This window comes from Carcharhinus amblyrhynchos, chromosome 8 (genome assembly GCF_965287045.1).
Source record: "Carcharhinus amblyrhynchos chromosome 8, sCarAmb.v2.hapA, whole genome shotgun sequence".
NCBI classification, from domain to species: domain Eukaryota; kingdom Metazoa; phylum Chordata; class Chondrichthyes; order Carcharhiniformes; family Carcharhinidae; genus Carcharhinus; species Carcharhinus amblyrhynchos.
In genome coordinates this window covers 94,205,460-94,349,638 of record NC_137331.1, presented here as the reverse complement: position 1 = coordinate 94,349,638, position 144,179 = coordinate 94,205,460, and the positions used below count along the sequence as shown (strand labels likewise).

At 43.6% G+C, this 144,179-nt stretch overlaps 1 protein-coding gene across 1 annotated transcript; it reads right to left on the bottom strand.

Moving 5' to 3' along the window:
* Nucleotides 1–52,149: 52,149 nt before the first annotated feature.
* Nucleotides 52,150–134,005, bottom strand: wnt9a (wingless-type MMTV integration site family, member 9A). Its single transcript, XM_080194522.1, has 4 exons — nucleotides 133,881–134,005; nucleotides 102,618–102,877; nucleotides 91,737–92,002; nucleotides 52,150–62,282 (listed from the first exon to the last, which is right to left on the bottom strand). Exons 1-4 carry the CDS (start codon nucleotides 133,964–133,966, stop codon nucleotides 61,800–61,802), a joined length of 1,095 nt encoding a protein of 364 aa, XP_080050648.1. The 5' UTR covers nucleotides 133,967–134,005; the 3' UTR covers nucleotides 52,150–61,799.
* Nucleotides 134,006–144,179: the final 10,174 nt, after the last annotated feature.

The window sequence follows — 144,179 nt, the reverse complement described above, 5'->3', positions numbered from 1 at the left end:
GACTTCAATAATTTTAGATTGTAACCTCTACTACATTTTGTTTCATTTTATTTTGTTGGATTGTTCCTTTCTCTTTCATTTTGTTTTGGTTTCAGACGGCAGCTATTCATGATCCTGCCATTCACACACCCACAGACACATCTGTTGTACCTTCAATGCGGTGAAATAAATTACTCGATTTTTTTTAAGGCATCAGGTAAGGCATTGATATTGACCAGAATACAGTTGTTCAACCGGGGTATTAGACTAGATCATGTGAACAGGTCACTGGAATGGGATTCGACCCATAACCAATTGACTCAGAGGTGAGAGTGCCACCATTGAGGCATAGCTGGTCTTCATTACTTCCCATGTGCAGGACTGGAACTAAGGCCATACAATCAGTGCAATAGCACAAGCCCTAAGCCAATTAGGATTCCCAGTCCCAGGGTGTATAAATGGAACCAGGGCATAGAGAAAAACACCGGGATTGTTCTGGAGATGGAGAGCCTCCTTATTTAGTTGCATCAGTTAACTGAGCTCTCAAGCTGCAGCTCAAGGAGATGTCCTGAGACAGAGATACTAAGCGGAAGAGATGAGTGCAGAGTAAGGGTGAAATGTAAGGGTCCTTGATTGGAGCCTGAGGAATCCATAGCATCCTTACATTGCGGAAAGAGGCCATGCGGCTCATCGAGTCTGCACCGACTCTCTAAAAGAGCATCCCACCGAGGCCTCCCCTCACCCTAACCCCGTAACTCCGTACATTTACCCACCTAACATACACATCTTTGGACCTGAAATCTATTTCTGACCACACAGCAGAAATTACTGCTTCCCAAAGTGGAAATTACATCTTCCCATTCCCTCAGAGTGATAAGGAATCTCTTACCCGATTTGTTATTGTTGAATTGCTTCCACAGGCTCTGAGCGCCTTTGGGTGACTTATCAAGATCTTCCTGGGGTGCCTAGTGAAGGCCTTGCTCTCACTGTGTAAATTAAAATGCTAATGAACAAAACTTGTGGCTGAGGCTGGTGCAGCAGCCAGCTGTACCACTCAAGATGTCATGAGTCAGACTTTCCATTGTGCACGGCTGCTGTGACGTTGCAGGATAATGAATAAGGAATGTCTTCCAGAGAAAGTGCTGTATGGAGAGACTAGCAGTACCTCATAAACAAAAACAAGAACATATGGACTTGGCAATGTCATTTGGAAACAATGAGTAACGCAATGTTTGGATTGTGCTAAATCAACCCTGTAATAACTTGCAGTCCCCAAAGTCAACTAGCCCAGAGTTCTACCTTTATATAGTGAGCCAGAGTACAGTATTTGGCGCAGCAATGACCATGCAGCATGTGGGATTTGTGCATTCATTTGCACAAGTTTATATGTGTGCAAATGGGCACATATCTGTTTGTGCTTTTGTGTGTATTTAAGTGTTTTGCTCATGCATTTCCATGCTATATTTTATGTTATCCATCAATATACTTCTGTAATAGTATACTTGCAAATATACATATGTGTGCATGTATGATTGTTTGTCTGTGTGCCATGTGTGATTATATAGCTGCATCTACAGTGCATGTGGATTAGTATATTGGTTGCCTCATATAGGCATACTAGTTTGAGTCAATGTGAGAGTCCATGGGGTCAATGTTAGCCCAGAGCAAGCTTGAGGTGGGCCAATATGGGGTAGGGGCAGTGGGCCAATGCTAAACTTATTCACTGGCCCAGATTTTAAGGGCTAGGGTATTTTAACTTTTAGGTCCTGTCTAAATACGGTGGACAAGTCTCCCATTAGAGTCAGGAACGGGAAACTCATCCACTTTCTGGGAATGCTTTCTGACAGACCTCCAGACACAAGGGTAGTTACTGCTCTCCATTTCCCTCAACAACACCTGGCAATAGTACTCCCCCAACCCTGACAACATCCCGAGCACCATGGGAAACGTTCTTCCCTGGATCACATCTTCACTGCCCATCTACGGAGAACAAATAAACAACTCTCCTTCTAAATCCACCTCTTTTTGTCGCTGTCACAGCAGCCATTAACAGCATTCCTTCATCACAAGGTAATTATTGTTATTCCTGTCTCTTACTTCAAACTTCAACCATTCTGTTTCCATTAATGGGCTCAATTTAGTCAGCGCAGCTGTGTTCTGGACAACAGGCCTGAAGGCAGGAGGCAAACCCACTCCAGCCATTAAAGGGACACCCCCACTCCACTGGTTGTATTTTGGACCCACTTAGCAACTAATTAGTTGTCATGAGGAATTCTGTCCCTTTAAGGGATCAACTCGCCTCCAGGGGCTGCCAGTCAAATGGGTGGCCGGCAGCATCTCAGTTCCAGCAGTGTCACCGGGGGTTTTGGGTTTTAAAACATCTGACTGACACATCTGGCTTTCCATAGTCACGTGAGTATGCCACAAGGCTGCCTCTGGAGGTAGACACCTTAAGGGTTGTTCAGTGAAGATTCTCACCGAGGCAAGATCCTAATGGAGCACTCTTAGTCTTTCTTCTTAAACCATCGTGTCAGGAAGTGAAGAAAAAATAGATTTTTGAACCCTGGAAATAACACAGATGATGAAACCCTAGGAACAAAATAATGGTTAAAATCTGAGAAGGATGGTTACTAACAAGCGGGACGAGAGAGGAGCCCAGCTCCAGGGCACATGCTGTAGACACAGATATATAATTATGTGCAGCACACAAACAACAATGCATGCACATGCATATGTACGCTCGCAGGCATACTATCACAGAAATATATGAGTTTTGTATGGATGTGGAGACACAATGGCAGGAGTCACAGTCATGATAAGAATTGAATGTGACTGCTGGAGAGGGCTTGCCGGATGAATCTGGAGCTGAACAAGAACAAATTGTAACTGAGGATGTCTGAAGTCAGGTACAAAGGTCATGTATTGATGGCAAAAGGTTTTTGGCCAGATCTTGACAAGGAGAGAGCTGTCACAGCATTCAACAGATGTGAATGTAGTGCATGGATTTGTTGGATTTGTGAACTATTTACGAAAATCTTTGCCTAATTTGTCAGCAGAGTGTGACTCATTACACAAGCTCACTGCCAAGGATGTGCTGTTGTATTGAGGAACGGACAAGAAATGGCGTACACTGAAATCAAACATCTGGTGGTGACAATGTCGGTACTGAGTACTATGATGTTCATGAAGAAATCATCTGCAGTGAGATGGGTCTGTGAGCAACTCTGATGCAAACAACCAGTTGTATTTGCATCAAAGTCTATCCAGCTATCCTTCTACCATCCTGATGGTCACTTCTTAAAAAATATTTCATACAATGTGGGCATCACTGTCTAGGCCAACATTTGTTGCCCATCCCTAAATGTCCCTGAGGAGGTGGTGATGAGCTACCTTTTTGAACAGCTGCAACTCAGTCTAGGTACATTCACAGTGCTGATAGGTAGGCAGTTCCAGGATTTTGACCCAGTGTCAGTGAAGCAGCAGCATTATATTTTCAAGTCATGATGGTGAGTGGCATGGAGGGGGACTTCCAGACAGTCTGCGTCTGCTGCCCTTCTCCTTCTAATGGTCGCAGTCATGGGTGTGGAAGGTGTTATCAAAGGAGTCTGGCTGAGTTGCTGCAGTGCATCTTGTAAACATCTGGGATGCACTGCTGTCATTGTGTGTTTGTGGTGGAGGGAGTGAATGTTTAAGGTGGTGGATGGGGTGTCAATCAAGTAGGCTGCTTTATCCAGCATTGTGGTGAGCTTCTTGAGTGTTGTTGGAGCTGCATTCACCCAGGCAAGTAAAGAGTATTCCATCATACTCTTGACTTGTGCCTTGTAGATAGTGGATTGGCTTTGGGGAGTCAGGAGGTGAGTTACTTGCCACAGAATTCCCAATTTCTGACTTGGTGCAACAACAGTGGAGTTGTTGACTCATCGTAGTAAACAATCTTTCTATCATACCCAGTGATGAGATAGGAAACTCCAATTGTGGAGAGCTCTGGAAGCCAGAGGTCCAAAGTCACCTGTTTCTCCCAGGCATGTTACATTTTCTAGCTAGGTTACTTTTGAGGAAAATTTCTTTCAGGTGATCTAACTGGAATTTCTACGAATAAGGAATTCAGAAAGCTGATGAGGTGAATTGCTTTATTCATTGTATACGCAAGGGAGGGACAATGAAATGTGGCACATTATTTCTTGAGGTAGAGGGCTGTAAAGTCGCCTCAATGATTTCTATAAGGAAAGTGGTTTGAAATGAGAGGAGAAGAATATTTAAAATTTTAAGGAAGTTGTGAATTAAGAAAGGAAACCAAAGGTTTAATGAAATTGTAGAACACATTGTCAAGGTTACTGAAGCAGACATTTCAGGGGAAATATTAAGAATTTGTGCATCTGACGCAAATCCTTGCCTACCACTATCTGTTCATTGAGAAACCACACTCGCCCTCATTATTCATCGCTACAGTCTCAGTGCGAAGTTGTAAGATTGATCCTTAATTCAGGTTTCAAAGCAATACAAAATGTTTCTGGAAAGAGAAGGGATGGAGGGAGTATTAAGTGGGGTTGATCTCTTCAAGACGTTTTCCTGTTTCTAAAAAAAAATCCCAAGTTCTTTTCCTTTCATCAGGACAATCTGCGAGACTACATTTGTTTCTGACTAAAGAGAATCTGGTCCTGAAAACACAGGGAGCAGAATCAGGAGATATACAATGGCACTCATCCACTGGTGCCTTGCCAGGGATTGTGGGCCTAGTGAATGGCAACTTCTTTGCAAGGGGGCAGCGGGCATCTTTAGTGCGTTGAATGAAACACCAGGGCAATCGGGCATCGGGAAAAGGTTCTGCGAAACATGCAGGAGCCTGAGTTAAATAAATAAAATCTTATGTACTTTAAATACTGCTGATGAGCATTTCCATGTGATCTAATACAGTGGATGGCAAACATTGGCCAGAAATGTGTGCAGGTCCTTTGCAAATATATTGAGAGCTTCATAACTCCTAAAAAACTGAATCTGGATGCCTGAACTCAAGAAATGACTGTAAGCTGTTCTCCGTTTTCTAAATCCAGCCTAGGTCGTGTCCAGTCTAACAGAGAGGAGTATGTTCAGAATGTGTTCTGACAGCTTGATGGACTCCCTGTTGTTTTGCTGATTACTTTATGATGTTGCCTCTAACAGATGATGTGACTGCACAGAGCTGCCTGGGCACATTAACTGTAACTCAACCAACAGTCAGGCAGCTCCAGCATTGAATAAGATCCACCCATGCCATCCCCTGCCCCCATCCTCCCCCACCCTCCCCCACCCCCCTCATTGTTAAATGGCGAGGGAAATTCCATTTCACTGCTTTAAAAGGAAACCATGGCAATTTGAACACTGCCTGTCCAATGTAAATTGGGAAGTGAATGGTTAAGATGGCAGTTCGGTGCTTCCCATTGCCATTGCTGATGCCCGAACCGTTTTAACCACAGGGATTTTGTTTCTCCTCTTTCAGGAGTGGAGGAGCTAAGGATGAACGGGGTCTTAATCTAGTATCAAATGTATTCCGACGAGGCTATCCAGATGGTGTGCTATGGAATATGGTGAAAGTGATGCCAATTTCCAGATCCACCAGCCAAAGCCAATGAGATTGACAGGGTGGCAATGGCCTAATGGTATTATCGACTAGAAACTCAGCTAATGTTTTGGGGACTGGGGTTCGAATCCTGCCATGGCAGATGATGGAATTTGAATTCAGTAAAAAAAAATCTGGAATTATGAATCTACTGATAATCATGAAACCATTGTTGATTATCAGAAAAACCCATCTGGTTCACTAATATCCTTACCTGGTCTGGCCAACATGTGACTTTCAAGCCACAGCAATGTGGTTGACTCTCAACTGTCCTCTGACAACTAGGGATGGCTAATAAATGCTGGCCAGCCATCAACACCCATGTCCCCATGAATGAATGGAAAAAAAATCATCTTGGCACTCCAGAAGCTGTATGTGGAACAGCCAGTCTGTTCAGTAGATGAAAGGACCATTTTATTAGAGGATATGTCAGGGGTGAGTTTTTCACTCAAAGGGCGGTGAGTGAGTGGAATTGGCTGCCATCGGTAGTGGTAGAGGTGAACTCACTGGGGACTTTTAAGAGACTTCTGGATGAGTACATGGAATTTAATGGGATTGAGGGTTATTGATAGGCCTGGTAGGTAGGGATATAATCGGCGCAACTTGTGGGCCGAAGGGCCTGTTTGTGCTGTAGTGTTCTATGTTCTATGTCCTATGTTTAATCTTGAGGGAAGTTTCCAGCTTCCAGTTCACAAACACTTTAATGGCCTCCATGAAGTCAAGGAGGAACAGAAAGAGGTAATTCAACCCTTGGAACCTATCTATGAACATGGCTGATCTGGACTTCACTGCCATTTACCCACTTTGCTATACCCTCAACATCTTTATTTAGTAAAAATCTACCAATCGTAATCTGGAAGATTTCGATTGATACATTATTAGCCATCTTTTGGGGTAAGAATTGAGGACAAAGCATTGTCTCTGCAGACATGGCTTATGAGACCACCTTAACAGCAGCATTCCAACTTGCGTGTAGTCAAACCTAGTCTATAAAATGGCATTTGACCCAGCAGCTACTGCCTTTCTGGAGACAGTTCCAGATTTCCACTACTTTAGCTATATATTTCCTCATCACTGACTCCACCCCTCTTCCAATCTGAGGTTGAAGCAGACGTTTTGCGAAGTTGGTGCTCTATTTGACCCAGAGATGAGCTTCTGACCACATTCTGTGCCCTTGCAAGTGGCAGCTGACTCACTTTGGTAGCACGGTTACCTCTGAATAAGAAGAAATGGGCACACAAGTCAAGACTGCCACTTTAGGTAGTACTGAAGGAGTGCTGCACCTTTGGAGATGTCTTTTCATAAGAACATAAGAACATAAGAAATAGGAGCAGGAGTAGGCCATCCAGCCCTTCGAGCCTGCCCCGCCATTCAATAAGATCATGGCTGATCTGTCGCTGCTCAGTTCCACTTTCCCGCCCTCTCCCCATAACCCTTAATCCCCTCTCCTATCAAAAACCCATCAACCCGCGTCTTAAAAATATTTAGCGAGGCAGCCTCCACCACTTCAACGGGCAGAGAATTCCAGAGATTCACCACCCTTTGAGTGAAGAAGTTCCTCCTCAACTCCGTTCTAAACCGCCCCCCTTTTATCTTGAGGCTGTGCCCCCTAGTCCTATTGTCTTTTTTGAGCGGGAAGAGTCTTTCCACCTCTATCCTATCCATCCCATTCATCATCTTATACGTCTCAATGAGATCTCCTCTCATTCTTCTAAACTCTAACGAGTACAAGCCCAGTTTATTCAGCCTCTCCTCATAGCTCAACCCCCTCAACTCCGGTATCAGCCTAGTAAACCTCAACCTTTTCGGTTGGATCTTGAAGCAAGACCCTCTCCAGTACCGATCCCAAAAGATTATTTCACAGAGGTGTTGTCCTGGGCAATACTTATCCCTCCATCACCATTGGAAAAAAACATACGGTCATTATCAGATTTGTTTGTGGGAGCTTACTGTACACAAATTCCCTACTGAATTTCCTACATTACAGCAGTGACTATCCTTCAAGATTACTTTATTGGTCGTAAAGCATTTTGAGACATATGGTGAGCATCAAAGGCATGGAAGTAATGCAAGTTTTTATTCACAAAGACAGCTTATTTTCACCTATCTAACATGATCTGACTCTGTGCCAGCTTATCTACTGCTGGTATCATCTAGTTGCCATTAGACATGGCTATTTCAATATATTCCCAACCTTATAATTTATGCACCGCAATCTCGAGATCATCAAAACTCGGTTGTCCATGTCCTAACCTCAGCAAGTCTCATTCACCATCACCCCACATTGGCTCCTGGTTAAGTAGAGCCTTGATTTTTAAATTCCCACCTTTGTTTTTAAATTTCTCCCATGGTCTTACCTCTCTTTGTTGTTGTAACCCCCTCCAACTCCACAACCCTCTGAGGCATCGGTGCTCCTCCAATTCTGATATCTTGAGCTTCCTCAGTTTTAGCCACTCTAATATTTGTGGCAGTGCCTTTGGTTGCCTAGGCCCTAAACTCGGGAGATCTCTCCCTATGCTCCTCTCTTACACCTTAGAACTTATTTTTATGACAAAGTTTCTGGCTGTCAGCTCTATCTGCTTATATGGCTCAATGTCAAATTTTGTTTATGCTTCTCCAGTGAAGCAGGACATTTTATTATGCTAAAGGCACAATATAAAATTTCTGCTGATGATGATGAAACCGGGGAACTGCCTAGATGATTATTAAGTAGACCTCTGGATAAGGGAGAGGTTCGAGTGTTGTCGAAGTTCAGGGGCCCCTCAACTTTGTGAGCCATGAGGTGTCTCCTGTACTGTAGTAATGTGTAGCTTACTTATTAATTTACCCTGCAGGGCAGCCTGTATCTGGAAGAAGCACAGAAGCAGAAGAAGTCCTCATCAAATGGAGAAATCCAAGGAGGAAAAGAGAAAGTACCAGAAGATGGAGGACCACCTCAACATCTTGATGTAAGAGATATAAAGTATTGGAGAGACTAAGAGCTTTACACTTTGCTGCTTTGTTGGGATTATTGAATCTTGTCTGCATGTCACCTAGATGTTAGTGATGGTGATACAATCTCTGTCAGTCACATTGACTTGTTTCATGATACTGTGGATGTTGATCCACCAGGAGGAATTCTTCAGTTGTAGGCAACAAAATAAAACAAGGCTTACCCCATCTTAGAAATTAAAGAAAAAGGTTTAATAAAGAAACTCCATTACTCCAACACTTGAAGACTCACCCTAGATCATTCCAAAACCCTCGCAAACCCTAGTAGCTTCTTTGTTATTCTGAGCCAGCTGGTCAGTTGACCACCACTTCATTTTGTCATTGGTTATGTAGTTTACTGGGTCACCTGACTCTTACAGCATGTTACCATTGGTCACACTACAACAGATCCAATGTTATCATTGGTTATATTCTAACAGGGGATGCCTTTGTTGGTTTTGGGGGAAAGTTGCCAAGTCCTTGACCTTATCCCCTCTACTAGGACCTGGGAGGGAGTGGGTGTGTGGTGACAAGAGCCTTTCCACTCAGCTGAAAATGTACACCACAGCTTTAAGCAGGCATTGGAAATTGTACTGGAAACTGCAAATGTGACTCAGTCAGGTTAGCTGAAGCACATTGTGATTGGAAATTACCAGATGGTTGGGATGGCAGAGGTAGTTAGGAATCAGATGGAGACACAACATTGTGGGCCGATGGGCCTGTTCCTGTGCTGTACTGTTCTATGATCTATGAATCACCATGTAATTGGGGTGGAGGGCTGGTTGGAAATCACCATGTGGTTGGGATAGTTGGAAAGCACCATGTAGTTGGGATAGTAGGAGTGGTTGGAAAGCACCATGTGGTTGGGACAGTGGGGATGGTTGGAAAGCACCATATGATTTGGACGATGGGTGTGGTTGAAAAACACTATGTGCTTGGGATGATGGGGGTGGTTGGAAAGCACCATGTGGTTGGGTTGCTGGGGATAATTCGGAATCATTATGTGGTTGGGATGGTGGGGGTGATTGGAAAGCACAATGTTGTTGAGGTGATGGGGTGGTTGGGATGTACTATGTTATTGAGATGATGGGGGTGATCGAGAATCACTATGTTGTTGGGATGGTCGGGGTGGTTGGAAAGCACCATGTTGTTGGGATGGTGTGGGCGGTTGGCCATGACTATATGGTGGAGATGTGAGCTTGGTTGGGAAGCACCATATTGTTGGGATTGTAGGAATGACTGTAAAGTACCCTGCATTTAGGATGACCAGGCAGGTGGGAAAGTACCAAGCACTTCATAGAATCCCTACAGTGCAGAAGGAGGCCATTTGGCCCATCGAGTCTGCACTGACCACAATCCCATCCCAGCCCTATTCCCGCAACCCCACGCATTTATCCTGCTAATCCCTAGGGTCAATTTAGCATGGCCAATCAATCTAATCCACATATCTTTGGACTGTGGGAGGAAACTGGAGCACCCGGAGGAAATCCATGCAGACATAGTGAGAATGTGCAAATTCCGCACAGACAGTTTTCTGAGGCCGGAATTGAACCTGGGACCCCAGTGCTGTGAGGCAGCAGTGCTAACTGCTGAGCCACCATGTCACTTGAGATATCTCCAAAGGTGCAGCACTGCTTCAGTACTACCTAAACTTCTTTGAGCCCACAAACTTCTTATTTAGAGGTAACCGTGCTACCAAAGTAGTCAAGTGCCACTTGCAAGGACTGTCGCAGAGATGGCTTGTCAATCTTAATAGCCTAAGGTTAAAATTGGGCCTTTACAGTGCAACACCAGTGCATCATTACAGACATAAATGAGGTATCATTCAATGAATATATGGGAATGCAGGCTCAAGCTGTTTTCCCACTTTCAGGCTTGTGGGTCACTGCCAAGGCTGTCATTTATTGTTTCTCTCTACTTGCTCTCAGAAACCTAACTCCACCAGTTATATTAATACTCTGGCTACAAGAGCAGGTCATAGGTTGGAAATACTGAGCTGGGTAACTCATCTCCTGACTCCCCAAAACCTGTCCATCATCTACAGTTAGGACTGTAGTGGAGTACTTTACACTTACCTGGATGAGTGCAGCACCAACAACATTCAAGAAGCTCAACACAATCCAAGACAAAGCAGCTCGCTTGACTAGCACCCCATCCACAAACATTCACTTCTTCCACCACTGACACACGGGGCCCAATTTTACCATTGTGTCAAGCCTGTTTTTGTGTGCAAAAACATGGTAAAGTTGGGAGTGAGGCCATTAACATGATCCACTCCCATGTCCACGCAGAGGGCCACTTTACTGAGACCTGAGAATGACCGCGGTCCAATTCACACCCAAAACAGGCACAAAGGCAATTTAAATGTATTTGCATGCATTTCAGTTGAATTAATGAACTACCTGCCCAAATTTACCAGCATTTCCTCCTTTACCACCACATTCACCGATCTGGAATCAGGCCAAAATGGATGCGCTAAATAAAAGTCTTATTCGGGCACTTCAACTGCTAAAGAGGTAAGTTCAGAGCTTCCAATGGCTGTCTACCTCAGATCAATGGTGGTGAGGGGGCAGGGAGGGGGCGGGTTGGCGACGGAGGAGGGAGGCCCGATCATTATCTGGTGAGGGGAGAGGGAGGAAGGCAGATCATTGTCTAGTGGGGGTGGGGGTGGTGGGGGGCGGGGGGGTGGTGGGTGGGGGGAGGCGGGCTACATCATTCTCTGGTGAGGGGGTAGGGAGGGAGGAGGAGTCAGGTCAGATGTATCTCTAGCGGGAGGCGGAGGGAGGCCAGATGGGGGGGCAGGGAGGTCTGCTGCCATTCTGCAGGCAATCGAAGGGGGGAAAGGGGACAAGGGGTTGCAATTGGTTTGGATAGTGGGGGGAATGGATGGATAATGGGGACAGTTATGTTGTGGGGATGGGGCCGATGTCTGTGGGAGCCATCACTCCTGCTTTTTGCTCCCAAGCCGCTTTATCCACTTTTTGCGGCCTGGGAGTGATGTGACACGGGTGCGCTTTTTCAGATTTTTTTCTAACTGTGCACGCGTAGTTCAGAGCTCCGATCGTTTCAGGCACGTTAAACCCTGCCCACAGCAGGATTCAGACCCACGATTTTTTCAAGCTAAGTGCGTATGGGGGCGCCTAAAAGCGGGTTTTGAAGTCGGATCTGAATTGTGCTCAAACTCAGCACTTTGAATGAAAATGGTAAAATTGGGCCCACAGTGTCAGCAGTGTGTACCATCTACAAGATGCAGTGCAGCAACTCACCAAGGCTGTTTCGATAGGGCCTTTTAAATCGGTGACCTCCACTACATAGAAAAGTTTAAAATTTCTTTATTAGTCACAAGGAAAGCTTACATTAACACTGCAATGAAGTTACTACGAAATTCCCGTAGTCGCCACATTCCGGTGCCTGTTCGAGTCAATGCACCTAACTAGCATGTCTTTCAGACTGTGGGAGGAAACCAGAGCACGCAGAGGAAACCCATGCAGACACGGGGAGAATGTGCAAATTCCACATAGACAGCAACCCAACCTAGGGTTTGAACCAAGTCCCTAAGGAGAGCTAATAAGGGCAGTAAGTTTTCTTCTCTAAAGGCCACAGAGGATTTTACTGACAATCTGACAGCTTCATGGTCATTTTTACAAATATCAGCTGCAACAATTCAACAAATATCCTGAGACAGCATCTTCTAAACCCACGACAACTTCCACCTCGAAGGATAAGGGCAACAAATACATGGGAACACCACCACCTGCAAGTTCCCCTCCAAGCCACTCACCATCTTGGAAATATATAACTGTTCCTTTGCAGCTGCTGGATCAAAATCCTGGAATTCCCTCCCTAACAGTATTGTGGCTCAATCCACAGAACATGAACTGCAGCGATTCAAGTAGGCAGCTCATCACCATCTTCGCAAGGGCAATTAGGGATGGGCAATAAATCCTTGCCAGTTAGCGATGCCCATGTCCCAAGAGTGAATAAAAAGAAAATCCATAGGACCCCTACAACATCTACAGTGCAGCAGGAGGCCATTCAGCCCATTGAGCCTGCACTGACTCCCAGAAAGAGCATTTGACCCAGGCCCATCCCCTCTACTCTATCCCTTTAATGTCTACCATGGCTAATCCACCTACTGTACACAACTTTGGGCATTATGGAGCAACTTTGCACGGCCAATCCACCTAACCTACACATCTTTGCAGTGTGGGAGGAAACTGGAGCATCCAAAGGAAACCCTCGCAGACATGGGGAGAATGTGCAGGCTTCACACAGACAGATACCCAAGGCAGGAATTGAACCTGGCCCCCTGGCACTGTGAGGCTGCAGGGTTAAGTACTGTGCCACCGTGCCGCCCAAAATTTCTATATGTCTATATAGGAAAACAACTTCTATATATATGTGTAGAGAGGAAAACTGAATTAAAATTCTCAAAATGCCATGGTCCCACTCTATTTGTCTATAATATTAGTTTAAGTTTTTAGATTATTCACCTGGTAAAATATTACTCTGCAACCAATGAGCAGCAAGGCTCCACGAACTGGCTGGCCCCGGAAGCTAATACCGCTTCATCGACCACTCCGTCACGTTTCTATCCAATAATGCAGTAAACGTTTCCACACCAATATGTGTATGTTGTGTGCATGTGTGTGGTATAACACAACATAAACCCTTGTTCCCTTAACTCAGCAGCCCGCGCACGCAGTGGAACTTGGTTTAACCCTGGCACTGCAGAAACAGTAATCACTAGTGACAGTTCAACACTCAGCACTCCCAGCCCAATACAGCTGGACATTTTGTCAGGCTCTTTGGTAGAAACATGAATAAGACATGCTGCGTCCCTCCCACCCTGGCCTCTCTAAACCTCAGGGCACCTCGCAGCACACAGTAAAGCCATCCGGCACCTCATAACTCAGTCTTCTCGCAAAAAAAAAATCACCCCTTCACACATTGCTGTGTGTTTAGCACATCGTTGGTGCAATGAATGAACACAGATTCTGGGTGTGTGTGTGATACTTTGCAAAGTGGATGACGTACTGCCGGGCCTGAGTGTGCAGAGGGCAACTGCACTCAGTTAACCCATATGTCGGCAAGGATGGGCCTGAACAGATAGACTAGCACCCCCAGCCTCGCATCCCTCCACCTCTCCTACCCCCACCTCAATAACATTCCCATTTGATCTTGATTGTCAGTTTATACCATCAATAAAATGGGAAATTAATGTTCAGGAAGGAGCTTGGCGATGAAAATGATCTCACTCCCATACCTGGGGGAAGTGCAATGGCAACATTCCAGCTCTCCCAGGCTTCAATGCCAGAAAGAAGTTTCTGGGAATAAAAGGAACTACGGAGGGTGAAAAAAGCTATCCAGCCTATCTCCACAGATTTGTCACTGGATTATTCCGTCACAGCTCTCCTGTTTCTTCCCTCATGCCAACACCACTTTATAAAGTTTATTTATTAGTGTCACAAGTAAGCTTACATTAACGCTGCAATGAAGTTACGGTGAAAATCCAGCCCGGGTACACTAAGAGAGAATTTGGCATGGCCAAAGTACCTAACCAGCACATCTTTCGGACTGTGGAAGGAAACTGGAGCACCTGGAGGAAACCCACGCAGACATGGGAAGAATGTGCAAACTCTGCACAGACAGTGACCCAAGCCCAGAATTGAACCTGCGTCCCTGGCACTGTGAGGCAGGAATGCTAAACACTGCGTCATCCCAAATCATTCAAATTGTTGGAGTGGAACTTTCAAATAAAATACAAATTATAAAATGAATGACACAGGAAGAGTACGACTTCCCTCACTTCATTTGCCCCCTTTCTGATGTCCTCTGAAGGAAAACAAAGGTTTTTTGAGTTGTTATTGTCTCAGCAATCCTTAATCACACATATCTGTCTACCTCCTTTTCAACGTTGACAATTGGCATACCAATTTGGGTAAAATATAAGTCAGTCTGTGCATTTCCCACCTCAACTGCCTTATTCGCTCCATCCTTCCTTGTATTCTGCCATATTCCCTACCTCCACTGCCTCAGTGCACACTCCATCCATTCTGTGAAAATGAATTAAAAATGATTCTTTATTATCATTCAAGAGATGTGGGCTTCGCTGGTTCAGGTGGCATTTATTGCACATCCCTAATTGCTTGAGGGTGTGAAATGTTCATTCTATTTAGAGTCATGGGGCATGATTTTACCATCGTGTTGTGCCCGTTTTCAAAACTTGATAAAGTCGGGCATGAGGTGAGTGGCGTGATCAGCGCCCGCCTCTGCATTGGTTCTCCCTTTCCCAAAAATGGCTGCAATTGGGACCGCACCCAAAAAAGGACATGACGGCCATTTAAATGCATTTGCATGCATTTAAATTGACTTAATGGTCTGTATACCCACCCTTACCGGAACTTCCCCCTTTACCACTATGTACGCCCATCCAGAATCGATGTGAAACAGACATGCCCCACCAAAGTCCGATTTGGGCGCTCCAGTTATTAAGGGGGTAAGTGCTAAGCATCCAATGCATCTCTGCTTGAGATCGGTGGGAGGGAAAGAAGGGGGGTCTGCTGCCACTCTGCCTGTGATCAGTGAGGGGGAAGGGAGGTCCGCTGCCACTCTGCCTGATATCAGTGGGGAGAAAGAGGGAAGGGCCCACGATGGTGGCGGAGGAGGGTGGGGGGGATAAGGAGGTCAAGTGATGCTGTGGTGATGGGGCAATGTCTCTGGGGGCCATGGGGAGGCACTATACAGCTCGGGAGCGATGTGGCAGGGGAGCTGCATTCTATCATTTTTTTTCTGCGCGTGCGCAGTTGGAGGCACTGATCAAAGCTGCAGGATTTTGGGTATGTTAACACCCGCCCACAGGCTTGTGCAGCGCAATTCAAACTCACTGATATTCCTGCAGGCAGAGTGTGTATGGAGGCGCTGTAATGGGTCTAAAAGTTGGATCTGAAACACTCCCAGTTTCAAGTCTGCCCAGCACTTAGAATCAAAATGGTAAAATAGGTTCCATAGAGTCATAGAAGTTTACAGCATTGAAACAGGTCCTTTGGCTCAACTTGTCCATGCCACTCCTTTTTATGCCACTAAGCTAGAGGAAGGTGCAGGAAGAATTCAAACCCTGGTCAAAAAAGTGCAAAGACAGTTTATTGATCTACTGCATGAACCAACTATCAGTCTTGAACCTTCACTTCCTTCTTTTATACAATGGCAGGAGTGGATGTGTTGCATTAGCATCAGATAGCCACACATTTTTACCCTGTGTGGTTAGACTTATGTAGTTACCTAATTGAGGACTAGTTAAAATTCTTCCAAACCACAGAGAAATAATGAAGAGAATATTGAGGACAGAATCTGGTGATAGGCCACTCTGAAACTGCTCTGCTCATTTTATCCAGATCTGTGGCAGCCTTAAACAACTTAAAGCATAAGAGGACACCTAAGAAAGTGCCAAGCTTACTCCTTAACACTTACAATTACATGGAGCTTAGAGGAGCTGTGCTCCTCCTGAGTTAATACATTAACACTGAGAGCCTTAGTCAGCCTGGACTCGTTCTGCTCCAGCCAGCCTGCAGCCCAAGACAGCTCAGCATTTTATGTGCCAAAATTTCTGCAAGAGATTGACTGGCAAGCTGTATGCAGCTCACTGATTTGGTGGAAATGAGGCCTGGGGCCCAATTTTCAACAAATTCCAGGCTAACATTATTTGCATTTCAGATGCAATGCTTGTCTCTCTATAGCTTGTGGCCCCACATGAACTTCTCAGCCTCTGACTCTTTGTTGCTTCCTGAGGTTTTTCCCCTCTCTTGCCTCTCTTTGAATGTCCTATGTGGAGTGTTGCTAGAAAAGTAAAATCAGCAAAGCTATCCAGGTGAATTGTTGAACATTGCTAGAGAGAGAAACTCTAAAAAACTAGCAAGTTCAGCAAGTTCTATCAGGCAAAGAGAGTTCAAGGTAAAAGAAAGAACTGGCATTCAGAAAGACATAAAGTGAATTCCAGCTAATGAAGTTGCTGTTGTAATGTCAGAAACACAGCAGTTCATTTGTAATGTCCTTTTGGGGAGGAAATCTGCCATCCTTACCTGGTCTGGCCAACATGTGACCCTAAAGCCACACAGCAATGTGGTTGACTCTCAACTGGCTTCTGAACAAGGGCAACTAGAGATGGGCAATAAATGATGGCCAGCCAGCGATGCCCATGTCCCACAAATGAGTACAACACATCTAGATCCCATGTGCACTACTTATGTGATAATGTGATCATCAATTTTATTGATGTTTGTTGAGGGATAAATATTGGTCATGTCACCATTGAAAGCTCCCTTTTATTCGGATAGTGCCATCTTTCGTACCCAACTGAGAGGGCAGATAGGGCCCCATTTTAAGAACATGAGACTTAGGAGCAGGAGTGGGCCATTTGGCCCTTCAAGCTTGCCTCACCATTCGGTAAGGTCATGACTATTCTGATTATGGTCTCAACTCCATTTTGCTATTTGTCTCCTCATAACGCATGACTCCCTTGTCAAAACAATAGCATCTCTGCTGGTGTAGCACTGTCTCATTATAGCACTGAAGTGCCACCACCAATTATTTCTCAATTCTCTTGAGTAGAGTTTTGAATCTGCAACCTTCTAGCCTTGTATCATGAGAGTGCCACTGTTTTTTAAAACTAATTTACGGGATGAGGGTGCTGATGGCTGGGCGAGCGTTTGTTTCCCATCCCTAACTGTCCTTCAATTGAGTGGCATTCTAGGAAATTTTGGAGGACATTTAAGAGCCGGCCATATTGCTGTGGATATGGAGTCACACATAAACCCGACCAGGTAAGGATGGCAGATTTTCTTCTCTACAAGACATGAGCGAATCAAATGTTTTTTACAACAATGGTTGAGCGATCATCATTAAATTTTGATTCCAGATTTTTTTCTTGACTTCAAATTTCACCATCTGCCATGGTGGGATTCAAACCAGGATCCCGGGAATATTGCCTTGGGTCTCTGCATTGGGTCGACATCTATGAAATCTCACCCATGTCACACAGTGAGTTGACAGACTGTAAGCATTGTGTGGGAATATCACAGCCGAACCCATTTCTGTTCCACCCAGCGTCTGCACATAGCATTAGGGAGTGGGATAGCTAGCTGACTTTTATTTCCCTCTCTTATCCTAGTGACACTAAAAGAATAACTGCGCCCAATCCCTAATCCCCAATACCATCCTGGGTGAGATCAAGTACCCAGTACAGACTTGGAACTGGACAAGAGTCCTTCCTGGGTCTTTGTGACTATGGTGCTGGAAACTCAGTGTTCATCATTTAATATTTTGACATTTCAAAGCAGGTGAATTATCACATGGTGTCTCCTGCTCACCTGCTGTAACTTTATTGAAAGAGTTTTGCAAAGCAAAGTTCAAATGCTGCTTACACTGATTAAAGAACAAAGAACAGTACAACACAAGAACAGGCCCTTTCTTAGGCCACAATATATGACACCTTTCTAAACTAAAGACCTTTTGCCCCTACACGGTCCCTATTCCTCTATTCTCTGCCTATTCATGTATCTGTTAAGCTGCCTCTTATCCATTGTTTTACAATGTCCCAGCAGAGAAATGTCTAAAGAAATTTGCCTGTTGGGAATTGTTTCCACAGGAGCAGAGGATAACAGGAGATAATTAAAGCATTTTTAAACTTATCCAGGGATCTGATTTGATGAAAAGGGAAAAACACTATCCTATGGTTGGGGAGTTTGTAATAGGAGTTTATCAATTTGAAATCATTACTAACAGATTGATAAGATGGGTAAGGAGAAATATTTTCAAAGTATTAGATTGAACGGCATTTTTTCTGTGTTCTTTTATAGAATCCCTACAGTCAGAAAGAGGCCATTTGACCCATTAAGTCTGCACCAACAACAATCCATTCCAGATCCTACTCCTGTAACCCTAGTATTTGCCCTGCTAGTTCCCCCGACATTAAGGGGCAATTTAGCATGGTCAATCAACCTAACCCGCATATCTTTGGACTGTGGGAGGAAACTGGAGCACCCAGAGGAAACCCATACAAGCATAGGAAGAACGTGCAAACTCCACATGGATAGTGACCCGAGGAGAAATTGAACCTGGGTCTCTGGTGCTCTGATACAGCTGTACTAACCATGTGCCACCATGCCACGCTAGCTGTACACATCTATGACTCTATGGGTGGGATTTTATGGCCTCGCTCATCCCCAAATCGTAAAATCCTGCATGAGCTCAATGGACCTTCCCATTGTCAGTCCCTTGCCCACTCCAATTCCCACGGCAAGTGGGGCAGTAAAATTCCTATCAATGACTCTATGATAGAGGGTCATTGGACAGTGACACACAATGTATTAGGCAGTCACCATTGTAAGTTCTTGGGAAAAACCTGAAGCAAGTGAAAATCATGGCAGGGATTTTATGGACACCAGACGGCTGTGTTGGCAGGCACTGTGGGGTTGGGGAAATGCCATCCCCGGCACCTACCCGCCTGTCCCTGCCCCAGCCAAAGTCTCTTTTTAAAAGCAGGAACCCATTTTCCCCATAATAGTCTTAAACATTTGTGCTACATGGATTTGATGGAAGAGGATGGGGTTTCAATGAAACAATTGTCAGAATGCAAGCTGCAATCCCAGTTCTGGTTGTGTTGTTCTGCCTTAGCTATTCTTTATTTATGTTTATCCAGGAACAGCCTTTGCTGCCATAAGACCATAAGACATTGGAGCAGAATTAGGCCACTCGGCCCATCGAGTCTACTCCGCCATTCAATCGTGGCTGATATTTTTCTTTTGATTTGATTTAATTTGATTTATTATTGTCACATGTATTACAGTGAAAAGTATTGTTTCTTGCATGCTACACAGACAAAGCATACTGTTCATAGAAAAGGAAACGAGAGAGCGTAGAACGTAGTATTACAGTCATAGCTAGGGTGTAGAGAAAGAACAACTTAATACAAGGTAAGTCCATTCAAAAGTTTGACAGCAGCAGGGAAGAAGCTGTTCTTGAGTCGGTTGGTACGTGACCTCAGTGTGCACAGAGTCAGTGGATGGGAGGCTGGTTTGCGTGATCGATTGGGCTACAATCACAACCTTTTGTAGTTCTCACCCCATTCTCCTGCCTTTTCCCCATAACCCCTGATCCTCTTATCAATCAAGGACATACCTATCTCTGTCTGAAAGACACTTAATGATCTGGCCTCCACACCTCCTGCGGCAAAGAGTTCCACATATTCATCACTCCCTGGCTGAAGAAATTCCTCCTCATCTCTGTTTTAAAGGATCGCCCATTTTGTCTGAGATTGCGCCCTCTGGTTCTAGTTTTTCCCACTAGTGGAACATCCTCTCCATATCCACTCTATCCTAACCTCGCAGTATCCTGTAAGTTTCAATTAAAAAAGGATTTATCTTCATGACTGTTGGCTTAGAAAAAGCCTGACCTTTTTAAGGATTCATACTGCCATAGACAACTTTCCCAGTTAAATATTCATAGAAAAACCTTCACCATTAAAGTCTTATCACTTTCATCAGCATCCACCTGATGTTTCCTTTTAAACCGTGCACTCAACATTCTGAGCCTTTCATCATTATAATTTTGGTGATGGATCGATTACCACACAGGATGAAGAAATTTGTCTGTAAGTAATTTAGACGTGTTTGTTGGAGAGAGTGGCGAGAATCATATTTAAAGGGACAGGCGAATGGAATCTTAACAAGCTCCAGATGGAATGCAGAATGAAAAACTGTGGGGGTTTTTTTGTTTTCTTTGAAAAGTTTTGTCTATTTGCTGTAATGGAGGTGGACTGTTGGAGGAGATGAAATTCCAAAAAAGTAAGGTCTAACCAGAGTTGACAACTCTATTTCTGCCCAGGTGTGGACTGCTAGTTAAGTTCCACTGGTGCAGCCTTGTGATTGCAATCACCTTTTTACATTATTGCCTTGCCAACTGGGGAACAGCACCATGGTATCAGGCCAACATTGGTTACTGACACTGCTGACAATATAACGACATGGGAAACATCGCAACAAGAGTAGGCCACTCAGCCCCTTCAGCCTGTCCCAGCATCATGGCTCATAGCTAATCTATAGCCCCATATTGCTGTACTCATCTTGTTCCACACATTTTTCAATAATTTCAACTCATCATTAGTGTGCTCTATAGTTTATTTCCTTGTTTTTGTTTCCTTTGGGCTGTGAATGGAAGGGCTGTACATCACCCTTCTTTAGAGAATTAAGAATCAAGAAAGAATAAATCACCTTGTGTGGAGTTTATAACCATATGTAGGCCCAGACCAAATCAGGGTAGATAGAATATTGATTAACTAGTTGGGTTTTTATGAGAATTCAGCAGATTTCATGATTATTTATAGTGCCAACCCATAGTTTACCAGATTTACTGAATTCAGTTAAGGTCTCAAAGATCATAGGAATGTCAGCCATCATTTCATTCAGTCTGTTCAACCATTCAATTAGACCATAGTTGATTTGGATCTTGGCTCTTTGATCAAAACCCTTGACACTAACAAAAGTCTGCTGATGTCTGTATTGAAAGATCCTCCCAACCTCCATGGCGTGGGTGATTGTCTGCGTGGAGTTTGCACATTCTCCCCGTGTTTGGGTGGGATTCCTCCATGTGCTCCGGTTTCCACCCACAGTCCATAGATGTGTAGATTAGGTGAACTAGTGTCAGGGGGATTAGCAGGATAAATATGTGGGGTTACGGGAATAGGGCCTCGGTGGAATTGTGGTTGGTGCAGACTCGATGGGCTGAATGGCCTCCTTCTGCACTGTAGGGATTCGATGATTTTATGAATTTGAGAGAGTGAATTTCAGATTTCCACTTTCCTTTAGATAAAAAATTGCTCCAAACCTGAATTCCACAGCTGAATGGTCGAGCTCTAATTTTAAGTTCTGGATTCCTCCATAAGGGTAAATAGTTTCTCAGTCACTATCCTGTCGAATAACTTCATCATTTTCAGGAGTGCAATTTGATCACCCTCAACCTTCTAAACTCATCAGAAGACAAGCTAAGTTTATTCAAATCTATCTTCATTTTTAAACCCTTGGTGTTACTATAGTGAATCTGCACTGTAGCCACTTCAAGGCCAGTATATGCTTCTTAAAATAGAATCATAGAATCACTATAGTACAGAAGGAGGCCATTCAGCCCATCGAGTCTGTACCAACCACTTCCCACCCAGACCCTATTCCCGTAACCCTATTCTACTAAGCCCCCTGATACTAGAGTCAGTTTAGCATGGCCAATCAACCTAACCCACACACCTTTGGAGTGTGGAAGGAAACCAGAGCACACAAAGAAACCCACGCAGATATGGGGAGAATGTGCAAACTCCACACAGACAGTGACCCAAGGCTGGAATTGAACCCGGGCCCCCGACGCTGTGAGGCAGTAGTGCTAGCCACTGTGCCACCCAATGTGGCACCTTAAACTGAATGTGATTTCCCAGATGGAATTTGACCAAGGCTTTGTACAACTGACATGTCACTTCTCCCCTTCTGTATTCCAACCATTTTGAGATAAAGGGCAACATTCTTAGCATTTCTCATTTCCTTTTACTCTTTAAGTCCTGGAATAAAGAAAAATATATGAGGTACAGAAATAATATTCAATACTACCAGCTCAAAGATCTGGTAGCATTGAATAATATTTCTGTACAATCTCCACATTAATTAATTATGTCGGTGATCTCCAACATTTTGCTCCTTCCCTCTCAGGACAGAGAAAAAAACATTACAATGGAGGTGAGGCTATCCCAGCATTCCAAACAATTGTGAAAGCCTTCTATTAAATTTATAGGCCCTGCGGTTTCAATAGTTGTTTCACTGTGCAGTGAATGCAGGAACAGCTCTGATTTCACCCTCCCCCATTCTTTCTTCTTCTCTCCAAAGAAAGCAATTGGGAATCCCACAGCGAGGAGTGAGTAGCCTGTGAAGGATGAAAGGGAAATATAGAAAATGGCAAGAGAGAGCAAACATGGAAAGGAGCGAAAACAAAATACATTACTTGGCCATCTCTTGTGGCCTGAATATGAACTTCCGTAATGTTTATGTATTTTGTTACGAGGGAAATAACTACAACTCTACAACTGGTGTTTATTTAGTGCTGAAAGTCTGAGTAACATTCAGGGCTTTAATTTGAACAGAGTGGAGGTTGATCTTAAAATCCCCACCACCTGCCTGGCAGAAACTAGTTAAAATTGAGCTAGAGGAAACTATCTTACATCATTCCCGGCCAGAGAGCTGGCCAACTGTTCTTTTAAATAACATGCATCGAGGACACCTGTCTCAAACCAGCTTTTTAAAAATGCAAATTGGTTTCCAAGGACAGAATTGGGGCCCTGATCTGTCATATTAGCCCTACGCCTAAATGGGGCAGCATTGACGGCTTTGCTGCCCTTCGGCAGCCTGGACCAGGGAAGGCTTTCTAGCAATAAGCTGGGGCATATGCCTGAGAAGTCTACAAGGTAACCTTGAACCTCCTCTTCTCCTGTTCTGTGATGAAACACATACCTTGCGATAAGGACCATTCCTCTGCACCTCCTGCAATGGATACACACTGTCTGATTTTATTGCCTGACAGCTTCTTCCCACATCACCTCCCAGATCAGGATTTTTTTAAATTCATTCTTGGGACATGGGCGTCGCTGGCTGGCCAGCTTTTATTGCCCATCCCTAGTTGCCTGAGGGCATTTGAGAGCCAACCTCATTGCTCTGACTCTGGAGTCACATGTAGGCCAGACCAGGTAAGGACAGCAGATTTCCTTCCCTAAAGGACATTAGTGAACCAGATGGGGTGTTTCTGACAATCAACAATGGTTTCATGGTCATCAGTAGGTACTTAATTCCAGATAATTTTCATTGAATTCAAACTCCAGCATCTGCCATCGTGGGATTCATAAGAACATAAGAATAAGGAGCAGGAGTAGGCCATCTAGTCCCTGCTCCGCCATTCAATAAGATCATGGCTGATCTTTTTGTGGACTCAGCTCCACTTCCCCGTCCATTCACCATAGCCCTTAATTCCTTTATTGCTCAAAAATTTATCTATCTTTGCCTTCAATGAGGTAGCCTTCACTGGGCAGGGAATTCCACAGATTCACGACCCTTTGTATGAAGAAGTTTCTCCTCAACTCAGTCGTAAATCTACTCCCCTTTATTTTGAGACCATGCTCCCTAGTTCTAGTTTCACCCACCAGTGGAAACAACTTCCCTGCTTCTATCTTATCTATTCCCTTCGTAATCTTATATGTTTCTATAAGGTCCCCCCTCATTCTTCTGAATTCCAATGAGTATGGTCCCAGTCTACTCAGTCTCTTCTCATAAGCCTTTTTTTAATCATTCGTGGGACATGGGCATTGCTGGCTGGCCAGCTTTTATTGCCCATCCTCTCAACTTCAGAATCAACCTAGTGAATCTTCTCTGCACCCCCTCCAGTGCCAGTATATCCTTTCTCAAGTAAGGAGACCAAAACTGTAAATAGTACTCCAACTGTGACCTCACCAGCACCTTATACAGCTGCAACATAACCTCGCTGTTTTTAAACTCCATCCCTCTAGCAATGAAGGACAAAATTCCATTTGCCTTCTTAATGACCTGATGCACCTGCAAACCAACTCCTTGTGATTCCTGCACAAGGACACCCAGGTCCCTCTGCACAGCGGCATGCTGCAATTTTTTACCGTTTAAATAAAAGTCCATTTTGCTGTTATTCCTACCAAAATGGATGACCTCACATTTATCAACATTATACTCCAACTGCCCATTCCATCCTTGCCCACTCACTTAGATTATCTATATCCCTTTGCAGACTTTCAGTGTTCTCTGCACACTTTGCTCTGCCATTCATCTTAGCGTCATCTGCGAATTTTGACATTTTGTCCCCAACTCCAAATCATCTGTGTAAATCGTGAACAATTGCAGTCCCAACACTGATCCCAGATGCACACCACTAGTCACTGATCACCAACCAGAAAAACACCCATTTACCCACCCTGTTTGCTTTCGAACCCAGATCCCCAGAACATTAGCTAAGTTTCTGGATTAATAGCCTAGAGATAATACCACTGGCCATCGACTGGCCAAATGACATGTTAATGGGATCCCCAGCAATTACTCTCTAATCTACCAGGGTGCGGCTGTTTGTTTCGGTGTTCTCCCCCTTGGGGGGGGGGAAACAAAGCCCAGTGACAATAAGCCTCTTGGTTCTTTGGCAGCGAACTGTGTCGTGATTCAAAAAGTTTCAGGCTCAAATTCTACACCAGAGGAGTGGGCAGAAAGTCCGGACTGACACTGCAGCGCAGTACCGAGGGAGTGCAGCACTTCTGGGTGCCATCTTTCAGATGAGACATTAAACCATGGCTCTGCTCACCCTCTTATGGTGAACACAAAAGATGGTCTGGCAAGACTTTGAGAAGGATAGAAGTGTTCTCCGCAGTGTGCTGATCCCTCCAACAAAATCTGGCCACTTGTTTCATTCCATGAGTTGGACCTTGCTGTACATAAATTGGCTGTAATTGCTTTGTCTACATTACAACACAGGTTACACTTTGAACAGATTTCATTGGTTGCAAAGCACTTTGGAACACCCTGCAGTCATGAAAGGCGATATAGAAATGTAAGTCTTGCTTTCATTCAGCAGCCAGCAGGTGAAAAACAAGATGAGAGCAGCGGGGGTTAACTAATGGTGACTGTTAGTGATTACAGTCAGAGGAAGGGGGAGTAACTGGAGTAGAGAGTTGGTCTGAGCTCATTCTTGCAACATTTACACAGCTGTTCCTCAAGGAGGAAGTGAGGGAAAAGAGTCTCACCACATATTGTAAAATAAAATGTGGCCTTTTCTGTAGATTTGGCTGTTTTTCTTATTCTTCCAAAAAAAAGGCAAAGGTGCAATTCCCTTTCAAACTGTAGTATGGATTACCAAACTACAGCTGAAAGCATTCACCATCCAACCTCACCCCAACCCTCCACATCCCCACAACCACCCCATCCACTCTCATCGTAGGTCTGATCCCATTATCTCAGCAACACTTCCCATTCCCTCAAATGGACACCCACAATTAATGGGTTAAAAAGTCCCTTCAGCTCAGTAGGAAAACCCCTCACATACTGCCACATCCGCTGCCATTTCTTATTCATCCATTTTTCTCCCACCCCACCTTCACCCCAATGATCCTGATTGATGGCAGGGAGGAGTCGGGGTAATTTAGAACATAGAACACTACAGCACAAACAGGCCCTTCGGCCCACAAGTTGCGCCGATCATATCCATACCTACCTGGCCTATCTATAACTCTCAATCCCATTAAATCCCATGTACTCATCCAGAAGTCTTTTAAAAGACCCCAGTGAATTCGCCTCTACCACCCCCAACGGCAACCGATTCCACTCACTCACCACCCTCTGAGTGAAAAACTTACACCTGACATCTCCTCTGTACCTGTTCCCCAGCACCTTAAACCTGTGTCCCCTCGTAGCGACCATTTCAGCTCTGGGAAATAGCCTCCGAGAATCCACCCTATCTATACCTCTCAACATCTTATAAACCTCTATCAGGTCGCCTCTCAACCTCCGTCTCTCCAGGGAGAAGAGACCTAGCTCCTTCAATCTATCTTCATAACGCATGCCTCCCAATCCAGGCAACATCCTTGTAAATCTCCTTTGCACCCTCTCAATAGCTTCCACATCCTTCTTGTAGTGAGGCGACCAGAACTGCGCACAGTACTCCAAGTGGGGTCTGACTAATTTAATTAGTCCCGTTGCCCTGCAGCCCAGTCTCATTGCTATTCTTTGTGTATGAGGTGGGGCAGTGACTGTTGCCAGGCAATCCTGGAGGCGGTTACGTCCTGGCCACGTCCCTCCCATCATTTGTCCATCTTTTCAGCAGCGCTCACTGGGTAGCAATCAGGAGGCAGAATTCCAAATCAGATTCCTAAGCCCATGGGTACTGACATTTACTCCGGCTGTTCTCCGGCTCATTCAGAGCTGGTAGGGGATGAAACTCCAGATCATCACAATGCGTTCAACAAATACACCTCTCCCCCCACAACACAGGGATTGCTCACAATGCGATTCCCCCACAATAAAGGATTGCAGTAACACAATACTACCTTCTCAAGGACAGTTAGGGATGGGCAATAAATACCGTGCACGTGGTAAATGCTGGCCTATCATAAAATCATAGAATGGAATCTCTACAGTGCAGAAAGAGGCCATTCAGCCCATCAAAGCTGCATAAGCAATCCAAGCCTTATCTCTGCAATCCAACGTATTTATCCTGCTACCCCCCGACACCAAGGGGTAATTCACCATGGCAACCCATCTAACCTGCATGTTTTTGCACTACGGGAGGAGACGAGGGCACCCGAAGGAAACCCACACAGACATGGGGAAAATGTGGCAAACTCCACGCAGACAGCGACCCAAGACCAGAATCGAACCGGGGTCCCTGGCGCTGTGAGGCAGCAGTGTTAACCACTGTGCCACCATGACACCTAGCCAACAATGCCCACATGCCACGAACAATTACATATTGACAAAATGTTTCCGTTCCCTCATTTGGCTCTCGGTGAATTGTACCGTCTACAATCAAGTATGGGGTGGTTTTTAGTGGACAGCAGGTCAGGTCCAGCCTGGGAGATTTAAACTCATCTGTAAGCCTGCAATGACTCTCTCCTAATGGAAATTTGTCCCCAGTTATGAAGTCATATGGTTGGGGTGATGTGAAAGTCAGGCAGGCGTCTTGAAGGGAGGAGAGGGTCAGTGTTTATGGTGTGGGTTTATGTCTGCTCTTTCTGCTCCACAAGAAAACTAAAAACAAAATTAAAATAAACCTCTCTTTCTGGGCCCCTTCTGACCCTGTGTCCTCTTCTCTCAGTGTCTGACTGACAGAGAGGGCATGATGACTTCCCTATGCAACCATCACATTAATAATGCATTTAGGATATCATTAATGCTCAATCTACATACTTACTGAAAGAATGCCCTGCCCAGAGCAGATTTCTCTTCAATGCCTCTTACTCTATTTTAATTCGACTTTCTCTCAACCCAATCATTCTCTATCATGCACTCATAGATTTATTCACTAACTAGCATCTATCTTTTCTGTCAATAAAATAGATCAGCTCATTAGATTTTTTAAAAATTGAATGTTAACATGAAGACTATTTCTTCCCTCTCCCCTTTCTCTTCTTCTCCCAACTTAATGCCATGTTTAGGTGGAATTCTCCCATTTGAGCCATGGTGGGTTTGGTAGTGGGCAGGATCAGAGTATCCAATGGGAGCCAAAACATGGGAAACCCACTAATGTAAAACCCTGTGGCGATACTCCCACTCGCAGATTAATGTTATATCGCTTTTCCCACTGGCAGGTGGGATGGATGCCATTTGCGTTCATTTGATTCTCAGGAATTCTCATTAAACAGCTGCCCATCAGTTACCCATCAGGCCATTCAAACTTGTGTCACACCAGTATGAAATTACCTCAGTCTAAACCCGGTTGATAAAGAGTGGCATCCACAAGGTGGTCCTCAGTTGGTCAGAGACTTCAGGGTGAGTACATCAACTTTTTACCACAGCGCTGTGCTGCTCCTGATGCGCTGTTCACCATGCTGCTGGGGCAGACAGGTTCCTGCCTCCATCTCCATGACCAGTTGGTCTTCATGGACAGCAACGTGCTGCTGGATCTATGGACTTTCCTGTGTTACCGAATTGGATCAGTGCAGTGAGAGGGTTGGGGAATACAGGGGGTTCCTTTCCCTCCTGGTACCATACACTAGTATCTATCTGGACAGCCCTGTGGGGCTCTTCAACCATCAGAACAAAGGCCTGAACTTCAACTAGGGGCAGAGCGTGAGATGAGGCTGGGGGTGGAAGGGGATGGCCTAACGATGACAATGGGAGCAATGTGGAAGAAGAGCTGTGCAAGGTGAGGGGGGAAGGTCAAGGGCTCACAGTGTCATGGAGGTGGATGAGGATAATGAACGATGGAAGGCAGAGGAAGGAATGAGGTGAAGGAAGCATGAAAAGATGCGTGAAAAGCTGACAAACAAGTGGGTCAAAGGGACACCACATTGCTTACTAAAAAGGGATGCAAGAAGACACCAGGTGTGGTGGGTAGGGGTGCAACTGGGGCATTGGCACCTTGCAGGGGATAGCTCAGAGGCAGGGTGATTGAATCAAGTAAATAATTTCTTGAGGCTGCTAACCTTTTCCTTTTGGGTTACTGACATCCTGCACAGTCTGGTGAAGGTAGGTAGGGTGGAGAGAATGTTATGAGTGTGTTGGACTGGTGTTTAAATATGGCACTGGGACCTTCAGACCTGTCAGCTGAGAGCCAGTGGATGAATTAGCTGCCAGCCCACCAGGAGAGTCAGAGAGGAATGTGATTATACACAATTAATTAAGTTCCAAGCACAGAATCTGACGGAGAATCCCGGTATTCTGGCCAGCGGGAAAGGTGCCTCCGGAGTTGCCCGACACTGCTCTTAGTCTCAAAAACAGAGAAATCCACTCTTTAGGTTTATTGAATATAAAAACCTGTAAGCATGCAATAAAATCTCATTTTGTTTCTCCGCCATGCATGCACACAAAAATGTAACTTTCTTATTGTAATTTTAAAAATACTCAATGGAAATTTTGGCTCCAGTCTTTTGAAACTGGCCGTCACTTTTTTTCAAATTTACTCGTTTAAAAAATGAGTAAAAAGCTTTAGGATCAATCGAAAACTATAACAGGACACTGAATAATGTTAATGCATCCTTGGAAATAAGTCATGAAGTATCCACACAATTGGTGCATTTTGAAGTTATATCGAAGAGTCAAAGCACTGGGCAAAATATGAATAACCCAAGCTCAGGTTTATAGGAAATGTTTTTGTCTCAAGTGCAAAGAACAAAGACAACAAAGAAAAGTACAACACAGCAACAGGCCCTTCAGCCCTCCAATTCTGTGCCAATCATGAAGTCCAAACTAAACTAAAAAATAATTTTCTGCCCTTACTCGGTCCATATCTCTCTTTTCCCTCTCTAGTCATGTGCCGGAAGCCTCTTAAATGTTGACTAGTGTGTCTATTTTCACTATGTCCTCTGGCAGCGCATTCCAGGCACCCACCATTCCCTGCATGAGGAACTTCCCCTGCACATCTCCCTTAAACTTTCCCCTTCTCACCACGAACCTGTGCCCCCTTGTAATTGTCACTTCCACGCTGGGAAAAGCCTCTGATTATCCATCCTGTCCAAGCCTCTCACAACTTCATAGACATCTATCAGGTCTCCCCTCATCCTTTGTCTTTCCAGTGAAAACAATCTTAGTTTATTCAACCTCTCCACATAGCCAACACCCTCAAAACCAGGCAACATCCTGGTGAACCTTCTTTGCACTCTCTCCAACGCTTCCATATCCTTCTGGAACTGTGGTGAACAGCATTGCACGCACTACTCCAAATGTGGCCAAACCAAGATTTTATATAGCTGCAACATAATTACCAAACTCTTCTGCTCAATGCCCCAGCTAATGAAAGCAAGTATGCCATATGCCTTCTTAATCACCTTGGCCACATGTGCTGCCACTTTTAGGGAACTATGGACCTGCACACCCAGATCCCTCTATATGTTGATGTTCCCAAGGGTACTCCCATTTACAGTACAATTTACCTAAATTTGATCCTCCAAAATGAATCATCTCGCATTTGTCCAGATTAAACTCCATCTGCCATTTCTGTGCCCAAGTCTCCAATCTATACCCTGTTGCATCCCCTGATAATCTTCAGCACTGTCAGCAACTCCACCAATCTTCGTATCATCCATTAACTTACTGATCAGATCCCCTACATTTTCCTCCAGATCATTTATATATACAACAAACAACAGAGGTCCCTGCACTGATCCCTATGGAACACTACTAGCTTCAGATCGCCATTCTGAAAAATACCCTTTCACCGCTACTCTCTGTGTTTTATAACCAAGCCAGTTTCATATCCATCCAGTCAGCTCTTGCCGAATCCCACGTGATTTTACTTTGTGCGTCAGTCTGCCATGTGGGAGCTTGTCAAATGCCTTACTAAAATCCATTTCAACTACATCCACAGCCTTTCCCTCATCAATTATCTTTGACATCTCTTCTAAAAACTCAATCAAGCTGGTGAGACTTGGCCTTCCCCATACAAAACCACGTTGCCTGTCACTAACTAACTCATTTTCCTCCAAATGTGCATATATCCAGTCCCTCAGTATCTTCTCCAAAAGCTTTCTCACCTCTAATGTCAGCTTAACTGGCTATTATTTCCTAGATTATCTCTGCTTCCTTCCTTAAACAGGAGAACAACATTGGCTATTCTCCAGTCATCTGGAACCTCACCTGTGGTCGGAGGATGTGAAGATATGTGTTAAAATAAACACTTTAATTAAGTTATTTAGAACCAAAAAGGCAATATAATGGACAAATATAATCATCTTATTGTTAAGTAGATTTTTTAATTCAAAATTGTTATTTTGGACATTAGAAATTTCAGTTACTGAGGAAAAAATAGTTTTGATTAATTTGTGGCCTCTTAGTCACCAGGTTGTACAATTACAGAGTGATATATAGTCACTATAATATAGAAGTTATTCTGTTTATTACACACAGCAGCACAGTGGCACAGTGGTTAGCAGTGCTGCCTCACAGCACCAGGGACCCGGGTTTGACTCCCAGTTTGGGTCACTGTCTGTGTTGAGTTTGCACATCCTCCCCATGCCTGTGTGGGTTTCATCCGGATGCTCCGGTTTCCTCCCACAGTCTGAAAGACGTGCTGGTTAAGTCCATTGGCCATGCTAAATTCTCCTTCAGTGTACCCGAACAGGCACCAGAGGGTGGCGACTCAGAGAGTTTCACAGTAACTTCATTGCAGTGTTAATGTAAGCCTACTTGTGACACTAATAAATAAACTTTAAACGTTGTCATAGGGAAGTCTGTACCTTTGACATTGGAGGCACATGTCACAGCACCACCTACAGGAGCAAGAGGTATTGCAATATTCAGGAAATGCCTATTTCAGGTAGATGATTCAATAGATGGAGATAAGGGCCAACAACAGTCTTTAACTTAGCAAATCAGCAGGTAACTGAGCCATGCAGGCCTGGATGTTCCCAGGTTTGATTCTCTTTCTTTCTATGCAGCCTTAACCAAACTCAGCCAAAGGAGCAAGGCAGAGGATTACACTTAGCATTCAGCCAGGGAGGAAATCAAACAGAGTTGGACTTCTAACTGCCACTTGGTATGACGTGCTGGAAATGGATAACATTGTGACCAGTGTCCAGGAGATATGCTATCAGGGTCTATTTTGCAGATCTTCTCAGGCCATTGAAGCATTTCCTGCATTGTACCCAGTTCCTCCCCAGTTATCCTCTGCAGCAGAGTTGACCATAGATCAGCCATGGCATTAAAGCCCTGCTTCCTGGCTCTGCAACCAGTTACATTTTACGGAGGGTGGATGACAAACTACATTCCATCAAAGAAAGATCTGTATTTAAAGGAGCCCTTGAAAAGGATCAGAATGATTCCTGGAAACCCAAATTATGTCTTTCGTCTCCTACAGGTCTTTTCAGGGATGAGGGAGGAGCAGCAGCAGGAAGAAGCCGGGAAGTCCTCAGAAGGATTAGTTCACTAAAGATGCACCATCTAATGCTTTATTCATACCCTTCAGCAGCACAGACACACACATCCCACAGTGGCTTCTGCCTTAGACATTGTCACATAGTTGTATTGTCACATGGTGAGCGGGAGCTGCTACAAGGAGCAGGGACAGCAGAGATTCCCTGTTGGAAGGTGCAGGAAACTTCATGTTACCAGTATTGATATCCACTTCATGGCAAGTATGGCCTCCTACATAGAACATCAAGATGCAGCAAGCAGCAGACTCAGGCTGACTCAGATCGGTGGCCTGTATTTCAGTTTGTCACTTTACTGCGAATGGAGCTTCACCTTGTGGCCCAATGCTTTACTAGAATGCTGCTAGCAGGGAAGAGCCCCAACATGGAGAAAGGGTATACGGTATTTTTATTTGAACTCTTTATTTTTCTGACATCTACTTTGTTCTGTCCTGAATTCACTGTGGGCAGTAGCCTTCAGGTGACTTACATGGCTGGTAGGACTGCTATAAGAAGGGCAAGGTGTGAAAATGATGGTTGGGTTTTTTGATGGCTAAAGTGAATTGTATGGCATGGATGTGGGTGAGAGTGGGTAAAGATGTATGCATGGACCAGAAAAAGTGCAGTGAGCACAAGCCGGTCAGTTGGTATCCAGTTTTGGTCTTTGCTGACAGCCTGGTGGCACCATAGTCACAACCTCAGAGGAGGACAAGGTCAATCAGTTGGCCTCTTCCTCTATTTGTAGTTTCATTCCTCTCTTCCACATGGCCACAGCTATCCTGGAAACCCTTGATACAAAATGCTGAAGGTACCTGCAGAGCTGCTGAGGCATCTGAACTCTATCTTCAGCACTTCAGCAGCCCAATAGCTTATATTTTCATCCTTAGTCTTGTAACTCCTGTTCTGCCTTTCCTCATTATCACTGGTACGTTTCCTAACAGGAAGCCTCCCCTCCGGAGATAGCTCTTGTCTTCCAGAACCACCCACTGATTCTGTGTGGAGTAATAACAACCTGTCAGAACTGTGACTGCCAACTGTGAACAAATCATGATAGCTTCCAGGATATAGAGCATAGCTATGCATGAATGGCTTCCAGTCGTTACAAATGAATTGAACATGAGGGAGTGGAATGCTTTGCACTTTACAAACACACTAGACTTATCTGAGAGTGCCACATGTGTGCAGTCAATGCTCCCTGTAGCTGTGAGAGCCCAGACTGCAGCAAACCTATCACCCCTTCGTGTTTTAGGGACGGCATGGTGGCACAGTGGTTAGCCTCACTTGGGTTTGATTTCCAGTTTGGTTCACTTTCTGTATGGAGTTTGCACATTCTCCCTGTGTCTGCGTAGGTTTCCTCCAGGTACTCCAGTTTCCTCCCACAATCCAAAAATATGCAGGTTAGGTGCATTGGCCACGCTAAATCCTCTTTCAGTGTACCCGAATAGGCACCGGAATGTGGTAACAAGGTGATTTTCACAGAAACTTCATTGAAGTGTGAATGTAAGCCTACTTGTGACAAATAAATAAACTTTAACTTCAACCTTGCTTGTCCACACTTATGTCCAAGTGAATGTAAGTGACATCCTCAGCAAACAAGGCATTGGAAACCTGGGAGATGAATTTGTGGTTAGCAGGCTATAGCATTCACAGATCTCTGGAAAAAACTGGAGGTAAAGAAATTCAGAGCTGTTGTGAACCTAATGGCCATTGTCAATGTATGCCCACTTGCCCTTTTTATGGAATGTCTTACTCCAGGAGACTGCAGAGAAATAATGACCTGTAGAGAAAGTTTGTGCTTCCTGAAGCTTTGTTACTCTGTCCTGACCAGGAAGCTGATCCTCCGTCTGAAACAAAAACAGAAAATACTGGAAGACCTCAGCAGATCTGACAGCATGTGTGGAGAGAGGATAGAATCAATGTTTTGAATCAGAGTGACCCTTTGTCAGAACGGCAGACTGCACCGGGAGCAATGCATGCATAGACCAGGTTAAAGAAAGTGTACATGAAACACTGCTTGACCTGAAAAGAATGTTTGGGCCCTGGGATGGTGAGCAGGGAAAAGGTTAAGGGGCAGGTGTTGCACCTTCTACGATTGCATTAGAAGGTGTCACTGGCAGTGGGTGAGGTGTTGGGTGTGACAGAGGAGTGGACCAGGAACTCTGACATTGTGCAACCATCGGCCAACATCCCCACGTCTGACCTTAAGACGGAGGGAAGATCATTGACGAAGTGGCTGAAGATGGTTGGGCCTTTGACATTATCCTGAGGGACACCACTTACAAAGCTGTGTGTTCAGCCTGTTTTGTGCATGTTTTACAGGACGCCTGAATTTAATCTGAAAGGCCCCAATACATTTTCAGACAGTTTATTACAAAGCTTGCCAACTAATCTCTGTCTGCCTCAAACCTATCCTCAGTGCAGTCAGAGGCTTTCTCTTATTTCCTTCTTTCATGCCAGCTAATTCAAATGTAATGTTAATGGGATATTTTCAACCTCAGCTGGAGAGGCTGCACTTGATTATTGATGTGTTCTTTGGACTGCAATTGGTCTGTTTCAGACATGGGAATACTCTGCTTGACAGCGGTAAATAAATTTCAATGACCATTTTTAATTCTTTCTTTGTGGCAATTTTTTTTCCTCTCTATTTCACGTCTCTTTTCTCTTCCCACGAAGCTGATTCTTGCTGGGGTACCTTTTTATTTAATTCATTCGTGGGACATGGGCAGTGCTGGCTGTCTGACATTTATTACCCATCTCTAGTCACCCTGGAACTGAGTGGTTTGCTAGGCCATTTCTGAGGGCAGTTGAGAGTCAACCACATTGCTGTGGCTTTGGGGTCAAATGTAGACAAGACCAGGTAAGCACGCCAGATATCCTTGCCTAGAGGATATTAGTGAACTGAATGGTTCCACCAGTGCCAATGACTTGCTGACACTACCAAGTTGGCCACCCTCTATGGGAATGTCGCCAAGTTGCTCTACCGCCAAAGGCATTACAACACCATCTACCACCCCCACACCCACCCCGTCTCGTCCACTCTGCCATCCTGCCCTCACTGAATAACCACTGACACACAGGGCGCGATCTTGGTACTGCTGGTTCATGCCACGCTCCTGCTGCAGCTTGGTCGGAGAGTTTGGTGGCCAGCTGAATCTCTGTTCACTGTGGCGGGATGGGAAAATCCCGTTGGCATGTACAGCGGTAAGATTCTAGCCACAAGCTGCAGTGGAAGGTTACTTGATAGCAAGCAGAAGTAGGAATCCCTTGTTAGTTCTTCATTCATGTCAGTTGAAGAGTGTTGCGTCACTCACTGCTGTCCAGCCTGGGATAAGCAAACACAAGATTGTAGATTGAACCTCAGTCTGTCCTGAGACAAATGACTAGCCATCTACCATTACTACTAGCCAGTCTAGCCATTTACCATCATTATTTGTTTTTGACCCTGATTTCTTGGCTGTATTTATTGTGCAAAACTAGTTATCCTAAAGGCAATAAAAGGCAAATATGTGATACTTTGGTCATACATAAGCCAACCAAGTAAGTGAAGTTACTTCCCTTTTATGAAGGACAATAATGAACTAATTAGGTTTTCAATATAAAAAGGCAACTACTGTGGCTATTTTTCTGCTCCCAATCAAGCAATTATGAAATTTCTTGAATTACCATGGTGGGATTTGAATTTATTGACCAAAACATTTGGCTCCAGAGTGCTGCTGGAACTATGGGAACAGGAGGACCTTAGGTGGGGGGGTGCATGCATTGCTTCCAGGTCTACTTCCAGTGTAATCCATGCAGCATTCCTTGTTGGGATGGGCGTTTGGGTGGGGTGTGGTCAATGTACTGGAAGCTTTCAACTGCTCAGGTGGCAATGTCAAACATCCATTCTGGCTGATTCAAAGCACTCATCCCAAATTTGGACAGCACAGGTTCAGAGAGCAAATATGATTGTTTGCCTAAAGGGCCAACCATTAGGGTGAGAGGATTTTGAAGAATCCTTGCTACTGGTCAGTATGTGCTGGTGGTGTGGAAGCACTCTAGTGAGTGGCTGGATTTGGCAGTGAGTATTGCTGCATCCACACACAGATAGAGCAGAAAATGTGATGCCTTGCACTGTCAACCACTGCAATAAGTATGGATGGGGTGGCCGAGGATGGGGAGGGGGGAGGGAGGGAAGGGGGGGTGGGTTGGGGAGGGAAGGGGGAGCGGGGGTCAGGGGGAGAGAAACTCATCTGGTCCAGTAATGTCCTTTAGGGAAGGGAGTCTGCCATCCTTATCTGGTCTGGCCCACATGTGACTCCAGATCCACAGCAATGTGGGGATTGACTGTCAGCTGCCCTTCGAACAAGGGCAACTAGGGATGGGCAATAAATGCTGGCCAGCCAGTGACGCCCGTGTCCCACAAATGAATGAAAAGACGTAGATTCTTAATTCCAGATATTTTCTAATTGAATTCAAATTCTGCAGTGGTGGGATTCAAACCCGTGTTCCCGGAACATTAGCTGAGTTTTTGGATTAATAGTCTGGCGATAATACCATCAGACTGTCACTTCTCTTGTGAGCACAAGCTGAAGGATGATGATGGGAATAAGGCTCTGTAGGGAACCATTCTGTTCTCAGTGCCATTGATGCCACAGGCACCAAGGCAGAGCAGGGGGGATGTACGTAGGCAATTCAGGGAGTTAGGGGCCAAGCTGAAGAGCAGGGCCCCCAGGGTGGCATTCTCTGGGCTGCTGCCTAGTAACAGCATGGCTAGGAATGATGAGATCATGCAGCTGAATGCGTGGCTGAGGGATTGGTGCAAGGTAGAGGGCTTTACTTTTGTCGATCACTGGGAAGTATTTGTGAGAGAAGGGCATCTGTACAGGAGGGATGGGGAACATTTGAATGGGAGGGGGACAAATACCTTAGCTGGGAGGTTAGCTGGAGTGTTTTGGCAGGGTTTAAACTAATAGGGAGGAGGGGTGGGGATGAGACTGATGGCTTATTAGGCACTGGGTTTGGGAGCGAGTTGGGTGACAGGGTAGGTTTGGTTGAAAGGAAAATTATCAGGGGAAAGGATGATCCGAGTGGGCCTGGAGGGTTGGATTGCGTCTGTTTTAATGCGAGGACTATAACGGGTAAAACGGATGAGCTTAGGGCCTTGATGTTCGTGAGGAAGTTAGATGTGGTGGCAGTGATGGAGATGTGGTTAAAGGAAGGGCAGGACTGGCAGCTGAATATTCCTGGGTATAAGTGTTTTAGGTGTGACAGAGGAGGGTTGAAGAGAGGTGGTGGGGTGGCATTGTTAGTAAAGGAGCACATCACAGCAGTGCAGAGGGAGGATAATATAGAGGAGTTAGGGATTGAGTCACTGTGGGTGGAGTTGAGGAATAGGAAAGGAGCGATTACTATGCTAGGGGTGTACTATAGGCCAACCAACAGCCCAAGGGCAGTGGAAGAAGGCATTTGTAAAGACATTTTAGATAGGTGCAGAAAGAATAGGGTGGTTGTAGTGGGTGACTTTAATCTTCCTGGAGTGGATTGGAAGGTTCCTAGAGCTGGGGGTTCGGATGGGGAGGAATTTGTAAAATGTGTGCTGGAAGGGTCCTTGGAGCAACATGTAACTAGCCCGACTAGGGAGGGGGCGAAACTGGATTTAGTTTTGGGTAATGAGCCGGGGCAGGTGGTTGAGGTTGCAGTAGGCGAACATGTGGCTAACAGTGACCACAAGTCTGTCTACTTTAGGATAAAAATGGAAAAGGATGAGTGCTGTCCGAAGGGGAGGGTGCTGAACTGGGGGAAGGCGAGCTATAGCCGGATTAGGAAGGAGCTGAAGGACACTGACTGGGAGAGGCTGTTAGCGGGTAAGTCCACGGTTGGCAAGTGGGAGGCTTTCAAGGGCAAACTGAAAATGTTGCAGGAAAGACATGTGCCAGTAAAGAGGAAGGATGGGAAAGGCAGGGTTAAAGACCCGTGCATTACAGGGGATATTGAGGACTTGGTCAGGAAGAAGAGAGAGACATATGTTAGGTCTAAGCAACTGGGAACGGAAAGAGCACTGGAGGAATATAGAGAAAGCAGGAGGGAGCTCAAAAGGGGAGTTAGAAGGGCGAAAAGGGGGCATGAAATTACTTTGGCTGATCAGATTAAGGAAAATCCAAAGGCATTTTACTCTTATATTAGGAACAAGAGGGTGGTTAGAGGGAAAATAAGTCCTCTTAGGGACAAAGGAGGGGAACTATGCATAGAGTCTGAGGGAATGGGGGAGATCCTGAATGAATACTTTAAGCCGGTATTCACACAGGAGAGGGGCTTGGTGTCTTGTAATGTCTTGGAGGGAGCTGTAGACCAGTTGAGGGAAATATCCATTACGAGGGAGGAAGTGTTAGAGTTTTTAGGCAGCATAAAAACTGATAAAGCTCCAGGACCTGATAGCATTTATCCCAGGCTGCTTAGGGAGGTGAAAGATGAAATTGCTGGGCCTCTGACGCAAATCTTTGTCTCTTCTTTGGACATAGGCGAGGTCCCAGAGGACTGGAGGGTAGCTAATGTGGTACCGCTGCTTAAAAAGGGCAGTAGGGATAACCCTGGTAATTATAGGCCAGTGAGTTTGACATCGGTGGTAGGAAAGTTGTTGCAAAAAATTCTTAGGGATAGGATGTATAAGCGTTTGGAGCGTTGCGATCTGATTAGGGATACGCAGCATGGCTTTGTTCAGGGGAGGCCTTGCCTTACGAATCTGGTAGAATTTTTTGAGGAGGTGACAAAAACAGTTGACGATGGGCGAGCCGTTGATGTCATCTATATGGATTTCAGTAGGCTGGTAGAAAAGGTTAAGGCTCATGGGATACAGGGACAGGTATCTAGATGGATTGAAAACTGGCTAGGCAACAGGAGTCAGAGAGTAGTAGTGGAAGGGTCCTTTTCTAGCTGGAGGTCTGTCACCAGTTGTGTGCCGCAGGGCTCAGTACTGGGACCTCTTCTCTTCGTAATATATATAAATGACTTGGAAGAGGGCGTACGTGGTGTGATCAGCAAGTTTGCAGATGACACCAAGATGGCAGGATTGGTGGATAGCAAGGAGGACACAGCAGGATATAGATAGGCTGGTATATTGGGCAGATAAATGCAGATGGAATTTAATCCTGATAAATGCGAGGTGATTCGTTTTGGAAGGAATAATGCAGGGAGGAGTTACATGATAAAGGGTAGACCAATTAAGAGTATAGAAATGCAGAGGGACCTGGGGGTGCAAGCGCACAAGTCTCTCAAGGTAGCAACCCAGGTGGAGAAGGTTGTGAAGAAAGCTTACGGAATGCTAGCCTTTATAGGAAGGGGTATAGAGTATAAGAGCTGGCGTCTAATGCTACAGTTGTACAGAACGTTGGTTAGACTGCATTTGGAGTACTGCATCCAGTTCTGGTCACCTTACTACCGGAAGGATGTGGAGACCTTGGAGAGAGTGCAGAGGAGGTTTATCAGGATGCTGCCTGGTATGGAAGGACTGGGTTATGAGGAAAGATTGGGTAAACTGGGGCTCTTTTCCTTAGAAAGATGGAGATTAAGGGGGGATCTGATAGAGGTATATAAAATAATTAAGGGTATAGATACAGTAAACAGTGGCAGGCTTTTTCCTAGATTGGAGACAAATATCACAAGGGGCCACGAGCTAAGGGTGAGGGGGGAGAAGTATAATTTGGATACTAGAGGGAGGTTTTTCACACAGAGGGTCGTGGGGGTATGGAATGCACTGCCAAGTAAGGTGGTGGAGGCAGGCATGCTGGACTTGTTTAAGGTTTACTTAGGCACATGAGTGAAACAGGGATGGAGGGTTACAGGAGGCGGTTTAAAATAAGGGTCAGAGCCTCGGGACGTTACTGGAAATCTAATGCTACACGTGTTGATGTTTTGTCTCTTTTACTCTGCAGGTGCATCGGTCCACCTTGTTGTCTAACGAGGGGCATGCACATGGTGGGTCGTGCGTGGTCTGCTCTTGGATGTTTCGAGAGTGGCCTAGTACTTTGCGTCATGTGTGTGCTTAAGACTGGACCAGCAGATGGGCACCACAACAGCTCAGTGACTATCATTGCTAGCTGTGCAGATACATGGATTTGGGCCAGTGTCTGTGGGAGTTTGCGCATTCTCCCTGTGGTTGCGTGGGTTTCTTCTGGGTGCTCCGGTTTCCTCCCACACCCCAAAGATGTGCTCTTAGGCTGATTGGTGTAACAAATTGTCCCTAAATTATTCTCCCCTTAATCTGGTTTCCAATGGGGGTACCATAAGCATAGACATGGGTCAAGGTAGGTGTAGGAAAATACATTGTTAAGATGGTGGCGCGGGCTCGTTGGGCCGAAGGGCCTGTTTCCAGTGCTGTGTTGTTCTTTGTTCTTTGTTTAACCCTATGAATAGGAATCCTTGTCCCCCAGTGGGCCTGTTCTGCTTCAGACTGTGGTGGACCACATTACTCTCAAAACAGAGGGAAGGCTGTCGGTGATTGTGTTGCACACGTACTTGGATGAGGTGAATGGCTCAGCTGAACGTAAGGGATTCTGTGGATGAAGTGGTAGTGAGAGATTTGTAGGGCCTGTGTTCTGAGTGTTAGGGGCTGCTAATGGATGAGTGTTGCCTTGAACATTGTGAGAGATTGGTGGCGTGATGGAGGGGAAAAATTTTGTGCAGATACATTCACCGACTTTGACTGCAAAAATGAGTTCATTGAATGTCTTGCAGTAAGGCTACCAGCTCCCCAGAGTCAGATTCTGGATATTGACTTTCCTGCACACCTATCCTCTTTCCCTTCAGACAGTGCTTCACTTGGGCGCCCGTGGAAAGTTGACATTTCTTCTTCTGACAACCTCAAGCAAGCACTAAGACCTCCAACACTGCACCGAGGAGCATTCTCTTTTCTTGAGTGCTCCTTTTGCGCAGTTCCTACATGTAGGCTGTGCCAGTGCAGATAGCCAGCAGCAGCAGCAGCTCCCAGCTAAGGTGCAGCTCTCCTTTGAGAGAAACAGGCTGCCTTCAAGAGGAGCAGGCTAGCCGCACCATGTTACTATATGAACACACCAGCTCAGCCCCTCCATGCTGAGCATTCAGCCAGTCAGCAATGTGGATCTCTCTCAGCTGAATGCCACACTTAAATGGGGAGACGGTGCTGAGTTGGCATCCTGCTGTCTCAAAGGGAGCAGGCCGATATCCAATGCAGATCCCACACCTGAAAATTGGCCTTCATGAGTTTTTAACCCATAATCTCTGAGATGCAAATCCAATATCCATTTGATAAAAAGGTTGGAAAAACGAGAAACAAAAAGAATAAGTTTAAAGTTTATTTATTAGTGTCACAAGTAGGTTTACATTAACTCTGAAATGAAGTTACTGTGAGAATCCCCCAGTCTCCACACTCTGGCGCCCGTTCAGGTGCACTGAGGGAGAATTTAGCATGGCCAATGCACCTAATCAGCACGTCTTTCGAACTATTGGAGGAAGCTGGAGCACCCAGGGGAAACCCACGCAGACAACTTGCAGACTCCTCACAAACAGTGACCCAAGACAGGAATGAAACCCGGGTCCCTGGTGCTGTGAGGCAGCAGTGCTAATTACCGTGCCACTATGCCACGCAGGAACAGAAATAAAACAGGAGATGGGATTAGGGCTACCACCTCTATCACATAAGTACTGGACTGGTTGGGTCAAACAACCATTTTGTTGCTGTAATTTCTATTTAATTTTATAACCATCAGACTGCGTGAACTATTTTAACATACGGTAAGTTCAGAGGACCATATATTTCAACACTACTTCCTGTTAATCTTGTGTTCCCTCTTCAGCTATTTCTTTCCAAAGTGAGATTTTTACGGGGTAAGACCTGCGAAGAACGACACACGTTTGCAATAGTTTCAGTTTCCCTCTGTCCCTCGGTACTCCCTGGAGTAGGCTTTTGGCCTAATCTGTGTCTGCAGTAAACCCATCACGTGGTGTCCGAAAGTATTCGAATGTGGTTGTGAATTTAAGCTTTGGGTTGCAGTTCCGCTGCTGCATCTGATCACATTTCAAAGTCTCTTCTTCTGAAAAAGGAAAATGGAAAAAGAAAATTAAAGTCGAGGATTGGGTTAAATAAAAAATGATTAGAACAGAAAAACACTAATCTTCTTAATCTCACTAAAAGAACTGGTACAACCCAACCTTCACTGAAAACACATGTTGTAAAGAATGTTGTTCAGTCTTGCCCTCTTTTTTTCATAGACATTACACTTTTCCTTAGAGACAATATCACAGTGACCTGTCATAACTAACTTGTTCAACTCTTTCATCAATTTATTGCTCATTTTTTCCAAGTATGTGAAAACAGAAAAATGATACATAGGAACACAAGTTGGCGATTCTGCTCCTTGAACCTGTTCCCCCCGCCTCCGTTCAATTAGATTATGGATTATTTGCAATTGTCAATGTCATTAACCCATAGGGGGCAGCACGGTGGCACAGTGGTTAACACTGCTGCCTCACACCGCCAGGAACCCAGGTTCAATTCCCAGCTTGGGTCACTGTCTGTGTGGAGTTTGCATGTTCTCCTCGTGTTTGCATGGATTTCCTCCGGGTGCTCCGGCTTCCTCCCGCAGTCCAAAGACATGCGGGTTAGGTGAGTTGGCCATCCTAATTTGTCCCTCAGTGTACCCGAACAGGCGCCGGAGTGCGGCGGCTAGGGGATTTTCACAGTAACTTCATTGCAGTGTTAATGTAAGCCTACGTCTAAGTAATAAATAAACTTTAAAAACTTCTTCCCTTTGATCATATCGGAGAGGGCGATCTGAAGGCGTTGTCAAAGAGAAAGGGCGGAATTCTCTCACTTTTTGACTAAGTGTCAGGTGGGAAAAGCAGGGTGTAGCCCACCAGCAGCATTCTTGGCTTTTCTCGCCTTATATTTTGATTCTGTTCACCGGTTCCTCATCGTTAAAAATCTGTTGTAAACCACTAGAATGTGAGATCACTCCGCTGGGGGGGGCAGGGGGGATTCTTTTCTATTTTGGGGGGTGGTGGGGTAGTGTTATAACAGGAAGACCCACCGATTATACTTAAATGTACTTGCATGGCAGGAACCCCCTTACACACCACTGGAATGTGGAGGGTGGGGGAGGCTGTGGGTGGGGATGGTTGACAATCGAGCGGCTAAAGCCATTTTGGATCTCAAACTAGATTCTTCACTCCCTCCGCCATTCCGAATCTCAGGAAATGAGGGTGGAAAATTTCATCAATATTTCCACTGTCGAGATTTACTATTTCGCTATGAGCTGAAGTATTAAACCACATGGCCAGCAGCAGGAGGATGTGTCTGATGGAGTAAGAGTGCAGCAGAGGTGTTGTAGATTTCATGGTACTGGGACTTTGAAAATGACAGCAAGTAAAGTGGCATTATGGAGGAAAGCGCTAAAGAATTCCAGAAGTCAGGGTCATATGTCTGAAGCGGGACAATTAGTAATGAGATTCTAGCACTGGAAGAACAGACAGCAGAGATTGAATGCCCTCCCCCAAGACAAAGTTGATGGTGGGGTGGGTTGCTATTACTTACAGGCTTTTGCATGGAGGAGGGGGGGGGGGTTCCCTAATTCAAAGGCACTCAGTGCCTCATTGAGTGACCTGCTTTAGGAGGGTGAGACACCTCTCTGCCTTTGCTGCAGACCCTCATTCCCTACAAACTCCAATCCACAGCACCCCCATTTTGTCATCTGTTGCCTGGATCCTTTGGTGATCGAGGGCCTTGGGTGAGCTCCTTGCCAACAGCGACCACCACTGGCACTGCCAAGAAATGCACATTTTCTTTTTATTCTTTCATGGGATGCGGACATTTTGGCAAGGTCAGCATTTACTGCCCAGCCCTAACTACCCTCCAACTGAGTGGTTTGCTAGGCCAATTCAGAGGGCAGTTAAGAGTCAACCAACCAATGTAGGTTTGGTAGGCCAGGCCAGGGAAAGATAGCAGATTTCCTGTCTTAAAGGACATTAATGAACCGGATGGGTTTTTTGAACATTGATTATAGATGAGGGATGCAAAAGTAGGTGGCATGCTGGAGGCAATGTGGACTTTTACCGTTGGTGGATAGACATCAAGCAGATTTGCCTGCCCGCTCCCCTTGGGTCAACAGGTCAGTGGCCTCAACCCACTGCTGCTGATATTTTACCAGTGGTTGGTAGGTACCCACATCATGTGGGGGTCCTGGCTGTGGGTTCAGGAATGGGTGCCTCCTGCTTGGGCCTGTGTCTAATGGAGGCCCCTACACCGGTGACCCCCAATACAAACAGAAGATGCTCAAAACACTCAGCAGGAAGGGTAGTCACAATGAGATGGGTTTTAAGAACACAAGAACTAGGCCATCTGGCCCCTTGAGCCTGCTCTGCCATTCAATAAGATCATGGCTGATCTTTTTGTGGACTCAGAAATGCTGTAGAAATTGGAGAGAGAGAGGGGAAGAACAAAAGGGAATGTCTGTGATAGGGTAGAGTATGGGAGAGGTTGAAAGGCAAAGATAGCATGGTACAAAAGGCAAAGAGAAGGAAATGGTTATAGTGAAAACAAAGCACTTATCCAGGGTGGGTGTGACAGAATGATGAACAGCTCTGTCCAAAAGCAAGAACATGATAAACACAATTCACAGCAGCACATGGTAAAAAAAACAGTCAAAATGGGGGACAGAATTCACCATCTGACATCATTGAATTCAATGTTCAGACCAGAAGACGGTAAAGTTAATGGAAGAATACCTTGCATTGATCTTCACTGGAACACTGCAGCAGTCTGAGTTAAAATGGCAAGCTACTGGAAGTTTGCCTTCAGGAAGAGCAGAAGTGCACTGCAAAGCAGTCACCCAATCTTCAACTCCAATATAGAACAATCTTACATTGTGAGCAGTGAATACTGTGTACTAAATTGAAAAAGGTGCAAGTAAATCAATGGTTCACCCAGAGGAGTGCTTGGGGCTTCGGATGGTGAGGAGGGAGGTGGTGGGGCATAGAAATGTGCCATGGAAAAGGGATGAATTGGTCATTGCCTGTGTGGTAGCACTTGTCTGATGTGAATGTTTTTACCACTTGTCAGCCCGAGCCTGGATATTGTCCAGGTGCTGCTGCATCTGGACATGGATTGCTTCAGTATCTGAGGAGTCACAAATGGTATTGAAGAGTGGACCAGGGTGATGTGGAGGGAACAGAAACTTTGGTTTGCTGACAAGGGAAGGGAAGATGTGTTTGGTGATGGGGTGGCGGGATGGTTTTACTCACATACTGTCTCTGTATTTACTTTCGTTGTTGCTAAGCACGTGATTTAGGTGAAGTTATACTGTGTCTACATGACTAATTGCCGTAAAAAGAGTATAAAGAGAGGGACTGCCCCCTGCTCGGCGAAGTTCAGCACACTGCGCTGAATTAGTTAAGAGATCCTCCAGAAGCTTGTACTTGCTTGAAAATAAAGGACTGGATTTCCTTACACAGATCAGTGTTTTGCTCTTGCATCAAGTACATAAGGGTCTCTGAAAAATGAGCCTGACACCATGAATGAATTAAAAAAACCCATGGAGTACCCATAATAACATTTTTGTTTGGAAGAAGTGCAACAAGTTAAAGGAGAAATTGTTCAGTGGGAGAACAAGTTTAGCCAGCTCGTCCCCATTTCCCCCACTGCCTCCTCCACCCCCCACTGCAGGCAGCTGATCAGACACACCGAGAACCGCCATCCCCACCCTTGCCCTTCCAACACAGCCCCACTTACCTCAGTGCCTGGTCCCCATCAGTTCTCCTCGAGGAAACAGGCCGCAGTCCCAGCAGTGACCACTGCTTCCAACGGCGCTAATGAGCCTGGGAAGGTGCCTGCCATCTGACTGGCTGGTGGGTCTTGGAGACAGAAATTGATCTCAGATGGGGACAGAAGCCATGACATGAGCCAATTAGCAGCCAGCTGGCTGTAAAATCAGGTCGGGTCTTCTTAGCCAAGCGGGCGTGCCCCAATTTTCTGATTGGGGATTGGGGCCAATGCCTAGGTGTAAAATTCCAACATTAGATACAATCAGTGACTGATGAAAATAAGCCAATTAAATGATCCAGGTAATTTTTTTTTGGCTGTTATTTTACTCGGGCCAGTGTAAAAATAACACACCAAAGAATATTAGAAAAATACATCAATTGCTTACCCATTAAATCACGGGATAGTTCTCTGACTCTGCATAATGGCTTTGTGTGCTTCATTGCAAAGTTTGTTCTATGTGCAAGGCGTGCCCATCTGTCTGGAGCCTGAGGCTTCAGTTTTTCTTCAGTCTCAAGAGGTGGAAATTTCACACAAGACCTACGTGCTGAAGGTTTCTGGCTTCTGCTGGCAATTCCAGCCGTGAGCAGGAGAGAACTATCCCGTGAGTTATAGTTTTTACAATTTTTTCTTAGTGAACTACAATAAGCAGAAACATGCTGTGACAGCTAGGCTGAAAGTTCACAAATGGCAACCCGCAGATTTTTGTCAGTGTCTTAATTCAATTTGCCCATTAAACAAAAATGTAGATGCAAGAGTGCAGATGGAGCCCATTCAGTCCATCATGTTTTGCACTAGTCCTCCGCATGTGTAATTCACCTACTATCATTCTCCCATCTTCTCCCCATAACCCTCCCTAATCTCACTCTTCCAATAACAATGTTATTTTCACTTCGGGATCACAGTCTGAGGATTTGGGGTAGACCACTTAGGACGGAGTTGAGGAGACATTTCTTCACTCAGAGACTGGTGAGCCAGTGGAATTCATTACCACAGGAATTAGTTGATGCCAAAACATTGAATTTATTCAAGAGGCAGTTAGATATAGCACCCGGGGCGAATGGGATCAAAAGTTATGGGGAGAAAGCAGGATTAGGCTATTGAGTTGGACAATCACCCATGGTCATGATGAATAGTAGAGCAGGCTCAAAGGGCTGAATAGCCTCCTCCTGCTCCTATCTTCTATGTTTCTAAGTTCCTACATTTGGACCTGCCTTCTTCACACTTTCAGGCAGTGCATTCCAGACCTTAACCACTCGCTGTGTGAAAAGGATTTTTCCATATTAATTTCATTTCTTTTACCAATGACTTTAAGTTTGCGCTCTCTCATTCTCAATCCTTCCATGGGTGGAAACAATTTCTCCCTATCTACTCTGTCCAGACCCCTCATGATTTTGAGTACTTCCATCAAATCTCTCAGCATTCTCTTTTCCAAGGAAAACAGTCCTAACTTTTACAATCTATGTTCCTAACTAATGGTTCCTCAACTCTGGAACCATTTTTGTCAACCAATTCAACCTGCAAGTTAACCTTAAGAGAAGCCTGAATGAGGACACCCAAGTCCTCTCGTGCTTCTGGGGACTGATTCTCCCATCACAACCCACAATTTATCTGCCAGGTCTGGTTGGGAGAATCGTGTGTCGGCCTTTTCGTGGGATTCACACATGCGCTGGGAACACAAGCACGTCTACCACAGCTGAAGAACAGTCAAGATTGTGCTGGAAACCAGTGGGAAGAGAAGTAAGTAATTTGAATCTTTTTTTAATGTAGTTTTCATATATTTTAATATATTAATATATTTTACATTTGATTATTGGGCCTGGCACGGAACTTGTCGGGTCTGATAGTGTTTCCCATCCCGCCTGGAGTACTGCATTCTGGCAGGGTTCAGATTAGCTCCCCATGTTCGGGGAACCAGCAGGAGATCTTGCTGGAATGAAGGGGGGCAATTGGGACCCCCTAAGGGATCGGGGGTGGGGGATGATGGTCCATGGGCATGGGCACACTGGCAATGCCAGCCTGTGCCCCGGCACTGCCCAAGCGGCAAAGTGCCCATACCTGTTGCCACCTTGGCACTGCCCAGCAGGCATCGGGCAGCGCCAAGGGGATGGGGTCGATTGTGGGCATAGCCAAGGGGCAATCAGTGGGGGTGGGGGTCCTGCTGCCACGTTGCATTGGGATCGGTCTGGGCTGGAGGGAGGCCAGCGATTGGGGTGGGCGGGGATGGGGTGGTGTGCTTGGGGGCGCCCTGCCTCCTGGGGGAACGGGGTGGTCTGACCCCAGGAGAGGTCTCATCCTGGGGAAGAGTCTGACCCCGGGGGGATCACCATGGGAGGCATGGGCTGGACATTGGGGAGCTCTGGGGTGGGGGGTGTCAGGACTGGCCGGGAATTGTTATGAGGGCCACAATCGGGCCGTGTGGGTGGGGTGGGGGACGGGGGGCCAGCACTGTAGGGGTCCCGGGCTGGCCAGCATGTTCAGAGTTCTGGAGCTGTCAGACTCTGGCGCGAATAGGGCCCCCCCCAGGTTTTTAATGATATTTACAATTGTGGCCTCTGCATTGCACAGAGTGCAGAGATTCAGTTCTGAAGGAGACCATCGAGTCTGTATCAATCACATCGCACCAGGCCCTATTCCCATAATCCTCATTTACCCTTGCTAATACCCCCTGACACTAAGTTCAATTTAGCATGGCCAATCAATCTAACCTGCACATCTTTGGACTGTGGGAGGAAACCCACACAGACACTGGGAGAAAGTGCAAACTCCACACAGACAGTCACCCAAAACCGGAGTTGAATCCAGGTCCCTGGCGTTTTGAGACAGAAGTGCTAATCAGTGCTAACCAGCGCCATCGTGCTGCCTTAAATTGTGAAATAATATCTTAGCCAACCCTGGTCTTTGCCTCGAGCTGTCTGAGTTTGATTAGCTTCCTATCCGTGATATACTTGATTTTGATGCCAGGGTCACCATCATGGAGCAAGTTGGGGAGCATGGTAGAAAAAACTATTCTGAGGGGGCTTGGCGAGCATGCAAATCCAGTTTAACCCTATTAGAGACTGGGAGTGGATCAGAAGGCTCAGATGTGAACATGTTATTACAGAACCATCGAACCATTGTGAGAATTTCTCAGGTCAGCCAAATTTCCCCAATACCTCCTAAAGTCCTTTATGGCTGACAGTATCAAAGACCTTGGCCAGGTCATCAAATGTGAAATGGAGGTCCCTGTTCCACTCTTAGCATTTCTCCTGGAGAGTCTAACAGCAGGTACCATAGGATGGGACTATCTGGTTTCCCTGCTGTGACACAGTGCACCATTTACCGACAGTAGGATGTTCTGGTAGCACAACTGTCAGTGGGATTTCCCATTGACTGCACCCCACACCACCGGGAAACCGGCATTGGTTGGGGGGGGCGGGGGGGGGAGGTGGGCGTGCCATCAGCTAAACCAGAAGATCCCGCTGGCGTGAACAGCCAGAGAACTTTGGCCCATATTCTGAAACAGCACTGACTCTCTGACAGAAGATCCCATTGAGACGTTGCAGTAAGCAGTTCAGAAGAATTCTAGTGAAAGTTTTGCCAGTGATGGTGACGAGTGCAATTTCTCTATAATTTTGCAAGATTAGTGATTTCCCGTCTGCCTGTACAGGTGAACAATGGAAGCGTTTCTGCATTCTTATGGGATATCTCATCATTGCCGCATAAGCTGACAAGAGCTCGGTGAGCTTCTTCACCAGTCATTGACCTCCAGCCGTCTAGACTACAAATGGGATAGCATTAGCTCCTAAAGCTTTGCCACTAAACAGGAACTTGATTGCTTTCATCATCTTTGTGGGAGGCCATTAAAAGAATGGCCACCTACCCTGCAGAAAATACTGTTGCCCACACTTGATTCTTGTTGCAATTTATTTGCATTCCCATGAATTTTGGATTTAAAAAAAGTACTTTCAGTTCAAGTGAAATTTTGATGCATTTAGACAACTACATTTTAGCTCAGTATGAATGCCAAGTAAAACAGCAAATTGCATAATTTGACAAATAATTGCAACTTTGCAGCCATTACATTGCAATGTCATTGGAATATTTTAGCAAGAAGTTACCTCATGGGTATTTGATGGTCCAATCAGAAACACAGCAGATTGAGTATACTTACCTTTACACCCAGCTCCTTGCTTGGTGCACCCATTAAATGAGACTCGCACCCTGAGGCAAGTTTCAATGAAGAGGTGCTTTCTCTGACCACATCTGGCAGTGTGATGCCATCGTCTCTGATCCCCACTTGAAGCAGTGGGAATGAATCAGTACAAAACTGGAGATAATGGCGTTGCTTTCTTTCTTCTGTACTCACAGACTTCTCATGCACATAATTACAGGGAGCCTGGGGCCTAAAGTGTGGTTAGCATTCAGGAACTAATTGATCCTGTCAATTTAAACTGTAGTGGAGTTAATTCTTGTAGTGATATAAATAGACACATATAAAAGGTCAATTTGATATTAATTGCAGGGCTGTGGAACTAGTGGAATTGTACAGACACGCTGGGCCAAATAGTCTCCATTGGTGCGACAACCATTGGGTGATTCAAATTATTGTTAGGTGTTTGTTAGACTGGCAGCTTCTTGACTCCACTCTTTAAGGATTTATCTCAAAGTTAGAAAATCTATCAGAAATAATTAAGCTTTGTTTCTCTTTAAGTACACTTAATTTTGAAAATAGTTCACGAATTGTTGGTGCTTTATACTGCTTGTGACAGGTGCAGTGGGAAGTGTGATGTATGAATTTTCATCTTGGCATCTTGTGCATGTGGTACATGTAATGTTCAGCATGTGATATGTGGAGTGTAATGTGTGACACGTTGGGCAGGATTTTATGGCCTCGCTTGTCCCCAAACCGTAAAATACTGCCCAAAGTGAACAGACTTTTCCATGGTCCATCCCTTGCCTGCTCTGATTTCCATGGCAGGCAGGGTGGTAAAATTCCAGCCATGAAGTCTGACACGTGGTGTATGATCTGTAATGTGTGGATAGTTTTCATGATACATATGGATATATATACGAGATGTAGCTGATTGCAGACTGAGGTATTGATCCTTGTCATTGCTGAGAGTCCCAAACCGAATAGTCACCAAAGACAATTTCCAGCCTATCACTAGTGCTGCATTTAAATCTATTTCTTAGTTTTGAGAAATCAATTAACTAACCAACTGGACAAAATATTTCCGCTTGCTGTCACTTCCACCATAGTAAACTCCAGGCCAGCTGCAGAATCATTAGATGCTGAGCATACTTCTATCTCTTGTCCCCAACAACATACCTTATCCGCAACTGCAAAGAGCACTTTACACTATTGCACAAGTGTTACACTCCAAATTTCAAACCAGCCATACCGATAACCCTTTTGGTTGTAGAGCACTGTGCTGTTGGAATTGGAGCTTGTATGACCTTAGCTCAGTTCAGAATGGCATGGTGGCATAGTGATTAGCATTACTGCCTCACAGTGCTAAGGAACCGGGTTCAATTCCTGGCTTGGGAACGCAAAATTTAGTGTTAACGAGAATGTTAGTGTCAGGAGTGCAATGTCGCAAGACCGATTTTTTCCACTTTTCATTCAGATAAATTTGCAATGTACACACAGTAAAGGACTTCTGCTATCCCAGCCCAATATTTCACAGTCTGTGCAGAGTTTGCACATTCTCCCCGTGTCTGCATGAATTTCCTCCGGGTGACCCAGTTTCCTCCCACAGTCTGAAAAGCGTGCTGGTTAAGTGCACTGGCCATGCTAAATTCTCTCTGTGTACCCAAACAGGTGCCAGAGTGGCCAGTAGGGGATTTTCACAGTAACACTGCAGTGTTAATGAAAGCCTACTTCTGACACTAATGAATAAACTTTGTTTTACGACCTTAAGCAGCCAGAAGGGGAATGTTCATCTTATTGAGCACACACTAGATTTGCATCCAGGCCTGAAAAGATGAAGTCAGTGAGTTCAACAGTGGCACAACTCACCCACCCTAGAAAATCCAAATTTCAGAAGTTACCCTACCCTAACACAATCCATGGCCCCTTTCCTAGTCTTTAACTTCCAAACTTGAAGAAGTCCCCCTCTCTTCCCACCTACGAATCCCTCCCCTCATTCCATGACTTCCGAATTTTATACGCGAGAAGGATGAAGACAAAACACATTTGAAAAATAATTCACAATTCATTTATTTCCAAAATTTTCTTGCTTTTGTTATACCAAGGTGTTAAATAACTTAAATACATCCTCCACAGTCACTCTGAAGAATCAGTACATTACCTACAAGCTATGCACATGAGGTAGAAACAAATAATTTAGGCTCCATTAGACTCTGTGAGAAAAAACACACACAACCTGGGTATGTTAGTGTCAGGAGTGCAATGGTCACAAGTTTGGTTTTCTTTTTCCAGTTTTTCATTCAGATAAATTTGCAATGTACACACAGTGACGGACTTCTGCTATCCCATCCCAATATTCCAGATTTCTGCACCTTGTCTAACTGGGTTATAAATGTTCATTCACATTGCAGTGCAGTACAAAGGGAATGCTGCATTGCCAGAGGTGTTGTCATTGGTATGAAGTGTTCACATCTGGATCCCATCTGCCTGTTCAGTTGAGCATCTAAAAGATCCAATTACACGACCAGGAGCTTTTGCTGATTATTCAACTCATCACGGTTTCTGCTGTCGCATTTGCAAAACGACAGCCTTACTTAGTAAGTGATTTTAATTTAAATTTGTTACTAGGATTAACTCACTAACACTCCTTCCAAATCATTTGTGAAATACAAAACCAGCAATCTAGAAGGATAAGAATAAGAGGTTCATGGGAACACAATCACCATGAAGTTCCCCTCAAAGTCACAGATCATTCTAACTTGAACATGTATTTTATTACTTAGTCATCATTGGGTAAATTCTCAAACTCACTGTGCTGTTGGGAATGTCTTCACTGCACAGAATACATTATTTCTAGCATCACATCACCTTCTCAAGGACAATTAGGGATGGGCAATAAATGCTGGCTGGCCTTGCCAGCAATGCCTTTATTTCTTTTTAAATATGGACTGGTTTGAAATATTTCCCAAGAGGTATAGTGATTTTTCTGATTTCTTCTTTGGCGTCGGGGCCACTGTGATTTGAGGTTCTCAAGGGTAGAGCTGTGATAGACATAGGCTGGCTTTTTGATGCTCAACCCATGAGAACGGAATGCTCACTGCGTGACTTCCGAGAATGAAGCCCACATGGCAATCCCTAGAGGCAAGCTCAGAATCCCATTTTAAATATGCCCCCCTTTTATCATTGCTTCAGACTGTTGGGACGTTGCATAGAATCAGAGGCTTCATCAAAATAACTGCAACGGAACAAAGCACAGTGTTCTCATTGGACTCTATCCAACATTAATATTTCTTCCCAGTGAATGTGGACCTGGCCATATTATATATTCACACTTTGATATTTCAACCCTCTCTGTTTCACATAATACTGAAATAATAGGGTTTCAAACAGCCCAGATTATGTCTTAACATAGAGTCATGCAGGCTGTATCCATCATGCAATGATGCACTGACCACAGACTAACATTCAAATCCAATAAACCTCAAGGGATAGAGGTACACCTCATGGTGGGAGTTTGGCACCTTGCTTGGATAACAGTGGGTGCTCCAAGAGAGGGTTAAAAGCTTGCAAATCATTTTCAGACAAGTAACCAGCCCACTGCAGTCCACCTGCCACCCCCTTCCCCGTGAAGGGAAAATTTCAAATTCACTTAGGTCAGTAATACTCACTTAACAATGAGTTAGGGATGACCGGAGGTAGGATTAACCCAGAATGTCTGTTGGAATAGATTTTAAATGGTCCCAGTTCTGTATTCCATCAGGTAAAAGTTCCGGGTTGTTAGGACCAAATGATCTAGAAATATTCTGTATTGTTGACTAACAAATAAAACCCAGAATAGCAGATCCATCACCTAAAAACAAAAGATACTGCTTTAGATGCTGACCTTGCTACCAAGATTGGGCAGTACTGATCTAAAATCCTTCCCTAAATATTACTTTCTCTTCTCTCAGATGCTAGCAATTCCCTGCTGAGTATTTCCGGAAATGTTGGTTTTTACAGATGTTCAATATTTGCTTTTCTCATTTTGTCTCCACCGCCTGTCCACATTCTTAAGGGGTTCTTGTCTATTGGTCACTCTGGTTTAAGGTGCTTGAAGTGGTGGAGATTTGGGAGGAGGCAGGTTAGGGAATTAGTGAAATGTTGGGAACATTGGTATTGGAAAGAGAAAGTCTGCAACCATCGCACTCCTAATTAATGTCAATATAAAGTATATGTGCCGCACTAACTGAGACGTATTAATACCACAGGAGAACAGGAGAAAATTCAGTATTTACAATTTACAAGAGCAAAATATATCCACTTTAAATAGTATATATTTAAATAATTACAGAAAGCATCCAGGTTCAGTGCGAGAATCTGCTTTAAAGTCACACAGCAACCCTCATTCTCCCTCATATACACCTGCACCCCTCACATGTACACTCCCATCCATACATACACAGTCCAACCCACACATACACATTCTCACCCACACATGCACACATACCCCTGACCACACAACGCATAAAAACAAACACATAGGACCTCAGTTTCTTCCCATCTCACTTTTTAGATGAACGCACTATTTAAATGTACTGAAGCTCAGTTTTGTACTCTTTTAATGAAGGGTTTAATCCATTCAGTTTCCTCTGGAAGTAAGCGGTAGTTATGAATACAACAGTCCACAACTTGCAGTCTTCATACAGAAAGTATCGCAATGCATTAAATAGTGAAAAAACAATGGGCACTGAGAATCCAGGAGTTTGGGTGACGAGGCTAATATAAGTGTCCTGGTGAAAGGGAGTCAATGGGTGGAGGCAAGGAGATGGGCAGAGTGTTTTGGATTGTGCAACCAATCACAACCACAGCAACATCAGCAAGATCCTTGCGGGTGTTTGAGGGTGAGACCCAGAATTCTGAAGGCAGCTTACATCAGAATCAATGGATGAGGATGATACAAACACAGGACATAAGCCTCGGATACAAACTCTCATTTATTGAGGTTTGACTTCAATTGTGTCAAAGAAAAGCATTTAAATTGTAATGCAACACTGAGTTTTAATATTTACATGAATGCTCTGCCCAATTGTGATGCAAATTTGAATTAAAACGTGTAAATGTTTTATTGTTATACATTTAATAATTTTCTCATTGAGTCTTCTAAAAACACTATTGCCTGTCATTCATCATAAATTAGCCTAAGATACAAATAAAATCAGACACCCTTTGGCTCAGTAGGTGAGTGTGTTGCTCTATATCCATGCCTTTGCCACCACTTATGTCGACTATTCAAATGTTCTCCTGGATAGCCTCCCACTTCCACACTCCATATATTTAAGCTCATCCAAAATCCTGTGCCCATGTTTCATTCACCCACCCCTTAGTATTCCTCCAACTATATTGGCTCCCAGCTCACTAATGCATTGATTTTTAAAATTGTTATTCTTGGATTCAAATTCCTCCATGGTTTTGCTGTTCTTCATTTATGTATCCCCTGCAGATCTGCAACCCTTCGAGAACTCCTCATTCCTAATTTTGCCCCCCTTTCCATTGCCCCATCTCTGCAAAAGCTGCTCTAGCCACCACAACCCCAAACTTTGGACTCTGACCCTAAACCTCTCTTTCTCCTTTTTTCCCTTGAAGTCTTTCCTTAAAACAATTCCTCATCTCACTCAAAGTTCCTCACTGAGCAGCCCATACAACTCTCTTTTGGCAACAGCAAATCTAAATTCATCTCTCTCTCAAAAAATTGTGGATCCTCATTTGTTTATTGTAACAAGAATAAAAGGAACCCTTGTGTGTGATTCCAAATGGAATTCTCTTCCTAGTTTTGTCCCAAGTTCTCTCAATTCCCAAGCTGGAGGATTCTGGATTTGCTTGTTGACTCCAATGATATTGAATCAATCACTTCAATCTCAAAGTATTTAAAATGGATATCAAACTGGGTAGGACATATTTCTGCAGGGCACTCTAGTCAATCAAGTGGCAAAACTGGGCAGGACTGTAGATTTTCCCTCATTGAGGTAATTTTAATGATGGTTTCAATTTATTATTGAATGGACGTGCTTCAAGAGAGCCAGACACAACTTCAGCTTCTCAGACAGTTTGTGGACAATTGTGCTCCTCTAAGTGATTAGATGGTCCCTTGGGTGGCACAGTGGTTAGCACTCCTGCCTCACAGCTACAGGGACTATAGTGTGGAGTCAGCACGTTCTTCCTATGCGTGTGTGGATTTCTGTTGGATGCTCTGGTTTCCTCCCGCAGATTAGACGGATTGGCCTGCCCCCTGTGTGTGACCCATCCAGCAAAGCAGAGAGGGGAGTTTTGACACTTGGGCAACCCCAGAACACCCATATGTATAGCCCACCTGGGCACACATCATACAGGGCTCATTCCGGTGGCATTTTTGACTCGCATTCGTTGTCTTTTGAGACAGGGAGGTCAATGAAGAAAGGTCACATGGGTAATACCATTCCAGTACTCTGAACACTCCCACAAGTTGGGGTTGAATGTTTTGTTATTACCACTGGGAAAGTTAGGAAGTGAATTCTCCAATGCTTACAGTTATTAGATACAACCATTTATAATGGGCTAACTATCGGCAGAAGGAAGAAAGCTGAACTACAGACCCTGCTGCAGCCTGTTTCTGTGCAAGGAATAAATTCAGAAGTGGAATGTGACGGTAGGCTCTCCGAATCTTTGTGATGACTAACAAGTCTTCATTTTGTCTGCATGAATGGGCAATTCAATGTAAGAATTGCAATGAATTGCAAGAGCACGCCACCCAGGCAGTTAGCTGATGTATAAGCATTAAGGGGCAACGCGCTGTGTGATTTTTAAACATACACGAACCACTTCCCTACCACCTCCCCAACATACAGCTCTCAAGTAGCTTTTTTTGTATTCATTCCTGGGACATGGATGTTGATCCTTGACCAGCATCCCTAGTCACCCTTGGAGGGCAATTGGTTGAGTCAACCACATTTCCATGGTTCTGGAGTCACGTGTAAGCTAGACCGGGTAAAGACAGCGGTATTTGTGAACCAGATGGGTTTTTCTGACAACTGACAATGGTTTCTTGGTCATCAGTAGATTCTTAATTCCAGATTTTTTTAAAATTGAATTCAAATTCCACCATCTGCTGTGTCAAGATTTGAACCCAAGTCCCCAGAACATGAGGTGAGTTTCTGGATTAATAGTCTAGCGATAATATCACTAGGCCATCGCCTCTCACTTTGAACGTATGCTTCTGTTTGGTGTATACAACAATGTCACATCCTTCGGAAGTGACATCTCTTTCAGATTCAATGTTATAACTGCAGTCTTATTTATTGAAGTCTTGCAAGTACTACTTAGTGGTGTTTAATCAAAACCTCTGCTTTTTTTTAAAATTCCTTGTCCTCGTGGTTTTTGTTTTACATTCTTTTGGTTAACAGTTATCCACTTAGTCGAGCTGGAGGAAGATTTCCTTGGCTCACTGTTAGAGATGTAAACCTCCTGGGATGATCTGTGGCTTCAAGAGAAATAGAGGACGTCTCAAAATCTTACGGTTAGGTTTTACTAAGTTACTAACACATGGTGCCCAGAGACAACCTTTGCCTTATGTGTTTCCACTCAACACCCGCAAAAACACACACACACACAGACACAAACACACATTGCACCCCTTCCCTCCCACTAACATTTACATATTTTATAATATATAAAATATATATTTATGATTAGAACTGACTGGTTCTGTGACCGTTATACTATGGGTTACAGCAATGGGCACACTTTTAATCAGCCAGTGGTGCACTGTCATAGTAAGTTAAACTAAAGCCCTTCAAATACTGCTACCAGGGTCGATATACTCTGCACTGTGCTAGTCATTTATAACACACCCTGCAACAGTATGGGTCTGCGTCATCGTTATTTTTGCTTTGTTTTAATGACAATTTAGTTTGCTGTTGACATCTTAAGTGTCAACACATATTACAAATACCAAGGTACAATTTTCTTCTTTCAGCTCCAAATTACTGTCCTCCTCACTCTCTTGAAGGCACTGACTGGTGAGTTGTGGTTCTATTAGCATCACCTGCCCATAGATACCGCATGCCAGATGGCGTTTTTCAATCGAACTCAGGAGAAATTTCAACTGAGCCCAAACTTGTCCATAACCAGCATCTACACACACACACACACACACACACACACACACACACACACACACACACACACACACTCACACAAGTGCCTGCCAATTGAGATTCATTGGGTAGCAATCTGGAGCAGAAACACTTTGATTTTCTGGCTCTAGCCTCTAATCCAGAGGCATGGAGTCCAATCGAGCACCTCTAATGGTTACCTGGCTGAGACCAGCTTACTCAAGGTATGAAGCCCAGAATCTATCTTGTATGCTTTAGTTCCACACATGGAACTTAGGCATAGAAGGAATTTTCAGTTCCCTGGCACACTGGTCTACAGGAAATAATACTAGGGTGTGTTATAAGTAAGCATATAGCACATTAATAACAGTCATTTAACAAAAATCTATCAACATTTTTGATAATTCTATACAACTAATATGAGGCTTTTCACCACAATCTGCATGCACTGAACCCTCTCCCCATTTCCACTCTAGATGAATGTAATTCTTTAGATTGGTTTTTAAATTGCTCTGGGAGATGGAGTCCCAGTGTTGTCCAGACATATTTTACTGAATGAATTTGGCCCAAGCAGTTTCCATGTTGTCATGCAAAGTTCATCCAAAGAAACCATCTCGAGTAAGTCCTGAAACTCAAAAGGTGCTAGAAATCTTGGTGTGGTACTGTCAAACGTTCTGATATTACTTAACATCATGGGGGGGGATATATCAAGTCTGAATGAATGATACCAGTCTGAGGCGTGATATACAGGCAGTGCGTCATGGAGCTTCAGGCTGATTGACTCAGGCGAGCAGCTAAAAGATCTTCAGTTACTTATCAGTACCATATTTACTGATTTCTGGATAAAAATTGGTCATTTTTGATTAGAACTAGATCTAACCACATGTTTGATTGGCATTCTAATTGGATCCAATGGATTCAAATCGCCCATGTAATCCTTTTAAAAGTCAACATAATGTCGATGTTTTGCCATTGGAAGTCATCAGTGAATGCTATTTACAAGGCACGCTTGTGACACATAGAAATCTCAAAGTTTCAGAGAGTGAGGCACAATGGCATTCCATCTTCCTGCTGATCATTGGCGTGTTTCTGATTTTGCTCATCTTGTCATTTCAGTCCCCAACAGAGCTATTAGTCACTGAAACCATTTTGCAGAAATTAGGGGTGTCTGGGTTAAATAGCAGTTTGTGAGCATGCATGGTGATACGTCAAATCGTTAAAATAGAGAGTGTGGAATATGCAATTACTGACAGTTGTCTCGATCTCCAGGCAGTTCAATCCACATACGCACAGTAGATGAGCATCAGAGACCAGCTTTTTCAGTGACATGTTCCACCATGTCTACATAAAAGTCTGCTAGTCTTCAATCTGAAGAACCACAAGTAATAGGAATAAAATCTAGTCCTCCGTATCCAACAGCCCTCCACAGTTAGGCCTGTGCATAATCCTACAAAAGCTGATTAAATTTATTGGCGAGTGTTTCTCTTGTCATGTGGCCCACGACAGTCATGGAGTGAGAATGATGGATATCGGTCTGAACTTTTGACTGCAATGTCCATTTTCAATTGAGTTTCCATTGAAGAGCACCCTGGGATGGTACACCAGGAAAGTCAGTATCCTGATAGACATTATTTAAAGCAAAAGGTAGTAGAGAAACTACGAGACACATTTCTAGTCTGGTTTGCATCTCAGATCTTTTGTATGTGTAAATCCAGCTTTCCTAGTACCTCGAACTGCCTGCTTAGCAGAAGACCACGGGCTATTGGCGAACATTTAGCTTACAGGCCTTGTTTATTATGAATACCACAACGTAATGAGTTCATTACGTCATTGAAGCGTGGGAACTCACAGCCATACTCTGGGGCCACATAACTGTCTAGGGTTCACAATTTATGGCCATTTTGCATGAGCCGTTTTACGCCAATTAAGGTTAATCTGGGATGGTCCCAGACCCAATATAAACAGATCATTAATGTCTATTGGCATGGATACTACTGCACTGTGGGCCTGTACCTTCTGGGAACCTGACAATTAACAGCCACTGGAGTGAAGAGACTTTCATCTACCCGATGCCTCAGCTGGATTCAAACGCACGTCCCAGGAATGAAAGGACTTGAACATATTAGCACTCTTCTCTAAACCCTTTACATGTACAAAAGTCGCTTTGTCTGGCTCCTTGTTCTAATTGCACTATTGAGACCCATTTTCTTTTAACAACCCAACCTGAACCTTGCAGAACAAACATGAAAACCAAGTGACCCTTTGGAAAAGGCATGTTAAGGTTAAGGAAAGCTTTGCCAAGAGCTTGCCGAGATGTTAAATCAATCCACGATACAGCTCATGCATTTTATTTCTCATTCTTCCTCCTGCTCCACACTCCCACCCTCCAACCCTGCCATTCTTCTCACTGGAGTGCAATGCCATAGGAACAGGACACTCGTACCTCACCTAACTGAAATCAGCTGGTTCAGCACTTGGAATTGAGCCTGAGCTACTCAAAGGGCAGTTCTATTCACCAACTCAGGTTTACCCCTGTTCTCCCCACATTTTTCCTCATGCCCTTGGGACACTGGCTCTTGATGGGGGCATCAACTGCAAGTAGTTGATCCTCTCTTGTACTTCACACCAAATTTCTGGGAGTTGTCCCAGTTAAACCCAGCCTTACCCTCACTTGCATTTCCAGCAAGGGTATCTGGAGAGCATTCAGAAAGCAGCACAAGGGTCTACTTCTCTTTCTCCAGTCTGGTACTGCAACCTGCAAGGGCACCCTACATCTCCATCCAGTGGAGACCAGAGAATCAAATCTGATCTATATCATGCATCACTATATCAACGTTGCATTTACTCCCTATCACTCCACCATTCTATGAAGATATATAGGGACTGGTTTACATCAAGTAGGTATTACTCAATTATGCCTTGGGCTTGGCCTGAATTCCCACCAAATATATTCAATGTTTGGCTTGTGGCTGTACCCTTTTTGGTAACTCCTTGTGCAATCAGATTTGGCTACTTGTTGCACAACAGCCTTTAAAACTGCTTCTTTACTCCTTGGCTCTCCAGCCCAAATGGAGCTTGCAAGGTCTTCGATCTCTACCCGTTCTGCCTAATACTTCGAAAGTTCCTATGTAACACCAATAGTTAATAAATTTAATATTGAGTAGCATGCAATGGACCTTGAACAGACCCAGTTGTAAGCCATTTGAAGTGAATTTCTCAAATTCTTGCCATGGGATAGTTGCTGAAGACCTTGTTGACATGTTCACACTCGGTGTGATGTAGAAAATGCTCAACATGATCTATCATAACCAGAATGTTGCAGTGAACTGGTTTGTGTAGAACGTGGCATTGCATTTTTCAGTATTTATCTATGTTCTCTGTTGTTTCACTTCAGACTTTAGCTCTTTGAATCCAACAGTTGTGTAATGCAGCTTATACATTTAATGTAGGTTGAAAACAGAATCCTCTGTGCATTTTTTCAGGATGATTGGGATATTTTTTGCAGTATTTCCTCAACCAGGACTTTCTTGTTCTTCATTGTGGATCCCCAGATCCTTTTCCATTGGAAAGTGGAAGCTTTAGTCTTTGCAGGTGTAAATCTCTTCTCTTTGAGTACATTGCTTACACTCTACATAACAGCACCAGCGCACTTGGCACTGGCAGGGTCGCGTCACCACTCGACTCTGGGTATTGTGCCCACGGCCACAGCAGATGCTCTCACAGTTCTTGTCTTTGTAGCACTTGCGGGTTGCAGTACCGGGTGAGTACTTACTCGGCCTACAGAAGCTCGGCGAGTCATCGATATAGACCAAGTCAGTAGTCCTTGGGATCTGGTTTTGTTGGTGGTGAGTAGCAGCAGTGGCCTTTTTTGGCGGTGTAATCTCACCTTCGCCAGTTGCTTCGTTGGTCGTGCTGCCTACCTTGAGCGAGGTCTCGTACTTCAGCTTGAGTAACTTGCCGATTTCGTGGAAAGGCGACAGCTGCCTCCAGCAAGTCCGAACGGTGCAGGAACCAGAAACACCATGGCATTTGCAGGTTGTCTCCACCCCTGACTTGATAACCTGTAGACGAGACAGGAATACAGACATCAATCAATATAAATAGACTATCGGTGGCAATGAAACAACAGGAACCAGGTTGGAAGCAATGTTAAATTCACAGACTTAAACAAAATTTGGCCCAATGTAGTGGTGCTGACTCAGCTCCTCCTCTCTTTGCTTTTTCCCCATCACCAGGACAATTTTCTTTTTCAAGTATTTATTAAATTCATTTTTAAAAGTTACTATCGAACTTGCTTCCACTCATTTTCAAGCAGTGCTTTCTAATTCAGAACCACTCATGATATGAAAAATGTCTCCTTATCTCCGTTCGCTCTTGTGCTAATTATCTTAATTTAATGTCCTGTGGTTACCAATCTTTCTAGCAGTGGAAACAGTTTCTCTCCATCCACTCTATCAAAACTCTTCAGAAGTTTGAACATCTCTATTAAATCTTCCTTTCCCTTTTCTGTTCAAAGGGGAGCGATGTCAGCTTTTCTTGTCCCCATATAATTTAAGACCCTTTTTCAAAAATTCATTTTTACAGCGATGTGGATGTCACTGGTTAGACTAGCATTTATTACTCATCCCTAGTTATCCTTCAGAAGGTGGCAGTGAGCTGACTTTTTGAATTATTGCAGTTCCTGAGCTGTAGGTATACCCACAGTGCTATAAGGGAGAGAATTCCAATATTTGCACTCAGCTGCAGTGAAGGAGTAGTAATATATATTTCCCAAGTCTTCACTGCAGTGTTAGAGTCAGCCTACTTGTGGCACCAATAAATAAACTTTAAACTTTAAGTCAGGATGGTGAGTAACTTGGAAGGGAACTTCCAGATGCTGGTGTTTCCAGGTATCTGCTGCTCTCGCCATTCTAGATGATGGTGGTTGTGGATTTGGAAAGGTGCTGCCCAAAAAACCTTGGGTGAGTTCTTGCAGTGCATCTTGTAAATGGTGCACATGGCTGCCATTATTCATTGCTGGTGGAGGGACTGAATGTTTACGGAAGGGAAGCCAATCGCAGGGTCTGCTTTAACCTGGATGATATCGAGCTTCTTTTGTTACGAGCTGCACTCATCCAGGCAAGTGGAGAGTAATCTATCACACTCCTGGTTTGTACTTGTAGATGGTGCACAAGTTTTGTGGAGTCAGGAGGGGTATTACTCCCTGCAAGATTCACAGCCTTTGACTTGCCCTGATAGCCACAGTATTTATACGGCTAGTCTAGTTCAGTTCCTGGTCAATGGTAATCCCCAGGATGGTGATAGTGTGGGATTCAATGATGGAATGTCATGGGACAATGGCTAAAGTCTCTCTTGTTGGAGATGGTCTTTATCTGGCATTTGTGTGGTGCAAATGTTACTTGCCATTTGTCAGCCCAAGCCTGGATACTGTCCAGTTCTCATTGGATTTGGACACAGACTGCTTCAGTATGTGAATTTGTGAATGGTACTGAACATTGTGCAGTGTTCAGCAAATACCCCCACTTCTGACTTTATGATAGAAGGAAGGTCATTGATGAAGTAGCTGAAGATGCTTGGACATAGGACACTATCCTGAGGGACTCCTGCAGTGATGTCCTGGAGCTGAATCACCTCCAATCAACACAACTATCTTTCTTTGTGCCAGGTATGACTCCAACCAGTGGAGAGTTTCTCCTTGACTCCAACTGACTCCAGTTTTGCTACGGCTCCTTAATGTCATACTCGATCAAATGTTGTGTTGATGTCAAGGACTGTCAGTCTCAGCTCACCATTTAGCTTTTTTGTCCACGTTTGAACCAAGGTTGTAATGAGCTCCTCCAGTGAGTTGTTAATCGTTGGAACAATTAGTTCACCACCTCACCACCATTCTTGGCTGGATGTAGCAGGACTGCGGTGCTTAGATCTGATCCACTGGTTATGGAATTACTTAGCTCTGTCTGTCTATTACTTGCTGCTTGGCACACAAATAGACTTCTGATCACTGGTAGACTTCGAGTAAATTTCCTCAGAATCATCTCCAAGACCTTGACATCCTTCCTAAATTTCTGTGCCCAGAATTGGATATAATACTTCAATTGAGATCAAACCACTGATTTATAACGGTTTAACATAGCTTCCTTGGAGGGGTTCCTTTGAAAGGACTATTCCATTCCAAAACATCCACAGGCAGTCATTTCTGTGGCAATTCTCCCCAGAGTCTACAGTTACTTCAGCAGACCATGTGTGGAAGCAGAAGTGGCCAGTTATTCCAAATTCCGCAGAGTTTCCAAAAGGTTTTTGCAGAGATTGTACCACCTCAGTGTTGAGAGACGTTAGTATTGGAAAATGAAACTTTATCAAATATTTGTGAGGTCAGGTATGGGATAGTTAGAGGAAGAGCAAAACTCTCAACTCTGCCCCAACAAGACAGACTTTTATTTATTTAGCATCTTTTGTGACATCAAGATGACAGCCAATCTTGCATAGTAATATCCCAGTAATGGTGCTGGAGGGGCTAATGTTGATCAGGGAACTCAGTTATCCACCTTCTGAAGGATAACAGAGCTCCCTGCTCTAGAGGCTTGTTTGCTCGCTGCTCTGTGTGAACTGGCAGCATGGTGGCGCAGTGGTCAGCACTATTACCTCACAGGGCCAGGGACCCGGGTTTGATTCCCGGCTCAGGTCACTGTGTGGAGTTTGTACGTTCTCCCTGTGTCTGCATGGGTTTCCTCTCACAGTCCAAAGATGTGCTGGTTAGGTGAATTGGCCATCCTAAATTCTCCCTCCATGTATCTGAACAGGAGCTGGAGTGTGGCGACTAGGGGATTTTCACAGTAACTTCATTGCAGTGTTAATGTAAGCTGACTTGTGACACAAATAAATAAACTTTACTTTGAGTTTTGGTTCTTTAGCCTATTAGTCTGGACTTGAGTCAGGTTCACAGAGATGGAGGGCCAGTGTTTAACCCACAACATAACCCATTCATTTTACCAACTGCCACCCTATCTAGTCTGTTCATTCATTCTTGGGATATGGGAGTGACTTGCAAGGCCGGCATTTATTGCCTGTACTCAGTTGTCCCTGTGGTTTTGGACCTCATACTGAACTGTTGCAGACTTCGTGACAAATGTTCCCTCACAGTGCAGTTAGGGAGGTAGCTCCAGGCTTTTGATCCAGTGATGCTTAAAGAATGGTGTTTATACATCCAGATCGGAATTGATATGATTGCAGGGAAACTTGTTGGTGGCAATGTTCCTACACACCTACTGTCCTTGCTCAGATGGTGGAGTTGAGTCCAACGTAAGGCAGCAGAATGGCAGCTGGCTCCATCAGATCTCACAATAAACAGCCAGAGTCTTGCCACACTGGGGAATGGTAGTTGTGTCATGATAGCACATTGCAAGAGTTCGACTAGGGCCTAGATTCATTACCTCAGCAATCATTGCTAACTCAGAGGAGATGCAACCTCAACTGCTCGCTCATGACCCTGACCCACAGCTTGGGGACCCCTGTGGTAGAGGTTGTGGGTTCACAAGATGCATTGCAGAGTTGCTGCAGTGCAGTGACAGAGCACTGATGGTGGGGAGAACGAATATCTAAGACTACATGTTACTCTAGTCACCCACTATGTTGATGGTAGCTCACTACCACCTTTGTCAAGATAAGTAGCGTTTGAATAACGAATGCGGCCAAGCAAACATCACCCAAACCGAGAACAAATAAGAAAATTAAACTGTTCAAAGTGAGTGGAGTTGATGTGCCCGTGGTGGAGACATTACATCCACCAGACCGCAGCCGAAGAAATGTGACACAAGTGCGCAAGGTTTAATATTTCTATGAGAAATTGTACAATTCCAATGCAAAAGCATTTTTTATTAAACGTAATCATATTTTCTTTTGAGATCCAAGACAATTCACCCTTATGAAATTTAACCATGTGAATAGAAAATGAAAACTAGCATTGCTGGCACAAATCAGCAGCAAATCCACTTCCAACTCCTTTCAATCCACATTAGTTTGTGATGCTGAGGGGGTTAATGTAGCGTCTGAACATTCACAGCTTTATTTGCTGTCAAATTTACATTACTTCCTCTCTACCCCCATGCTCCCGATGGACTGCTCCACTGATGATGTCATGAGTTGACTCTCTGCCATGCTCTGTGCATTATCTGTTAACCCCATGACATCATCCTGTGGAAAAGTCTGTCTGAAAAACAGGGGAATAGTATTTGGCACAATGATTTAAGGTGTTGATCTGACATTTAGAAGACTTCATCAACCAAAAGGGGATATTCCCATTCATTTTATTCATCACTAATCCTTGGGACCATCAGAAAAAATCAGGACAGGACATTTAGGACTAAAATGGTTATCTTCTTGCTCCAGATTCCTTTGCCCAATGCAATCCTTTCTCTGTCTCTATTGAATGAGTTTACCATTTTAAATTTAGGAGCGGCAGTAGTGTACAGGTATTGTCATTGGACTAGTAATCCAGAGGCCCAGAGTAAAACTGGGTTCGAGGTAGGTGGTGAAATTGAATTCAACTCAAAATTTGGAATTAAAAGTCTCTGATAAACCATGATGCTCATGTTGATAGTAGAAAAGGCCCATCTAGTTCACTAATGCGCTTTAGGGAAGGAAATCTTCACCATTACCTGGTCCAGATCCACAGCAACGTGGTTGATTCTTAAATGCCTCCTGGGAGGGCTTCAGTTTCAGAGCAATTAGGAATGGACAATAAGTGCTGGCCCAAAGGATTCAAGCAACATTTATACAGCTTGACCTCAATTCAGTTCTATAAGCTCTGGGAGCATTTTAATGAATCTACCATGTATTCCTTTCCAAGGACTTGTTGAATTCAAACCCAATTTACTCAGTTAATGGTAGGGGATTGGGGAGAGTTACAGAACAAAGAGATCTAGGGGTACATGTCCATAGTTCCTTGAAAATGGAGTCACAGGTGGACAGAGTGGTGAAGAAAGCATTCAGCATGCTTGGCCTCATTGGTCAGAGCACTGAATACAGAAGTTGGGACATCTTGATGAAGTTGTACAAGACTTTGGTAAGGCTACACTTGAAATACTGTGTACAGTTCTGATCACCCTATTACAGAAAAGGATATTATTAAACTAGAAAGTGTGCAGAAGAGATTTATGAGGATGCTACCAGGACTTGATGGTTGGAGTTAAAAAGATGAGGCTGAATAGACAGGGACTTTTCCTCTGGAGCGTAGAAGGCTGAGGGGTGATCTTATAGAGGTCTATAAAATAATGAGGGGCATAGATCAGCTAAATAGTCTGCATCTTTTCCTAAAGGTAGTGGAGTCTAAAACTAGAGGGCATAGGTTTAAAGTGAGAGGAGAGAGATACAGGAAAGTGTCCATAGGGGCAATTTTTTCACAGAGGGGTGGTGAGTGTCTGGAACAAGCTGCCAGAGATAGTACTAGAGGCGGGTACAATTTTGTATTTTTAAGAAAGCGTTTAGACAGTTACATGGTAAGATGTAACCAAATTTGGGCAATTGGGATTAGCGTAGGGAGTTTAAAAAAAAAGGAGCGGCATAGACAAGTTGGGCCAAAGGGCCTGTTTCCATGCTGTAAACCTTAATGATCTCTAAGGCCAACATTTCATTTAGTGTTTTAATCCATCCCACTCAGTACTGCCTGCCAGAGGATGGCAGTTCCCCATTGTCGTGGGGGATCACCAGGAGAGAAGAAATACACCCTCAAGAAGCAGAAGATCAACGAGGGACCCCAAGGCCACAAAAAAGTGAGTGGGGGCTGGAAGGACGGATTTCTGATAGAGAGAGGAGGCAATGGGGTGAGGAGGCCAGAGGAAAAAAGGAAGGGGTGGGGTGACTTTCAACCTTGCCCCTCCCATTGCCAGGTTCATTGACGAGGCACTGAGTGCCTCACAACAAGGGTCCCCATTTAACTTGAGAAGACAAGTTTTCCCAATGACAGGAATCCCATGCAAGTGCTCCCACAACACACTTCCCCCACCCATCCATAATCATGCCTGTTCCAATGGGATCAACTAAATTCTACCCAATGTCTGGATTGCTAGTCCTGTGCTATAACCAGAAATATCCTCCCTGTCTCCCTGATCAGGAACAGCACCATTGGTTGTAATGTAAAGCCTTCCAACATCAGTTAGACGAGGGTCAGATGTGACTCCCTATTGATATCTATACAACCCATGGTAGCCTTCCCATAGTAGCACTCTTACCCAGTCCAAAGGCTGCAGGATCAAGACCTACTCCAGAACATGAGCACAAAAATCAAGGCTAAATCAAGTAGGGAAGGAGTGCTACACTGTTAGAGCACCATCTTTCAATGAAACATGAACCCAAAAACACTGTCTGCCCTCTTAGATAGGTATAAAAATTTCCATAGCACTATTTCAAAGAAAAGTTCTCCCCAGCGGCCTGGCTTTATCTCCAATCAACATCACAACAGATTATGGGCATTATCACATTGCTGTTTGTGGAAACTTGCCTTGTTCAAACAAGCTGCCATGACAAGTGTATATAAGTGACCACACTTCATTGGCTGCAAAGCATTTTGGGATGGCTACAAGTTGTGAAGGCACTATATAAATGCTAGGTTTTTTCTGATTACTGTGCGTTGTATAGCTTATTATTACACATTGTAGTACAGTGACTATTGCTGCATAGGTCAGGCAGTTATTTTGCATTGAACAAAATATTTCAACAGTGAGATGAGCAGCAAGTTAATTTGGAATTGATGGCTGACAGAGGCATGATGATCAGGCAACCAACAGTACACCCCGGCACCTTTTTTGAATGAAGCTATGGTTTCTTAAGCTTCACTTGGTCTCACTGGAACAGACCAACTGGGTTAACGTTTTTTTTTACTAGTGTGGTTGAGCCTGCAGTGTTGCTGCGCTCCCTCAGTATGCAATGTCAGTTCAGACAATGAACTCAATACTCTTTGCATGGAGATTGAATCTATGACCTTCTGGACCCGACAGGAGAGTACTTTCAACTGAGCCAAGATGACACATATGTGCCAGTTGTGCCAAACATGCTGCCAGGCCTCCACCAATACCAGTGTAAACGAGTCAACAGGAGTTGACTGAGATGAATGGAACTCTTTTCAGTCATCAGTTCTCTCCATCCCTGGCAGCACTGCGCCTTCACTTGGCATCACGTCATTGACAACTTGGATGGAAATCCAACTGTGGAACTGACTGCAGGCAGAGTACTGTCCCCTGCTATTCCAAGCTGCTGGAACACTGGGATTTTAAATGGGAGGATCAAGCAGTCAACTATCAGGGATTGACTTTGACAAGGAGTTTCAGAGGGAAATAACACTCGTGAACCCTTTTTTTAAATTTGTTCAGGCAATGTGGGCATCGCTCGCGTGACCAGCAATTCTCCAGTCTCCTTGACTGAATGACTTGCTAGGCTAGGTCAGAGGGCAGCTTAGAGTCAACTGCATTGGTGTGGGACTGAGGTCACATGTGGGTCAGATGGGGTAAACAAAATGTTTCCTCCCCTAAAAGGTCATAAGTGAACAATTTTTTTTAAACACAATCTGACAACTTTGTGGTGACTTTAGCAGAAACCAGCTTTTCTTCGATTAAGGATCTTTTAAAAACTGGATTCAAACCCTCAAACTGCCTTAGTGGGATTAATCAGCTCACAATCTCTGGATTCTTCATCCAGACCGCGAAAATTTTCAGTCCAATGATGTCTACACTACACTATGTTCTAGTTAAAGCAAAATAAATACAAGCTGGAATTCTCCGGCTGTCCACGCCAGCGGGATTCTCTGGTCCTTCCTGTAGGTTTCCTAGCGGTGTGGGGCAGCTTCAATGGGAAACCCCTTTAACAACAACAGGACTAGAGGATCCTGCTGCCACTGAACGACATGCCCCTTCCGCCACTGGGAAGCTGGAGAAACCCACCCACATCATTTAGAAGCACAGAATGAACAGGAGCCTACATATTAGGCAGGATTTTCCAGGTCCCACCAATTTCTATGGCATTCTGCATGGCTTGTCTGCACAGGGTATGAGGTTGCTCTTTGGCCAACAGGAAGATCCCGCTGGTGAGAAGGACAGGAACATGCCGCCCATTGTCACAGATATTTATCAACTTCAGGGGTGAGGGCAGCTGAAACTTGTAGTCAGGCCTGTGAATCTGGGAAATAAGAGTCTTCAGGTAGTTATAGGAGCTGTCGGGTGCAGAGGTGGGCTGTTTAAAAGGTCCAACTCATTGCTGTGTGACTTTGTTCCAGTTAAAATATAAGGATCAAGGCCCTCCAGCCTTCATATACCCTCACCCCACACACTGTCCATGCCCCATCCATACCATCTCCTGCTGCACCAAGCAATTCCATTTACTCCCTTTGGCTCCTTATAAAACCCAATGCCATTTCCATGTTCATTGGGTCTATACAATGTATACTGGCTCAATGAATTCTAGAGTGACAGTAGGATGTGTTTTTAAAATAAAACTTTAAAGTAATTAATGCATAGCTTATGATAAAAAGTAATTTCAATGAACACAATAAAAGTGTCAATCACTAAAAGTAATAACAAAATCCATACACATTCATTTAACCTTGTTTAAATATACACAAATTTATAGCATAGGTCAGAAAACCAGAGCTGTCAATGAAACAATATTGTTTTCTGGGGTGCAGCTGTTTCAACAGAAATAATGGTTTTCTGGACTCTCAGCTAAGCCTCATCATGTTTGCTTGACTGAGATATACAACTCGGTGAAAATTGCAAAGAAGTGGGACATGCCTACTTCTTTAATGGAGCTGGTCAGATCAGGATTGCCAACTGTAGGCTTTTGACAGGAACCAGTTCACATTCTTAAAAGACACTCTCAAAACTCAGACAGCTTGGGAATCTTGGAATTGGGACCTGCCCAGCTTTTTGATTGGCTTCCCAGGTCATCCAGTCTTGGTGAAAATCCAGGCTTTAACATAACAATGGGGAGACAATGGTGTGGTGGTAATATTACTGCGGTAGTAATTCTGAGGCCCAGACTCTGGGAACATGTGTTCAAACCTCCCCAAATCGGCTGTTGGAATCTAAAACTTAACAAATTGGAATATAAGGCTAGTCACAGTAGCGATGAAATCATCTTCATTTATTGCATAAACCTATGTAATTCCCTAATGAAGAAATCTGCCATTCTTGCCCTGTCTGGCCTACATGTGATTGCAGACCTTCAGTTTGATTGACACTTGACTGCCCTCTGAAACAATTCAGCAAGCCACTCAGTTCACAGGTAAGTGTGGCTGGGTAATAAATGCCACCCAAATCACAGGAAAAGAATAAATGTAAAAATAAAGGATCGGAAAGGCTCAGGATGGTACGGGTAGGAAATGGAGATTGGGACGGGAGGTGAGAAATATCACACTGCTACCTCAGTGTGGGTGAAGCTGTGGAGAAGAGTAGGTTAAACTTAACTCTGTGTCTAGTTGTGCTAAACCCAACTAGAGTGTTGAATGCCGACACGAGCTGTCTGAAATGGAAAGAGTTTCAGCTCCAGCTGTAACATTTTTGAAACAGAGTAATAAACAAAGGCAGAAAGAAACATAACTTAGAATATGAGAACAGTTCTCTGAGACATTGGGCTGTGTTTTGCAGAGCTCTTAGAGCGGAAGATTGGCGGGGGGGGGGCGGGGAGGGGCGGCAGGCAAAGGAACTTCTCATTGCCACCTCTCACCCCTCCTACTGGAAGGAAAGTCAGCCAGAAACTGACATCCTCCAAGGAAGTCCGTCAACAGTGACAACATGGTACAGATAAGCTAAATAGGCCAACAGTGTGACCTCCACCCCTCAGCGGAAGGAAGTCTCCCCATCAAGAGCAACTCCAGTAGTGCTAACCCTCTGCAGTGGCTGCTGTTGGGATTGCAGGAGAAGAGGACAAAGGAGATCATGGTTGCTTCAGAAAGACAAGTCCGGTGGTTTTAGGGTAGGGAGGGATCATGGGGCCTGGATTTGTAGATCAATTGAAGTAAAAGAGGGTGCAATATGACATCTTGGTGGGAGTGACCCTGCTGTGCACCCTCCAAGTGAGGTGCACCCCCCCTTTATTCATGTATGCCTTAAAACAAAAACTGCTCATCTCTTCCAACCTCCCTGCCATACTGGTCATAATATGGCATGGGCAGCATTTTATTCAGGTCAATCGGCTTGCTAATAGCCCATTATTTGTTTAAATATGGCAGATGGGCTTCAGAGATTGGTGTCTGCACAGCTAGTGTATTAAGGGAGTTAGATTGGTGTGGGTGGGAAAATGGTGGTTAACCCCGAATAAAACTTTAGCCCACAGGAGCAACTAAAAGTCAGGCCATAAAAATAAAGCAGGTGCCAGTTTGAAGCCTGATCGGTTGAGTTCATTAGCATCATTTGCAGCAATTCATAGAAGCATAGAACCCTACAGTGCAGAAAAGAGGCCTTTGGCCCACTGAGTCTGCACTGACCACAATCCCACCCAGGCCCCTATATCACTACATATTTTACCCACTAATCCCTCTAACCTATGCATCCCGGAACACACTAAGGGGCAATTTTTTTTAGCATGGCCAATCAACCTAACCTGCACATCTTTGGACTGTGGGAGGAAACCAGAGCACCCAGAGGAAACTCACGCAGACATGAGGAGAACGTGCAAACTCCACGCAGACAGTGACCCAAGCCAGGAATTGAACCCAGGTCCCTGGAGCTGTAAAACAACAGTGCTAATCACTGTGCTACCGTGCCACCCAATTCTACAATTAAACACAATAGAATTGGATTAGTCAGACTGTCTGCTTCTAACCAATGATCAGAGGCCTTTACCCAAAGGTGCGCATATGCGTTTGTGGCTATTGGTTAAAAATGATATTGTGCTGCTCAGTGAAATGCCAAGCATTCACTGTTTGTGCTGCTAGGATCACACGTGAAGCATAAGTACTTGGGAGAGCTAATTCACAAAGCACAATGGGTTGTGGAGCTATTCTGCAGAAAGCCAACATGCTTTGGAGAAGGGAGAAAATTGGAAGTACCAAAAATCAATAGGAAAGGAGAATAAATGACCATTGTGTTAAACTATCATAGGGCCTGTGAAGCCAGAGAAGTCAGAGGCTGAACATTGAGAGCATTTACACCTCAGGCTGTCATTAACATAAATCCCGAATTAGAAATGACTTTCAGTTACATTGGGATTAGTGCTTCTTTGCAGCTGCCTTTTTCTCAGGGAAAGAGCAGAACGAGAGAGTGTACTTGGGAGGAGAAAAGACATTCGATTTTTCATAAATGGCTCTTTGAGAGCAGGGTGAACTCCTCGACACAAAAAAACTGAAGAGGTTCCTCTTAATTACCTCATCCTCACTCCAGACAAGCCCCTTATTCACACTGAGTTAGAGCTCATTGAAAGTACTTATGGATATTCAAACCTGAACATCTGTGCTGCAAACTATTGGTTTATGCCTTTCCTTGTGCACTTACGTGTGAGAAGCAAACAAAATAGAGGGATAGGACAAAAAAACCATCATGGATTGATGAGAGATAGAGAGAAATACAAAAGGTAGAGAAACAGAGCTAGAAAGAGAAGTGAAGTTTATTTGTTAGCCACATTTATTAGGCTTACATTAACATTGCAATGAAGTTACTGTGAAAATCCCCTATTTGCCACATTCCAGCACTTATTTGGGTACAGTGAGGGAGAATTTAGCATGGCTAATGCACCTAACCAGCACGTCTTTTGGACTGTGGGAGGAAACTGGAAGCACCTGGAGGAAACCCATGCAGACACGGGAGAACTTGCAAACTCCACACAGACAGTGAGCCAAGACAGGAATCAAACCCAGATCCTTGGTGCTGTGAAGCAGCATTGCTAGCCACTGTGCCACCCATTAGAAATTAGAGTGAAAAAAAAAAGTTGTGATCAGATGGGAAGAGAGGAAAGGAAAAAAGAGGGAGGAAAAAAAAGAGGAGAGAGACAGAGAAGCACAGCAGTGAAGAGAAGCAAATGAACTGGGGACAGAGGGAGAAAGAAGAAGAAAATACATGGAGTGCGATGGAAAAGGTATAGATACAGAACACAGAAGTGAAGAAGCACACCATGCCAAAGAGGAAAAATAAATAGTGATGTGCAGTTTAAATGAGGAAGAAAGACACACAGAAGAAAAACAAGGGAATGAATCAACGGAAAATTGATGAAAAGGGGGGTAAAAAGTCAGGGAGGGAAAAAGTAAAAATGAAGAAAGAATTTGGAAGAGAAGGAAGTTGAGAATTCCAGCTGGCTTCTCCAATATTGAATTTCACTTCCTGATTATACACACCTGCCCAATTTCTTTGAAAAATGACCATTTTCTCTTAAGCAAAGCAGTGAGTGGAGGAGACTGGCAGAAGCCAGCTTGCCCAGGCTGTGGGGATAGATGGGCTTTGTGAGCTAGCTCATCATTTTCTGCGGTTGATGGAAAGTTGCGATACCGGAGGTGGGAATTCACAAAAATGCGACAGCTCCATAGACTGGGTTAGACATTTGCTGCGCAAATCAGACGGTCATAGGTTCAAGTCTATTTCAGAAATTGAGCATAAACTCTAGGCTCAGTACAACAGTCTGAAGTGCCATCTTTTTGATGAGCTAAAGCCCTGGGTGTAAAGGGTCCCATGGCACCTTCTCCAAGAACAGCATTCTCAGTGTCCTGAGAATCAACATTGGAAAAATTAATTATTTGGACATTTTTCTCATTGCTGTTTATGGAACTTTACAATGCACCAATCAGCTTTCACATTTCCTGGATCATAGTGATCATATCTCAAAATAATTGGGCTAAAAACACTCAGCGAGTCCTGGAGGTACTGAAAGGCAATATGTAAATACAAGATTTCCAAAACAGTCCATATCCAGGTTTCAGGTTTGCATCTAAAAAGGATGAAAAGAATTCATATTTATATATTGCCTTCCATGATCATACAATCAGCCCAACGCACTTTATAGTCAATGAACTATGCTCAAGATGCGGTGACTGTCTAATGCAACAGGCAGCTACAGCGCCAGGGACCTGGATTCATTTCCAGCCTTGGGTAACCGTTTGTGTGGGGTTTGCACGTTCTCCCCAAGACCGTGTGGGTTCCCTCTGGGTGTTCTGGTTTCCTCCCACAGTCCAAAGATACGCAGCTTAGCTGGACTGGCCATGCTACAATGCCCCTTGGTGTCCCAAGATTATCAGGTTAGGCGGATTAGCCATGGTAAATACACAGGGCTAGGATAGGCCTGGGTAAAATGCTCTTACAAGAGTCAGTGCACTCAAGGGGCCAAATGGCCTTCTTCTGCACTATAGTGATTCTAAGAAAGAAAAATAGTGAAAACTTGGAACTAATGAATGAAAATTGGGATTATCCTCCTGCTCTGTGGTGCGTTTCACGGCAGTGAGTGGTGATGTGCCGCTCGCTGGCAGCAGAATCTTATGGTCCTGCCATTGTTAACCAGGTTCCCCATTGAACCTCTGTGATGGAGCTGTACTGCTGGTGGGATTCACCAGCCCTGTTTACTGATGGCAGGAATCCCAATTGCCCAGCTGAAAATGGGATTCCTGTTTGGTGCTATTGGGATTCAACCGAACCACCCCACCATCCTCGATCAGGTTCCTGTCCCGAGCAGGCGGCAGCCCAAATAACATGCAGACTCATTAATGGTAATGCAACTAGCATTTTGACAACTCATTCTTGTCGTCTCCCCCCCCCCCCCCACCCGGCCTCCGCCACAACCCTTGTCCCCAGTGGGAACTGCACCAGGCGAGCTTTGGTGTTGGTCACCACAAATATGGAGCTGGTATGTTGGACCCCCACCAACCTCCATGACTCAAGGCTGAGTTAGGCAGATTTTTATTTTACAAGAGAAACCAGGGTTACTGGGAAGCTGGCAGAAAAGCGGAGTTAGAGCTTTAATCAGATCAGCCAGGAACTTATCGAATGGTGCAGCAGAGTCGATGGACTGAATGGTCTACTCTTGCTCCTACTTCTTATGGTCTTGTGATCAGACTGTGTTTCGCAGTATGATGCAGTTATGCTGAGCATGCTAAGCTAGCTAACACAGAATGCCTTTCTTTTAATGAACTCCCAGAATGTGGGCATCATTAGTAAAAAAGGCATCCATTGCCCATTCCTAGCTGCCCTGAGAAAATGAGGGCAGGCTTTCTTAGAGAATTGCTGAAGTCCTTAATTGTCACAAAGTTCTTGCTTTCCTTCCCCAGAGAGCGTTAGTGAACCAGTTGGATTTTTACAAAAACCTGACAACGTCATGGCCATTTTATTTTTTTGAAAACGATACCAGAATTTAAATAAATATTTCCACTTATTTTAAAATGGAATTCAAATTCTGAAACAACCATGGTGGCATCTGAACGTCATTCTCCGGATAATTAATTATCCGGATTGCTGGTCCACTGACATAACCACAATACTACCGCAACCCCTAGTAGCAGTAATGTAAAAAAAAAGAACGTGGGTCACTCCTGTTCCCAGAACAAATAAACCAACTCATTTATATTTCCTAGTGCAGCAAACAGCAGACAGCAAGCGCCATTTACAGAAGGTGTGGAAACTGCTCTTGTTTTGGGCATAAGCCTACTTAATAAGTGAGATCAAGCTGCCCAATCTTTTCATTTTGGACCTTCTGATAGCGTGAGCTAGAATGACATTCATTCCCTCCATTCTGGGCTGGATTTCAACACAGCTCCCAGAGGTGATAGGCCAGTGTTCCAACACTTATCCGCCCAGTCTGAAGTTAACAAGACATTTTTTTTTAAATGCTAACGGTCTGTGAAACCAAATATTCAGATGTAGCTTAGTGACTCAACGGTGGAATAAGTAAACTTGAGAACTAGCCAGCTATGTGTGAATGTAACGTTTAATCAAAGCCCAGAGAGTGTTCAAGGCAGCATTTAAGAGGGGTTAGAGGTACCACCAGTGTCAGAATGGGACACATTAAGACATTCCCTAAACTTGTAGCTCCTAATTAAACTCGATGACTATTTAACACAAAAGCAAATATTTCTCACATTGCTGTCACTTATTGCTCACAGAACAAACAAACATTCTCGGTACTTCTCCTTGAGGATGCTGAATAACATTGGAATGCTTTCTTACCAATGGCCTAGATTAATTTTAAGTGGTTCGCACTGCTGCCTCACAGCATCAGGGACTGGAGTTCAACTCTTGTCTTGGGTGACGATATGGAGTTTGCACATTTTTGCTGTGTCTGTGTGGGTTTCCTCTAGTTTCTTTCCACAGTCCAAAGATGTGCAGGTTAGGTCAACTGGCCATGTTAAATTGCCCCTTAGTGTCAGGATTAAATACACAGTGATAAAGCCGTGGTGGGATTGTTGTTGGTGCAGGCTTGATAGGCTGAATGGTTTCCTTCTGCACTGTAGGGATTCTATGTTTTTTTTAATTATCCAGAGAATAACATTCAAATTCCACTATGGACAGAGAATGGGAGTGGCAAACCTGGAATTTCCTTTTGCTCCCTGACCCAAAGGCTCCGAGACCAACTATCATTCTACTTCTACTGAAGTCAGGTGACTCACCACAGGTTGTAGATCAAACTCAAGACCCTCCTGGTTAATGTGGCTCACTACCAAGCAAGCCAGCTGAGGAACTACGGCATAGTCGGGAATGCAAAGCTGGCTGGGTTAATCACATGGTATCCTGGCCTAATTTCCTGGCCCATCAATCATTGCAAAAAAACAGTCAATAATTGAGCCATACAATACCCACAATCCTCTGCCCTGGCCAAAGCTCCCCACTGCCCCCTCTCCCCCCCACCCCGAACTAAATACCACTAAAACCGATTACCCGCTCATTTATTTAACTGCGGTTTGTGGGGGCTTGCTGTATGTAAAATGTTCCATTTCCTCCATTAAAACAGTAATACATTAATACAGTAATTTTTTGCCTGTGAAGCAGTTTGTGGTGTCTGGCGGTGGTAGGAGGTGTTGTGCAAGTACAAGTTCTTTGTTAATATGTCATTTGAAATGAATAAAAGTGAGCACATAAAGGGTTATTTGAACTACGTGGTGTCCTGGGCTGCATTGTGCAGGCAAATAACGAGGACACTACGATTTATTAGTCTGTTAACCAAGACTAATGTCTTGAGCAAGATTGCATAGGTCTGGACGATGGGTGTATACAATGGACGATTTGCATGTTGGCATGTTTAGATCGTGACTTTACAACGAGTAACACAGGTCTGGAATGTTTTCCTCTCAGCAGATGTTGAATGTCTGAATAATTAATGGTCTTGAGCCCAATGCAACATGTGGAATTCTGCTTCAAATCGTTCAGTGCTGACTTTCCTGTGCTCTATAGTGAATTAAACCACTGGTGAACTGGATTGTGTGTGGTGTGTCAGCAGTAGCAGCAATACAGCAACTGAAGCACACTCTTTGGTCTCACTGGAACTGAGCAACTTGCATTTATATAGCACCTTTCACAACCTTAGGACTTTGCAAAGTGAATCACAGCTTTGACGTGCAGCCCCAGTTGTAACACAAGAAACATTAGAACGTTTCTGCAAGTGGCAATGAGACGAATGATCAGAATGTTTTAATAATGCTGGTTGAAAGAAAGAGAACCTCAGGATATTTTGGATCACTTTATATTACAGACCATGAGGAACAACACTGACCCACCAAAACTTTTCTGCTGTTCAAATGATGCAAGATGTTTTACACAGTCAAGTCTTCTCTGATTTAACATCTCAAATGAGCAACAGCACCTCTGACAGTGCAGCGCTCATTCAGTAATCTTAGATTATAGTCTCAAGGTTGAAGAATTAGGGCTTTGACCATTAAAAGTTTTGAGTCACAAGAAGGTTCACATTAACACTGAATAGAAAGTACCGTGAAAATCACCTATTCACCACACTCCAGTGCCTAGTCGGGTACACGGAGGGGGAATTGAGCATGGCGAATGCACTCAACTAGCACGTCTTTCGGACTGTGGGAAAAACCCAAAGATGGGGCAGAACGCGCAAACTCCACACAGAAGTGACCCAAGCCAGGAATTGAACCCAGATCCTTGCCACTGAGGCAGCAGTGCTAACCACAGTGCCACCCACGATTTCCACATTAAACAATGAGAGTTTCCTTTCATGGAGCCAAATCGAGACTCAAAGCACAGCAGTGTTGCTTCATTAAAGCCAAGCAATTAGGCCAACGCATTGGCCCTACTTTTCCAATGGAATGAGATGACAAAAATGGGTTCAGAGGATTGTGTAGTGCCAGTTAAAAAAAAAGCCAATGTAATTTCTTTATTCATTGTTTGAAAAGGAGAAGTCATTTACTATTGAGCAACTCATACTTCTATCTGAATAATGGACAAAGGAAGGTCACAGAGGCACTGGAAGATATTAATGTCAGTCAATATTTCAAGAAAAAGCAAATCTTATTGCATTGAAGAGTACCATCTGCCACTGCCCCGACCAAACAGGTGAGGATGTTATGCCCGTTATCCCACATCCCAAGAAAGACGAGTGCTATATAAAAAAAATAAAATCGATGGGTTGTTTGAGAACTCCAACTATGGTACTGAGTAATAGAATGACAGCTTGCATTTATATATTACTTTTAAAGCAATGAAAATCTCAAAGAACTTCACATGAGCATCATCAGACATAAAACGAACGTAGTCAAGAAGCAGAAGCTAAATGAGATAGGCTTTAAGGAACACCTTAAACGAGAAGATGGGAAGAGGTTTGGGGACCAAATTCCAGAGCTTATAGCCGAGCCAGTGAAGGAGCAAAGGAAATGATGCTTGCCCAAAAAGAACCAGAATTGGAAGAACCCAGAGTTTTTGAAGGGCTGCAGGGCCAGAGGAGATTATAGGGACAGGATGGAAAGCAACCAAGGAGGGATCTAAACCAAGTATAAGTGCAGAAAACCTCCGTCTTTGCTCACAGCTGGTATTCTCCAGTGCCACAGAAAGTGAATAGAGTGTTGACTGGAATTCCAAATTCTCCATACACACTTGCAGCAGGGTGGCCACAATGAGATCGATGCATCCCGCCCAAGGATTTCAAAACTGAGAATTCTGTGGATGAAGAAGCAATATTTATAAAGGGTGGGAGATGGGAGGGCAGCCAGGGAGATAAAACTAAAAAGCCAGGAAGGTGAGAGATTTTAATTCCAAGTTTATGCTGAAATGACTGAGGTGCACAGACAAACCCCTGCAAATGGCTCCAGTCTCCCAGACTGGAGAAGGGGAAAAATAAAAATCAGCCTGGCTTACTGTTTCCGATCCAACATCCCCAGCTAGTAGGTGTGGACAGCTAATAAAAGGCAGGATTGGGTTGGCTGTGATGCCTTCCATTAGCAAATAGCCTGTTGACCCACACTGTCTGCACTCCCACATGAAGAAAAGCTACTGAATGAGCTAACGATACTGGCATGAGCCAGTGCCTTAGGAGAGGAAGGAAGAAAGCTGGCTTGGCTGACAGACAGAAAGGTGGGTCATAGGCCCTTTTCCAAAATTCCCAGAACACAGGTCCACGAAATGCCCCACACTGAGTTGCTGAATGCAAGCACATCACTGATGGGAAGGGGAGGGGTGCAGAATAATGCTTATAAATGAGAAACAGGAAAATGTCTGATTGTTAGCAATCATTTAAAAACATTAAATTCCTCCAGCTAGTTAGCCAATTCTTAATAATGAAGAGAAATGAGAATTATTTCATTCAAAAACAGATCTCACTCCCCAACTGTACTGCAAAAGTGTAGATCTCTCCTCAGCACCTCAAGCTTAGTCAGTGCAACTCCTTTCACACCTCTGGTCTCCAACATCAATACTGTAACCAAAGGAGTTCCTTCCTATGAGGCCTGGGTTTGGCGTGTCTCCTCAGCCTCTCAGTTGAAGTACAAGGAGTAACTTGGATTCTGTAATCTTGCTGTAGCTCTGTTTATCCTGTCTGGTCCACAGGGAGTCTTTGGTGGGTTGTAGAATATGAAGCCCTGTTCAACATCCACTTGTCAAACAGAGTATTAAATGAACATCAGAGCTGCTTAGGAGAGCTTACTATGTGCAAATTGGCTGCTTATTTTCAACCATCACAACAATGATTATACTTCAAAAATATTTCATTGGGATGTCCCAAAGAGCTTCACAGCCGAAGACTTAAAATGCACCATTTTAATACACAGGGTGGGGCAGCACAGTGCCTAGCCCTGCTGCCTCACAGTGCCAAAGACCTGGATTCAATTCCAGCCTTGGATTACTGGAGTTTGCACATCCTCCCCATGTCTACGTGGGTTTCCTCCAGGTGCTCCAGATTTCTCCAACAGTCTAAAAGATGATCAGATTAAATGGTTTGGCTATGCTAAATTGTCCTAAGATGTGTTGGTTCGGGCGGATTAGCAGGGTAAATACGTGGGGTTATGGGGATAGAGTGGGAATAAGATGGTCTACTGGAGAGTTGGTGCAGGCTCAATGGGCTGAATGGCCTCTTTTTGCGCTGTAGGGATTCTACAAAGTTCTTTCAATGGCGTATGGCGCGAGAAATTTTAACAAAGAGACAGAAAAACAATGTGTGCCTCTTCAAGTAGGGCTTGCCTGTCTGAAGGAAATGAAACCAGTTTACCAGGCTGATTCCTGGGATGGTGGGACTGATGCATGAGGAGAGATTGAGTCAGTTATGATTATATTTGCTAGAGTGAGGACCAAAGTGGGATCTTCATTTTAAAATTCTAACAGGACCAACAGAGTAGATGCAGGAAGGATACTCCCAATGGCATGGGGAGTCCAGAACCAATAGTCATATTCTAAGTATAAGAGGTAAATCTTTTAGGACTGAGATGAGGAGGAATTGGTGGTGAGCTTGTGGAATTCACTACCACAGAAAGCAGTTGAGGCTAAATTAACATTTGTTTTCAAAAAGAAGTTAGATATAGCTCTTGAGGCAAAAGGGACCAAAGGAGGCGGGATGAAAGCAAGAACAGGTTATGGAGTTGGACGATCAGCCATTATCGTAATGAATGGTGGAACTGGCTTGAAAGGCCGAATAGCTTACTGCCAGTCCTATTCACTATGTTTCTATGTTTCTATATTATCCAGCTGTGGATCCTGTATTAGCATCATAGACTTCCCCAAATCAGTTAAATAGCTGGTAGATATAAATCTCCAATCCAGTGCAGAAAATACATCTCCCTCCCAACCTTACCTAATCGCAATGACAATCTCTGGCCCAGATCAGCATTCTTCCAGCCCAAGCCAGACTGTTTAAAGCTAATGTTGTCCGAGGTGCTCCTAATAAGTGGAAATGGAGTTGCCAGGCAACCCATATGAGACTGGGCTGCATTAAGATCCTGGCACAAGAGATGGAAGATTTGTAACCCATTGCATGTTGAATTGCACTTTGACTTTCTGATGGAGTGTTTATACACTGGCAGCACATGTTAAGAATTTGGGGATGTGCAACTGAATTTCTGATGTTCAGTCAATGCTCTGAATCAGTGTGAAAAATAATATAATAATATTTTTGTTGCATTATCCTTTCAAACATAGGTTCCGGGTTGAAACCCAATCAAATGAACATACAAGATTGGAAGAAATATTTTCTGGCTCATCCCAAAGGTCAAAAACTGCTTTGGTCCAAGATGTGTTGGCTAGGAGGGATGAGCAGGGTAAATACCTGGGGTTATGGTGGTAGGATAGGGCTGGATTTGTGATCCCATTTGCGAGCAGATGCAAGAAGAGGAGGCCAGGTATTTTCAACCTCCAATGTTTGGGGGTCGGGTAGAAAGTGGGCTAGATTAGAAATTGGGCTCACTGCCTCTGGAATGAAATGTAGAGGGTGACTGTTATGGAGGTGGGCTAGCTGAACTTATTTAAAAACAATGAAAGAAACATATAACATCTTTCAAGCCCTCAACCCCTCCCCACACACACCCAATGTCCCACCCATGCCAACCTATTGGGCAGAATTTTCCTGTCCCTCCTGCCACAGGAATTGTAGTGGACGGGACAGAACGATACAAAAGTCCATTGACCGCGGACAGGATTTTCTGGTCTTGGGTTGAGTGCGGCTGGAAAATCCCGTCCCTGTGGCCACTCCTTACCTTTTCAAGCCTGGACCAAAGTATGCATCTCTATCCACCTCATTAGCCCCTAAGCCATCCCATGTCCCTCATTCCACAATGCCAACCAATGCCCCCACTCACCCCCATGGCCTTTCATAGGTCCCTCATACTGCTCTCCTCATTGGGTTCATATCTGCAGATTAAATAGAATTTCCTCAATTTTTCCCTACCTTTTGCTGTCAAACAAAATTATTGCAATGTCTTAAAGTTAGGGAATGCCAGATTGTGTGGGAGGGAAGTCTATGATCAAGTGGACAAAGGCTCAGTAAAGTCAACAAGCTATTGCTCAATCCAGATGTTAGAGTAGATTTTTAACTTGGCACGAAACTGGCACGATGGATCAAGACCAGTCATAGAAGCTATTAAGTGTTTACTTCATGGTGGCAGGTTTTATAACAGACAGACACGTCAGCTTTACACTCAGACAACAAGCTGAACGTCTACCCAGCTATTTCACAGTACAATATCTATCCAGTCCCCTCTTGAACTTGTCAGTTTATAATCTGACAGTTAAAACTAAGCGGGTTAAAAATTACTCCAGAGAAAAAAAAATTTACACCGAGAAAGATTTGGATTTATATAAGCACATTATCATACCTAAGAAAATGCTTCACAACCAAGAATGTACAAGTTACGAGGCTGGGAATTTCCTTTTGAGCGGATTGCATTTACCATTCTGCTGAACTTCCAGTGCAGGTACTGTAGCAGGACAGCAACAGATTGTCAGCCTACATTGAAGGCAGCCGGACAACTTTCACACAGCAATGCCCATAGACACAAGGCAAGGAAATAGCTTGTTAGTCTGTTCTTGGCCAATGTACTAAGCAAACTTCCTACTTGGGCTGCCAGTCATTGGATCAGTCACATCTACCCAAGCAGCAAGGCCTTTCAAGAGAGTGAATGTTAAGATGGTGTGGGTAAACAACCCCCCTCCCCCCCAAAAACAGGCAGATAGAAATTCGAAGGATAGCACCTCTGACAATGCTATGCTCCTTCACTACTATATTAATGTGGAGGCTTGCAATACATGCCAAGGTCCTGGTGTAAAATTGAACTCACAACTGTCAAAAACGTAGGTTGAAATTCTTTGGAAAGATAGACATGCTACAGTTAAATAGATGCTGGTGCAGACTCCTATTCCAAATGACACTATCTGCCCCACCCTCTCCGTCTCCCTCCCTGTGCACCACAGCTAAGATTTCTGGAATATATTACCATTTATCAGCTCATAATAAGAAGAAAACAATTACATGTCTCAAATTTTATTGGAATCAGATGTGCTCTTTAAAAATGTAAAGGAATTTTTAAAAAAGAGAGATTTTAAAAAAATGTAAACATCACAAGACAAATTTCTGGAATAACTGAAGGCCACAGATCAGAACCAGCCTCTCTGAAAAATAGCCAAAAAAGAAACTTCAGAACTATTGCCAGTTAAGAAAAAGGTATCAGGGATCAAAAGAATATTCTAATACAGAGTAAAGGCCATTCAGCCCATTGAACCAGTGTGTTGCTTTTGCCTTTCAGCTACCTGCTCTTTCTCATGCAGTTTCTCACTACAGAATCTCTTGGGAATTGTTCAAGATAATCCAAATAATGGCTAGAACTTTGAGTGTTCACGTTGGTGGGATTTTCTGGTCCCACTAATGATATACCCGCTGATCTGTGAAATCCTCCCGCGGATTTCCTGAGGGACACATTTAATGAGAATTCCTATTGATAACAGCGAGACCAGAAAATCCCACTAATGGTAGGCCACCTCTGCCACAGCAAAACATGTGATGAATTACACGAAAGAGCCCACCCATTCAGTTGTTTTATAAAGTTAGGACTGTTAAGCCACATAGAGTATGCTATTTTCTTTATCCATTTACTTAGGATGAGTCTGTCGCTGGCAAGACTAGAACTGACTGCCAATCCTAAACTGCACTCAAAAAGAAGCTGCTATAGTACGTGTCGTGAATGTCCTCCCATAGTTCAGTTAGGGAAGGAGTTCTAGAAATTTGACCCAACAGCAACGAAGGAACAATGATATGTTTCCAACACTTCTGCAGTGTTATTCTGGAGACTGAGGTGATTGATCTCCAACCGCAACCATCTTCTTTCGTGCTGGATGTGACTCCAGACAGTGGGAGTTTCCTCCAATTTTCAGACTTCAATTTAACCAGCAGCCTTGAATATCAATATAAAGTCAACTGGCACATCAAAGACAGTCACTCTCACCTTCACCTGTGGAATACAGTTCAGTCAACAAGAATTGGAGTAAACTCCGCTGGCTGGAGTCGTATCTAGCACAAATGAAGATGGTTGTGGTGAGGTGACAGATGAGGATGGAATCCAAACTGAGCATTAGTGACTAGTGAACAAGTGCCACTTAATCACATTGTTGTTGACACCTTCCATTGCTCTGCTGCTGACCAAGAATGGAGCAGTGAGATGGCACGATAACTGACTGGATGTCATTTGTCCTGCTTTTGGTGGACAAGGTACACCTAGGCAATATTCCACTTTGTCAAGTTAAAGGTTAACGTTGTAAGTGTACTGGAACAGTCTCTACAGAGCTATGTAGTGTAACAGTCCTGTCCTTAAGGCAGCACATTATCAAGATTATTCTGAATGACGCAGTGGTTAGCACTTGCTGCCTCACAGTGCCAGAGACCCAGGTTCAATTCTGGCCTCAAGTGACTGTGTGTAGAGTTTACACATTCTCCCCATGTATGCATGGGTTTCCCCCCCACACTCCCAAAGCTGTGCAGGTCAGGTTGAATAGCTATGCTAAATTGTCCCTTAGAGTGTGGGGGATTAGCAGGGTAAATATGTGAGACTATCAGCACAGGCTCAACGGCCTTCTTCTGCACTGTACAGATTCTATTATGCCACAGAAGATTTGATAGCAAGAAGCTGCGTGATATGGAGCAGGTAGCTCGTGGACTAAAGCAACAGAGGCTTGATGAAAAGTCTTTCTCAGTGATGTCTGCGCTGAAGCAAAAGCCTTACTCATTGTAATCAAAATCACACAGAGTGAACAGAATTGGTTGAAGGCTGGATTCTATGATGCTAGGACTACAGGAGAGGAAGAGATGGGTCATCCATCTGGCACCAATGGCTGCAGACAGCAGTGTCTTTTGCGTTGATGGACTCTACCATCACTGAGGATGGGGATATTCATGGAGCTTCCTCCTCTGGCTATTTGTTTAATTGTCCACCCTACTCATGTCTGGATATGGCAGAACTGCAGAGCTTTGATCAGATTTGTTAGTTTTGGAATTTTAGTTCTGTCTGCAATGTTACTTCTGCTGCTTAGCAGACAAATAGTTTGGCACTACATTTTTAGGTTTTTCTTGGTTTTGAAGTTTATTAGTATCACAAGTAGGCTTGCATTAACACTGCCATGAAGTTACTGTGAAAATCCCTTAGTCACCATACTCCAGCACCTGTTTGGGTACACTAAGGGAGAATTTAGCCCAGCCAATGCGCCTAACCAGCATGTCTCTCAGACTGTGGGAGGAAACCCACGCAGACAGTGGGGGAGAACATCCAAATTCCTCATAGACAGTGACCCAAGCTGAGAATTGAACCCAGTCCCTAGAGCTGTGAGGCAGCAGTGCCAACACCTGTGCTTCCACAACAGGTGCTTAAAAAGGTATGCTTTTCTTTACATCTTTGAGCCAGGATTGGTCCTCTGGGCTTGATGGAAACGTGAGGGCTATGCCAATCCATGGAGGTTACAGACTGTGGCCAGCAGCACCTAATAGTTGCCCAGTTTTGAGCTGGTGAATCTGTTCTGAATTTACCACATTTGAAATAGTGGTGGTGCCATATAACACAGATGGAATCTTTCACGTAAAGACAGGATTTCATGCCCACAAGGATGATGTGGTGTCATTACTTCTATGGACAGCTGCAGCTGCACAGATAGATTGGCAAGCATAAAATTAGGTATGTTCTTTATTGTGTCGGTTTCCTCTCACCCAATCTGACTGAGAGTTTTAAGGACTTTAGTGTTGATGCTGAACCACTCTTGTTGATGGACATGGAAATCCCCACTCAGTACATTCAATGCCCTTGCTGCCCTCAATGCTTCTTTCAAATGTTGTTTAACAAGGAGGCATAATCAGGTGGCAATCGGAGGTTTCCTTGCCCGTGGTTGACTTGACACCATGATACTTAATAGGGCCCAATGTCAATATTGAGGGTGACTCCCTTCCACCCACACACCACCCAACCTGGGGCTGGTGATGGAGAAGTCTGACATTAGTGGAAAGCTTTGACTGAGTATGATTATGTAAATCTGTTGCTTGGCTAGGCTGCAGGAAATTTTGGCACAAGTCTTGTGCCTAGCTTCACGTCAAGTGGCCCACCCAGTTTAATTATTGTTTTAGTACCTTGGAGTGCACTAGCTTGCTGGGCCATTTCAGATGGCAGACAACCACATTGCTTTGACCTGAAATCATGTGTAGGCATCAGTGAACCAGGTGGGTTTTTATGACAACCTGGTAGTTTCATAATCCCAATTTCAGGTACTAACTTTTCATTCTGCTGCAATGCTTAACCAGGTCTGTCACTGTTTAGACCACAACATCTCAATAGATACAACTGGATGTCATTTTAGAGGGAAATTTGAAAAATCAGAACATTGTACATTCCAATTCCTAGCCAGGCAATCCAGCATTGAACAGATAACATTTTTATTCATTCTTGATATAGCACACTTCAAATGTGTCATAGCTATAACATTAGAATTGCCAGACAAAAAGTCTAGCTCACCTACTTTGCCAGATACACTGTTAATGGAGGTCTTTACCAAATTTTGATCAGCTAATCTACAACTCAAATGCTATCAATGGTGTAGCAAATTGGTAATCTGAACAGTTTTTCAACCTACTTTAGTTTGGTCAGGAGTAGAGGATCATTAGCCTAGAAATAGGATCATACCCAAATGAGAGTGGAATCTGGGTGCATAAGCCATTGCATGTGCTTAAATGAAGCAATGTGGCAGGATCTCAGAAATGTGCTGTGTTGGACTCATTTGTTACTGGTGAGTTTTAGGCGCCAGTCAGGGCTTCAGATAAAGCTTGCCTATGATGATGAGATAGGAACAAGATCAGTTTGCTCAGACAAAGCAAGGGAATTGAGAAGGGGCTGAGGGGTGGTAATGAGGAGATGTGAGCAACAAGATGCTGACAGTTTGTGAGTTTTTTTTTTAAACTGCAAGGTGGGGAGGAACCCTCCTGCTTCTTTGACTCCACTTTCTCAGTATGTGGGCATCACCAGAAAGGCTGGTGTTTACTGCCCATCTCTAGCAGTCTGGGAAGGTGGTAGTAGGTTTACTTTGTCAGCCAATGTGGGGGCAATTTTACCACCTACAAGATGATAAGGAAGTTGAGATTTTGACTTAGACATATATTGCTGTTTATTCAGTGTTGCTAAGACAGCATTTTTAAAAAAAGTATTTAAGAATAGTTTTAGATTGAAATGAAAATCTAGTGATTCTGAATGCCATGATGTGGAGATGCCAGCATTGGACTGGGGTAAAACACAGTAAGAAGTCTCAATACCAGGTTAAAGTCCAACAGGTTTATTTGGTAGCACAAGCCACTAGCTTTCAGAGTGCTGCTCCTTCATTGGATAAGTGGGAGTTCTGTTCATAAACAGGGCATATAAAAGACACAAACTCAATTTACAAAATGTTTGGAATGCGAGTCTTTACAGATAATCAAATCTTAAAAAAGGATAGACAATGTGAGTGGAGAGGGGGTTAAGCACAGGTTAAATAGATGTGTATTGTCTCCAGCCAGGACAGTAGAGATTTTACAAGCCCAGGCAAGCTGTGGGGATTATAGAGTGTGACATGAACCCAAGATCCCGGTTGAGGCCCCTTGGAGAATGCTTACCCAAAGATCAGAGGCCAAATGCCCGTGACCCCTGAAGTATTCCCCAACAGGAAGAGAACAGTCTTGCCTGCTGATTGTCAAGCAGTGTTCATTCATCTGTTGTTGTAGTGTCTGCATGGTCTCCCCAATATACCATGCCTCGGAACATCATTTCCTGCAGCATATCAGGTAGATTATGTTGGCTGAGTTGCAAGTATATGCACCATGTACCTGGTGGATGGTGTTCTCATGTGAGATGGCATCCATGTTAATGATCTGGCATGTCTTGCAGAGGTTACTGTGGCAGGGTTGTGTTGTTATGGTCACTGTTCTCCTGAAGACTTGCGATTTTGTAAATTGAGTTTGCCTTTATATGCCCTGTTTGTGAACAGAACTTCCACTTACCTGATGAAGGGGCAGCGCTCAAAGCTAGTGGCTTGTGCTACAAAATAAACCTATTGGACTTTAATCTGGTGTTGAGACTTCTTACTGATTCTGATTGTAGCAGGCCTGATATGTGATGACTGGTATAAACCAGTTTGAGTCTCAAAACTAGCCTTGCAGCTCTCAACATATTCAGGGGTGATGAAGCACATTTTAGATGCCCCTCCATAGATGACAGCACCTTAACCAATGGGTCTTTCGCCATGCCTCTTCAATGTTTCAGGAACATTAGACCTCTGCATCCAATTTTCATCTGTCAAGCAGCATGTATCAATGATTCACAGACAGCTCACCCAACATGGGGAAGTGGGCACAAGATCAGCTGGCTCTGGTGTGTCAGAGGAATTAAGGGTAATCTGGGAGATGGTGGCACCCAGGGTGTATTTGTGTAATCCTTTTGAATTTAAGCTTGTCCACCTTAACTTTAGAGGGAGAATCCCTGCCCTTGCACAAATTACCACCTCTCTATGTCCTGCATCAGTGTAACAGGTCTCAGTTGTCTGTGTGCGCATGTGGCCTGGGTAAAAAGAGGAAGGTGGTGATATTGAGCTGGCTGAATGTTCAGGCAAGAAGCAGCAGAAAATGTGATAGATGACCTACATACACTTTCCACTCAACTCCCAAGAGTTCAGGCTGTAATAGTATAACCTAGAACATTGGTCCAAATTCCTTTGAGCAGTTTGTTCCTGATGTGGGAGCTGGAACCATTCCCTATGCTTTTCTCCCCCATGTCGAATACACTTCTACTTTAGAATAGTCTCTTTACAAGTCCCGCATTAGCATCAAAAAAATCTTAAAAGCCGTATTAGGTTCTCTACTACAAAGGCAAATAGCTTGGCAACTTTTGGGTTTTATTAAAGTCAGCTGCACATTGCAAAATCCCACGGCGATAGAAATCCAGAAGTGGCCATGCACCCACTGTTCAGAGATGGAGTTAAACATTCCACAAAATCTTCCTAGAAAACATTTGGCAATGTGTTTTTGATGTGATGGTCCAACATAGACGCCATTGCTTACGCATAATATCACTAAAAAGCAGTTGGCGTGCGACTCATCACCTTCGCACAACAGTTAACAAGACCTTTTAATTCTTTTGGCACATAAACATGACACAGGAAAAATAAATCCTGCTCTGATGATAGTGTCCTTTAACTGGCCTGGATATTGGGTCATAATCCAGTCAAAATCAGAAGCAAACAGGAAGGGCTGAGTGAATAGTACTCTTGCCAAGTTTGGGCTACACAGCAGAATCCAGGCTGGCACTTCAGTGCAGATGTGAGGGGGGCTTTAAAAATTGAGGTGCTGAATGAGGCATTACGTAGATCTACAAAATCCCACAAGACCATTTGACAAAAGAACAGAGAGTTCTTCTACTGTCTCAGCCAATGTTCCTCCCTCAAACAAAGTACAGACAGATTCCTTCACCATTTGTCTGATTACCATTTGTGGGATATTGAAAACTCATTTATCTACATGGCACTTCAAAAAAGTGTTCAATTACTTCCCATCTCAATGCCAAAAGCTTGTAGTGACCTTCATTCTTGAGCTGCTGAAGTTTTAGTGGTTTGTGTTACTATTTGCCCAAATTCATTCACTTATCCTTTTTTGTTATTACTTTTTTTTTTACATTTTAGGACTTGTTTAAGATATTTTCCCAAACACAAAAACATCAGAAATGTTAGAACGGGCAGTGTTCTGGGAGTTTCTCTGGACTGGAACAATCAGGCAGGGTGTCTGTGCAAGTGATGCTACAGACACCAGAGGTACTTAAGTCCAGGAAGATGTGCCTTCACTTTACTAGAAAAGTCCTTTTACCAGCTCTGGAAAGGGTCCTGGAATTATATGCCATTTTACTAAGCAAGCAGAAAAACATTCTTGGGAAGATTGGTTTGTTGAAAGGAATATTGGAACAGCAACATGTCATTTATCCCCTCAAGCCTGAAATACCAACCCAGTTGATGTGCTCAAGTCTTGGAGTTGAGCAACTTGATGGTGAGAATGCCTACAAGTTGAATAGTAACATAGCTTTCAAGCTTATGCTCACTCCACTCCCCTTAAAAAAATTGACGTTGCCATCACTGTCAGTCACTCACCTTGATACCAACATTGGTATTGTGTAGGTCAACGCGTGCTCGTAAATCTTTGTTGGATTTCTTTTGTCCCATAAACTCTTTGACAAACTTGTTGCTGTATTTGAGGTTGTCCCCGCAGCCTCCCCACTGCCAAGCTTCCCGGTTTTCCAAATCAGGAGCTTCGTCACACGTGCATCGCTCCATCCGCCCAGCGCTGCAAGCCTTGGCCAGGGCATGAGTCAATCCAGCAGAAGAGATGGCATACAGGAAGGCAGTCTCTTTAAAACCTGTCAGGGGGAAAAAAAAGTTCGAGTTTTGCTTGGCTTAAGAGTATAGGACAGAGGGCTTAAAACGATAAAGAGGCAAAAAATTTCTAGTTCAGCCTTGATGTTTTAAAGCCAGACATTTATAGGCAGTGAAGTGAAGAGTCCTGAGAAAGCAAGTTTGAATTTCAAATGACGCCACAAATCTGGATTTCAAACCAGTGAGAATTAAAGCTATGGAACACAGGGAACCAGCTGACAATCTAGAATTTTATATTCATTTGTGGGACATGGGTATCACTGGCTGGCCAGCATTCATTGCCCATTCCCCATTACCTTTCATTTCAGAGGGCAGTTGAGAGTCAACCACATTGCTGTGGCTCTTGAGTCACATGTAGGCCAGACCAGGTAAGGATGGCAGATTTCCTTCCCTAACAAAGGGCATAAGTGAACCAGGTGGGTTTTTGCTGACAATTGATTCATGGTCATCAGTATAATTTTTTAAAAAAAAATTAAATTGAATTCAAATTCCACCATTGCTGTGGCAAGATTTGAACCCAGGTCCCCAAAATATTAGCTGAGTTTTGGGATTAATAGACTATTGATAATACCACTAGACCATCATCTCCTCCATTGCTGCATTGACAGAGGGGTTCCAAAGTTAAAATGGAGTACTTATCGATCCCCGTAAGTGAATATAAAAATAATATCCCATGACAATATTTGAGGGGAGTAAGGAAGATGACCCATGTTCTGGCCAATACTTATCCCTCAAACAACATCGCCAAAACAGATGATTGGATTGCTGTCATTTCCTGCCTGCATATTGACTGCCAAATATCTTGCACCTGTAACACCCAGGTGGTCACAAAAGAGGGAACACCAATTCATTGTACGTTGGAACCTGAATGCATGCAAGCTGCTGTGTACAATAAGAGTACACAATGAGATCCCCGCACATGTAACGTTCCAGGTCTCAGTTGTGCTTCCAGGGAATGGGCAGAACCCAGACGCAGGCTCTAACCAAATAGTGAAAAATGCCTGTGGTGGAATCACCGCAGGATACAGTTGGACACCATCTGGCAGCCTGTTTCATTGTGGCATTGGCAAGACATCACACATTTTAATGCAGACCCTGCTTAAAGGGGAACAATTCACTTGCTTTTGTTACTGAACAACTAGCTCATGTGTATATCTCAGTATCAGCTCATAGGCATAAACGTTACTCAAGTGAGCAGTTAATTAGAATCATACAGTGCAGAAGAGGCCCATCAAGTCAGCACAAACATGCGAGAAACACCTGAACTCCCACCTTATCCCATTTGCCAGCACTTGGCCCATAGCCTTGAATGTTATGATGTGCCAAGTGCTCATCAGGTACTTAAAGGATGTGAAGCAACCTGCCTCCACCACCCTTCCAGGCAGTGCATTCCAGACTGTCACCACCCTGTGTTAAAAGTTTTTCCTTACATTTCCCCCCAAACCTCCTGCCCCTCACCGTGAACCTATGTCCCCTCATGACTGATCCTTCAACCAAGGGAAACAGCTGCTTCCCATCTATTCTGTCCAGCCCTCAGTCTTGAAATTAGATAAATTTTTCAGAAAACTTCATTTTGCAAATGATTAATTTGAGACATGATACATGACAATTGCACCATGTAAGGAACATGTGACTGCACCTATGGAGGCACCAGCTCCAATGCCCATGGACTGTCACACTGACCTAGTGGCCTCTGCAGTGTGGTGGGTATCCTGCTGCCAGCAAAATATTGGTGGCCTGGGATAAATCCCCTTTAATAAGGCCTTCAGGTTATTTAATCTGACCAACCATCTCTATTCTGTGAATAGCCTATCCAGATCAGGACCAACTACTGGGAAAGTTCCCCAGCATCAGGGCTACAGGGGGAAGCCGTCAAAAAAAAACAGCTATTGTTCTATTCCCATACCCGCCTCCCAGCCTGGACCTTGGGGTGAACAAAATCCTGCTCAAGGTATTGGATGATGGAGTTAATATAACCAAGAGATGACAAGCTCATCCCCTCCTGACAAAAGTTAGGCTGACACTGGAAAATAAAAGAATGAAGAAACCTATAGTAAAATGAGCACAAAAAGTTTTAGTCACAAGTAAAGCTTACATTAACACTGCAATGAAGTTACTGTGACAGTCCCATGCCCAACTAATTGCAGAGTGGGATTTAATCAGAGTGGAAAATCCTGACTAAAGGCCAAGGATTGCAAAGGTTGAGAATCAGGAAGCCTATAAAGAATGGAGCTAATGAAGTCCAGGATTTAATGCAAGGTGGGATACCAGTTGCAGATTTCTGGACAAGTTGAAAACAAATATAGTTTGATCAAAGGATACACATCAGAGCCAGAAACAGCAGGAAAGAGACAAGATCAAAGAGCAGACATAAAGGACACCCACAAGAATCAGTTAGTAACCTTGATCTTTCTTTGGAGTTTAAGGCAGCAATTAATTACAAGTGTGTCCTGACTTTGTGATTATGGTGAATAGTTCCAGGGATGAGGATGCATGGATAAATTAGAGGCTGGGCTTATTGTCCTTACAGATGGACTTAGAACACTACAGCACAAACAGGCCTTTTGGCCCACAAGTTGCACCGATCATATTCATGCCTACTAGGCCATAGAACTATCTAAACTCCCAATCCCATTAAATCCCACATACTCATCCAGAGGTCTTTTAAAAGACCTCAGGAGATTTGATACACTCCATGATTTTGAACAGCCCTAAGCAGGATAGAGGAAAACTATTCCCACTGGTTAAAAGGGACAGGAGCTAAAGGACATGGATTTAAAGTGATAACAAAAGAACCAAAGACGACAGGAGGATGAACAAGTGGTGAGGATCTGGAATGTACTACCTGAGTGTTGGAGACAGATCTAATCATGCCTTTTGAAAGGAAATTGGATAAGTATCTGAAGGGAAAGCATTAAAATGTGGAAAGAGCCAGGGAATGGTATTAACTAAAAACTGCATTTAGATTCAGCAGAGGTTTGATGGGCTTTATGGCCCTCTGTGCTTTGAGCATTCACAAGTAGATTCCCAAGCTAAGAGAGCAGCTTGCATGAGCCATTCAGCCCAGGTATGTCCATCTCAGCTTCTTGCATTGTGGGAACTACCTGTGTGCAAGTTTACACAACTGGGAATTCATTGAGTGGAGAGGGAGATTGATACAAGCGATTAAACTAATTGTGTAATTAGCGACAACACCGTCACTTCTGAAATCTGATTTTAATTCAGCCCAAACTGATGGGTTGAAAGTCTCTGCCATCTCTCCACACCCTCCTTTCTGTTCCTTTGCTGGTTTATAAGGGATCTTGGACAATTGCCATACCAGTTGCTAGTGGGCACAAGTCCACAGCAACAAATTATTCATCATTGCATAAATTCCACTAAGTTGGCAGCCTTGCTGAGTGAGGCCCCAAGAGATAGCTGTGTGGGAAATGGAAGTGCCACAATGGTGCAGTAAGCATTGCTCCTGAGGTTTGAGAAGGGGCACACTGATGGGGCACTGTGGAACCAACTTGGCTATGCCTTTATTTAACCAGTCTGGGAAAGTGATGTCCAAAGGGAGACCTAACCCCCTTTTCCTTGTATGTGCCACTTGCAGCTTTCCAAAAATAGGAGTTAACTAACTGATGAAATCACAGTCCAAAAATGTGTGGGTTAGGTGGATTGGCCATGCTTAATTACTCTTTAGTGTCAGGGGACTAGCTAGGATAAATGCACGGAGTTATGGTGTTAGGGCCTGGGTGTGATTGTAGTCAGTGCTAATCTGATGGGCTGAATGGTCTCCTTCTACATTTTAGGATTTTATGAAAGAAAGCCAATTAAAAATGGGGAACCCAAGACTGCAGAAACCTTACACTCTCCTGTACCCACCTCCCAGCCTGGACCCTGGGGACAAATCCTACTCAAGGTATTGGATGATGGAGTTAATGTAACCAAGAGATGACAAGCTCACCTCCTCCTCTGACAAAAAACTTAGGCTGACACTGGAAAATAAAGAATCAAGAAACCTATAGTTGAATGAGCACAGAAGTTTATTAGTCACAAGGCTTACATTAACACTGCAATGAAGTTACTGCGACATTCCCCTACACAACTGACTGCAGAGTGGGATTTAATCAGAGTGCAAAATCCTGACTGAAGGCCAAGGATTGTAAAGGTTGAGAATCAGGAAGCCTATAAAGAATGGAGCTAATGAAGTCCAGTTCTGTGACAAAACCTTGTCTCATCAAACAGCACTATAACCTTGTACAATGATACATGTCCTTAAATAAGCCTCAAAAGAGAGACAATAGAAATTTGACTGAGTTTGGGTGCCATCTTGAATCCAAATGACACATTTGGCTCACACGATTCTGCCTATTTTGTTAAAGGACAAACAAAAAGTGTATTTATCCATGTCAAAAGCATGCTTTAATCTAATAACATATGCACAAAAAAGATTTTAAAATCTGCTTTTGCAGCTCTGGATTGTTTATATGGCACCCAGTAGCCAACCAGATTGTTTCTGATAAACACAACACTAACTAGCACAGGATTAAAAAAGGCAAGTACTCACCTTAACCACTGCTTCAGAGTCCAACTGTCAGGCCCACCCAGATCTCCCCTAAGCCTTGGGCCAGCCTTCCTATCCTGCTCACATTCCAAGGTCCAGCCACCAATACTGTAGACCTTTGCAATGTTCTTTTCCAATCTCCTCACCCAGAAGGGGAAAAAATACATTAAAATGAGGAAGAATACCAGTCCAAACTGTTTATTCTTTCTGGGCACCAAGGCCTAGCTATTCCTCCGCCATCCAAAATCCATACAACCTCAGTGGAATTGTGTCAACATGGTTTCTACATGAAAATGATCAGGGTCCATGGCTGAAAATTCTGTCTTCCTTGGATTGGGGTTCTTAGCACACTGCCACTTTTTTTTTTAAAGCCTTCGTGTTTAGTGGAACAGGGCAACAACTTTCCTCTGTAGCTAACCTGTGCTGTACCTGCCCGTGTCCTCAGTTTGCAGCATGGCAGCACAGTGGTTAGCACTGCTGCCTCAGTGCCAGGGACATGGGTTTGAGTCCCAGCTTGGGTCGCCGTGTGGAGTTTGTATGCTCTCTGTGGGTTTCCTCCAGATGCTCCAGTTTCCTCCCACTGAAAGATGTGCTGGTTAGGTGCATTGGCTATGCTAAATTCTCCCTCTGTACCTGAACAGGCTCGGATTTTGGCAACTCATGGATTTTCATAGTAACTTCACTGCATGGATAACGTAATCACATGGGCTGCATGGTAGCACAATGGTTAGCACTGCTGCTTCACAGCTCCAGGGTCCTAGGTTTGATTCCCAGCTTGGGTCACTGTCTGTGGAATTTGCACATTCTCCTTGTGTCTGCCTGGTTTTCCTCCAGGTACTCTGGTTTCCTCCCACAGTCCAAAGATGTGGGAGTTAGGTTGATTGGCCATGCTAAGAAATTGCCCCTTAGTGTCCAGGGATAGGTTAGAGGGATTAGTGGGTATAATGTATAGGGATATGGGGGTAGGGCCTGGGCAGGATTGTGTTTAGTACAGACTCGATGGGCTGAAGGGCCTCTTTCTGCACTGTAGGGTTCTATGGTAAGCTCACTTGAGTGATAAATACCATTTGATGGAGGAAAAAGTTCGAGAACACTGCAGACAGTATATATGGGTGGCAGGATGGGTTTCATTGCTGCTACATAGCGCAGTTCAATTCTGACCTTCAGTGACTGTATGGAGTTTGCATGTTCTCTCCATGTCTGCGTGGGTTTCCTCCAGGTAGTCCGGGTTCCCGTCAGTCCAAAAATGTGCGGGGTAGGTTGATTGGCTATGCTAAACTATCCCTTAGTGTCAGGGGATTAGCAGGGCAAATATGGGGGATTGTGGGGTGGGGGGGCATGGTCGGGCTTGGGTGGGATTGTCATTAGTGCAGGCTCGATGGGCTGAATTGCCTCCTTCTACTCTCGTGATTCTATTCCAGGATGATTTCCCCTCACTACTGAAATTCCTTATCCACACAAAAATCTCCCTTCATGCACAAAGAAAAGCTGCATAACAATTGCTGTCAGCCATCTTATTGCTTAAACAATTAACATCCTTCCCGCTGTTTTACCAGTGGTGCTGAGCTATTTAAAAATACACAGCTTAATGCATCTGCTAAAACACTGGAGCCAGATACTTGACACCAACTTATTCAACGGGTGGACATTATGACTATTAGTCAATTTTATATCTGATATTGGACAAGTCATAAGTTGTGGTGAGAGATTCTTTTATTCTTTGCACATGTTTTATAAGAGAGAAAGCAAAGTGTGCAATTTAATTTTTAATTAGATGATATTGCATGTGGAGTTTTATCTGAAATGTACGGCTTGCAGAAGTCATGGGCTCATAAATCAGCACGCTGCATGCCAGATGTGCTGTAATAAACTCATAACCTTTTCACTGGCAAAGCAATTGAAAATGGAAAAAATAATTACAGTCAAATGTACTTGTCCTCTTGGACTGAAAATGCTATTTTAATTTCTCATATTAAAAAAATGAAAAGTCAAGTTTTATCGCCGTCTCGATGGGAGAAACAATGGAGGTCTGCTCCTTAGCCTCCTGATTATGGGTTCAAGTACCAAAACTGCCTGGTGCACTAATCTGCCAGTCAATTCCCATCTGGAAGTCTTCATCTGACATTTTCCTCTGTCTGGCTGATATATCTATCTGTCTTTCTCCATGCCTCGGTATACCCTCTTGTGTGGCATGCTTTCCCTTGGATTTGAATGGATCTTGGCAAACATTAGCACTAAGTGGGAATGTCTGTGAAGAATTTCATCCCCTTAATTTGATCTACTTGTTCTTTCTTGCCCTGCCACCCACCCAACTTCAGTTTCTTCCTGTGAGGTGTGTGTTTTTGGCACAGCCAGCATTTAGTGCCCTTCACTTGTTGACCCAAGTTGGTGATTATGGACAACCTTTTAAATATGCACAGTTTGACTCCAGAAGTGACCTTGCAAGCTCGTCTGAATCAATGAGCTATGGGACTGGAGTCACAGACCAGATCAGAAAAACCAGGTTTTTGTCTCAAATGAGTGAACCAGTGTTGAGTTTTTAGTGATCAACAGTTGTGTTGATTTTTAAGGGTCAGCTTTACATTTCCTGAATTTTAAAATCAAATGCAATTTTTTAAACTGCCACAGTGGAATGTGAACTACATTCTCTGGGTTAAAGTTCAGCACCTAAACACAGTCAGTCCATGTAGTGTGTGCAACCTATCCTTTTATCTGAAGTTGCCGTTCCTCAGTATTGGGGGGTATCCTTTCATCATCATTCTCACTTTGTTTCTTTAAGACCAGTTACTGCATTTTCTGGCCTCGCTTGTCCCCAAACAGTAAAATACCACTCAAGGTCAATGCACCTACCCAGCTCTAGTTCCTGTGGTAGGATGGGCAGTAAAATTCCAGCTCATAAGTTAAAAGGAGCTGATGTAGCTATTCAGCCCATTGATTCCATTAAGCCATTCAATGAGATCATGGTTGATCTGATGTGATAGTCCTCAACTCCACTATCCCACTTTATCACCATAACCCTCAATTCTGTTACTGATTAAAAATCTGCCCCATCTCAGTTTGAACTTAACAACCCAGTCTCTACAGCAAAGAATTCCACAAATTCCCTCAGAAGAAATTCTCTTCTTACCCCTTGGTCCTAGATTCACACACAAGGGGAAACAACTTTTCAACGTCTTTCCTTGGGGCTGATTAATTCAATTGAATTAGAGATTTTCTGAAATGTGACTGGACACCTTGTGAAATGTAGCAGACAATGAGCCACATTGCAATTTAGTGGAGACCTACATGACTCAACTCCTGGATGAACATGGAGCACTCCCCTTCATTGATTATATCCATGCCATGGGACAGTTGGTGATATGTAGACAAAGTAAAGCTTGGGGGGTGGGGGGCATTGCTGGTGATCTGGCCACAGTTAAAAATCTATGGCTCTCGCACAAAAATATATTGATCTCATTTCATTATTGTGTAAAGTCAGTTTGATTGGGCACAGGCACAGTGAATACCCAAGGAGTGGAGACCCTGGTTATATTATTGCCAATGTTCTTTTATGCCCTTTTGTTCTGCTGCTTTGGTCAGTGTCTTTTTCTCTCCTTTTGATTTGTTCCCAGCTTTCTACATGGTGCATGGCTAAATGCTGATTCCAGCCGTAATTCAACCACCTCACCCGCCACAGAACTGACCTGAGTGAGAGTCCATCAATGGAAACTTGTAGACTTTAGACAGGAATTTCCTGTCTTGCCTGAAGGCTGCAAATCCTGCCCATTATTCTTTTCATTTCCCTCAAGTCACTAACTTCTCCATCACTGTATGTTTGTGTCTTTTCCCTCCTTTTTACTCCCCCTGGATGGCCCTCTTGTTGGTGCTTTGCCTCTCTCTCATTTGATTTGTCAGTTCCCTCTTTGACCTTTCTTCCCCTAACTGAATCCTTTTCTTCCCCTCTTTCTCCCCACCTTTCCCACTCAGTTCCTGTGTTCTAAATTGAGGTGTACGTGTCTCTTGGCAACTTCACCTCCTGTTAGCAGACAGCATTCGATAGGCAGCTCCCTCCCCCTTCACCAGTTTGTATACAGCACAAACTTCACTTTAACTGCCACTAAAACCTTTGCTCGTTCCAGAAATGTGACTCAACATCAACTCCAAGAAAAATATCCATTACTCTACCAGCATGATATTTAATTTCCTACATCATCTACTCTGGAGTTTCTCCGAGGAAGGCTGCTCAATTTTGAAGTGAATTGAATGCCACTTGGTGCCATAGACTCACGTCTACAGTATGTTTGGAATTGAGTTCAGCACATTTCAAGCCAGCTTTGCTGTTCACCCATCAGGGCCATTAATCCCTCGTAGAAAAGGAGTTCTCCGGTAGTAAGCTGTATAGTTTTTAGGCACTGTCACTGATGAAGACATTGAAGTAGGCGATGTGTCAGTCATAAGGGTGGTGCATAAAAGATTCAAGGACCTTCTTATTAGTGGAAGCAGGAGACCACTAAGCAAGTGATCAATCCAGGCAGTAGGCTCCCAGGGAGATGGTGGGAGCAGTCGGTATTGATTCGTACAAATGAAAACGCGATGGGTTTCTTTCAGAAAAGAACACTTTGGGATACAGTATATGAGTCATTTCAGACACAACGCGTGCCAAGTGTAGCAAGCTTGGGAGGAGCAGATGACTTGGACCTATGATTCCCAAAGCTTTCCACCACTGAGGTTTTTCTCACCTCATGTCTGGGTCTGTTGTAAACTAATTGATAGAAACTGTCAGCATTAATCAACTCCATTACTGTTGCATCATGCATCCACCAGGATGGCAAGAGGGGAACTGGATAGGACGATAGAAATTGTTAGATGATAAAGACTACGTTCAACAGAACACAAAGCTTTCTGTCAAAGGTTCTCGCCCCAAAAAGATTTATTTCTTGAAGAGTGACTCAGAAGTGAGAATGCTACAAATCGAGTCAAGGCCAATACCAAAACTGCACTAATATACATTTGAATTACACAGCCTGCCATTCTGATAAAGGGCTTTCATGCAGTGCTTTAGTTGTAGCCTGACTGCCAGCGTGCTCCACCTTTTTCTTGTTACAAGCAAGAGAAGATAGGAGGAAATATTCAGAAACCAGTAGGCCTGGCTAGAATCAAGAAATCCAAAAAGAGGAAACAGTATGAAGGACAGAGTTACCAGAGCAAAGATGATGAATACAAATGTCAAACAATAGACAATGACAAATAACATTCATTTCTCATTAAATTGCATCTACCGTGCCACTTGAAATGTTCCTGAGTTTAACTCCATAGCACGTTACTGACACTGTTTGTATCCTCCCAGCCAGACTGATCAACAAGTTGAATCAAATAAGGCAGGAGCAGACCAGTGATAGAGAACAGGTAAGAATGTGCCAGGGGAATAGAGTTATGGAGGCATTGATCACAAGATTGAAGGGATTGGGAGTGGGAGTGGGTCAAATGGTTTAAAATAGTTCATCTGGCGAGGGGGAAATCAGGGCCAATTATGTGGAGGGGTGAAGGTCAGAGTGCTTGTGTCATGAGCCATCAGGGTGGAGTTTGGTGATACCCAGTTATGAAGCATTTCAGGCAGCCATCTGGATCCAAACAATTGCTGTGAAGGCATTAATGTCTGTCTGAGTCCACTAAATTCATCACCTGGAGGGGTGGGACTGCTGTATATTTGGAGTGTCAGTAAAACCTGGATGGCCAAGCCTACAGTTGAAATGTTAGTGAAGATGAGACTGACAGCCCCATTGAAAGTTCCAATTGCCTCTTTGCAGTGGCTTCATTGCCCACACACCTTCCAGCCTCAGTAGGAAAATGGGTGGATTTGAAACCAGATGATTTCAGTGACCCAAACATGCCCATCTTTCAAAGTTATTTCAGTCTTAGATCAAGATTTTTACTTGTGTTCAAACTGAAAATTAACCTCGAGTAGATTGTCATTTGAGCAAACATTATATTTCCCAAGGATGCTATTACGTTACTCTAGGTACAACAGATATGCAAGAGATAAAGGACAGAACCTCAGAATTATAACTGACCTCTCCTTAAAAGGCTGGTCCTGTAACGTCCCTCTAGGGTGCAGTTCCACCTCTCAAATCTGAACTGGTACTGACACTCAAGGGCACTCATACTTATCGCTTCCATTAGGGTCTCTGCCACTCCAGGATCCCGTCGGCACATCCGCCGTTGTTTTCGTTCCAGCTTCAGACGATCGCAGACCTTGAAGTGGGCCTTCCCGTGAGTCTGTTCTGCTTCTTGGGTTAGAGGCAAGATGGTGAGTGGTTCATTACCAGTTAAACTGTGGTAGAGAGAAGAAAAAAAAAGAACAAGTGTTGAAACCTCAGGTTTCCTTTGAGGAAAGAAGAATGTGCAAATTCACTCCCTCCTTCACTATTGCCTACCATCAGTCCCATTTCCCATGACTTGCAGGTCTGATACAGTGGGAGTTAGAGTAAATCCCCCTCTAGCAAAAAGAATCAGGATAAGTTATAGCATGGGATAAATGCAAATAAAGCATCCTTTACATTCTATCAAAATATTCCCAAGATGGGTAGGGTTACAAGGGACAGGGAAGTGTCTTTTGCCTGTGGAGCTCTGACATTTATAGCATGGTTCATTTGTACTGCAACACCATTTACCCATCTTTATTAGTGACAACTTGGTTTGGAAGGTGTTGCTCTGAAGTTGGAACTGAGCTGCACTCTACAACTGTGGCCACAATAGGGTAGTGTGCTAGGCCCAACCATCTTCAGCTGCTTCAGTAATGACCTTCCTTCCATCAAGGGAGATCAAAAGTGGGCATGTTCACTGATAACTGCACAATGTTCAGCAGCATTCATGACTCCTCAGATACTGAAGTAATCCATGTCCAAATGCAGCTGGATCTGGACAATATCCAGGCTTGGGCTGACAAGTGGCATGTCACATTCATGCCACACAAGTGCTAGGCAATAACCAACTCCAAAAGATATACTGTCCCCCACCCACCCCGCCTGTCCAACATCTACAAAACACAAGTCAGAGTGCAATGGAATACAAATGCACTCGCCTGGATGAGTGCAGCTCCAACATTCAAAGGTCGACACCATCCAGGACAAAGCAGCCCATTTGATTGCTACCCTTTCCTCAAGTGTTCAAATCCTCTGCCACAGATGAGCAGCAGTGGCAGCCATGTGTACCATTTACAAGTTGCACTGCAGGAACTCACCTCAAGGTTCCTTTGGCAGCACCTTTCAAACCCACGGCCACTATCAGCAGCAGATACTGGGAACACCACAACCTGGAGGTTCCCCTCCAAGTCACTCACCACCCTGACTTAGAAATATAATCACCATTCCTCCCCAACATCACAGTTTATCTATACCTCATGGATTGCAGTGGTTCAAGGCAGCAGCTCACCATCACTCTCCAAAAGGGCAAATAGGAATAAATGCTGCCCTTGCCAGTGATGCCCACATCCTATAAGTCTACACAGATACTCTGATAGCGCTGCATTGAGAAATACCCACATCACATGGACTGCAGCAGTTCACTGACACCTTCTCAAGGGCAGTAAATATCAGTCTCAGTGGTGGCTACATCAAGACTCAATTTTAAAAAAGGCTGTTCTTTGGGTAAAACATTAAAGTATGGCTCTCTCTCTTCAGGTGGGTACCTGCTAATTTATATTTCCACAACATTTACAAAAATGGGGAGTTGCATAGCTAATATATCTCAACTGCTAATGCTAGACAGAAACAATCAGTCATGACAGCTTTTGGGATTTTGCCACATGTAAAATAATTGCAATTTTCACCATCGTAATAAGGGTGTCTGCACCTCAAATGCACGTCACTGCATATTAGTTCACAAATAATGGAGGTACCATGAAAATTCTTTCTCACTGCATCATCAACTATCTGTAGTTCCTCAACATTAGCCAGAAGCTTTAGCTGCAGAACCAGTTGCCTGTAGCCAAAGCTTGAGCCTGGTACCAAACAGCTGGCAGTGACATCAACAAGTGAAAAATGAACCTGATCTGAACAGAATTATATAAAAAAAACCAAGGCAGAGTTCTGTGGCCAACACATCAAGAAATAATTTGCAGTTAGTTATCCTACAAGACAACTCCCTTGATGATTGTTAGTGGGACTCCGCTGTTCCAAAATGGATGCCAATAGGTTAGCAGTAATCAGACTTCAAAAATACTGTCTGTAAAGAGCTTGAGATATTTTCACTATTATGGGCCATGCATCACATCACATGGAAAACAGATCACTGAATCTAACAAAATTTCAGCAGATGTGGGCATTGCTGGCTAGGCCAGCATTTAGTACCCATCCACAAATCACCCTTGGGAAGGTAATGAGATGCCTACTTGAATGGCTTCAATCCATGTGGTGGAGGTACACCTAGTGCTTTTAGAGAGGAAGTTCTAGGATTTAGATCTAATGGCAGTGAAGGAATGGTAATAGAGTTCCAAGTCAAGATGGTGTATGACATTGCCATACACCTTGTAGATGGTATACACTGATGTTTAAAGATAAGGTGCCAATGAATCAAGTTGCTTTGTCCTGATGGAGTCAAGCTTATTGGGGTTGTTGGAATTGCACTCATCCAGGCAAGTGGGGTGTATTCTGCCCCAGTCATGAATGGTAGTGATGAACAATTGAACTAACTGGAGGCTGAGGCTCCAAAAATATCTTGCTCCTCAATAATGGAGTTCAATGCAGTGCAAAACAAAGGCTGAAGAAATTGCAGCCATTAAGTCCGTTATGCTGAGTGAATGATCCATCTCAGTCTCCAGAGGTCCCCAGTGTAACCAGGGCCAGTTTTTGGCCAAATCAATCTTGTGATATTACCATTGAACTGCATGTTGCAAAGGCTATGGGCCCTGACAATATTCTGATGGATAGTGGACTTATGTTCTAGAAGTAGCTATGTACTTAGAAAGCAGTACTAGTATATAGCACTGGCATCAACCCAGCAAAGTGGAAATTGCCTGGTTATGTCCCATCCACAAAATACTGGGCAAATCCAACTTGGCCAATCAATCAATCTATTCTTGATCATTAGCAAGTGTTTTGTGGATGGTAGACAGGCAGTGAGCTACTATCCACAGAACTGCTCTTTCAGCCACAGTATTCATATGGCTGGTCCAATTCATTTTCTGGTCAGTGGATATCCCCATTGCTGATTGTAGAATGGCAATGTTTTGTCTTGACTGAAAAGGGAAGGGGAATGTAGGCCAACAAGGAAAAGGGATCAAGTTGCCCAATAAAAATCATACAATACTGGCTTGTGGGATGCAGAATGGGGAGTGGACTAAAGTTCAGGGTTCTAAAATTCAGCCTTGCTTGCCAACACCAAAGAATTGAATTTCTGCCAGGGGTTTCAATAGACAATCTGCAAAATCCCAGAGAAGCAGCAGCAACATCATTTCTCCAAGGATTCTATGTATAAATTATAGCAGTCAAATCGGGAGAACCCCCATAGAAATTAAATGGTGAGCAGTGAAGTTATCTAACAGCCACACAAGTTTTGGTTAAAAGATGTGAAAAAAGGATAAAGAAAACAGGAGATGGCCTTGATTCAAGTCATTGTCAATGCCATTCCTCTATCTGGAGGCACACCAAAGCAGAAGAGGGCCAGAATCTGTCACTACCCGCACCACCCCCCCCCCCACCAGCCCTCTGGATCTTTTGGGGGGGGGGAATGGGGACAATTATCCGAATATCTACTACTGATATCTGCTGATGTATGTTTCTAGGAAGAGTTATCAGATGAGGGCATGACAGTTTGACTTTCTTCATAGAAAATTAACACTGACGGTCAAACAACCTCAAAAATTGCCCATGGGTGAAAACAATACCATACAACCAATGCCTTTACCAAGATTAGGAAAGCTAGATTAAAATGCTCAATAAAAGCAAGGAAACAGGCTGACAGGAGCATGGAGGGATAGTTGGTTTATCCAGTATGTTATCTGTCTAAGAATTGCTTTGCAAGCATGGAGGAGCAGCCTGAGTGTAGCCAAAGACAAAGACAATCTGTACTGATATAAGCAACGTAGCTGAGGGTGGATAGTGACATTGGATTACTAGTCCAATGACATTATCAGAGACTGAGCAGGCATGGATTCAAATCCTACAACAGCAGCTGGCTGAATTTACATCCAATCATTAAATCTAAAATTTAAAATTAGTCTCAGTAATGGTGAGCACAAAAATCATTGATCAGTGTTAAAAACCCATGTCTTCAAGGGAAGGAAGTATGCCATCCTTACCTGGTCTTGCTTACTGACTCCCAAGTGCCCTCTGAAATAATTGAGCAAACTACTCAGTTCAAGGGCAATTATGGATGAGTGAAAGTTCACGTCACAGCTAGGCTTACATTAAGTGTTACTGTGAAAATCTTGGAGTCACCACATTCGGGCATCTGGTTGGGTAAACAGAGGGAGAATTGAGCATGGCCAGTAAAACTAACTAGCATGTCTTTTGGACTGTGGGAGGAAACCCATGCAGACACAGAAAACATGCAGACCCTGCACAGACAGAGATCCAAGCTGGGAAATCAAACTTCAGTCTCTGGTGCTGTGAGGCAGCAGTGCTAACCACTGTACCACCCACAGATGCCCACCTCCCAGTAAAGGAAAAATAATGTATTAAAATCCTTGAGAGCGAGTCCCTCTCCAAAGACTGGAGCACATATTCCAAGCTGATACTCCAGCACAGTACTGGAGGGAGTGCTACACTATTGGAGCTATTTTCTTTCAGAAAGGTTATGTGCAATCCCCATCAATTCTCTGTTGGTGTTGGAGGAGCAGTGATGTTTTGGCCAATATTTATCCCTCAACCAACATCAGGACAGATAATCTGGTCATTATCTCACTGCTGTTTGTGGGACTTTGCTCTGGGCAAATTGGCAGCTGTGTTTCATACATTACAATGGTGGCTACGTTTCAAAAACATGTCAGATTCACTTTCTCTTTCCAGCAATCTTCTCCCTAGTTTATGCCAATATTTTCAATAATGTATCCCAAAGGGCATGGAGAATTTTTGAATGAAACAATTAGGGCAAGTTTAGAATCTCCTTCATTGCTTATAAGCTAATATGAGCAATCCATAAGGTAGGACATGAAAAGGTTTTATTTAAAAGGCAAGGAAGATTAGTGCTAGGGAATGATTTACTTGTTATTTCTTCAGATACCAAGTGTTGGCATCAAGTCAGGCATAGCATGCTTGAATATCAACAGCAATTCCAAAAGCAAACCCTGTACCCAACTTCAGAAAAACACCCCTCAACCTAGCATTTTATTTCTCCATTTCCCAACTATTTGGAGTTGTTTTCCCGGGTGGGGATTGTCACTTATTAGGACAACAGATACAATGGCCCAATGCTCAGTTTAACACTTTTGCAATCAGCGTAAGAGACCTGTGGGCTAGATAGGAACACAGTTCCAAAAAAAAAGGGAAGATAATTATTTTACCAAACTCATCACTAGCCTTTGTCCTGCATAGACTTAATGGGACACTTTCCATTACCTTCCTTATAGATTTGTGAAAGATTGTGGTTAACCAAAAGCTTAAATTCCAAACTCTAAATCAAATATCTTTTGCTGAGGGTTGCTGCATCACAGGGTGACGAGACGCTGCTCTGTGCCTCTGATTCCCCACATGATGAACCGCTGATTTGAAACATTCTGTTGTGAGCAGTTGCCAAGTGGAATCCACAACAACAGCTTAGGTTTCTATGGCAGGGCCCCTCTTGCTGAAAGATGTCTCAAAGCATTTACAGAACAGAGCACTGAAAGTAGACACCGAGGAAGGGTGGAGGGAGAAGAAAGAAGACTGAAATGAAATAAAAAAAGGAGCAGAGCTAGTCCAAGTGCCCTGCTGTTAGGATGCCAAGATCTGACAAGGTTCAATATCAACAAATCTACCTGGCATTTCATCGAGAATGCTTCTGATTGTACCTTGTAACTTTAGTGGAATAAGTGGCAGAGAATTTTTAAAAAGTTGTGATCACCATCTCCCTGGTTTCCACTGCCAAAAGAAACAAAAATCCATCCCCCCCTCCCCCGACTTCTCCCCCATAGAAATCCTACCCACCCTTACTTTTTACAGAATTGTACTCATGGGCAGACAGCTGGGACAAACTTGGCTAAATTAGCTACAAACTGGCATTGCCGTGTTACAGCCTCTTGGTCACAGGCTTGGCCAAATGACAGCACACATGAAAGCTAAATAGGAATCAGACCCCACTTTTGGATCAATTTACACCCAAATCCATTAGGGAAGAACCTGGTGCCCTCCCCTTGGTGACAGAAAGGGACCAAATTAGCTTCCTGCCTCCACCTCAATTATGCCCATGGTGAGAAGGTTTATGGATGACTCCCTGCCAATTGAGGCCTTTAAGTGGGTAAGGAGTGCCCACTTATGGGCTGCAACCCACTGTCAATGTTATTGACCTTAGGTCAGGTGGGAGAGCTTGCCATGTAGAGAAAACGTCAAGTTAATCCTGGCCTGTTTGCTTGCAGGTTCCTGGGGAAAAGGGGTGTGATCCCTAATTCAAAGGCCTGACTGATGGCGTTCCTAACGCAAGATCTTTGTTAGAATGTAACCAGTGACAACTTTGTATTGGATGTAATGTGACCAATGGAAACAAGATGCAAGGGTCAGTTGACCCAATAAAATATGGAACCACAGTGATTTAAGTCAGCTGATTCACTATAAAGGAACTATGTAGTAGCTTTAAGTGCCCCAAGTTGAGTAATGTTTCTTAGTAAACCCTTTTTGATTTAAGTTGGAATAAGTTCTGTTGTTGTTTCATTAGCTGCATTTTGAAAAGTTCCTTTTGAAGAAACAGGGCTTAGCCAGTCCCTCAGCCTATTGCTGACCCCTTTCCCCACTCTTCTACCACGACCTCTTCTGAGCCCCCTTCCCATGATCACACACCCAAAGCCTCAGATTGGTGCAGTAATGACAGTAGCTACCACCTCCCACTGAGTATCGAGGAGCTGACCACCTGACCAGCTAGCATCTCAGTGGACAGGAATTACAATCTCGGTCTTTAATCTACTGCTGGCCTGGCATTAGTGGCACAGGATGCAGCAGGTCTTCTTGGAGGGAATGTAGAATCCAGCTGGCTCTTTAGTCAGCAGCAACCCCCCAAGGCATTGTCTTATTTTGCACTAGCAGAACGACATCCTGAATATCCCTAGGTAAAATAAGTAAAGTTGCCATAGTCCCAGGTAAGCTGCTCTCCCCTTTTGATAGAAGTGGGTGCTGATTTAACCTGAGGATCACCACACCTCAGGTCAAGGTTAGGGCGGCAGGGTCTTCATGAATAAGCCAGTACAGGAATTGAACCCATGCTGTGGGCATCACTCTGCAGGTGTGACTGCTGTAATAATAACGTAAACCTCTCCATCTTTGGTAAAACCTGCATTTCCAAATTATGGTATGCTCCTGATTTTTAAAAAGTCGATGTAATTTAATGCCGTGCATCCTTCAATTTTATCGTTTCTAGAATTCTCCTTTAAGTATGAAATGATGGGCTCGGAGGACAGTGATATCAAACAGTTTAGTTCACTCATTCTGTCTCAATAGTACCCCAGCATCCACAGGAGCCCTGTGTCCCCAAACACGTCTTTACTTCCTGCACCAGTTACATACAGCCTTCCTTACAGATAATCAGTCTAAATTTGTATGTGACTATGAGGGGGGGAAAGAGAGAGACACACACAAAAAAAAAAGAGACTGCACGAGTGTGATCACTTTATCCCACATGTATCATAAATTTGAACCCAGGTCAAGGAGAGGAATGAACACAATTTTAACCCACAATGATTTTCCATCTCATCAGTCTAGGCTGGATTTGGACACAGATCAAGGAGGTGAAAGGGTAGCATTCAAACATGCACTGCCTTCCAGTCTCCAGAGAGCGTGTCCCAGAGATACTCTAACCTAGCCCATTACCCTTCAGAATAAGTCTTGATGACATCATTACCTTATGACATTATTGGCTTAGTCGAAGGCAATAGACCATTTTTGACAGCTCTCCTTGTTGCACGTTGGCACTGGCCCATCTCATTTTATTTTTATAAGGAAGCATTATAGCTACAGCTGCTTTACTGAAGCATTTTTCCAGTCCCTGGTTTCACTTAACTATTGGTGCTCTCTTGATGGAGAAAGTATCCCACACATGGTATGATCTAGAGTGCTCCATGGCATCATACTCCAATAAAGGCACATTCAGGCACTGGACCCACTCAAGGCTCTAGAACCCATCCACCCAGCCTTAAGAAATTAGAAACAGCTTGTTATATTGTGTATTATTCAATGAAATAGGAGATATGGGGGGGATATATCTGAGATGCCACATTTTGTTGCTGCACTGTTATTCAACAACTCCAAAATGTTCAAGTCTAACAGCCATATGGATAGTGACAAGTGCTCAATGAAGTTTAAGTGATTATTTCTAACTTATGGAAATCAGGAGGCATAACAAGGCTATGCTGTTATAGAAGGCATAGCCAAACTTCACATGGAGTATATGTGGAGTGACAGTCACCTGGTCATGGTCAGGAATGAGTGTCCTTGTAGGGAGGAACCAACGTGATTCCAAGTATCAGTCAAAAGGAAATGTTGAGGAAATAGGTTTTGCCCATTTGCAGAAAAGGGAATTCTGAAGTGACCTTCTTATTTAATTTCTTAAAGAAAACCTGACAAAATTAACCAAAGTAAACTGTTCAGTGGCAAGGTTTACAAATCCCATACAGCACAAGTTGAAAAAGTAGTGAGGGGTAAAAAGGTATTGTCAGAGCAAACAATGGGTAAATTATGTTGAGATATATTACCTGGCAGGCCACAGCAAAGACAGTAAAAGTGGGTTCAGGAGGCAATATTGGTCTGGGAAAGAGGGTGTAGGATATGCTCCAAAAGGCAGATAAATGGGATTGAGGGATATTGACAATTCCATTTATGCACTTTAATACAGCATGAAAAAAAAATCAGGATGGAGTCAGGGAGTGAGGCAAATACAGTGACAATGAAACAGTAAGACAAAGAAACAGACAAACCAAGGGATTCATAAAAGGAGTTGATGTATAAAAGGGCACCAAGAGCCTGGATGTACATCCAGGCACATGGATCATTTGATAATTCTCCACTCACCCTGCTCCTTTGCATAAAAGGAGAACTGTTAAAAATAGTTAGACCCCTTTTTGGATAAAGAAACTTTTTCTGCTGACAGAAGTTAAAGACTGGTTTCTACTGCACCAGCAGATATTATAGTGGATTCCAATTCAGACAAAAGCAATGACAAATAAACCAAAAGATGGAGACCAATTGGGACAAAGAAAGACATTGATAGAGACAGAATGGCAAACACAAGAGAACTGGACAGACTGAAAAAGTTAGACAAATATACTGAGCAGCAGCACACTGGACAGAAAGAGAAGGGGGGGACATACACTTGGACAGGGGAGAGAGACAGGGTTCTGCATTCACTCTGGTCTAGGGAGGGAAACATCTTGCAGTTACATGGACTGAATTTCCAATTACAGTAATTGGTGCCTTACAGTTTACACAACAATTATTGAGAAAACTGAAGTAGTTTATCCGCGGTCAGGGAATGCAACGATTAACCTCCACCATCCCTCCCAGGCGTAGAATTTAGTTTTGAAAGGCATGAGCTATACTGCACCCTCTTGTGATCAGCCTTAGCACTGCACCATGCTTAATAAGCAACGCTGTAAATCAGCCACACAAACAAAAAAGGGCTTATCCACCTGACCAATATTGTAGTTTTTTCCAAATAGGTAATATCACAGATGTTTTGTACACATACAGCAGTTTACAGTGGGATACTGAGATTTAAGCACAGTATCTACAAAGAAGAGTTCTAAATGCCAGCCCAGCACATCCCATAAATGAATAAAATATAATTTCCAGTAACATCCCAAACTTCCTCAGACTGATTCCTCCAGAATCCTGAGTTAATTCATTCTAAAAGGTGTGGGTTTATTGTCATTCACTATTTATTCCAAACAATGGTTGTGGGCAATGGCTCTGGGAGTTACATAACAACCAGGCTGGATAATGATGGAAGATTTCTCTAAAATTCATTAATGAGCCAATTATTGATGACAGTGATAGTAAAAGTGACCATTGAACTGATCAGTTTTTTTTTAAAACATCCAGATTTCACTTGCAGAATTAAAATGCTTAATTTAGTTGCAATTAGGAAATTCTGTGGAACAAAGATTGCTGAAGGCAGAACAGCATGTTACTGGGGTCATGAAAAAGACATATGGGATACTTGCCTTTGATCAACTGAGGGATAGATTACAAAAGCAGGGAAGTCATGGAGTTACATAGCACTTTGGTGGGGCCATAGCTAGAGTACTGTGTACAGTTGTAATTGCCATATTATAGGAAGGATGAGATTGCACTAGAGGGGACGCAGAGGAGATTCAACAGGATGCTGCCTGGGATAGAACATTTGAGGGGTTGGGTAGGCTTGGGTTGTTTTGACTAGAACAGAGAAGAATGGAGGGGTGGCCTAATTGAGGTGTACAAGATTGAGAGACATGGACAGAGTGGAAAAAGGAGCAGCTGTTCCCCTTAGTTGAAGGGGAAGTCATGGGAGACAGGTTCAAGGTGAGGAGCAGGAAGTTTAGGAAGAATGCGAGGAAAATCCCTTTTACCTAGAGAGTGATGAGGTCTGTAATATGCTGCCTGGGAGGGTGGTGGAGACAGGTTGCTTCACATCCATTAAAAATACCTGGATGAGCACTTGGCATGGCATAACATTTAGGGCTATGGGCCCTGATGGGATGCTTTGGCAGATGGGATTAGATGGGAGCTCAGGTGTTTCTAATGTGTCAGTGCAGACTTGAACATCAGGTGGTCTCAATATGTGGCGTTTACATGTTCTCCCTGTGTCTGTGTGTATTTCCTCTGGGCACTCTGGTTTCCTTCCAGGGTCCAAAGATGTGCGGGTCAGGTTGATTGGCCATGCTAAATTGCCATTTAGTGTCAGGGTATATGTGATATAGGGGCCAGGTCGGATTGTCGTCAGTGCAGACTCAGTGGACAAAATGGCTTCCCTCTGCACTGCAGGGATTCTATGAAATACATCTTAGAAGCAAAGAAGTCTAGTTACTGATGTAATACAAGAAATATAGCAGCCAATTTGCACATTTTCTCTGCTCATCTCAACTGGCATCATAGAATGTTCATGTCTGCTGGAGAGACCATGTATAAAAGTTTTATTAGAGTGATGGCCTCTCCAATAGTGTAGTACTGCACAGAGCTATCGATCAATATTCGCTGGGCTGAATCACATTTTTTTTCCCTGTAGTGTTCAGATTTGAAAGCATCATGTTGCTAATTTAGCAATAAATATGTTCTTACTACTTCAGTAGCAGCAGAGTAACCTTGGGATAGGACAGGGTTCTGTGCTCATTGTTCCAGCCACTGGGAGGAAACAATGGACAGGTTACATGCTCCAACTAGGGACAAGGATACAAAATTTACTTTTTAAAAAGAGACATCTTGAGTGTTCAGTCTTTTTTGGCAGCCATGGCCTAGTTGTTAACACTCTTGCCCAAGTTACAAGGTTTCAGGCTCAAGTCCAACTCCAGAACTTGAGCACAAGATTCAAGACTGACACTCCAGCACAGTACTGAGGAGGTGCTGCACTGTCAGAGGTGCCCACTTTCGGATGAAGTGTTAAGCTGAGACCTCATCTACTTGTTCAGGTGGATGTAGAAGAACGCTTGGTGCTATTTTGAAGTTGAGGAGGGCAGTTAACCCTGGTATCCTGGCCATATGTTGCTGTTTGCTATGTATTTGTTGACCTGCTGTGCCTCCTAGATTACAACAGTGACTCTACTTCAAAAAAGACTAAAGCAATGAGATGTCCTGTGGTCATAAAAAGTGCAACATAATGAAATTCCTTTTCACTCAAGAAAGTGCCAATAGATAAATGCTCTTAAATTTGAATTATTTTGGCAGTCTTGTCTCTGTTGAGAACTGGCTGGAGTTAGTGCCAGGCTACAGTAAGGAAAAAAAAAATCAGTTAGGGTTTTTATTTCTGATCCCTAATCAGTATACCTTCCTGGAAAGGAGGCTGTTTGTAACTAAGAATTAGTGTTGAGCACTAATCTCCACACCTCAACATTCAAATGCCCTATCAACACTAAGTAAGGCACAGGATGAAGCTTGGTACCTGGTTGAGTTCTCAAACAGCATTTGAACTGTACCCCTGTCACAGCCAACACAAGGACAAAAGTGAAGGAAACTATCCAAATAAGATTTGCTATTTCTGTGAAACACCATCTTGAATCCTTCTTCGAAACAGGCCTGGTTTTTACAATGATGGACAGCCTTTGGCTACTATTTTCACAGGTGCTGGAATGGGCCCAGGTAGGGACTCACACATGCATATTGTGGAGGCAGCAGCCAAGAGAAATCAGCAGTTAGCTCCAAACATGATGATTCTGGTGAGATGTTTTGAGACCCAAAATGCTAAGATTAGACTTGGTAAAAGCAGGTCTGAACTATAGCCAAGGCACCGTTGAAGTGAGGAATCCCTTTGGATATGGTCCTAGACACATTTGGGGGAAACTGGATTTCTAAAAGTAAGCATAAATGTGCATAACCTCATTGAAATGGTCAACTCCTGCCTGGAGCACTATATAAAAAAATTGCTTGCTATTTCACTCAGTCTATTGACTGAAGCTTTAGGGTTACCATTAATGGATATGGTGCATGACTGATTTCACAATGGTTTATCATAATAGGTGCCTGTCATTTCATAGTCTGATTGATAGTTCCAAGTTTTTGTAGAATCTTGGAAGTGGGATGAGAAATTCTGGTGCTTGATTTATAAAGGATTATGTAATTGGAATGTAATGTTTGTCAAAGGATAATGTAGTTGAATGAGTGCAAGTGTAATAAATGAAAATTTTTTAAAATTAAGTTTGCAATAGGTACTTGATCTCAGTATGGCTCCTTGGGTCCTGAGGTCTATCCATGGTGAATACTGGGCAAGTTGGCATGATATGCACAAGAGGTGAAGGTATGGGTTGAAGCTCAATTGGCATACACTAAAGGGCAATGGGTAGAGGGGCATATGTTGGCATAGATGAAGCATGGGGAGTGTTTGTAGGCAATGATAAGCTCTACCATAATAATGTCACAGGAGATGCATTAAAAGAAAAAAACACAGCCAGCCTGATGCCACTCATGCACCTTCTGGCAGCTGAGCACCTCAGTATTGGCAGAGGCCTCTTGGAAAGTTTACTGCCCACAGTTGCTGCCAGTGAGGTATACAGTGTAAGATGCTGGCATGCCTTCTCCATAGATAGGGCAGTAGAGGATCCTGGCAGGAATTAACGGAACTGATCAGTCAGGGCAGAGTTGGGGCCCTGTGCACTCCTGATGGGTGTCCAATGACAATTTCTGGGTAGTGCAAGTGTATGGGCATCTGGCAAGAACCAGATGGGTACCTCTGCCAGCCTACCCCCAGCCAGAGTTTGTGACAGCTGACTTCATGGTATTGTCAGCATATTCAAGGAATGGAAGATAAAATACAAGTTGTATACACTTTCTGGGTCAATAGATCAAAAAGCAACAATGGTTGTTGGTCTTCCTCCAGCCTTACACTGTGTATTTATTACTTTAATTATGCACACTTATCCATGGTGATGCTGCTTCTGGTTTTGCTCAGGTTCTTTGCCCAACATTTAGTGTAAATTCTTTATTAGTTATTTTAAAAATTTTTCAAAGGCTCATTGAGTGAATGATCTATATTTTATAAACTGGTCTTTATAGCCCAGTGCTTTTTGCTGGGGTCACAAGTAGGCTTACGTTAACACTGCAACGAAGTTACTGTAAAAATCCCCTAGTCACCACAGTCCAGCACCTGTTCAAGTACACTGAGGCAGAATTTAGCATGGCCAATCCACTTAACCAACACATCTTTTGGACAGTAAGAGGAAACCCATGGACACATGTGGAGAACGTGCAGGCTCAGCACAGACCAGTCATCTAAGCTGGGAATTAAACCTGTATCCCTGGCACTGAGGCAGCAGTGCTAACCATTGTGCCACCAAGAGATTCCCCTGCCCCACCCCACAAATATCCGCACTATGCTACTCAATCTCGGAGGCATGCCAGTTACATTGCAGCTTCGTCAGACTGAGAATAATAGCAGAGCACATGGATAGAGTAGGATTTCTTGGGCAAGATACCAGGACTGTGTGCCCAGCCAGCCTGCACCCCAGCCAGTCAACACCCTCTCAAAGCTGGAAACAGCATTGTGGAGAAAGTGTGATGAGGAATAGGATTCTATCAAGTAGCTTACCAATCCCAATATGGCCAAGATCGAGTAAAGCTCCCTCTGCACTCTCCCAAAGATTCCCATTCAAAATAAAGCTTTTTTCTACAGTGTCCCATTAAACACTCACCTATTCAGTGCTGCCTAACTTAGGCCCAGAATAAAGCTCCTTTTACAATATTCCATCAAGAACTCCCAGGTTAGATTTAAAGTTTGCTCTACACTGCCCCTTCAAACACTTTCTGTACATCATGTGTTAGATCATGTCAAAGTTCCCTCTACACTGTCTCATTATTTATACCATCTGCAAGTCCTAATTAATGATGACACAAAGAAAATGCTGGAAAATCTCAGCTGTCCTGACAGCATCTGTGGCAGGAGACTAGGGCCAATGTTGCAAGTATGGATGACCCTTCAAAGCTTTTATCTTCATGAATAATAATATTTTCTGTCCCCAGTAGTAACGCTGCAGAATTTTCCCGTCTCACCCACCAAGGGAATTGTAGCAAGTTGGACAGGACTATGCAAAGGTCCATTGACTTCAAGGGATTCTTGGGCAAGTGGAAAATCCCACCCCTTGTCTGTGTATGAAGTTTGCTTGTGGTTCACTCATTTGCAAAACTGTTGATACTTTTGTGACAGCTTTGCCACCAAGATATTTAAATGCCTGTAATTTAATAGACAAAATGTAAATTTGAAGAGAAAGCTCAATTGTTTTCAGATGACTCAAATGCAAACTATGACTTTAGAGCAGATAGTGAGGAACAAACTTAGCAACCAGGAAGTGTCCTGTGAGATGTCATCTACTAACCAAGATCAATGACACCAATTAGGAGGAAAATTGGCCTAATATTCCACTCACTTGGTAAGGGCTGGTTATCAATTCCCCTTCCTTACAGGCTGCCTCTTGCTATGGTCAAAAGGTTTGCAGGCTTTCATGAGGGAAAATTAAAACTTGCCAGGAAGTTACTGAGGACCAACAGAACCCCTACAAAAGGGGCCATTTGGTCCATCAAGTCTGCACTGACTCTGAAAGAGCATCCCACTCAAGCCCTAGCCCCATAACTTTGCAGTTATTATGACTGGTCTGCCTAACCTGCACATCTTTGCACTGTTGGAGGAAACTGGAGCACCCAGAGGGGAAACAGACACAGAACGTCTACCTGTTTGTGGAGTTTGCAGTCACCCAAGGCTGGAATTGAACCCAGGTCCCTGGCACTGAGGCAGCAGTGCTAACCATTGTGCCATCATATTAAAACAAGTTCACCAGCCTCCATGGTAGGGGCATGATTGTTCTGTGTATTTTTTTTAAAACATTAAAAACTCAGGACAAATGTAAACATTGTACAAAACTGCAACCTGCTAAATGTAATGCAAAATGATAATTCACAGGAGTCAAATATCTTGCTTTGGGCAGGCTGCAATGGAAGAAAAGAACTGCCCTGTGTGCCATGAGGCACAGAAGAAAAACTAACAAAAGTTTCCACTAACTCAGCAGAACTGAGATTTAACCCAAAATCTTCTGACTATGCTGCAGCTCTCCACACCCAAACACATACCTGATGAGCCAGTGTTCTTTTATATCAAAACAGTAAATCAACAAGTCTACGTGAGCGTATGAAAAGCCTCTGGCACATCAACACTTCCATTATCACGTCCCTCTGAAAGTCCTTATTATTGCCATGATCCTGTCTGACAGATTATTCTAAACATCTATTGCTGTTGAGCAAAGCAGCTTCTAAATATGGTAGAGAAATGAACAAGGTCCAGGACGGACAACAAGGAGTTCAAATTTGACCACAGTTGGTTGTCAGTAATTCAAGTAATTTATGGGTTGGCACCAGGCGACAAGGAAGCTGACCATGAAAGCTCTCATTTTGTTGCAAAAACCCCAATTCATTCATGAATGTGCTTCAGGGAGGGAATCTGCCACTCCTACTGGTACGGACTAAATGTGACCCGAGTCACATTTATGGTTCTTCATGCCTTATAAAGTGGCCCAAGAAGCTATTCAATTGGAAAAAACCTATTGCTAACTGGTAGAGAACACTACTTTTGGAGACCAACTAGAAATGGATAATAGATGTACACATGGGTAGGATTTTCCTGCTATGCTCACCCCAAGGCCAGAAATTCCCAGAGGTCAATGGATCTTTGCACAATCTGCCAAATTTTCTGTCCTACTGCTAAGATTCGTATGGTGGGCATGGCAGAAAAATTCCACCCGTGTCACCACACATTTCAGAAGTAAATATGAAACTGGTTTTACTTTCTCCCTTCTCGCCCCCACCGCCACACCTCAGTCATTTTCTATAACATTTCAGTTTGTCCCCCATCCTCCTCAGTCAGTATAGCTGTCTTTTTGTAGACCCAGACCATTACAAACTCAGCACAGCATTCCAGTTGGTGAGATTTTTCCAATTTGATGCTCCCAGAAAGATACCTCAGGTCATTGGGAGTGAATACTGGAAATCTAGGTCTGTGCTGTGTCAGAACATTGTGCACCCCTTAATTTCTTATGTACTCCCACTAAGAGGGGTTTCTTAAGGGAGAGCAAATTCAGCAAAAATTACCGATCAGGTATGGTCTTAAGTGCCACAGAAAACCCGTAAAACTTCTAAGTTATAGGGCAATCACACTTCAAGAGTGGGAAAGATTGGTGTGAGTAGAGAATGGAAAAAAATCAAGGAAAGACAATCAGCTCACTTGATTTGAGCTACTTCCCATATATTTTTACTGGAAAATTGAAACTAACTCCCTCCCACACAAGTAGAAGGAGGAGGAGGGGAAACTGACCTCAGCAATAGATTCTCCAATTTATTATTCCTCTCGAGGGTGGGGGGTCTTCTTACCAGCCTTGTAGTCCTTGGTGAATCTACCCCTGTATGTCAACATTGAGGCTTGGCACCACTGACTAAGCTTCCAGTACAGGCAAGTGGGCAGAACAGAGACAGATGCCAATCCTGTTGACTTGAGGTCAGTAGAATTGGCAGATCCTGCCTGTGGCCAGTCTGCAGTGCATTCTGGGTTAATCACTTGTCTCCAGCTCAGCTCTTGGAGTTTCACTAACCAGAAGACAAGGGATACCTAGTTGTACCACAAACTTAGTTTTCAAAGCACATGTTAATGGTGATCTATTGCTAGTATATACTCAAAAAACATGATAAACGTGGTAGGTGAGTATTGATTCTGGCACTGGGCAAAGGTTTTGTAATGTCCTTCAGTGAAGGAGATTTGCCATCATTATCTGGTCCAGCCAACATACAGCTCCAGTGCTACTATTCTTTTTAATACTCCACATATGACCATGAATCTTCCAAGGAGTGGCAATCACCATCAGATTGCTGCTTTATTCCTACTTTTCTGCCTCATGACAGAGCTTCATATTTCTGGAAGAGACCTTCAATCCCAGCTTCTTCAGAAATACAGAGCAGTCTTTCATTGAGCTGCTTCCTTGGAGCATTGGATCAACAGGGAAAAAAGACAAGCCACACGCTCTTTTTACACCTTAAGCTGCCATATCCTGTGAAGTGTTCACTAACACTGAATCTTTGGGAACAACATTTCACTCTGTTAATGAATGAGTGAGTGAGTGGGCAGGGTGGCAATCTGCATGGGTCAGAAGAGTTTCTCAGGAGGTATCGGGTTGCTTAGGAGTTGTACAAGAATTTCTGTCTGATATTTTCCTAGTTAACTAGTCTGAGAAGTACATGGGGTCTAAGACTTTGGACAGTCCCAAAAGTTATAACTTTTCTTGGAGTGTTCCAGAGAGCAGGGAATCAGCGAATCTCTACAGTGCAGAAGGAAACAATTTGACCCATCCGTATTGACTTTCTCTGACAGAGTACCTTATCCAGGTAACATAGTCCTGGCCTTGTCATACTTGATGCTGTAACTGAGTGGATAAAGTGGGAATATAAAAGAGGAGTCTACAATCCCAGTCAGGGTGGGTTACAGAGAATGCGGATTCTTGGTGGGACTATAACATTACAAGCCAAGCTCATCAGCCTCTGTTCCCCATGAGTGCCACTTCATAATGGGAGTACTGAATTGGGGAACCATCCAATTATTCAACACTACTGTTTCCCACTGGTAATGCAATCAAATATTGGTCTTATGTACAAGCTTGGACTGCAATTGGCTTTCAGTTGGTGTAGTGAGATGTGACAACAGTTCAAAATTCCCTCACCCAAATCAGGAGTTCATGTGTTCAAGTCTCACTCCAGAGACAAAGATAACAATGTTAATAGCAGAACAAGGGTCAGTGAAAACAAAGCTTATAACAAGTGACAGATGGTCCTGTTTTGGGGGGGGGGGGGTAGGAAACAGATTAAACAGGGGTCAAAGTGGAGGACAGAGTTCTTAAATTGTTGAACTCCACGTTGAGTGCAGGATGAAGTGTGCCTAATCAGAAGTCAGGGTGCTGTTCCTCCAGTCTGCACTAGACTTCACTGGAACATACAACAGGACAAAGACAGACATGTGGGCATGGCAGCAAGATGGTGAAGTGAAATAGCATGCAACAGGAAGGCTGAGGTCTTGCTTGTGGACTGAGTGAAAGTGTTCTGCAAAATGGTGTCAGTGTGTCCAATGTAGGAGACACACACTCCCAGTGTGTGCAAATACAGTGTGCAGCAAATACAGTAGACCAAATTGAAGGAGGTGCAAGTGAAATGCTGCTTCACTAGAAAAGAATGATTGGGGCTTTGGGCAGTGAGGAAGGTGGTGGTAAAGGGCCACCTTCTGCAATTGCTTGGGAGGAAGAAGAGGACTGAAGGCAATGGGGGCAGGGTATCATTTAGAGAAAGACTCTATGGAATGCTGACTGGGGAAGATATATTTTGCAGCATCAGAACATGTGACAGAAGCAGAGAAACTGGGAGAATGGGGTGGAGCTCTTCCAGGATGCAGGGTGTGAGGAGCTGTAGTCAAAGCAGCTACAGGGTGGGCTTCTAATGAATATTAATGGGCAAATCAAGAAAGGGAAGTATTGAAATGGACTATATGGAGTGAGATGGGTGGAAGTTGGAAGGAAAAAAAGTGTTTCCAGGTTCAGATGAGCATGAAATGACAAATACCAAAAGTGTGGTGAGGAGTTTGGAGTAGGCCTGGAAATAATGTTCCACAAAAGACAGGCATAACTGGGGCTCGTGCTGGTATCCATAGCCACACCTTTTATTTGCAGGAAAAGCTATTCAGTGAAAGAACAATTCAGCTACACGGGTAGATAGGTTTTTGGTAGGCAAGGGAATTAAGGGTTATGAGGAGAAAGCAGGAAAGTGGAACTGAGCCACTTCAGATTAGCCATGATCTTATTGAATGGCGGGGCATGCTCGAAGGGCTAGATGGCCTACTCCTGCTCCTACTTCTTATGTTCTTATGTTCGCTAGGCAGAGAAAGGTTGTGTGGATGGGGATTGTTCAGGCCTAAGATGCAGAGAGCCCCTCAGACCATCCTGATAAGGGATGGAGGCCTAGAGGGAGTGAGCGTCCAGTGACAAGAAGGCACTTAAAACCAGGAAACTGGAAATTGATAGGATATTGGGCATCAGAAGAATGTAGATGGGAAGAAACTGGACAAGCGGAGTGTGCAGAGCCACGACAGGGAGAAGTGAGTTTATGGGGCAGGAAGAGGCTGATGTGATGGGTCTAGCAATCCTGTTTGTGGATTTAGGGAAAGAGGTCAAAGTGGGCAATGCAGGATTTGGACCCTATGAGGCTGGAAGATCTTCAAAAGGAAATGAGGTCAGTGGCAGTACTAGGAACACTAGCTTGATGGTCAGTGGTGGGGTCATGGTCCAATTAAGAAGAAACGTCTAACAGCCTGATTTTACCATTGCATCGTGCCCATTTTTGGGTGCGAAAACATCAGCAAGTCAGGTGTGAAGCCATTAACGTGATCCACACCCAGATCTGCACGGATTGCCACTTGACTGAAACCCAGGAATGGCAGCAATCTGCTTCAGGCCCAAAACAGGCACAACAACAATTTAAATGCATTTGCATTGAATTAATGAACTGCCCGCTCAACTATCAGCATTTCCCCCTTTACCACTGCATTTGCCAATCTGGAACTGCACCATAATGGACTTGCTAAATAAAACTCTGAACTGGGTGCTCCAGCTGCTGAAGAGTGCATTCAGTGTTTCCAACAGCTCTCTGACCCAGATCAGTGGTGGGGGAGGGGGGGGGGGAGGGGAGGGGGGAGTTGGGTCAGATCTTTCTCTGGCTGGTGGGTGGAGTTCTGATTTCTCACTGGTGGGAGGAGGGGAGAGCAATGGATCTCTGGTGGGGAGGGGAGCAGAGGCGATGATCAGTCTGGGTAGTGGGGGTGGTGGATAAGGCAGACAGTGATGTAGGGAAAAAAGGTCAAAGTGGGCAGTGCAGGATTTCGGCCCTATGAGGTTGGAAGATCTTCTGTGGTACTGGGAGGGTGGATAAGGGGGAAACAGTGATGTGTGCGCACTAGCGTTCTCACTTTTCGATTTTTCCTCAATCTAACATGGGTGCACTTTTTCAAATTTCTTTCCAACTGCACATGCACAGTTCAGAGCTCCAATTGTTTTGGCTGCGCCAAGCCCCACCTACAATGCAAATGGTACTGGAGATGGCCAAGACTGTATGGGGGTGCCTAAAAGCAGATTTCTAAATCAGATCTGCATTATGCCCAGATTCAGCACAGAATGAACATGTTAAAAATCAGGCCACAAGACTCGGTGCTTAGTCTCTGCAGGGTGCAGCTCTGCATGCAAGCTCCTGTGTGCCCTCTTAGATAAGCGCAAGAAGATCCAATGGCATAAGGGAGTTCCAATATCTTTTTGGGATTTGCTTCTCAGCAGGAATCACTGATTAAAATCAACATCTTTGTCTGTTATCTTTCCTCCTGTCCACATTGCAGGACTGAAATGGCCAATGAGCAGCCAAGCCTGGATCCTTCCAGGGCCAAAGACATCAAGTGTCGGTTGTCAGCTTGGTTGAGTGGTAGCAATTTTGCTGTGAATCTTTTGGCCTCCAGGCCAAATCGTTATTGGCAAGGCCCATTCTGAAAGAGTGCAAGTCTAATCTGACACTATTGCAGGGCTGGGGGGGGGGGGGGGGTGGTGGTATTGCTACACTGTCAGAGGCAGCCTCAGCTGCGCATAAAAGATTCCACTGCATTACAACAGTGATTGCCCTTCACAAATACTAACTTTTGGTTGCCCTGAGGGAATAATCTATGCTCTATAGATTGAGAGACTCATTTATAAACAGTAGCAGGTTGGTGATTCAAATCTGACTCCACAATGCGATATGAAATTATTTAAAGCTGCATTTCGAGTGTATGCAAAAGGTCTCAAAATCCTGGTCAATATCAATACAACACAAAAAAGTTTATTCATTTGTGACCCATGGACCTCACTGGCTGCCCATGAGCCATTGAAAGCCAACCACATTGTGGTGGCTCTGGAGTCACGTGTAGGCCAGACAGTTAAGGACAGATTTCCTTCCCTAAAGGAAATTGGTGAACTAGATGTGTTTTTCCTAGCAGTTGACAATGGTTTCATGGTCATCAGTAGAATCTTAATTCCAGATTTTTTTTTTTACTGAATTCAAATTCCACTGTGTTGTGGCAGGATCTGAACCCAGATCCCCAGAACTGAGAATTGGCTGACTTTCTGGATTAATAACCTAGCAAAAATTCCTCTAGGCCTCTCCCAATTGGTTAATTATCAATAACTAACCATTCATATCAACAGTATTATTTGGGGGTGCTTTGCTTAATCACTGCTATGTTTGATACCATTACAAATGTTGCTTGTAATAAGTTATGCTGCGATGCAAAGAGTTTGAAGAGATAGCCAAGTGACCCGAAATGACACAATAAAATTGCAATGTAATTGTTTTTAAAATTCACCCAGACAGAGCATTTATCCATTGAGCACAGAATTAGTGCCAGGAAAAATGGACTCTATAGGTTATAGAGAAAAAAAAACCAAGATATTATTCACTCTCCCCCACCCCAATCTTCTTCCACATGCATCTAATTTGCAGTCACTGAAGCTACCAGCCAAAAGCAGCAAGACTTGGGTTTGAGAGTCAAGTCAGAAACACATTGAAATGATCTGCACTGTGCTGATGGAACTAACATCAGTCCCAGGCAGGCCAGGCTTGCAGCCAGAAACTCATTGGCTCAGCTTCGTAGTAGAGCACAGGGTCAAGCCAACAGCACGCTAACAGGTGATTGCTGAGCCCCGTATTGTGTAGAGTGCAGCTTGCTATCCAAGTACAGTTTCAAAAAAAATCCTATTAAAACTCCCCCCCCACCCCCTTGCTCATCAGGCTTCACCAGAACAATCACTTCATAATCACTGGTGTTAAATGTTCATTTAATTCCTACCCCTCCCAACCATTTCTACCTTGCTAAAAGGTGTCAATTCTTGCTGGCATCACAATCACATGACAGTTATTTAGCACTTTGACCAAATGGTCATTCAGGAGCGAGTGTGATCGCAGATTGCTGATCAAAGGGCAGAATCAGGAGGGTAAAGAATGTAATGCAAGCATTCTACCCCCAGAAAACCAAAACACTTCACATACCACTTTAATTTTTTGGGGCAAACAAGGCTGTTCAAATCGCACAATCCCACAAACAGCAGTGAGTTGAAAGTCTATCCGTATTTGGTGGCATTGGTTGAAGCAAACATGTTGGCCTGTGATACCCAAACTCTTCTCTTCAAGATGCACTAAACTGACAAGAGCCCAGTTTAACCTATCTAGTGGAGATGCCATACCTCCACTAGATAGTAGTAATCCACACTGCGTGCTTAAGTTTATTAATGTCACAAGCAGACTTACATTAACGCTGCAATGAAGTTACTGCGAAAATCTATGCTTTCACCCCAGGATCAGGCCTTGAACTCTGAACCAAGGAGACAGGGTAATACCAACTAGGCCTCAAATTGGTGCCAGTGGATCACAGCTCAGTGCAGGAGAGAAAAAAGCCTTTTATTTCTGCCCCAGATTGGTATCTAAAAGGCCCTACTGGAAGGCAAATGTATGTGTAATTGGGTGGGGATAGGCTAGGGCTCTCTTGCTCGAGTCAGAAACTTCCAAGGTCTGAAGATAATGGAAGAGGCTTGGAGCATGACTCATGACATTGTCAAAACAAGGGAGGGGAACTTTACCATAAGCAAGCTGGCCAAACACTCTTGCTCTTCCATAATTAGTGCTCAAGAATAAAATGGAAAGAAAAAACATCAAGACCATTTCAGATGTTCAAAATAGTCTCTCGTATGACCACTGCTAATCTGACAGGTTCGCTTGTTTCAATATAATAGTCCATTTATCATGTTCACAGCAAAACAATGGCAAAGCACAGTCTGGTGGCATGTTGCAGCAGGGAAGGAACATGGGAGACGCGTGTATCTGAGTGGCCACATTTGGGAATCTTGTCAACTGAGTGCCAGGTGTTTTCTGATGGGAGGGGAGGAAAAGGAGATTTGCAAGAGACCCATTGCTTCTTCCTAGGGGAAAGCCTTTCACAATCCTGAAAACTGGACCAAATGTGCCAACCCCGATGTATCAAGAGAATAGATAATTTCCCTGTATTCTCAAATCAAGAAGCCAAGAAGCAAAAAAAAAGACATGTTTTAAAACTTGTCTTTATACCCCAGTTAAATTATCCATCTCTGTTTCAATTAAGCCAGTCTTCAGTTCAAATGCCCCCTTGGCCTTACCTGTCATCTCCAAATCCCTTCAGCTCAAAAAAACTTTGCATTCTTCTAATTCTGGTTTCTTCTGCATCCCCCAATTCCTTTGCCCCAATATTGGTGCCTAGATGGCTGAAGGTACAGCTGCCAATGTCTGGAACTTCCACCCTAAAACACTCCACCTATCCAGTTATCTCACCTCTCAAGACATTCCTGAAATCTACCTACTTAGCCAAGTTTTGGCTGTCCAGTATCTTATGTGGTTTGATGTCTAGTTTGTCTTATTTTTTAAATAAATTATTTCATGGGATGTGGGCGTCACTGGCAAGGCCAGGATTTGTTATCTATCCTGAACTGTCCTTGGATTGAGTGGCTTGCTCAGAAGGAAATTAAAGAGTCTGGAGGCCAGTACAGACAAGGCTGGGAGACTCCTTTCCCAAAAGGCATTAGTGAACCAGATGGGGTTTAAAATAATCAGTAAAAGTTTTCCCCCTGACCACCATCATGGAGACTAGCTTTAGATTTCAGATTTTAAAAGGTGAACGCAAATTCCACCAACTGCCATGGTGGGATTTGAACCCATGTACCATTGCTATCCTTTCAACATCCCTATGAAGTACCTCGAGCATCTTGCTACAGGAAAGATTCTATAGTGGTTTTGTTCCCTACAACTGGGCCCAGCACTACTAAGTTAAAGTGGAACTGGCCAGGGAGAGTTCCCTGGAATGCATACAGACATGCACAAATGCAGGTGTCAAGGTCTGCATGGAGTTGGGCACAGTGATGAAGAGTACAAGCCTGTCAGTACATACTGTCATTCGCATTTTTTCATCTGTGATAAGCAGATGAAGTTTTCAGAAGAGCAGCACTACTTTAGGAAGTCTAATGGAGGACATGTCCCTGTCTATATCATGGGTGAAGTGGAAATGGTCAAGAGATTCATGTTTCTAGATGTCTAGATCACCAACCCGTCCTGGTCCCTTCACTAGGTTTATTTGGCAGCACAAGCTTTTGAACACTGCTCCTTCATCAGGTGAGTCACCTGATGAAGGGGTAGTGCTCCGAAAACTTGTTCTGCCAAATAAACCTGGTGGACTTTAACCTGATGTTGGGACTTCTTACTGTGAATACCTCAATCCAACATTAGCACCTCCACATCCTGGTCCCTCCAATGCCCTTACTTTCTCAGGAGGCCAAGGAAATTTGGCATGTCCACTACAGCTCTCAACTTCTACAGCTGCACCTTTCTGGTTGTATCACAGTTTGTTACGGCTCCTGCTCCACCCAAGACCACAAGAACACACAGGGTCATGAACAAAGCCCAGTCCATCTCACAAACCAGCCTCCTGCCCACTGACACCGTCTACACTTTCTACTGCCTTGGAGAAGCAGCCAGCATAATCAAGGATCCCATGCACCCTGGACATTCTCTCTTCCACCAGGAAGAGATAGAAAAATCTGAGGTCACGTATCAACTGACTTAGCTGCTTCTGCCATCAGACTTTTGAATGGACCGCTCTCATACTAAGTTGATTATTCTCTACACCCTAGCTATGACTGTAACATGCCATTCTGCATCCTCTCCTTCCCTATATATAGTCTGCTTTGTCTGTACAAGTATGCAAAAAAAAACATTTCACTGTATACTAATACATGTGACCATGATAAATCAAAGTGAGTCTGGATAACCAACACGAGTTAACAAGGGAGGAGGGAAGTGAAGGGGGTGGGGGGTGGTGGTGTCAAGAGCTACAGAAAAATCCATCATTGCGGCAAATAGTCAATGCCCAATATCACATCATGTTAGGTTAAGGCAGATTAAAAACTATCCCATTGCTTTTCATGATGAAGGTAATTTATTTCAACCCCACCTTAGCAGCTGTTTGCAAATATTAGAAGAATTGTCTTTCTCCCACCAAGACCAAATGACAGCATCTATGAACGTGGTTTCCACATTCCAGTCAGAGGCAATGGGTCATCTGGACACAACATGTCAGCTCTTTTCTCTCCTTACAGATACTGCCAGACATGCTGAGATTTTCCAGTATTTTCTCTTTTGGTTTCGGGTGAAGGGGATTGGCATAACTACCAAATCAGATAACTGCCCTGCTGCACTAGGGAAGTTACAACCTCTGCTTTCCACAACTCCTTTGGGTACATTCATCTGTGGAATCCTACAATTCCTGAGCAGGTTCACTAACTGATGAATTGTTAGTGATACTGGGACTGGCAGATGGAAAGGTTTTGATGAGACACACTATCAAAGTTCCAGAATCTGTCAGTGGTATACAAGCCATTTTACAAATATCCTGTAGGATATTATTTTTGCATTATGTTGTGGAAAGAGTTTTGACCTGCACCTTTACACAGCATCAACTGTTGCTGCAGCTGGAAACTGAAGCCACCACCCTAAACAGTGTGCATGATGAGAGAATGTCACTCTCTGCATATGCTGCTTTGTGTGTCTCTCTCTTCACAGGCTGTGCACTGCTTTCTCTGCACTGAGAGTGAGAGAGAATGTGCCTGTGTATGATACATGGGGGTGCATGCTGTCTTATGCTTTGTATGCAAGTGTGCATACGAGTGTGAACTTGCTCATGCATGTTTATGCATTGTTGTATGTCAATACATCTCCCTCTGTGGGACAGGGCATGCATCTCACCATTTTGTTGTGTCAATGCATCTACATGTGTGGCCCTGTGTATATGTCTATGCATGTTGTTGGTCAATCTATTTCCCTGTGAAAGCATGCATCTCATGTTGCTGTGCCTCACTGTATCTACATGCATATCTTCGCACGTTGCTGTGTCAAAATATTTATATATGCAAATGCAATACATGTTGTGTCAATATATCTACATGCATGTCACCTTCAATGAGAGTGTTGCCTCTATTTGTGTTCTATGAGAACACGAATGCTCCCACAGGCAATATTAGCAGTCTTTGGGCATTCCTTGCTGAGGGCACTCAATCACATGGAATTCCACACATCCTCCCAATCTGCCACCTCCTTGACCACCCATTCAGTTGGGCTAAATCTATTGAAAAACAGACCCAAACCTTCACACTGGCAATAATGGTTTAAACCAATGGCCCAGTTCCACAAGCAAAAGGAGGATCTTCATTTTATTAACACAACATATTAAGGGATTCAAAATTGTAGAGACCCTGGGAGATAAGATTTAGAGGGAAAAGTCAAAAAAGCTGCTCCTCATCCTGTTGGAGTCTGTTGAAATACAAGACAAGAAAAAGAGCAGCACGAGCTGCAGTTATCACCCCATGGTTCAATAATCCCATTGTCAAGGGTCCCATGTGAAGAGCAGCCGATCAGGAAAGATGTACTTGAGCATTGTTTTTCCACGAAGCAATGCCCTGGCACAACCTGCAAAATGGTACACCTGTATGATGGCAAGATTTTTGATAAAAGAGGGTGGCACAATGGTTATTACTGCTGCCTCACAGCACCAGAGTTGTATGACTATGTGGAGTTTGCACATTTCTCCGTGTCTGCATGAGTTTTCTGCAGATGCTCTGGTTTCCTCCCAGTCTGAAAGATATGCTGATTAGGTGCATTGACCATGCTAAATTCTCCCTCAGTGTACCCCAACAGGTGCTAGAGTGTGGCAACTAGGGCTCTTTCAGAGCAACTTCATTGCAGTGTGAATACAAGCCTACTTTTGACAATAAATAAATGAGTGTTTAAAATGATCTGCTGGTTTTTGCTAAGGATCACCTGGGGTTGTGTAATTGTGCTGAGTTAAAGAAAGGAAAGGTATTCATAGCATTACAATGCACTTTCCAGCCAGTGAAGTACTTTTGAAGTGTAGTCACTTTGTAATGGAAGAAATTTGCAACCACTTTATGCGCACATTTCCACAAGCAGCAGAAATAAATGATCTGATTAATTCATTTTAGACATTGATTGAGGAATTAATGAACTGAGCCACCAGAATTGTCCTGCTCTTACTGTGCTATGCAATTGTTTGCATCCATCCGAGAATACAAACAGGTTAAATATCGCAACTAGAAGACAGCACCTCACATAGAGCAACACTCCCTCAGTGGTGCACCCAAGCAGCAGTCTCAATCTTGAACTTGTATAAGTTACAATGTGAACCCTTCTGAATCTATTGCTTATGGGATCTGGTTTTCATAAGTTGGCTGATGTGTTTCCTATATTACCAAACTTCAAAAAACACATCGTCTGAAAAATGCTTTGGGGAAATTCTGAAGTTGTGAAACACACAAATTTCTTTAAGTCCAACATTCATCTCCAACAGTGATGAAGATTTCATCGATTTGATTTATTGTCACATGTATTATCAGTGAGAAATTGTTTCTTGTGCAGACAAAAAAAAAAATTAAAAAGAGAAGGAAATGAGTGAGTGCAGAATATAGTGTTGTCTTAGCTAGGTTGAAGAGAAAGATCAACTTAATGCAAGGCAAGTCCATTCAAAAGACTGTATTTGCTTCTAAAGCTCAGTAATGTCATTTAAAAGAAAAATTAACATCTATTTACTTCCACAGAACTTAGCATAGACAGCACAGGCTGAGAAGTCATGGCATCTGTCTACTCCAGTGAACAGGGTGAGGGGGTACCAAGAAATTGGCAACAAGCACTACAGGAATCAAAGTGGGGAAGAGAGTGGCAGCAGATTACTGGCTGGGTAAAATGACCAGCATCTGTCAGAGAAACTGAATGGCTCTGTGAGCTGCATTTTTACGACATGTTGTAATATGCCGATTATGTAAGGATGAATTTGGGAGGAGGAGGAGGATGGGGAAAACTGGGGCAAAGTCTTTTGCTACATTGAGTGGATTCAGACAGAGCATGCCATTAAACCTTAAGGGTCTTGCTGAGAGGAGGGAAGCAACAGAACACGGTAAAGGCTTCATTCAATCCTCTGAACTCCAGGACTCAGGAAAGGCAAAACAGCTACAAAGGGAATAAAGGATTCCTCCAAGATCAAAGTGAAGACCCATGTTGCATGAACTACCCTGGGAGATAGAGATAGCATGCACCTACTGCCAGTGGTGTACATTCATAATCAACGAAGATTCCTTTGTGTAATCATTCAGGGAGCAAACCCTGATAATTTAAATAACCGCCCTTTACTAAAGGACGCAGTGAACAACAATAAAGTGAGTATTTAATGTGTTCAGTCTGTACCACAGCAGGAAGACTTACATTGCCTTTTTCTAGAAAGCTTGCTTTAAAAAGTTGTGGTTTTATGAAGAGTAACAGTTTACAAATACTTTTCACTTAATAGTTGACAATGGCACCAACACACATGGAAATGAAAGAGTGATATTGATAAACATGATGAATGATGATGATGGCAGGTTAGGACTTATCTCCAATTCCCTTGGCTCGGTGATATTAATGGATGAAGATTAATGGTCCCAGGATATACTTGTTTAATTTCGCAAAGATGTTAGCACATGTTAAGATTCCCCACCTGTGCTAAAATAACAGAGCAGATTGTCAAACCCAAACTTCCTCTGAGCCTCTGACCTTTTCGGCAGGGAGGATGGGGGAAGAGATACAGGTCCGAACTTTGTTGGAGGGGGGCGTAAATCAAAGACGTTGCAATTAGGGAATATCCCTAAACGGCCATGTCCAAATGTTAATTTCACCAATTGTAAAATTTGGACCTAAAAAAAAAATCACATAACAAATCGTCCGGAACAATTACTTTTCCGCAAAGGGGCCCCTCCGTTTTGTCAGGCAAGGAACTGGTGTCGATCCCCTCCAGCCCATCACAGCCAGAGAGTCTGGGATAGAGTCCCTTTAAGACAGGTGCTCAGTGTATAAACCTCAGGCTGCACTATATCCGAGGCTGAGTTCTATCTGCGAGCGCCTTAAGCAGTTCTGCATTTCCAACTACTCAGCATTAGACCGAGGAGTTAATTTCTTTTTGCCCCGATATTTCACGGCAGTTTAGAGACGCTTCCTAATAGGAAAATCATTTCATTTCGCTAAGGCAGAGCGCCTGGATTAAGAGATGGGAAGGTCTGGAGAAAGGAATCAGAGCTGTGTATTGGCTTGTTGTAAAAAAAAATTTCATCTAAACAAATAAAAAGCTTCCAGGACACAAGAACTTCATCCATTCCGCTTCATTTATTTTTAAATGTTTTGTTATATGGGTTTGGACGGCTAAATATTTTGATTATTATTTCCCATCTGAAATATTTGAGATTATGGAGTGCAACTTTCTCGTTTTAGATTTCTCTCCCTTCTCATTGATCCCAGTTAGGAAAAAAAACCAGGAGACCAAGTTGGGATCTGAAGGCTGGAAGATTCCTTGAGATTTAATCCCCGATCTTTTTCCTCTTTTTATTTTGGATTCCGCAGGGATTGTGTGTGTGTGTGTGTGTGTAAAACAGCATGTGCTGGCCCCCGTGTTATTATAGCTGGGAACTGTAAAAGCAATCTCCAAAATACAAATGAATCGGGTGGTCCCACTAAAAAAAAGGAAGGTCTCGGAAATAAAAATACTGTCTGCATAACTCCAAGCCGTAAAAAGATGATTTCCAGACTCCGAGTCTAACTGAGACTTTGATACAAGACCGCGATCCAGTATTGTATTTCCACGCACAATGCTGCCCTCCTGCAGTTTCTATTATTCCCATGTTTAATGGGTTAAGCACGCTTTAAAAAAAAACTCTTGTTTTTGCAAGGGGCGGTAGAAGTAAATAAAAACAACAAAAAAAAAATCAACAAGTGTTAGGCTTCATAGATACAGGGGCAATAAGTCGAACGTCAATCCCACATGCAGCACTTTGCAATAAGGTTGGTACAACAGTGCTTATGAGAGACGTCTGCACACGAGTCACGGAACAACCCTATTGCTTCCCCCTCATGAAAGAAATTAAAATGTACCAACGATCCGCCCCAGAAAGATCAAACCGCATTTGGGGTATAAGGGAATGTTAAAAAAAAATCAGACTTGCACCCAGAGAGAGAGTGCAACCTGCAGCTGGGAGCTCTGGGTGGAGGGGGGAATCCGCTTCACTATCCCGGAGGCAGAGAGACGCACCCAACTCACTGGGGAAAATAACACCGGCTTTTATATACATTTGTTTTTGATCACAAAAATAAACACAGGAGAGCACTGACATTAGGAAATCTGGGGAGAGATTGAAACAAAAACTGCTTCTAGGATTCTGCGAAAGTTTGGAAAGAGTGGAGAAAAGTTTTGAGGGAAGAAGAAAACAGTTTTGACAAAAAAAAAGTTTTGAAAGTTGGGAGAAGAAACTTGGCAAAAAGTTTTCCAGGACGTACCCGAAATAGGCAGTGGTGTTGCCGATGGTCAGGAAGACTATAAGAGCGAAGAGTTGCCATCCCAGAGAGCAGTGTCCATCCAGCATTTTGCTGTAGCGGCTCGGAAGCTGACCATCTCGTTTCGCATTGAGGTTAGTTTCTGGGCAGCTTCGCGTCGCCGCTGCTTCTTATAGAGGCAGCCCCAGTGGTAGACGCAGGCGCGCTGGCAGCTCCGCCTCCCCACTCAGCCAAGCCAGAGCCACAACAAGCAGCGGCAGCCTGCCTGTCCGCCCAGGGTGGAGCTGGACCCAGGCAGGGAGAGGCTGCGAGCTGCATAGCGGTTAACAGCGAGGGAGGGAGAGCTGCAAGCAGGTTGGGATCCGGCACACAGGCAGAAAGGGCCAGATGCTAGTGAGGCTGCAATCTGGAGGATTCAGGCGGAGGTGGAATTACTGAAAGAGGACATGTGGAGTTAGGCAGGCAGAGATGGAGTTAGCAAGAGGGAGGGTGGGAAAACTCATTGCAATTAAACAAGGAGTGCAAGAATTAAACAGAGAGGTGGGATTAGAGAAGGTTACAACTAGACTGAGAGAGAGAGAGAGAACTGGAAATAGAATCACAGAACGTGGGGATGAGACGGAAAGAGCGGATTAGGTCAGAAGAAGAGAGTGGGATTTATACGCAGAGTTTGTATGTGGGTTAGTGAAAGTGTGCGAATCAGAGAAATAGAATGCGAATTAGAGAGTGTAAATTAGACACAGAGAGAATGTGGATTAGAGAGTGAGAAAGTGTGGATTAGAGAGTGGAAGACTAGACAGAGGTAATGTGGATTAGACTGTGTGGATTAGGGAGAGGGAGTGTGGATGAGGCAGAGAGAGTGGATTACAGGGAGTGTGTGTGTGTGTGTATTAGAAAGAGAATATGTGTGTGGATTAGAGAGAGAGTGTGGATTGGACATAGAGGCAGAGTATGCGGATTAGACAGAGTATTTGTAAAGCATGATTTTCCTTTCATAAACCCATGCTGGCTTTGTCCAAACTCGTTAATGTTTTCCAAATGTTCTGTTGTTAAATCCTTTATAATGAACTCTAGCATTTTCCCCACTACTGATGTCTGGCTAACTGGCCTTTCTTCTCTCCCTCCCTTTTTAAATACTGGGACCGTAATTTTCCCATCCCACCCATTCACGGGAATCATAGCAGGCAGAATGTGGGTGATGTGAAGGTCCAGTGAGCACTGGTGGGATTTTCTGGTTTTGGGTGAGCATAGCCATAAAGTCCCATCCCTGGGTTACATCTGCTACCTCCTCCAATCTGTGGGAATTGCTCCAGTCTATAGAATTTTGTTATACGACCACCAATGCATCTAATATTTCCAGAGTCATTTCCTTTAATATTCTGGGGTGTAGATTATCTGGTCCTGGTGATTTGTCAGCTTTTAACCACATTAATTTCCCCAGCACCATTTTCTTTCTGATACTAATTTCATTCAATGTCACCCTCTCGCCATTTCTGGGAGGTTATTTGTGCCCTCTTTTGTGAAGACAAAAACAAAGTCTGTGTTCAATTCTTCTGCCATTTCTTTGATCCCCATCATAATTTGCTTGGCTTTGGACTGTTTTTTACTATTATTTTTCTCATCATATTTAAAGCAGTTTTTATGATCAGTGTCTATCTTCCCTGCAATTTTACTCTCATGCTCTATTTTACCCCTCTGTTGCTCTCTTTTGCTGTAATCTAAAATGCCCCTAATCCGCAGTCTTGCTGCTTTTCCTGGCAATTTTGTATGTCTCCTCTTTGGATTTAATTTCTTTTATAGGCCATGGTTGAGCCACCTTTTCTCTTTTATTTTTGTGTCAGACAGGAATGAAGAAGGTTTGTAATCATGCACACATTCTTTAAATATGAACCATTGCATATCTACTGTCATCCACTTTAGTAAGGTTCCCTAATCTATCCTTGCCAATTCATGTCTCATACCCTTTTATTTAGATTCAGGATCCTAGTTTTAGATTTGACTACTCTCCATCTTAATGAAGAATCCTGTTATATCTTGATGTGGGGATACCATGTTGGACTGGGGTGGGCACAGTTAGAAGTGCTGCTTCTTTCACAGGTGAGTGATGAAGGAGCTCCTGATGAAGGGGCAGTGCTCTGAAAGCTTGTGATACCAAATAAACCTATTGGACTTTAACCTGATGTTGTGAGACTTCTTACTGTTATATCGTGGTCACTCTTCACAACAAGATTATTAATTAATCATTTCTCATGACAGAGTACCCAGCCTAGAGTAGCCTGTTCTCTGGTTGGTTCCTCAATTTATTGATCTAAGAAACTATCACATAAAACTCCAGGAACTCTTCCACTATACCATTGCTAGTGTGGTTTATCCAATGCATGTGTAAATTAAAGTAACCCATGGTTACATTCATACCCTGGATGGCATGGTGGCATAGTAGTTGCACTGCTGCTTCACAGCACCAGAAACCTGGGTTTGATTCCCGGATTGAGTCACTGCCTGTGTGGAGTCTGCATATTATCTCCGTGTCTGCATGGGTTTGTTCTGGGTACTCTGGTTTCCACCTACAGTCTGAAAGATGTGCTGGTTAGGTGCATTGGCCATGCTAATTTTTCCCTCAGTATACCCAAACAGGTGCCAGAGTGTGACGCCTAGGGGATTTTCACAATAATTTGATTGTAGTGTTAATGTAACACTTACTTGTGACACTAATACATAAACTTTAAAAAACATTTTGCATGCATCTCTGATTTCTTGTTTAATAGCTTCCTGTTTTTCTCCACTACTATTTGAGAGCCTTTAGACAACACTCAAAAATGTTTTCTGCTCCTTGATGTTTCTTACCTTCACCTATACAGATTCAACATCATAATTTTCCATGCCAATATTCTTCTTCACTATTGCATTGATTTCCTTCTTTACTAACAATGCTACCCCATTTCTATTCCTTTTTATCTGTCCTTCCTAAATGATTTATACCCCTGGATGTTCAGTTCCCATCCTTGGAAACCTTGCAGCCATACCTCTGTAATTGTAACTATATCATAACTGTTTATATCTTTTCGTGCTGTTAATTTATCTGCCTTATTAAGAATGTTCCACCCATTAAGACACAATGACTTGTCTTTTTAACCTTGTTAATCATCTTAGCTTTATATTGCATTCTGGCCCATTTGTTTTTGTCCGTGTTTTGTCTACCCTTCGCTTACATTTTTTTCTTTTATTTCCATTCTTGTTTCTTCCTCATCTCTCTTCCTTCCTTTGTACTTTTTGTTTCTGTTCGAGCCGTTCCCCCTCCTTTTGGGGAGCCACCCCCTTTTTCTTTGCCCGAACGTAATTTAAGTTTGTTTACTTGTTTGGCCCGAAAGACCGACCGGAAAGACTCCTCATCTCTCTTCCTTTTCAGGTTACCATCCCCCTCCCAATCTACATTAAATGATCCCAACATGCTCTACAACACCAAGCCTCAGAGATAACAACAGATAGAGGCCTCTTCAATTGTGAGATCATGGTTAGCTACCAGTTGTACATCACATGAGACTAGATGATTTGCTACCACCAACAATCTATGGTCTTTGAAGACTAGCAATTGACACGAAGTAGAAAGTCAATAATGAGCTGCATTAGACGACAGCACAAGGTATCATATCTCTTAAAGACATGGCAGCAGAATGGGCAGGATGTGCAACGACCTAATTTATTTGAACAAAGTGCTATTCAAATCACATCATCCTCTGCAGACAATGGAACAGGTGTTAGCAGACATGCTAAATGCCAAAATGTTCAGCATTCTCTGTATGAAATGTAAGTTCTAGCAGATCATATTAGATGAAGAATTGTCTAATCATATTTGTCCCTGGTGGGTAGATGTAACTTTCTTCATAAGCCCTATGGCATCTTCATTGGCGGTAAGCTCTTCCAGCAGTGCATGGAGCAACGCTTTGCATTGCCAACCCTGCAAAATTATTGTCGATGACATCCTTGTTTGCAATCGTACTATACAAGGACATGATGCACGTGTTTTGTCTTGTCCTTGACAGAATTAGGACTATACAACTAAGCTTAACCCTGTGAGATGAAGATTCAGTGTCAACCAGGTTCCTTACCTGTGTCACTTACTCACACATGATGGTATAAAGCCTGAACTAGACAAGACAATGACTACATGACAGCTGGCAATCCCTGTGGACAAACAGCACTTTCTTGGTATGATACATTATCTTTCTAAGTTCATGTATTGTTATAATGAGGTCACTGGACCCCTTCAACCCCTCCACCAGCATGTCAAATGGTGCTGGCATTTGAGTGCCAGAGAGTAGTCTTCAACAGATTCAAATAAGTGCTCATAACCCCATCGGTATTACAATACTTGGACATTTGAGCACCCATATTTAAATCAGCAGACACTTCCCAACACAGATCAATCGCATGTGGCCATGACCAGTTGGCAGTGGTACACAGTGATACCCTGCAAATGAACAGTGCAGGATTCACATTGTTTCACATTGTTTGCTGGGTCAAAATCCTGAAATCCCTCCTAAATGGCATTGTGGGTCAATCCGCAGAACATGGATTACAGCGATTCAAGAAGGCGGCTCACCATCACCTTCTCAAGGGCGATTAGGGATGGGCAATAAATTCTGGCCAGCCAGTGATGCCCATGTTCCAAGAATGAGTAAAAAATAGTTATGTGGTAATGTCAGATGCTGCCCACTGTATACACAACTGCTGTCACCTTCTGCAAGCAGGAGAACCCACATCAACAGATAGCACAACACTTCAGTTATTCAACCCATGGCACCAACCTTGTGCACCAGCGGACATGCTGATTCCTATAGAGGCCAACACAGTGAATCCTGCACTTGATGAACACACATATGAAACATCCCACGTTGCTAACAATGAGGACACTTGCCACATAATGCCTGCAAAACCACCAGCCAAAATAATTATCTGCTCAACACGTCGGACACAAGACTTCTGGGGCGGAATTCTGGCTGTGCTGGTCTAAAAATCTGAAATTCTTGCTCGACTGTCAAGGGGGTTTCACATTGTCCGCAATCTACCTGCTAAAATTCCAGTGGCGGGAGCATGGGCGACTTCTGACCCAAGGCTTTATTATCACTTAACCTAGTGATCCCACAGAAAGCAGAAGGCAGGTAATGAAGGAGACATGATAGGCTATACATTGGGTGTGACAGTCTAATCTGTGCCTCTGTATAAATGTAAAGAGTTATGCATTGTCAGTTCATTTAATTGTATGTTACACAATGTGGTATTGCACATACCTATTACGCATACTGTTACGTCTCATGCCAGTGGTTGTGCAATGATATGAGGAAGATGTGGACCGAGTTGTCAAATGAGAATATGATGACGCGGCTACAGAAGAGGTCATGTAGCAGGAGCGTAGAAGTCATCCCCACGAGCACGAGTACCGTATGGAGCTGTTGAATTTAGGAATAAACTATCTTTGTTGGAAGTCTTTGATGTCACTGATTTGAGGAACCCACAGCATTTTGAAAGTGAGATGGAATTAGAGCGCAAAAGAGAGAGAGATTGAATTAGATTGAAAGGGTGAGAGCTGGTAGTAGTGTGAGGGAGTTGGAGTTTGACTGAGAGGTAAAGAGAGAGAGCTGGAATGAGATTGAGGTATGGAACTTTAATTAGACTGAGGGTTAGAGAATTCTGGAATTAGGAAGCAAGAATTTAGTGAAAGGGATTTTGGTGCTGTTCACATAAGTAGCTACCTTAACTTAAAGTTTAAAACGGTGCAGAGAGCACCGTTTTATAAAATCTAGGAGCTCAATCTATTGGCTGTCTATACTGAGAACTATTCAAAATGTGATATCACAGGGAAACAGATAGGTGATTATTTTGCTAATTTATCTTTCAAAACTCATGTAATCTAATAATAAGAGTGGAGTTTTATGTGGTAAGGTTTAGTTGTAGTAAATCTAAGAACAATAAGGTCTAGATTTCTGTTGAGTAAAGATAAGGTCACCTTAGTCCCAGATGACCATAGACTGGCCTTCCCCTCAAAGTAGAGAGCTGGCTGGTGGTGATTTAACCTGACAATCATCACATCTCAGACAAGGTTGAGAAGGGGAACTTCATGAATAATCTCAGTCAGTACGGGAATTGAACATGTACTCTTGGTGTCATTTTATATCATTAGCCAGCTGTCCAGCCAACAGAGCTAACCTGACCCCCCACAGGTAAAGTGTTAATAGTTGTATTAATTAGACAATGATGAAAGGTCTTGGATGTGAATCAATAATTTTGAGAAAAATATAATGCAAACAATGCCCAAGTCACTCATAGAATAAGTGGAGCCTCAGCAAACCATGGTGGCAGCACTGGAGGTCACAATTTAAAAGCCAAGATGCTAGATTGGTAATTCACAGCTGATGACCTTCCAACAGTTCGATTTTGCAACAAAAAAAAAGAAAATCCTTGGTAGTGGACAATGAATCACCCACAATGTCGGCAGCCATTGAACAGCCATTACCCTTCCAGCACATCACAGATCCTCAGCAAAGATAACGATGGAAGCTCTGGAGCCAACAGTTTGAGAAGTGCTGAACATCCTTAGTGAAAAGTACAAAAATATAAGGTCCATACTTTTTGATACATTATTGGGGCCATAGTTGAGTATGTCCCAATAAGGCAAGGAATCAAGGAGATCTCTGTATTCTACTAGATGGTGTTGAGGCCCTTCAGTAAGAAGAATTTTGTCATCAAATGGGTGAGATTCAACCAAAGGAGGTATTGGTCAAGTGAACACATTGAATCATATGTCATCTGCCCAGTATGTGTGGCTACAGAGTTTTAAAACATGAGTTAATCTACAACTGCATCATAGTTGGTGTGTTCGACAATACACTGTTGGACTTTTTTTGAAAACAAAAGAGAATTTAATGTTGGAGAAGATCAAACAGTTTTCATGGCAAGTGGAGCTGTGTCAGGGGAATAGGAACAGAAGAAAACCTGGACAGACAAGGGACTTGCAAAAAGATAGGCTTTCCAAAAAAATAGATACAGTCCAAATAACTAGAGATTTGGGACATAAAAAATGTGTGAAAAAGACTGAAGTTAAGATAACAGAGACCAAGGTATTGTTCAGGAGAATTCAAGGGAAAAAGTAAACAAAGTGTTCTGAATTAATGAGACATTTGCAGTGGACAAATTTAAAGTGGGAAAGCAGACTTCAGAGGTAAATCAAATATTTCATGCCATCTTAATAGAATCTGCAAATTGATAGGTAAAGCAATTGTGCACAGTTTGTACAACAGTCAAGACAAACGGGAAGTGGTAAAACTTGGATTTTGGATTCATTATTAAAAGTGAAGCAGAAGCTTTGTTTAAAAGTGTCATGTCAAAAACCTGGATTTGATATCAGAAGGCAAACCATTGATGGAAAGTGATATTGAGAAAGAAGACTTGAAAGTGTGTTTTTGAGAATAGAGTTTGGAAATTCTTATATGATAATCATTTGGGGGAATTCTGAGAAGAAATTCAAAGACACTAACTTGGGTTCAGAGTGAAGTGTATGTATTTGACCACAGCCAATCCATGTGCTTAAAGGGCCTTTGTCTTACTGAGACTATTGTGATTTAAGATTTGCTTTGAAATCTATATTGATTTTAAAATCTGTGTATATTTGTGATGCTAAGGGGAGCATGAAGGAGTATTGTATCATAATCCAATACTTCATGCTTATAATTTTTTTGTTAAAACTAATTCATGATCCTGTGACAATGTTCCTCTAAGTTATATAACAAAGAGTAAATGTTAGTTTTGAGCTGGGGTTCCATTCTGGGATCTTCCTGTCTTGTGATAACACCATCTGAGATCATAACTGTTTCAAGATTCCAGTGTTCAACAGTTTTGCTGAGAAGCTACCTTGTTTTGGTTTCAGTTATGGTCTTTGCTGACTTGGCTTACATCAACAATCAGTGAGAGAGATAGTGACATAGCTGTAAGAAGCTTTTGCAGGATATCCAACTACTGGCTGACCTTTTCCTTCTGTGTTACCCACATTTGGACACACACGAAACGCAGACGCACGGAGACAAACACATACACACATACACACACATATACATTGTATGTTTTATAAGTATCTTTGAATGCAACAAGGTGGTTTCATTGCCTCATACCACCTCCCTCAGCATTTCAGCCAGTGATGTGTTCGAATACCATTATGGCAGCTGCTGTTAGAATGTGAATTTAATTAATACATCTGGAATCGTAAACCAGTCCAAGTAGTGGTGACCATGACAACAATTGTCATAAAAGCCCATTTTGTTTGCTAATGCTATTAAGGGAAGGAAATCTGCCATTCTTACCTAGTCTGGGCTACATGTGATTCAGACCCAAGTCAATGTAGTTGACTCTTAACTATCCTCTGAAATGATTGAGCAAGCAGTCAGTTCAAGAGAAATTAGGGATGGTCAACAAATACTGACTTTACCAGCAATGCTCATGTCCCACGAAAGAATAAAGGAGAAAAAATTCTGTAAATGTGGAAAGTCAGGATCACAGATTGCTAAGGCGCTGAAGGAGGCCATTCGGCTCATCATGTTTTCATCAGCTCTCCAAATAATTATCATGACTTAGTGTCATTCTCTTGGCTTTTCCCGTACCCTGCGCAATGTCTCTATTCCAAAAATCAGCTGATGCCTTTCTGAATACCTTGCTGGAACCTGCCTCCACCACACTTTAAAGCAGCGCATTCCAGTCCCGAACCACTCGCTGTGAAAAAGCTTTCTCTCACATCACCTTTACATCTTTTCTAAATCACTTTTAATCTGTGCCTTCTCATTCTCCATCCTCTTATAACTGGGAAAAGTTTCTCCTTATCTACTTTGTGGATCCCCTCATGAACACCTCTATTAGATCTCCTCTTAGCCATCTTCTCTCCATGGAGAATAGTCTCAACCTCTCCACTCTATCCTCATTATCCTCATTACTGAAATTTCTCATCGCTAGAACCATTTATGTAAATCTCTTTTGCACTCTCTCAAATGCGTTCACACTTCCTTTTTTTAATTCATTTATGAGTATCACTGGCTGGGCCTGCATTTATTGTCCATTCCAAATTGTCCTTGAACTGAGTGCCTTGCTAGGCTATTTCACTTAAGGCTAAACCACATTGGTATGGTTCCGGAGCCACATGTAAGCCTGACCAGGTAAGTTGGCAGTAGATTTCCTTCCTCGAGAGGACATTAGTGAACCAGATGGGTTTTTACAACAATCAACAATTGTCATAGTCATCATTAGACATTTAATTACAGATAGTTAGTGAATTCAAATTTCACCACTTGACATGGTGAGATTTGAACTTGAGTCCGCAGAGACGATATGGTTTAGGAGAAGAAGAAAACCATTTGCCCTATTGTATCTGTTCTGCTATTTAATGAGATCATGATAAATGCATGGGGTTGTGGTGATAGGGCCTGGGTAGGATTGTGGTTGGTGTAGACTCGATGGGCCAAATAGCCTCCTTCTGCACTGTAGGATCCTATGATTCTATCCAATTTGGTAGGGAAAACTGCAGTGTTTTCTTTTAAATGGTGAGAGATTGGGATGTGTTGATGTCCAAAGGAAACTGGGAGTAGGTTGAGGAATAAATGCTGGCTGGAAATCTTCCCTTCTTCTTCCTGTACAGCCAAGGGATCTTGGATCACCTGAGAGAGCAGACAGGGCAGCTAATGCATTGCTTTCTGCTCGCCTCACTCCAGCTGTATTAATGATCACTCTTCCTACATGACAGAAGCTTTCCTGACTGTCCTTTAACTAATCCTAATCCCTCATCATTTCTGCCACTTTGGCCAATTTTTTTAAATTACAAATCTTCTTACAGAATGAAATGATCAAATCAACAGCAATTTATAGTTATATAAAACAGCACAAGGCATTTCACAGGAGCTTTACAAAATAAGTAAACGCTGAGAAACCGAAGGATGACCAAAAGCCTGGTCAAACAGGTAAATCTTAAGGATGCACAGAGGCAGGGATATATAAAAAAAAAGAACAATACAGCACAGTACAGGCCCTTCAGCCCTCGATATTGCGCCGAGCTATGTCCAAATCCAAGATCAAGCTATCCCACTCCCTATAATTCTGGTGTGTTCCATGTGCCCATCCAATACCCACCTGAAAGTTCCTGAAGTGTCCAACTCCAATATCACAGCAGGCAGTGCATTCCACACCCCAAACACTCTGAATAAAAGAATCTACCTCAGACATTCCTCCTATATCTCCCACCATACACCTTATAGTTATGCCCCCTAGTAA

Bases quoted from the DNA above. Each gene is read 5' to 3' on its own strand.
- wnt9a (XM_080194522.1), bottom strand. From the start codon at position 133,966: ATGCTGGATGGACACTGCTCTCTGGGATGGCAACTCTTCGCTCTTATA. The intron at 92,003-102,617 runs GTCAGTTATAAT...TCCCCCTGACAG, and splicing joins GACCAGCCTTTTAAGGAGAG to GTTTTAAAGAGACTGCCTTC. The intron at 62,283-91,736 runs GTGAGTGACTGA...TCTCGTCTACAG, and splicing joins ATACCAATGTTGGTATCAAG to GTTATCAAGTCAGGGGTGGA.